The sequence below is a fragment of the Coffea eugenioides genome, chromosome 7 (assembly GCF_003713205.1).
Source record: "Coffea eugenioides isolate CCC68of chromosome 7, Ceug_1.0, whole genome shotgun sequence".
Lineage (NCBI taxonomy): Eukaryota > Viridiplantae > Streptophyta > Magnoliopsida > Gentianales > Rubiaceae > Coffea > Coffea eugenioides.
The window spans coordinates 1,020,982-1,162,790 of record NC_040041.1 but is presented as its reverse complement, the minus strand read 5'-3'; the positions used below and the strand labels follow the sequence as shown (position 1 = coordinate 1,162,790).

Genomic DNA, 141,809 nt, shown 5'->3' with positions numbered 1-141,809 from the left:
TCAATCTATGTTTCTTTGTTAGCCATCATTTTTATTTTCTTGTTTATATTCTGTATCACTACCATTCTTTTCATTTTTATTTAGTTTGACAACGAATATGCTTTGACAACCTATCATTTAGCAATGTCAATTCAGTAATACTTACAAAAAAGGAAAACAAAAAAAAAGAGGATCTATTTCCATAATATTGAGGATTCGGGATGTATTAGATGGTTGTGTAGACTGGAAACACGATTATCTGGAATTAGACTGGAAACGTCAGTGTTGTTATACAGTAGATGTAGAACTAAATAAGAAAAGTGGTTTTAACTCGTCAAAATGTGTATGTTTAGATACTCTCTTGTTTTTTTAATAAATATTATTTGACTTGTATCATAAACATTTTTCTCAATCACTTTTTTAATCCACATATGCCATATTACAAAATGTGCTATGGTATTATTACAATTAATTGTACCAAAAACTTTCTCCTATCATTGGTATTATTACAATTAATTAACTAAGCTTCATGCTGTAAATATGCGCATGAAGCTTCGTTACTTAGGTTCTTTAAAATCTTACATGAAATCACGATGTAAAATTTAATGGGTTTAGATTTGAACACCTTTAGGTGTGTTTGATAACAAAAAATAGAATATTTGAATTAATTAAGTGGCACTGAATTTTCTAAACAAAACTTGTTTCCAAATATAAGAGATAAGTTATTCACTTATCATTTAATTTGAAATACACTCAAATACATTAAATTACACAAGCTAATTGGTTTGCTCCAGAAACAAAAGAAAAAATGGTATATGTTTTGCTACCAAGTTTGCCATTAAAAAATGAAAAGGAATGGGATTAATCACTCAGCGATAAATTAATCAGCCACATGGTAAAATTAATCATACGCGGCACATTAAGTTACCAATCAACCACTTTACAAGCTCCTATAGCGTGGTAGATATACAGTCTATTGGTCCACACATTAATTTAATTTAGACAAGTAATCTTCAGCATAGGAGTTATAATTTGTGGCATACTATATCTTTGAAATATATGTTCATATTTTTATTTCTTTTTGATAGTCATTTTCTTCATTATAATGTAAAGGTAAATTATGTATTCTGTACATAGTACAAATAATGGAATTATGGGCCTTTAAGTCTATGTGAGAACTAGGTTTTCTAAGGGATTCCTTGATAGAAATCGTTCTTGCTTAAACACTTAAATAGGAAGGATTAACTGTTTATAGATGTGGAGCAATGAGAATAAAATAAATAATAATATGCACACATTATTTTTCTGGTCAAAGGAGTTGAGCTTATGCTAAAATACGCCCATTCTCTGTTCATCATACCCTACTCATGGACCGCGAGGCGTCATGTCATTCAACATCTTAGGACAAACTGGGTGGACTAGCATGAAATTTGTCACAAGCAAGCCCAATTGGCCCAAAACTTATTTTCCCTAAAGGGCAAAAACATAAAATAGGAGCCGAATACCTACCTATAAAACCTTCCCATTGTGATTCGACCGGCAAATCGTCTTCTTCCTCGTCGCATGTCATCTAACATCAATTTTAACAAATACTATTAACATGCAAAATCTTCAGGCGGAAAACGTAGAAGCTTGGTCTCTCCATCTCCTTGTTTTACTGAAGTATTATTCCTCCGCGCTAAGAAGTAACGGCTTTTGTTTGTTTGAATAGAAAAAAATTTTAGTTGAATCATAACGACGATTCTTAAACACCTTTTCTCTCTCTTTTTTTTTTTTTTAATCTTTTAAACCATTTTTTTTAATCCTAACACAATTTCCAAATAATTTTCTATCCAAACAAACCGATTTTTTTTTTTTTTTTGGCAATTCGACGTTGCCAATTGGAGAAGGTCTTACATCTCCATCTTCGGCGAGTGGTGAAGTATATAACGACATTGCTGAGATCATGATTACATCGGAAGTACCTGAGAGAAGAGTGAGGAGACGCCTTGGTGGTGGTGGCAACCCGCTAGATAATTCTGTGGTTCAGAGTTCTGAACAATCTACAGAGGATCTTGATATAGGTGGGTTCTTCCAGAAGATAAGTTCTTTTATGACATCTTTGTTGCTTTTTCATGTGACATTGAAACAGTTCCATCAAGGAGCTAATAAGTTTTTCACAGGCCAAGCTGAATTATGTATCTTGTATTAAGTTGTTAAGATGTGTGACGATGAAACTTATCTTGCAGGTAATCTTCCTTCTGACTCAACCTCTATCTCTGGTGGCTTGGACTCCTACAACAACATCTCAGAGTCGTTTGCGGGTCATCATGGATCCTCTAGTGTTTCTGTCCTCAATTATGACAATGACTCTGAGGATGCTGCATTGCCTAATCCAGAAGTTTATACGGGAACAGTATCAAACGACCAAGTAGCAGGTAAGCTGTCGGTCATGTGCTGTGTTATCACTTATCAGTTGCATGTTTTGATGTTTAAAATCTAGACGTTATTTAGTCTGATTTCAAAGTATCTGTGGACTCAAGTTAATACTGTCAACGAGGGAGAAAGCTTGGTAAATGGGGACTCGAGTGCAGACGCAGGAAATCATGATGCGGACTCATCCAGTCATACATCTTCTGAAGAAGCTGACCCTCTCGAGAGAATAAAAAAAGTATCCTCCTGTCCCTATCCGTTTTGGAATTCTCTTATTAGCTTTATGTAGCTCTTGTTCTGTGTTGTATCATGTTAATAAGGAAGGTGACTTGTCTAAATTAAATATCATTAGGACCCACCTCGATGATATTCTTGACCTCCAATTAGAGTATTATTTCTGTTTATGATTTTCTTTAGATCCTTCTGTTTGTTGATGCTGTTTTCAATGAGATTATATGCAGTATGTAGATGAAGTTAAGGCAAGCGAATACTACATCCCTGTTGCAGTTCCTGATATGACAATGTCGCACTTGGTGGCCTGCTTGTCAATAGAAGATCTGACCACGATTGCTTACAATGGTTGGAGTCTTGGAAACTTAACCGAGGAGGTAATGATCCATATTTGGCCTTTGGACTTGATGCAACGAATATGGCTTTTTCTGTTTTCTTTATTTTTTGAAGAAAGCAAAGCTTTGAGTGCTGTCTCAGTGCCTTTGCACATAGCAAAGTGCTTCAGTTATCATAGAAACTAAAATTACACAAAAAAAATAATAAACCAAGCAAATTTATCTTTTTTAGAGCTTCAGTTTGATTTGGAAGATATTGAAGGATTCATGGGAAACATACTTAGCAGGAAAGCGTTGGGCTTTGTCTAGAATGATAGGTTTCAGAAATGTTATATTCTCGTTTTTTTTTTTTTTTTTTTTTTAAATATGTTAGAAGCAGATTAAAGTCTGTCTAACGATATGCCCATTTGGAGGTTTTTACAAGAATTAACTACAGTTAGAAAGAATAGAACATGGATCTTGTGAAATTTTCTTATACCTCATAAATAATCTAGACAACTAGAAAGATTTGAGAATATTTCAAATTTTTTGCCAAATCCCTCAATCCAAACACAACTGCAGTGCACATGGTAAGTTCATGCGAATTCACTTTGTAGGAGGTCCGTTCCCACATAGAGGGACTTATTCGTAAAGAGGAAGCTGGGATTCCAGAAGATACCATTTCTAGTCGTTTAAAGACTAGAGTTTATACTCCATCAGCGAATGGCTTGGGCACAAAAGGATCCACAAGTTCAAGTGACAAGCAGGAGAAGTGCGGCATATGCATGGTAAATAGCACGTCTTTTGTTACACGTTGCATCTTTTCCCTGAGTTTTCGTGCTTACCTTTGAATGATTATGTCCGCTATTGAGCAGGAAAAGTATAAGATGAATGACAGCATTGCTGATCTTTACTATTGCGAGCACGACTTCCATGCAGATTGTATTAAGGATCGGCTGCTAGAAACGAATACTTGCCCGATGTGCAGATCATTAGCTATCATACCCGATCATTTTTTCGATTGGAAGGGTGATGACCCAAGGATGCACCGTGGCTATTTCAAGCGGTGTTAACTTCTAGTGTCGTCAAGTTGATCAGCTTGGAAGGTGGGCTGTTTTCATATTAGTATGGTTGCAGACGGGATGTTTTGTCTTCCAAAATTTAAGTTGCTTGATCTTATGATATACTTGACTGTTCTCTCCCTGCACGCTCCTACACAAGCTCAGTTGAGGTTCTCCGACTAGAAATAGACTACTATCGTTTGTTAAAATATGATGATGATGATAATAAGAACAAGGGATAATTGTAGAAACCATCTCCGAGGTTTTTGACAGTTACACTCACCTAACCTAAGGTTTTAAAAATTTTTAAAAATAGCACAGAAAGATAAGATGAACTTACTTCTATACCCTAAGAGTTTAAGGTTGTCTGTGAACAAATTTGGGCCAAAAAAGTTAGGACAATAAATAAATTCATGGTAACTAATTAAACAAGATTAGCGATTATTTCTTTCCTGATTAGGCATTGCAAGTGCACTTATAAAATGGTGCCACAAAATGGCACAAATTGATGCTCCAATATGATGCCATTTTGTGATTGAGATCATTTGAGAGAACAATCCAATTACTATATTATTTGCATAGAAGAGAAGCAAAAACAAGAAAAATACAGGAGAAAGAAACAAGAATAAATTCGGGTGAGAGAGAAAGCAGAATAAAGGTACAACAATAATAGTCATCAAAGTAATTATCAGATTGATGATGAGTAGTGTGTTGATTGTGGTATTTGGTTGTTCTAACTTTGCCATTTTGGTGAATTCCATGATTCTCCTAGTGGCTTGATGAAGCCATTATTTTGGCACCACTACTTCACTTTTAGCTAGCAAACTAATCATAGAAAAAAATACTTTTGTTGACTTTTGAGAAGCTTCTATGCACACTAGTGAAGGAAAGTTTTTTTGGAGTTGGTTGTATAATTTATATGCTTTAGACTCTCAAATTTTCGTTGTTTCTTCCAATTGTTACTGTTGCAATTATTCTCTTTGCACTTGTATCCCCATGAGTTTCACTAATTGTTTCTAACTATTAATGTATTTCATTCTTTTACTAATACAATCTCATAAGAGGCAAAAAGGATACAACTGAAATAAAATTATTATCTCACTTCTCAAAAGACTTTTTGAATGGTACTTTTTGTAACATGGGCTAAATCTGCTATTAAAACATTAATTTTAGCGGAAGTCAATGCTATTTTCAAAATCGTAGGGGAGGTGAGTGCAACTATTAGAAACCTCAGGGAGATTTCTTCAATTATCTCTAAGAATAATAATAAAAGTTTGGGTTAATTACATTTACCTCCCTTGAGTTTTGACCAAACCGCCAAATAAACCCTGAGGTTTGGCTAAATAACCAACACTCCCTGTAAGTAACTTCTGTCAAATTATCTTGGACGGAATCAGTGAAAAGACCACTTGCCCACAAATGTTGTAAATTTGAAATACCTCAATGCCATTTTATATTTTTAAGAAATTCATTTTTATTTTTTATATTTATTTTCACCCCCTTCTAACTAATTTTAAAACTTTAGACTACCATCCATAATGATTAGGACCCAAATGGAAGCAACAGTTGCAGCAGTCCAACCAGATCCGCCATTCTCCACCACTGCTGCCACCTCTAGCAACCATCTTCCATTGGTGGAATTTAGTTAAATTTGCTCAATGGGTTCAAAATTTTTAATTAGAGTAAAACTTTAGCCTTATATTTGACAAAAAGTAATTGAAAAGCTATCAAAAAATCCCAAATCAATGGCAGATCTTTTTTTCCTTTACCACCCAAGATCATCATCCATATACAAGAGAGTAATCCTTATGGAAAATATGACACAAATCAGCTAAAGAATTAGGAAAAAAGAAAAGCAAAAACATCAATGGATTCTCTAATCAAGATCCAATTACCCAAAACATCAAAACCCATTTCATTTTGAATCCCCATGGCCATTCCATTGTGATTAATATCATAAAATGACCCAAAACTAGAGTTCGGACTTTGACGTAAAATGAGAAATTCTCAGCATGTACATCAAAGTAATCAGAAATGACGGCATCAAAGATTGGAAAGTACATCCCCTTAGATGTATCCCACATCGGGGTTGGGAGGGTTTGGATTGGTAGTTATAAGTCTCCTGTGGGACCTCAAAGGATACCGGCTTTTGGGGTTCCCTCGGAGTTTAGGTTTGTAAAAATTGACGTAAGCTCTTTGGGTTTCGAAAGAAAGATTGGAAAGTAAGGATCGATGGGAGTCTCTCAACCCATTTGATTTTTCGCTCAAAATCTTCCCATCGCAGACCACTGCCAAGGAGCCTTCAAATAGTTAAACAAACTGATTGGTTAACATTTGGTCATCATTAGATGCTTCATTGGGTTTAGCCTCACAGAAATGAGTAACCAATATGTGCAGGGCAATGGTTTGTAATTGACAAATGCTTTTTCTATTTTGACTTCTTTTTTCCATTTTTTCTTTTTTTGAAAAAAAAGCTAAGAGCTAGGGTTATTTTGGTAAATACAAAATTAATCTATAGCCTTTCTCAGTCACTACACGTTGGTTTTTTAATGGTGAGGGGATGATTGTTATTGGACTATCAAATCAAAGGGGGTAATTGTAATATTTAAAATTTGAGGGGATGTAATGGTAATTTGGCCAAACCACAAGGGAGGTGACCCTAAAAGTTTACAGTAGTTACTGGGGAAGTGTTTAGGCACCCGAGTATTGAGAGTCTTTTTTTTTTTTTTTTTTTAAAAAAAATTGAGAGTCTAAATATATCATTTCTTTATATAACGAGTCCTCTGCTGTATTTCAGAAACGAAAAATTTAACAGCACGAAAGACGATTAACACTGGAACAATTTTATCTTAGTCTACCAACTCTATTGGTTGAAAAAGTAAACTACGTACTTTTAGTTTTAAATGCTCTTTTCCGTACTGGGAATGTTCCTTCTAAAAGAAAAAGCGGAGAGAGGAGTAAAAGTAGTAAGTTTACTAAATGCGGTAGAGAAAGGAGTATCTTGTAGAGCTATATAGGAATTGAGAAAAAGGTTTCGATTTGAGTTTAATTTTTGGCAAAGAGATTAGATTTCGTTTTGATTGAAATCCTGAATCAGTTCAAACTTGCAAAGATTCTGCTCGTTAAGATTGAATAATTCTTTATTTTTTGAATAAATGTTTTCATAAATGAAAAGTATATATTCATTATTTGATTATGTATATTGTATAATTATTGATAAACACAACGTCAACATTAGAAAGTAATTAAAAAATCAAAGCTTTTAAATCGAGCAAACAACTAGAGGCATTAGTTCATGGTGTAAAGCATAATTGCCAGCTCAAGGCAAATAACCAAGAATAAGAGTTGCCATACATGATATAGTAAAACATCTATAAATTAATATTTAATAAATTAATAATATCTATTAAATAATAATTTTTTCGATCCCAACTTGGACTAACGAACTAAATTAATAATTTTCATAAAATAATGAGATAATAATTTTTTTTTGAAAATCTTACACAACCCTATGGTTCCATTCATATCATACATTAATAATTCAATAAAATTACATATCATATTTTGGATGCTTTCCACTATAGTCACATAATGCTTTAAGCATTTGATTAGTTATTTATGAACACCCTTGCTATTAATTTAACAATGAGATGTGTAAGAAGATTTTGTGTTTATTTATTATAAGAAGACTTTCTTGTCATTTATATATATAATATTATTAATTTGATTTAATAATGAGATGTGTAGGAAGACTTTGTATTTTTTTATTGTAAGAAGACTTCCTTGTCATTTATATATATAATTTTATTAATCTGATTTATAATAGAATTAAATTACACTAGCAAATCAAGTAGTGGATGGCTTATATTCTATAGGTTTTTTGCCTCTATTAGCAATTTATAGTTTTATAAAATAAGATAAAACTTTAATTGATTAAATGAGTGTTTTTTGAATTATAAGTACACTCGATAAATTAATAAATTAATAATTTATTGATTAATTAATAACTCCTTAAATCAATAGAATTTGTATAGTTTCAAAATTGTTAATCCATGGAAATTTTATCGTAAGTTGGTCACTGTATATCCAAACAAACCTTAACCCGTTCTGATTCAATGCAATTCCTATATACGCATCGTACGACTAATTGTCTCCTTCGCCGTGGGAGAACGAAATAACGTCAAATTTACCGGTGACTTCTTCAGCAGTAACGTTAGAAGGTTAGTATTTTTAGCTTTTGCTATCTACTACTACTATTAAGTTTGGCATAAAAGCTATCTTGAACTCTTTTGTTTCTTCAAACAAACCCTAAACCCATTCTGATTCAATGCAATTCCTATATACGCATCGTGCGGCTAATTGTCTCCTCCCTCGTGGAAGAAAAATTTATCAGTAATTTCTTCCGCAGTAACGGTAGAAGGTTAGTATTTTTAGATTTTATTATCTACTACTTCTATTAAGTTTTGGCATAAAAGCTATCTTGAACTCTTATTTTTGTTTCTTCAAATATATCTAGTAAACAACACTCCTAGTTAACAGAGACAGTCTAGATATGAAATTGTTGGCAATATCAAGCCAAATAATGAATGAGTGCTGTAAAATTATGTATTTTCATGTTAGAACTAAATTTTCTGGTCAGTTTGTTAGTTGAGTCGAAAAGGGATTTTACTTGTGCAATATGGCGAGTAACGTTTGTTCTACTTAAGAATTTGTTTTGCCTACCAACCCTCTGTGTTGTTGTTGTTCTACTTAAGTTTGTTGGGTCTTTTATTCGTTCTTTGGGTGTTTATCCAAACCATCATTTACCGCCTTGTTCTTTGTTTCTTGAATATCTATAACTTTTCTAATTGCTGCAGAAAAGGATAGACTATCATTTGTTTTTTTACGTGTGCTACAAACTTTCAAGTACTTTGGTCATGTTTGCATATCAACAATGACGGAGCCAAGGGGGCAGAAGGGGGCCATGGCCCCCCCTAAGTTTTGAGAATTTTAATTCATAATATGTAAATATGTGTGTAAAATAAAATTAGCCCCCCCTAAATTTTTTTAATTTTAGTTTATATTATGAGAGTTGATATATATATATATATATATATATATGAATTAGTCATCTTTGAATGGAATTTCAATTTTGGCCCCCCCAAAAAAAAAATCCTGGCTCCGTCACTGCATATCAAAAGGTTCTAAGATAATGAGAAGGGATCAATTCCTACAGCAGCGTTGTTATATAATTAATTAGTATCACAACGCAGTTATTGGAATATGTTAACAAGTTCAAGGGGATGTAATCTGATGTTCTGGATCATCAAAATAAAAGCATTTTAGCACAAAATATTGATGAAACCTGATCTATTCGTTTTGGTCTTCGTGGTTAACATTTCTACAGCAATCAGTAGGCCAAAAAAGTGGAGCATGCATGCTCGTATAATATACCTTAAAATACGCATTTTTCATTGTCAATAGGTCTGTTGACCAGTTTATACTTTTAAGTTTTGCTCCTATGTTGATGTTTATTTTTCAACCTTTTTCTTGCACTTCTGTCTATAGTGATTCCATAATTTTCTTCCTTTTAAACTTGATGGTAAACCAGATTAAGTGAACAAGTGATTGTAGTGATATGGTGTCGCCACTTGCAGTTGGAGTAGATCCTACATCTTCAGAGAGAAGTAAATTAGATAATGACACTGATCAGATAAGGACACTGATGAGATCTTGGTTGTAACTGGATCACCTCACAGAAGAGTAACGAGACGCATCGATTGTTGTGAAGACCTACTAAATACTTCTAACATTCAAGTTTCTGAACAATCCATGGAGAAAATTGAGGGAGGTGGGTTTTTTCCAGAAGAAAAGTTCTTCTATCCCTTTTCAATGTTGTTAATCGTATGATGCTTTTATTAAAGAGCTTGTAAATCTTTGACCAGCCAAGCTGGAATTCTGAGCTTAAAGTTGTGTAGGTGTGCCCTCTAGCTCAAGGTTTATATCTCGTGGTCTAGACTCCCACTCCCACAATACAATCTCAAACTTGTTTTGGGGTCAAAATTGATCCTCAGATGTTCTTGTCCTTGATGATGATGGTTACTTTAAGGTTGGTGCGCTTACTAATCCAAAAGTTTATACAGGAAGAGTGGCAAGTGAGATTACTGACAGTGATCACCGGTCAAATCCCAGTCTGCAGTGCAGTGTTAATCTTCAAGACCAGGAATCTGCAGGTCGGCTGTTATTGAAGCTCAATTGTGCGCTTCATTTTTTATCCTCTTACTTTTAGACAGTATTTGTTCTTACAATAAATTATATTTGGGCTCAGTTAACACTATCAATGAGGGGCAGTGCTTGGAAAATGGGGGCATCAGTACACATGCTGCAAATGGTGAGGCGGGTTCCTCTAATCACACAACTTATGAAGAAGTCTACGGATACAGACCTTATGATGAAAGTAGTGCTCTTTATTGGGGGGCGGTGGTGAAGAGATATGAGAAAGTAACGTTCTTGTACCTCCCAATCTTCAAATTCTCTTTTTTTGCTCTTGTTTCTATTGTATTTGTGTTACTGAAAAGGAAATCGAGATACAGATCTAGATGACTTGTTGAGAGGCCATATCAGGCCACGATGATAATATCCTTGACCTCTGCTAGCCTGTCAGCTTCCTTTTTAATTTCCTTCTAGTTCTTTCTGATTATTGATGCAGTTTTTATATGAGGTTTCTGCAGTTGAGAGCTCGAATCCCCGAAACGAAAACCTATCGTACGTTCCAATCTCCTTATATGACAATTTCGCATTTGGTAACTTGCTTTTCCATAGAAGATTTGTCCAGAAATGCTGAGTATGGTTGGAAGGTTGAAAGATTAACAAATGAGGTAATGATCCACCAGCTGGCTATTAGATCGATGGGTCATACTCTACATATTTTTTTCTTACACTTTTGATGAAAGGAAAGTCAAACACGCATGCAAATACGGAAACGATTCTTATGGAAATTCACACACACACACACGCACACAAAAAGCACATATTGCATGAAGCTAAAGGTAGAAATGGCTTATAAAGCAATCCATCTCTTGTTGCAGTTTGATTGGGAAGGTATGGGAGGATTCATGGGGAACCTTCTTTGTTAGAGAGGATTGTTCTGCCTTTATTAATTTTTCCCCAGAAACATTGGCTTCAGAAACTTACACTATTTTTGTCCTGCTGATCGTATGTTTAAATGCATATGCATTTAGACTGTTTGTTTTGAGTTCTTGTAAGAATAATTTGCATCTAAAAACGAACAAAGGATTTCGATAAAAATGCATTTTTATAGGGGGTCCGCTTGCGCTTTAAGAGACTCATTCGTAAGGAAGAAGCTGGGATCTCGGAAGATCTGATTTCAAGGCGTCTAAGAACTACAGTTTATGCTCCGTCAGCTAATGGCTCGCTTTCGGAAGGATCCCCAGGTTCTACTGACAAGCAGGAGAATTGCTGTATATGCGCGGTAAATAGTCGGTAGTTTTTTCGGTCCATGTTGCAGGTTTCTGCTTTATTTGTGCTTCCAAATTGTGACCTTTACTGTTGAGTACTGAGCAGGAGAAGTATCAGACGAACGACAGCATTGCAGGTCTATACTATTGCGAGCATCATTTTCATGCAGATTGCATAAAGAAGTGGCTGCGAGAAAAGAACACTTGCCCATGTGCAGATCATTAGCAATCATACCCCCGGAGTTTCCAGATTGGACTGGTGACCTGAGATTGCACCGGGCATTTTTCAAGCGGTTTTAGCTTACGATGGTTGTGAAGTTCATCAAGTTGGAATTTGGATATGCTGGCTGTTATTTTGTAAATTTGATGCTGTAGGATGTTATATTTTTCAAGCTTTTCAACTTTTATTGTAGTGACGTTTTAGCGTCCAAATTGTGGCCATCCGTACGAGTCTTGAGAATCTCGACCGCGTAGTTGTATCTGTGGGATTTCAAAGATGAAGCTTATGCTGGCATTTAAAGTTTTGACTTTTGATAATTAGAAAAAGAAAAGAAAAAAAAAAAAAACGAATAGCAAAGGGATTTGCATTTTTTAAGTTTTGACAAGTTTTTGCATTTCTTCAGTTTTGAAAAGTTTTTCATCGAGTCTGTGTACTTTGTGAAACCAACAAAGGAAATTAGGATCTTGTGGTTTTATATACTTTTGCCCCTTCAATGGGATAAGCCGATGATAAGGTAGAAGATTCAAGTTAGGACACTCGAAAACGAAAGAATAATCAAACCAGAGAGTAAACATATTGAGTTTGAGTTAGAGCTTTCAAGGGAAACATATACTCTATATTTCAAAAAAGTGACCACGCAGTATAAATTTTTTCTCCAAAAAAAAAAAAAAATCCTGCATTCTAGAAACCAAATTATGTACTCAATCGAACTGCTCATTACTACTCGCACACCCCTGTGCATTGAACTTTCTACTTCCCAGCAATTCACGTTGCTCGTGAACATAGCAAGGCAATTTAGACTCTGATCGAACAGATTTCATAATAAAGGCAGGCTCTAGTTTCTTGGCAGTAAAAGTAGATGCTACATTTTACATGTTCCTATGTTACAACCAGTTAATAGCAATGTGTCAACATATCTATCCACCCAGGCCACTAAAATCCTTCGCCGGAAGTATTTAGCAGAGAAAGTCACCTGGCTTTCCAACTTTAACTATCCTACACATGTACACAAGGGTTAACAAGCCACAGAAAACTTTGATAACCAAAGTACTTAGTTCTGCTCTTTATACGGAGTCCATATCAATTTACTAACATCAACATCTAGACCGCCCCGACCAGCTGCTTACAGATGACATGCTGCCCTTTTCTGTATCGGATCAACTCTAATGTTTTGAAGTGTAGTCAAGACATCCTCAGCCTTGATGGCTGTCACGTCACTGAGCTCCTGCGAGGTTGTAAGAAATAGGAAGCAAAGACGTCATGTTACTAAAGAAACATTTCAATTGCTGCAGAGGAGCAAAATTTCGGAAGCATACACCATGATCCGATACAAGCTCATGACACTTTTCTGACTTAAACCATCTAATCTCATTAAATTTAACCATCCTCTGCCAAACAACTTGGAACCTTTTCTTTAAAGACGAAGACAGAAAAGTTTTTTAAGATATTTATTCAGCTAAACAATGAAGACCAAGTTATCCATCACTTCACAAGGTCTTGGCATATTGTGGAATTCCTATAGCCATGAAAGAACCTAGATCTCAAAGAAAACGTTAACAACACAATTGACATAAAGCACTAGGATATTTCAAGTCCCAAATTAGCCATTATGCATTTCTGGTGGTGCCTTTATTTATTTATTTCCTCTAAAGCGCATGCCAGTTAGAAATGTCAAAAAGTATCATTAGATGACTCTGGAATTCAATATCCCAAATCTATCACTAAAGGCAGCTGTCCCTCTCCCTCTCACTCTCCCTCTTCATTATAAATTCTTGTAAAGAATGCTAATTTGGCATTAACTTCTCGCTTCCAGTCATAAATAGACAAGTCCAACAGATCCAGTATTCAGAAGTCAGACCTTGATAGAGATGTTGCCCTTGTGCTTCTTCAATATGTCTAACAGAACACGAGTCCAGTATCCCCATAGCTCAAAAGTCCAAGGTCAGAAAGAGGTCTTTCTGGTGTACCAACCTTGCCTTCATTTTTTGAAAGTTCATATGCTGCGCCACAAGTGGAGAGAGATTAAAATAGCTTGCTTATGAAAGTTAATCATGAAAACCAGAAGCTAAGACATCTAGGATGGGGATTGGGGAGCAATAACTAAGAGAAGAGAGTGCCTCAAATTAACATGACCTATAAATGCATAGCAATGAACAGTATTGTACTCGTAAAGCTTCATTTATCTTTTGTAAAATCCACAATTGACATTCCTTGATGAGGAATTTAAAATTTACTATTGCATCAAGAAGAAAACCAACATCGTCAAACTAGGAGATAAATTGCAGAAAACATCATACCACCGTGCATATCGTAATAGGCAATTATCCGCACTTCTAAACAGATTATTTTGTTCTAGCTATAGTATTGATCTTACAGCAACTGAGAGGATCAGGAAACAGTAAATGTAATTTCCATATGAGGGGCAAATGCCAGTCTCAGAAAATTGGAACGAGAAAAGATAATATCAATGCTGAGAAACAAATACAAACAAACAAGAAAGAGGAAAATTGCCGACGTATACTGCATGAGCTTCAAAAAATAATTACTTAAATTCTTGTCCTCTTGAAATGTACTTTCCCTTAAATAAAATACATGAAAGCAACGTATGAAGAGACTTACAAAAAGCAATTAAAAATTTCCCATAGCCTTTCCTCTGATAAGGAGGAAGAGTCAGAATGCATGCCAAATTGTAGGACTCCTCAGAATGCTTTTCCTGAATCATCAGGCAAACGAGAGCAAGGAACATTTTATTTTATTTTTTACATGCTTCAATAAGTATTAGCTTTCATGAAACATGTAAATCTATTTTCTTGACGATTCAAGCTCAGATTGATGGTACAGTTGATGCAAACGAAAATTGTAAAAGGAACATAAGAGAGAAGAGGAGTAAACATCAACAAAAGAGAAAAAAAGATGGTAAAATAAGAGGACAACATGTACATATAGGCTCAATAAATCCTCCTATACACTTATCAGAAAGCTCATTTGTCCCCTTCCAATCTACAAAACAACTTTATGGCACGATATACATGTGCAGTTGCCAGTCAAACACCTCAAGAAGATAATCACAATCATTGGAAGACACCCAAGAATACACTACCCATTTATGTTGCCCCTTTTATTCAGAGTTTCTACAACAAATCTTACATTCAGAGCAGATAGCATCTTTCAGCTTTCAATAAATACTAGTAAATGATATTTAAGATGTTTTTGCCACATACAAACAAAAAGCACAAGATCATATGCCAAAAAGTTATGAAAGTCAAAGATTAGTACATAATCCAAAGATACTACTTCATTCTCAATACAAGTTTACCGATTTGGTAGCACTCGCCATGCGGATAAATTGAGATACAACTCAATTCACAAGGAATTAGCATCCATTGGTGGTCACCAGTCAGTATTAAATTGAGATTGCAAACATAAATTTTGCTACTAACAGCACCATATTCGCAACTAAAGCCAGTGACATTTCCAACCATCAGAATCACACTAACTAGAGCAGTGCAACAACGAAAAAAGGGTAAAAGTGAATCATGTGAATACCACCAAAAGAGCAAAAGGAGAAAAAGGGGTTTTGCTTTGCCGGGAGGGGGGGAGCTGTAGCGCAATGGGTAGAAGAGAATCATGCAAATACCACCAAAAGAGCAAAAAGAAAGAAAAAAGGGTCCTTCTTTTTTTTGGGGGGGGGGGGGGGGTGTGTGTGTGTGTGGGTGCGAGGCAGAAAACGCAGCACCTGAAGATAAAGAATTACCTTCGAAAAATAGCCAACCATGTGGCAACCACGATCATCACATTCACACAGCACATAGAACAGAAACAAGTCCACATCATACTAAAGGGTCTTGTGATCAAGAAATAGTTTAGCAAGGTAGCATAGGTTCTGTCCATAAACTTTGTTCTTCTTCCCATCAACCTGTTTCAAATGTTCCCAACTTAAAACTTAACTGCAAAAAATAAATATACGTGAAAGCCTATAAATCAACATTTTTCGAGAAGCGACACCAAAAAATCACTAAAAGTATATTGAAGATCATGATTAAGAAAAAGGAAACAAAAGAGTACATTCTTATATCTCAATATAACTTCCTGAATCCCTTTCTCAGATACATTGGAAAAGATAGGTGACTAATGAGCTCTAAAATCATGTTTCAACACAACAGGAGAATAAAGATATAATGTATACCTCAAACATTGACAAGGTACCACATCAATATATCTCATCACCAGGAGGATGCTTGATATCGCATTTCCTCTACACAAAAAATATCAAAAATCAGAAAATGGTCCTCCACACATAATTATGATCATAAAAGGTTCCCCTGCTGTAACTAATGAGGAAATGATATATAAATTGGTCTTGATAAGATGACATTATACGTAACTGTGTCTAATATACAAGACAACAGAAATGCATATTTAGTACCACAGCTACTAAAACAAGACAATCATAAAGATTCAACCCTTCAGTATAAAGTGACAATTGTGGATGCAAAAACACCCTTGCTTCCAAATACAAGATCCATTAGAAATGCCAGACAATTGGTTGGTTTTGTTCCTAAGGATGAAACCTTGGCACCTTTAGTTAACATGACAAGAATGAGACAACAATGATCTCATTTAGGCCTACAACAGATTATGGAAACATGCTTCACTGCAAAGGTCAAAGAATGCATCCGTTGCACTTAAAAGACTACTTACTTTTGTGCTAAGACACAAAAGTCTGCTTTTCAAGAAACTCTAAGCATATATTCATGAATAAATTGTCTTAAATTATTTGTAAGTACCACAGTGAATAATGCCATACAATCACAGTCTAACACTTAAACCACCATCATGCATCATTGGCAAAATTCAGCTTGAGTATAGGGAAAATCAAGCTAACATCTACAGTATTTTGTAAATATGGTGCTCTGGGTATCTTTAAATAATAAAACTCTTTAAAAATGTAGAAAATTTGTAAGTTAAAGTATCAATGCATCCAATAGGTGTTTCTATGAAACCAACATCAATGCATCCAATAGGCATTTCCATGAAACCAACATCTCCTTAATAAGCCTGATATAATGATTTTCTAACATACTAAGGTTAATAACAGAAGAAGGCCTACCGAGAGCAATATGTTCTAGAAGCTTGAACTATTTATAACATCTCAGAAACTAATGCATATCTTAAATACATCATTATGCTGCACAAATACATACCTATATATGTGTGTGTGCATGTGTGTGTACATATTGCTGATAGGGGGGAAATTCTGTAGTTCACAATTCATGCAACATTCTTCGTTTGATGCCCCTTTTGATGTGTCATGTATCAACAATTCCAAAAGAAAAAAGGAAAGGACTTCCAAATATGACAGAATAAGCAAGTACAGAAGACTAGCATGTAAGAGGTGGTTAGCTAGCCATTGGGAATGCATCTATAAGAAGTGGTACAAATAATCAGTGTACAAGTAGACTTTTTTATTCAAAAAAAAAGCTAGAGACCTCTGGTCCAGAGGCAGAGCATCTGTTAGTAGGGACATGCTATAAAAGGAAAATTTTGCAAACTAGAAGTATTCAAAGCAAGCTCACCATATGCCTCTGAAGCTGTTGTTTGCGCTTCATGAAATTGAGGCAAAATTCACAAAAGTAGAGCTTCACACAGTCATTGTATTCTGGGGGAATGGGGGAGAAGTACCATGTCTCAATCTCATATCTTCCGAGCTCTATTGTGGCAATATTTTTCACCTTTGTGAATCCTTCGTGTTCACGCGAGCTGGCAGCGTCAAGCTCGTCATGCCCCTACACAGAGCAGCATTGTTTAGTTGACCACCTAGAAATAAATCCAAAACATCCTTACAGAGAAATGAAAATGATAAGAAAAGGACAAGTAAATCCAACAAAATGGTAATTTTGTATAATGCTAAAACATAATATTTTACTTCATAAAACTCAAGCAAGATAGTCCAGAAAATAGCCTAAACATGCATGTAGATTAGCATGCCAACTCTCAACAACCAGCACCATGAATGCCTATATGCAGGTACACTGTATCATTTATGTACCTGTAGATGTGTGTAACAGCATGTGAGAGGTGAGAGACGGAGCATGTATCATGATTTTAGCAACGTAGTTAATCTCAAAAAGTGTACATTTGTACAAATTCACTTTCTAGAGCAGATGGCAGGCATCCATATGATTTCAAGAAAAGAAGAATAAAATTCACTGCAATAGCTATTAGGAGCCAATTAAACATAACACAGCTGTCACACACACTGAAAAGTACCCAGAGAATGGATTCTTATTATACATCTCATGTTACACCAATCATTTGATACAAGATCTGCTTTAGACAAAACTTCTAACCCTCACAAGTTCATGTTATAGCATACTGATCCTGAAGACATAGTGATAGCAGCTCCTGGCGTACATGGAGCATAGGGCAACAACAACAGCTGTTAGCACAGAAAATAAGTCAAAAGAATTTCACCTGAACTTGCTTATTTTCCCCAATAAAATTATTACATCAAGAAGTTAAAAGTGGGCATCATAGCTTTCACTGAAATTTTGACTCAATTCATTTCTTTGAAGGTATAGTGGATTTTATGTGGCACAAAGGGACAACTAACCCCAGGAGTGGTAGAATTTTACAGCAGTTTTACCTAACTAGAGATTACATAAATTAACAATAGGTAAATGAAACTTATAACAATAATCAAGTTCAAAAACTGTGTAAAAGGGTCTTCTTGATCATCTGCATAACCACCAAACATAGCAACAAAAGCAACAATAAAAAGTAAAGATTTTGCAACAATGTTAATTAATAATGCATGTTGTAGAAGAAATATCAAATGACCAATGACTACCTCCACGTGTGTCTCATCAATCTTGCGTTTTTTTATGACGAGTCGTTTTCAAGCTTGTTACCTGAAGCAGGACAACAAAGAAATTTAAAATCTGTCGACATACAAAAAACTGATGCAGAACAATTCGTCCATTATCAAGAATAAATATGGACTACTAAAAAGTAAACAAATAGGAGTATCATGAACTGTAACCATCACATATTTTGAGCAATGAGTAGCATGCTTAACCACTCACCATAGAATGACACTAGAATAACATTGACCCAATTAGATGGTCCTCCATTATGGACCAAACCAACAGCAGCTAATTATTCACTGATGAAAAGGAAAAAAGTTCTGCTCACTCAAGTCAGACAGTAACCAAGGTTGGACATGGAAACAATACTGCACATTTTCTGCTTGAAGTCCACTATAGCAGTGACCCCACAGTGGAGTAGAGGACTTGACTTTCCAAAATCTTAGTAAATCAAACAGAGAGGATGTAGATGGCAATTTGGAAATACAAAATTATAGAAGCATCAAATCCCAGCAAAAGTAGTGGCCCAATAATGTTAATGGGTGAAAACAGGGAGGAAACTGGGTGCAAACTTTGTGTGCTTTATGCAACAAAGACAAAGAACCCTCTCCCTAACCCCTTACCTACCAACCAAAAAGGATGAAAAGGAAAACAGAAGAAACATTTAAAGAGAAAATTCATTTCTTCAAACTCAAATATCCATTTTTTCATTTTCACTTTCTTTTTCCTTTTTAAGAAAATCGGGGTTGTTTGCATAAGCACTGATAACTAACAGCATTCTGTTTTGGTTCTTCAACACAAAAGAAAAAACATTCTACTTGATAACATGAATTTAGAACATCATCAAAAATCAAGAGATGGCATAAAATAGTTTTAAACATCGTGGTTCTTCCCTTGTTCCTGTGAGGTCACGGCATCCCAAAAACTCTAAAAGCTTTTAGACAAGATAATGCAGAGAGATGAAGATATTAAGACAAGATATTTGTTATAATTGCCAGTGGAAAGCCCAAACTATCATATCAATTAAGGAAACTAAGAAGAAGTAAAGAAAATGCAGACCTTGTCCTCCACTTTTTCAGCCACAACGGTCTCAACTGAATCAAGATCAAGTTGCTCCAGTTTCACCCATTCATCAAGCCTCCTATTAACTGTCCAAGAAGAAAAGAGAGTAGAAACTAAGAATCCCATCTTTTAGTTGTGAATGATATTAGACAAAAGGATGAGAATCAAAACCATACTCGAATAAGCCATAAACCATACAAATTAAAAGAAAAAAACACAGTATAAGTTGAAGCACAGAGTTCCCAAAAAAATATCTGAATCTGATTCCACAGATAAAATACAAGTAAAGGGCAACTTTAACATCAATAGCGGAGGTCTAGGCACTCTTCTAAGCCAAAAGAAGAAAAAATATGACCACAGTCTATCCTATGTAGGATGAAGGACAAGGCATCAGAAACGGCAGTAACAAACAACCTGCCACAAACTACTACTTGTGTTGGGAAGGACAGATGACAACTTGGGCAAGACCATTATCACATACAAATCAACTTATTAGGGATGTTGCTCAATCTTTTCTTTTTCGTTACGAGGCAGGAAAAATCCAAAGGCCATTTTTCCTAGTAATCCTCAACTAGATGCTTCTCAAGCCATGCACAGAATTATTCCAATAAAGGTGATAAGCGCATTGAGCCTCTTTCCCTACACGAAACAAGACTACTTTGGAAGGTACTCTGAAAACTAAAGACAGTGCTTTATCATAAAGTTTCTCAAAACAGAAGCTTCAACTAGTCATAGCCAAACGGAAAGGCGGATGTATAACGGCTTTGGGCTGATCAGGTGTAGCTGCAATATGCAACCACCAGTAATAATAGTAGGAACTGAAGCTATATCACAGTTGTAGCACCAAAGATTCAAGAATACCTTCCGAATGGGTGTCAGGATGAAGAGGAAGGATAATAAGAAGAAAAATCAATCTAAAGATGCTCAGAGTATCGGCAGACTAATAACCTAACAATTATACTTCCACTTAATCAAGTAATCCCAAAGTAAATAGTTTGAGAACTAAAAAGGTACCCAAATCCGTAGTTTTTCCTGTCATCAAGCTTCTTTAATCAAAATCGTGATGACATCAAAGCTCAAAACTTTGACAAAGAAGAGGCCAAGGAAAAAAAGGGATCCATATTTTTATCCTCCTATATCTCTGTCCAAGTAAAAAATGTCTAAACTATTCTTAGATGTCATTCAACTAAAAGCATAGTACTTTAAGCAAGAATTACAGCAAAATACAGCTTCAGATAGATAGATGACAACAAAGGAAATCATTTTTAACCGGCGATCAGAGGAAAGTTGTGCTCTTATAGTTATAATACTAGTATAATGCAAACCAATAGAGTTCAACTCTTATTTAATTCCTGTAGCTCGAGATGTTCACTCTTCTAGTACTGGAGAACATTTCCAAAACTAAACCACTGAAGGGGGAGATTCTTTTTTGAAGCATCAAACCAAAAGATGAAGAGGATACAGGGCAAAAAACCAAAAAACTTATAGAAATTTTTGAACAGATTGATACAATAGTATGGGTTTTTAGTAGAGAAAAAAAGTAAAGTAAACATCGAGAACTGAGAAAGGAATAACTACTTTCAAAACAAAAGCTGAACTAATCTCAATATGGGACCACAGGCAGGAACGGTTGCAGGTGCAATCGTTTTTAGCAGTTTTGTATATTTTATAGAGTGAATGGCCCAAAAGGTCACTAAATTATTAAAAATGGCACCCTTTGGTCACTAAACTTTTTTTGTGGCCGAAAAGGTCACTAAACTCGCAAAAACTCTCCAGCGAAGTCATTTTACCGAATTTCAGCGGTTTCGCATCCGGTAACAGGGTCAATATGGAGTGGAGGAATATAGTAAAGGGGCAAAAATGTCAAACAAAATATGGTCAACCTTTTTTTCTCTCGCAAGTCGTGCCTTAGATCTAGAAATTAGCTGAGTCCTCTTTTCATTTGTTGAAAGACAAATCTTCTCTCATCTATTCAAGGAAAAATCTCCTTCCATTTCATCCTGTCCAATCTCCTTCCATTTCATCCTCTCCAGAACAGAATTCCAACCGCAATGGCTCAAAAACCCCACAATGATTTTGAGCAACTTCACCAGCACATTATCCAGGGTCGCGGGGGAGAGCGGACTTCTCTGGAAAACCCAGCCGGCTGATGAGTTGTTTGCGATTCCTAACTTCCCCTGGATCAAGCTCGCCAGAAATGATTTTGACGAGTCTTTGAGTGACCCTGAACCCAAGGGCCCACGTTTCGAGTTCATCATCGATTGCACCGTTACCGCTTCAATGAGCTTTGGCCAACTAGTTAACAGCTTTTACGAGCTGGAACCAGTTTATACAGATTACTGGAACCGCCATTATGAACCGAAACTGTGGTCAGTGGGGCCTCTATGTCTGGCCGAGCCACCCACACCTAGTCCAGAGCATGAAAGTTCATGGATTGACGAGTGGCTGGACCGAAAGCTAGACCAAGGGCAGGCAGTTCTTTACGTTGTGTTTGGATCCCAAGCGGAGATATCAGCGGAGCAATTCCAAGAAATCAAAAGCGGGCTGGAGAGATCGCAGGTGAATTTCTTGTGGGTCATCAGGAAAAATGAATCGCAACTCAACGATGGATTTGAAGAGAGAGTTAAAGACAGAGGTCTGATAGTCAGAGAGTGGGTTGACCAGAGGAAAATCCTGGGCCACCGGAGCGTTGTGGGGTTTTTGAGCCATTGCGGTTGGAATTCTGTTCTGGAGAGGATGAAATGGAAGCAGATTTTTCCTTGAATAGATGAGAGAAGATTTGTCTTTCAACAAATGAAAAGAGGACTCAGCTAATTTCTAGATCTAAGGCACGACTTGCGAGAGAAAAAAAGGTTGACCATATTTTGTTTGACATTTTTGCCCCTTTACTATATTCCTCCACTCCATATTGACCCTGTTACCGGATGAGGAACCGCTGAAATTCGGTAAAATGACTTCGCTGGAGAGTTTTTGCGAGTTTAGTGACCTTTTCGGCCACAAAAAAAGTTTAATGACCAGAGGGTGCCATTTTTAATAGTTTAGTGACCTTTTGGGCCATTCACTCTATTTTATATACCGTGTAATTCTATTTGCACATGATGTAACTTTATTTGTACAATATGTAATTTTAGAATAAATTTTTATGGATCCTACACACATTATTAAAAACGAGATACAAAAAATGATTTGAACCGTATAATTTTTTGGGATCAAATCATGACCGTCAACAGTTCAGGAGCGGTCCTGCCCCTCATCCCTCAATATGTAACATCATTCACTTTTTACAATCTCTTACAGACTTACATATGTTGTCCGTTTACAGAATGGCCCTACCAAGGATAATTTCAAGGTACACAGTGTGATAGAAAGTATATATATATATATATATATATTTTCAGTTGGAGGGTATCTGAGCCTACATCCGACTAGTCCCACCAACTCCGAGGAGAGCGGGCCCCACCAATCCTCAGGAAATTACCCTGGGTTGCTGAGTTCGGGATCGAACCCAGACCATCTCACCCTAATGAGAGCTACACGACCGCCCGAGCAACCCGTGGGGGTTGAACAATCAACTGATGTTCTTTACTCCACTTTCTACTAATACGTGGAAGAGGTCCATGCCCTGTCTTCCACGGCATCTAGAGTTTCATTGTGGTCAGGGTCCTATTCACTAAGCAATTGTTTCACAGTAATCTTTTAAAACTGGCATTAATTGCAAGAGCTTAGCTCTACAAAAAATGAAGTCATGTAGTTTTTCATTCCCTAATGCAAACAATATCAAGTAGCACTGTGTGAAATTTCATTCTCTGTTCCCAGTGAAGCTGAATGATAGGATAAATTAGGCAGTGAGAATGCAGTGGGGTTTTGACCAAAAAGTGTAACCATGGCCTTCTGATATTATGCCCTCCCTAGCAAGTACTACTTGAGTCAAAGGAATTAAAATTTTGTTTATAGTCGGAAGCTTTACCAACAAAATTTGAGCTTTTACATTAAAAACATAAGACAGAGTCTTAAGAGCTCACATATCGAAAACCCAATCTGAACTCAGACACAAACAGGGGCGGATTTAAGGTGGGGGGCAAAATTCCTATAATATTTCTACAATTTTGATATAATTTTAAAGGTGTCCCCAGAATTTTTTTAGAAAAAATGTGAAAGAATGGGTTACAAAATTTATATCATTCACTTTCCTCTTCTGGTCCCCCATTTTCCCCCAACAGGACCAAGTACCAATTATATCAGTTATTTCTTTTGATCCCCGCTCCCCAAGTTCCCTTTCCTATTCTGGTCCTCGTTTTCCCTTCACAACCGACAGCCCCTCTTTCTTCCACACCCTAACTTCTCTTTCTTTTTATCACTTCATCCAATCATCATTTACTTCCTTTGTCCTCACTCCCCAATTTACCTTTCCTCCTCTGGAGTCTGGTGCCCCAGTCGACCCGGTCTACGAATTTATGCTAACTCTCAACGAATTCCTCGAATTTTAGGTGGGATGGGGATTGTAATTATTTCTACTTCTCGAGGAATAATGACAGACCAAGAATTTTCCCCCAACAGGACCACAATCGAGAGTCACTTTTTCTTCCACAACCAAGCTTGTGAGTTTTCTAAGTTGGATATTCTTGCACTTGACACTGAATTGGATACTTATATTAATGACTTAAAATCAGTTAAGGAATTTCTCGATTTAAGAAAAATCTATGATCTAGTTCAAAGGTTGGTGGAGACTAAGAGAGATATTGTGTATCCATTGGTTTATATGCTCTTAAAGTTAACTTTGATTTTGCTTGTTGCTACAACTATAGTAGAAAAGGCTTTTTCAGCTATGAATATAGTGAAAAATCGGTTACGAAATAGAATGAGAGACACTTGAATGAATGATTGTTTAATTACTTATATTGAGAAAAATATACTTCGTGAAGTTAAAAATGAGAAAGTTATAAACCGTTATCAAAATATGAAAAATCGTCGTGAACAATTGTAAATAGTTTAGTTTGTTTTTGAAATAAAATTATTATTACATTAATAATTTTGAGTTTGTCTTTTTATGTTGTTCATGGAATATATATATCATTTTGTACTTGTTAGTGAATTCATTTTTTTTTCTTAAAAAATTAGAAAAAGAGTAGATAAAAAATTTTAGTATTATTTTTGTCCCCATTAAGATTTTTTTCTGGCACAAATACTTAATTGCTGAGAAAATTCATATTTTTAAATTCCTCAACGTTGTTTATCAGTTCATCATTTCCTTCCACATAACTCAACCACAACTACAACTAACATCTCTTGATGAACTTCATGAAGCAACAAAACAAAAAGAATAAATAAACTGCCATAAATAATCCAAGCTATAAACACGCTAAACCTAACCCTAATTCACGAAATTCTTCCCCATACATGTTAATGAAAATCTCCCATATTCAATTTCACATACATTCGGTATAGTGGACGTCGTACTTGTGACAGCCCCACCTTCCTTTAAAACGAACTAAAGAGGTTAGCGGACTGCCTGTCCAACTCTCGTCAGAACTAACAAGGCAGTTAAACACAATCTAAAACGTTCCGAAACATTAAAACGCGCTTAAACGAATCAGAAATCGAGAAACGGAGGAACGAAAATCGGAGCCGCACATGAATAGTGTCGACCACGTCAGAATCCGGCCTGAATCTGGCCGGATTTCCGGCCGGATTCGCCCTTGACCTTTCCCTTTTTTCGCCGTTTGAAGTCTGAATCTGTCCGAGATCCAACCAAACATCAACATCCATATAAACCGTGAAATTAAACATTTACGAGTCAAAATAACACATAAACATTGCCAACCATGTTTGTACAAATAAGATTTCAAGGTTACAACTCAAAAGAGATGTTGGATCACAATACACTTAGGGTTTCCATTCATTGAGGAGCTATACAAAATGTTAAGGTAGCTCGACTCGGCAATAAAAGAGCATAGTCTTCCAAAAAGTGTTCAAATCCCTGTAAGGAAAACAAAAGTAAAGGAGTGAGCTTTCGCTCAATGAGGTACCATTACTCAAACAATGAAATTCATGTAAGCATAAAGCCAATCAAACCAAATTCTTTCAAAGTGGAGTTCACTACTACCAAACCAAACCAAGAAAAGGATATGGGCGGCTCTCAAGAGCCCTTTTCCTCGCTTGCCATACTTGATCTCGCCTCGTTGACTTTCCGTCAACGTTTAAGGAGTAACCAATACCATAGACTCCACTTCCTCCAATTCCTTCCACCTCACATACCTCTACCGAGCCTGAACTCCAATCAGTTCAGAAATGGTAATACTCAAGTATACCGGAATCAAGAGTCTCATACTCAAGGATTCCACACAACAGTCCCCATGGCTCGTCAATTTTCACGACCAAACCCTTGCCGGTTTGATTCAATTGATCACCAAAGGGGTTGAGTTCAGTGATAACGGTAGAGGTCGTTGGATACACATCCAAACGACACCAGTTCACGTATATTCAAGTGGCATTCCATATATACAGTAAACAGTCACATAAGATATAAGGTGTGAAAGTGATAAAGTACACCCTTGTCTCAATCAATTTCAACAGTAAACACAAGCATTCAAGTCATAGATTTCAAGTATATCAAAGCCATGAAGTAACAATCATGTGAGTAGTACACTCACCAATCAAACAAAAGGGAGTTTCACAAATTTCCACCGGATGAGCGTCTTGAATCTACGTCACGCCCTAAAACATTCAAGCAAGTACAATGAGACTCGATTACGAGTCATAAATCCGAACCACACATCATTAATGTACAACCGTAACAACTTGCAAGTAATATAAAATACACTTGGTGCTAAAGGTTTAGACAACCCCAGGGTCACTATTTAACCCCTAAAGCACCCCAACTCCAAGAAAATATGACCCTACAATTTGGATAGCATTTTCCCTTACAATTCAATTTCCAACCTACCATCATTCACTCAAGTTTCCCAAACACAACCACCACTACCATTACAAGTCCTAGACTTTCCAATACCACTTATTAAGGTCACAATACCCTTGAAACAAAGCCAATTCAATGGTTCTATAGCAACCCAATAACAGCCCCAATCACAAACCCTAAATTTGAAATATTCCGTACAAAGCGAAAATTTTTCGCAAACAACCACAATTTACGCATCAAAGTTTCATTCTAGACCATTCCAAACCATCATCCATGGCCAACCAATATAAAATAATTAAAAACAGAAAAATCATGAATAATTATGAAAATTCACCAATCTCCACCAAAAGTCACAAAATCTTTCACAAAACTAACTCTATGACTAACACAAGTCATTAATTCCACATTATCAAAACCAAAGAAGGAATTCCTTAACTACTCACCTGACAACCTCAAGAAAAGAACCAATTTAGCATCACTTTCTTCTAAACCACTTCACAAACAACCTCACTACTACTAAACTAAGGATTTTTATGGAGAAATTTCAAGTTTAATCGGTTGTATTGCAAGATTGAACAAGATTGAGAGCAAAAGAGTTGAAGGTTTCTTTTCTTTTCTTTCTAGAGAGAGCCGACCAAAGAAGCTTGAAATGAAGATGATTTTGGGTCAATTTTGATTAATAGGTAAAGTTAAGGAATAGTAGTCAAAGTCCAAAATTAAATCACAAAGTGACACTTGTCACCCTCTTTAATGCAAAGCTATCTTTTTGTCTTTTTAACACCAATCCATTAGGTAGTCTCTAATCATCTCTTAACACCTGATAAATTAAATCCTATATACAAACTTAACCCAATCGACCGAATTTTACCGCACTTACCGCATTTGTGGGTTCCATATCCGGTATACACTCTTAATTTTCTCGAAACTAACTGATACTAGGAAAATAATTTAAAAACTACATTTACTTAAAAAAATGATCTAAATGATTTTCCTAATAAAGAAAATACAGAATTAGCGGGCAGTTAAATAAAATAAAGCCTAAAAAATAAACAAAATTTACGGGTTCTCACACTCTTTCCCTCTTAAAAGAATTTCGTCCTCGAAATTTCTTACGTTAATTTTCAAACAGTTCAGAGTATTTCTTTTGCATTTCTTTTTCCACCTCCTAGGTAACCTCCACAATCCCGTGATTTCTCCACAAAATCTTCACCAAAAGTATTCATTTGTTTCTCAGCTCTTTAATCTTTCGGTCAAGCAACTGTACAAGTTTTTCCTCATAGGTGAGGGTTTCATCTATTTCGATTTTCTCTGGTTGTATGACATGAGTTGGGGTCGGGATAATACTTCTTAAACATGGAGACGTGGAAGACGTCGTGAATCCTGAACAGACTCGAGAGTAGTTCAAGTCGATACGCTACCTTACCAACTCTCTGGAGGATCTTGAAAGATCCGACGAATCTCGGTTGGAGTTTCTTTCCTCTACCCGCCGTGACGCTTCGTAACGGTTTGACCTTAAGGAACACACGGTCCCCAACATCGAACTCTAGATCTTTCCTTCGATTGTCCGCGTAGCTCTTCTGTCGGTTTTGAACGATTCGGAGATTTTGTCGTATTAATTTGACTTTTTCTCGTGTCTCCTCCATCCATGGAATAGTTACTGGATCTAGCACCTCTCTCTCGCCGATTTCGTCCCAATAGATTGGTGACCGGCATTTTCGTCCATAAAGCGTTTCATATGGAGCTATTTGAATTGACGAATGGTAACTGTTATTATAAGCAAACTCTACTAAGGTCATATGTTGACCCAAGTTACCTCCAAAATCCAAAATGCATGTCCTTAACATATCCTCAGAGTTTGGATTGTTCGCTCTGATTGTCCATCTGTCTGTGGGTATTAGGTGGTGCTTAGATTGAGTTTAGTCCCCAAAATCTCTTGAAATTTCTACCAAAACCTAGATACGAAGCGGGGATCTCAGTCTGAAATGATGCTCACAGAAACGCCATGTAGCCTCACGATCTCGTCCATGTACACCTGAGCTAATTTGTCTATGGAATACTTCATGTTTACCGGCAAGAAATGAGCCGATTTGGTTAATTGATCGACGATCACCCACACGGCATTGTGTCCTCGTTGCGTTCGCGGCAAACCTGAAACGAAATCCATTGTGATGTTTTTTCATTTTCATTCGGGTATCTCAAGAGATTGTAACAAGTCTGATGATTTTTTATGCTCCGCCTTCACTTGCTGGCAAACGAGACATTTCTGCACGTACAAAACGATTTTCTTCTTCATGTTATCCCACCAATATGCTCCTTTTAGGTCCTGATACATCTTGCTACTACCTGGATGGATCGTATACTTGGACCGATGAGCTTCCTCTAAGATCTCCGTTTTTAACATTTCATCTTTAGGCACTACCACTTGGTTTCGGTATTTTAGAATACTCTCGGGGACTAAAGTTAAAGTCGGTCGATCCCCCTTTTTCCACCTTCTCTCCCCATTTTGGTACCATCGAATCCTCCTTTTGTGCTTCCTTAATCCGTTCCAGTAGGATGGATGTTACTTTAATATTACTAAAAATCATCATATGACTCCCAAGGCAGGGTTTCCACTTACAAACAGATTCTAACAAATCTCACTCATTGATCATTAACCCTGCTACTTGAGTCTTTCGACTTAAAACATCGGCCACCACGTTTGCTTTTCCCGAATGGTAGTTGATAGTGCAGTCGTAGTCCTCCAGAAATTTCATCCACCGTCGCTGTCTCATGTTCAATTCTTTCTGTGAGAAAAGGTATCTAAGACTCTTATGGTCTGAATACACCTCGAACGTTACCCCGTATAGATAGTGCCTCCATTTTTTCAAAGTGAAAACAACCGCGGCAAACTCAAGATCGTGAGTTGGGTAGTTCTGCTCATGGGGTTTCAACTTCCTAGAGGCAAATGATATCACATTCCGATTCTGCATCAGCACACATCCCAGACCTTTCCGCGATGCGTCGGTGTAAACGGTAAAACAGTCTACTCCGTTCGGCAAAGTTAGAACTGGCGCTATGGTTAACCTTTTCTTTAGCTCTTGAAAACTCGCTTCGCATTTGACATCCCATACAAATCGATCATATTTTTTCGTCAGGTCGGTTAAAGGACTGGCTAGTTTGAAAAAAATTTTAATGAAACGCCGGTAGTACCCCGCCAAACCTAGGAAGCTACGAATCTCCGTGGGATTTTCTAGCCTTTTCCAAGTAATCACAACTTCTACTTTCGCCGGGTCCACCGAGATGCCCTCTTGAAAAATTACGTGACCTAAAAAAGAGATTTTCTTCAGTCAAAACTCACACTTACTGAACTTAACGTACAATCGATGCTCTCTTAGGATTTGCAAAACGATCCTCAAGTGCTGCTCATGCTCCTCACGTGTCTTGGAGTAAACTAGGATGTCGTCGATAAAGACCACAATAAATCGATCCAAGTAGGGATTAAAAATCCTATGCATTAAGTCCATGAAGGCGGCAGGGACATTGGTCAGTCCAAAGGGTATAACTGCGAATTCGTAGTGCCCATATCTCGAATTGAAAGTAGTTTTCGGAATGTACTCCTTCCTGATTAACAACTGGTAATACCCTTGGCGAAAATCCAATTTCGAAAAGACCACCGCTCCTTGCAACTGGTCGAACAACTCATCAATATGGGGCAATGGGTACTTATTTTTAATTGTTACATTGTTCAGCCCCGGTAGTCGATGCACATCTGCAGATTCCCGTCCTTCTTCTTCACGAACAATACAGGAGCTCCTCAAGGAGACCCACTCTCTTGAATGAAACCCCGTTTCAAAAGGTCTTGTAATTACAATTTCAGCTCCTTAAGTTCCGCAGGGGCCGTCCGATATGAGGTTTTCGAGATGGGTGACGTTACCGGTAACAGGTCGATTTTGAATTCTATCTCTTTCTCTCTGGAGGTAGGGCTACTAACTCGTCAGGGAATACATTTGGATATTCCCTTACTATGTGCACATCCTCTACCTTCAATTTATCGGTGGGGGTATTGATTAGAAAAGTTAAGAACCCTTGCGCCCCTCTACTTAGCAATTTTTTAGCCTAAATGCCCGAAATCAAGGCGGATGAGGCTAACCTACCCCTTATATCCAATCTTAAGGTTGCCTCACCAGGAATGCGAAATTCTACCACCTTTCTTTTGTAATTCAACTGGGCGTTATTTCTGTCTAACCAGTCCATGCCTAGGATTACATCGTACCCCTTAATAGACAGACTTATCAAATCCCCCAATAATTTTTTCTCTCTTACCCAATTCTCGCAGTCCTTATAAACCAAGCTAGTGGTCAACCGATGGTCCCCCGTGGGCGTACTCACTTCTAAGTCGTAAGATAAACTAACAGGTTTTATATCGATATCACACATGAAATTGGGGTTAACAAAGGAATGGGTGGCATCAAGATCTACTAAAACCTTCGCAAAGCGGTGGAATACAGGGATCGTACCTTCTACGACCTCAAAAGAGTCAGGAATCTGTTGTGGCTCCAGCGAATATACTTGAGCCGACACCTTGGGTTTCGCCCCTTCTCTCTTCACTGGTTCGGAACCCGTCCTTGGCGGTGGTTGACTTCCATTTCCATCTTGTTTTAGAATTGGGCAGGTGGCAAGTTAGTGGTCTGCGCTTCCGCAAAGCAGACACTTTCCCACCTTCTTCCAGCAGTTGTCCTTTGTGTGGTTTGACTTCTCATAAAACCTACAGGGTCCACGGAACGCCGAACCCGAATCTCTCTGAAAACCTTCTCCCTGACATCTCCCAGTTGGGCCACCCCTTGACTGAGCCCCTCTACCTACGCCTGACTGCCTTCCACCTCCGACTCCCCGTCCGAACTTGGGAGGGGCACTCTTATCCCCCTGCCCTGAGCTGCTCTCAGGAAATTCTCGCTTCTTCGTCTGGAAGTTTCTCACTTGTAGCCTAGCGCTTTCCACCCGTTGAGCTTTCTCCACGGCCTCACTAAAAGCTTAATTTGGGCCACCGCGAGATCCTTCTGAATATCCACGCTCAGACCCTAGATAAAGCGCCTTATCTGCCGTTGTTCGGTCATGATTAACTCGGGGGCAAATTTAGATAAGCGAGTGAATTGACTCTTGTATTTCGCTACGGATTGGGCCCCCTGACGAAGTTGAATAAATTCATCTTCCTTCCGTTCCTGAACTAGAGGAGGGAAGAATTTAGCGTTGAACTCCCGCATAAAATTCACCCAGGTCCTGGGTGTTTGCTCCCGTTCCCACTTTTGCCGAATAACATTTCACTAAGAACGGGCCGCCCCTTCCAGTTGAAAGACGGTGAAGGTCACCTGCCTCTCTTTTGTATAATGCAGGGCAGTAAAGATATCCACCATCTTCTCCAGCCACCTTTCTGTTACATTTGGATCTGGCCCCCAATGAACTTTGGTGGGGTAAACTTCTGAAATCTCTCGAGAGCCCTGTCCTCGCTCTCCACGTGGTTACCAGGGTTCCCAGGGTTGGGGTTAGAGTTTTGACTCTGTTGTTGCACCACTTGGGCTAGTAAATTAGTCATTTGCTGCATAGCAGCAGCTATTTGGATATTAGGGTCAATCTTAGGTTCAGGGTTTAGTTCGGACAAGGTCTCCCCAGTTCCCCTTTCAGACGTGGGTTGCCTACTCCCACGTCCACGGCTCCGACCACTACGAGTGCCCTCCATGGAATCTAGTCGTTCTAGGCAAACGTAACTATAACATTAAAGATAACGATACAGGTAAGTAAGGAACCAAAAGCTTTTCACACTACAGCATATATACATAATACAAAACAACATCAAACAGTCACACATTAACAGTCAGTCAAGTACAAACAAAGACAGTCCAGAAGGGAATGACATCATTAAAAGTAATATACACATAACTAGTCCAAAGGTACAAAAATGGCTAGCTAAGGCTCTCCCCGGATCTACCATCCCCTATCCTTCCTATATACGGTAGTAAAAAATCATCCAAAATAACCTAAGAGTAAAGGCTTAGTCCGTCGTCGGACCAGTGGACCCACCCGACTGGACGGGTTCACCTCCAACCTCGTCTCCTACACAAGAGGCCTTATCGCTCTCCTCCTCAAGCAAGTCATCGCAAATGTTCAAGATCGACTCGGCTCTAACCCTCACTTTCCTAGCCCGCTTAACCATGCGCTCACGTGCCTCTCCAAGTTGTGCACAAAGGTCGTCCACCCTATCTTGACCTTCAACCACATCATACTCCAGTTCCTTAATTCGCTCGACTTGTTTTTTGTTGGCTTCCCTCAGTTGGTTCACTTCGGTTTCAAGCCTAGCATTATCCGTTGCTAACTCCTTTCTCTCCTCGACCACGGCCAAAACGACCGTATTAGGGTAGGCATAGGTGTGGCGGCACTCACAACGCTGAAGACAGTTAGCCGGACTCCAACGTACCGTGGCCCCTCTCAGTCGGATTTGGTACTTAATCATTAGGAGTACTCCACGGGGCCGCTCCCTAGCTGGACTACCACTAGGGCTGCTATGACCGTCCATCCTACACAAAAGCGTCAATAACTTAAGTATTCTTAAGGAAAATAATCAAAGATAATCCTCAAGTAAAAAATTTCCAACACGTCCAGGCTACTTCAAACCTAAGTTCTGATACCACTTGTGACAGCCCCACCTTCCCCTAAGGCAAATCAAAGGGGTTAGCGGACTGCCTGCCCAACTCTCGCCAGAACTAACAAGACAGTTAAACACAGTCTAAAACGTTCCGAAACATGAAAACGTGCTTAAACGAATCAGAAATCGAGAAACGGAGGAACGAAAATCGGAGCAGCACATGAACAGTATCGGCCACGTCAGAATCCAACCGAAATCTGGCCGAATTTTCGGCTGGATTCCTGGCCGGATTCAGGCCAGAGAGCAACTAGCTGGATACCATTTTTCCTAGGGCAATCCGGCCAAGTTCTGGCCGGATTCGCCCTTGACCTTTCCCGCCAAAATTTTTTTTCGCCATTTGAAGTCCGAATCTGTCCAAGATCCAACTAAACATCAACATCCATATAAACCGTGAAATTAAACATTTACGAGTCAAAATAACACATAAACATTGCCAACCATGTTTGTACAAATAAGGTTTCAAGGTTACAACTCAAAAGAGATGTTGGATCACAATACACTTAGGGTTTCCATTCATTGAGAAGCTATACAAAATGTTAAGGTAGCTCGACTCAGCAATGAAAGAGCATAGTCTTCCAAAAGGTGTTCAAATCCCTGTAAGGAAAACAAAAGTAAAGGAGTGAGCTTTCGCTCAATGAGGTACCATCACTCAAACAATGAAATTCATGTAAGCATAAAGCCAATCAAACCAAATTCTTTCAAAGTGGAGTTCACTACTGTGAGAACCTCGAAAATATGCCTACAGATATATATATAAATACATAATATAAAATATATGTATTGCACCTGTATTCTTATACTGTTAATAAACTTCATATTTCTCTTTATGTGATTCTAATTAAGTACGTAAAAATAGTTTTATGCTACAAACAGTTTAATTGTAATCAATAAATCTTAGACAAAAACGACATAAGTACCCTAAGTAAACTTAGGACGTAAGGATTTCGATAATCAAAGCCTTGCAAGATTAGCGAAGAATTAGGCGTTCAAATCACATTTGGGGATAATTTTTGGAGCTAAGTTAGAACTAAGGACTTAAGTGGATAACAGGAGGAGAAGTGAAAAGACTAAACTACCCCTCACAATGTCACAAAATTACCCCACGGCCATAACCATTCCACGCACCGCCAAACACTCCCTCGGACACAATGATCTTGCATCTCTCCATCCGGCCAATGCTCTTCTTCACCATTCCTACACTCAATTACTTCCGACACTCAACCTTCCTCAAAACCGCAGCACCACTTCACAATTTCATTCCATATCCTCTGCACACTTCCTATCCCAGATAACACTCTACTCTCACATTGTTATCATCGCCAGAGATAGAGAGGGAGAGACCGAGCTGCAACCATTCTGTCTCTGTCGTGAGCTAGAGGATAGAAAGGGGAGAGCTAGTGGAAGTCGTAGGAGCTGCTGATCATCATCATCTTCGTCAACTTCAGACCCACATCCACCAGCTGTAACCAAAATCTGCTGCGTGAGGAGAAGAGCCGAGAGAGAGGGATAGACTTCAGCATCCTGTCGAGTGAGTGAGCATCTTGTGAGGTAAATTTCTGGACTGTAAAATGGTTAACCAGAGGTAGTATAAGCAAGCTTTGGACTTGCATGTGAGGACTTTAAGCTCGGATGATATAATTAGCCATGTGATAATTTGATGTTAAGCTACCAGAAACTGGTTTGGAAGAGAAAGTGGTACTGCCGTGAGTTTGAGCTGGGATGTGGTAGCTTTAAATTGTTATTTGTGGGATGATCAATGATTGTATTTGTGTATTAATCACCTGAAGACAAGATGATAAGTCATGCATGAATTTAACTAGCCTGAATTACACTGGAAAATAAGATATGAAACAGAATTCTTCATACAAACTCATCCGAGTGTAGTTGCACAAAGTTCTGGAATTATGAATATATTTTGCTGCTGCCGAGCTGATTTCTGGTCTGATGTGTTAGCTAATTAACTCAGCAATTATGCATGTGAGAATTAAGGGCAAAAATAAAAGGCTTTAACTGAAGAAAATATTGGATGATGAACTAAGGAGCTTAGAAAATTCTGTTTTGATGAAAATGATTCTGCCGAGAGAATGGTTTGGAAATGCAACTGAAATTCTGTTTTCCTGTGACAACCTGAGCACTCAAGTGTAATTAGCCGAGTGAAACTTAATGATTAAGATGCTTAGGACCCTGCATGTTAATTCTATGAAGTTGATTTATGAATTAAGGAACTTAGGAAATTCTGTTTTGATGGAGAAAATTTCTGCCGTGACTGGTTAAGAAATGATTTGCTTAATTTACCTAATTTTGACGAGCTGTGGTTATAATCCTAACTATCCAAGTGAAGATAAAATGCTTAAGGGCCTGCATGTTGAGTTACACGATTGGACAATGAAACTAGGAACTTGGAAAATTCTGATTTTGTGAATTGGAATTCTTGTGAACTGAAAATTTCCAAGATCTTGAATTTGATATTTAACTCTCAATCTGTCTTATGGTGATGATATGAGCTGTTATATACGATTAGCTAGTTAACAACATGTTAATTGAAGTTTGCATGAGGTCTTGTAGCTTGGCTAACCAAGAAAATAAAATGAAAGCAGAAAAATTGTTTCATGAATGGTCATCCGAGACTAGTTGACATAATTTCTGGATTTGTGTTAGATGAGTATAATTGTAGTTTGAATCTGGATTTGATTTGGAAACCTTTACTAGCTAGCTACGTGTTTGCATGTCCTAATGGAGTACCAAAAATTCTGTTTTAACCAAAGAAAATCCTGTTTTAGAACCATTGTTATTGCTGAAAATTTTGAGAAAAAGCCGTGAGGTTTAAACCTGGAAATTTTGGGGTTTGTAATCATGGTTTAAATTCAACTCTTGAACTGGAAATGTTCATTGTTTAGCTAAGTAATTGCATGAGGAAGTTGAGAGTTTAATAGCATGTTTTAACCGAGAAAATAAAATGAAAACAGAAAGTTTCTTCATGCATGATTCATCCGTAGCTTGCTGGACAGATTTCTGGAATTTTTGGGATGTTTAAACCTATTGTTCGAATTCGATTTTGAGCCAGAAATGTTAATTAGTTAGCCAAAGGTTCACATGATGAATTTGAGAATCTAAAACCATGTTTTAACCAAGGAAAAGTTGGATTTATAAAACTCTAAGTGCTGGAAAAGTATTGATAGCCGAGGGGATGAACCAGAATTTTCAGTTTGTCTTTGGAAATTTTAATTGGGTTCTGGAAATTTATTTTATTCTTCCCTTGGAATATAATGGATTAGTAATACATAAGAGATGTAAATTTTAAGTTGTTTGGCAATGAAATATTGGATATATTGAAGGATTGAACCAAAAATGTTGATATCTAAAGGCTAGAATTTCTTTCGTGGTATCCGAAGGTTGAGTTGGAGTTTTAGCTCGGTTGTGAAATTATTCTTTGAAGCATAATGATTGGAAATGCCTGGAATATGCTGTTTTAAAGTTTTATAAGACATGCAGATGCGAAACACTCGAATTGTGGGTGAATTGCCAATTGATGATTGTCATACTTAGCTGATGACAGATTAGCATATATATGATTTCTTGGTTGAACCATTTACTGGAATCAAGCGTTATTTGCCTTGGTATATGCTGGTATGAATGTCATACTTAAATGTACGGATGGTTTGAATAAAAGCCTTATGGTCTTAAAAGAGAAAAAGGAGTTTTTCACAAGTGAAAAATGAATTTCCAGATTTTCGGATTTCATTAACCAGTCTCAGTAAAATGCTTATATCTTGGTGTAGGAAAATCCGATTAAGGTGCCGTCAGTGGCATTTGAAACTAGAAACATAGGCCTTTGTTCTGTAGAAATTTCATATTTTTCCTCCATGTGTACTGCTGTCTGTGAATCCTCAAAGTGGACTGTTTTGTATGAATGTCCTGTTTCTTCGTGAAACTGAACTTGGATTTGGATTGAGATTTTAGCTTACTTGTGGTTTAAATTCTTGATTGAATTGTGGTTGGAAGTAATTGGTGTTGTCAAGGGCTAATGATTGATGAAGCCCTTGGCCATTTGAATGATTTTATAAGTACTACAGGGTGATGAAAGTTAATTGCTGGAATGTCTAGGAGGCTTTACTGTTATTTTTATTTGCTTATGATGGGTTTGCTGAAACCAAGTGCTAATGATTGATGAAGCCTTGGTTGATCATTTTATTTTATTCAGAAATGCACTTGTTGAAATCTAGGGCTAATGATTGACGAAGCCCTAGTAATTTGCTATGTGAATTTTTGCCATATTTTGATCCATATTATGATTTCGAAACGGAATCGGAGCTGTGGAAGTTGTATCGATCTTGCGAAATCGAGTAGCTGCGATCAAAATTAATCAAAAATATTTTCCAGCTAGTATTATATTATAAAAACTCCATATCTAGTGTTTTGCCTAAAACTTTCCAACTCGATAATTTTCTTTAGCTCAATCTAGCCTTGATAGCTATAGTAAATAAGTTCTATAGCTTTTGAAAACTCTAAGTCTTATTTTAATTCCTTTTCTTTCCTTAAGCTTTGCACTTGGATAGTTAACTATAGGAAAAGTTCCAAAATACGAGTTTTACTAATCTTAGTGAAAAGCTTGGGAAACTTGCTCGGCAAGAAACCCTATTTTAGGAAAAATAGTTTTTAAGGATAATTTTTGCAAAAGCCGTAACTTTAAAGAAATGTTCAAAGTAACTTCCTAACGTGGATATTAAGAGGTTTGTCGACTTATTTCAAGAAAATAATATTAGTTACCCTTTTATAAGGATAAGTATCTTAAGGAAAACTATAATAAACATTTCTTCTATTTTTGTCAAGTTTTAACCTAAGGGACTCTTGATTCTTCTAAGGAAAAGTAGACTAGTAGTATATTAAATATACCTCGATGTCTATAAGCTTAAAAGCTGAGTAGAAACTTATAGTTTCAAAATTTGGTTTTTAGGATATTGCGAGGACGCGGAATTCGATTCCCAACTTGATATCTGAACTCCACTCTTGGTGAGTGTCCCTGCCTGTTCTTTTCCTACCTGAATTAAGTGCTTTCTTGACTCGATATGTGATAAATTGCAAAAATGAGTTTTTGATCCATCGAAGTGAGCAGTGTGTACTTTATCGCACTAGCCGTTCGAGTGGTGACTTGCGTGAATCATTTTTCTCATAAATCCTTGAATCTAAAAGTAGTTACGTCGTTGGGTGAATCCCTCGGCACTTGAATCGAACTACAAAAACGTCGTTGGGTGAATCCCTCGACCAATTATCTACAGGTATATCTCGAGTATACTGCGTCTTTAGTCGACGTTCGGGCCCGGGACCGGGGTATGAATGGTGACGGGTTAGGATTAAAATGAGTGGATCTACATGGACTATAAGTAGTGAGAGTTGACGGAGGGTCAACTACGATGAATGGTGATCAAGCGAGGAAAATGGCTCCTGAGAGCCCCTGTATCCTACCTTGTGCTTTTATACGCTTTCCTAACTGTTAAATTTGGTTAAATTATTACTCGCTGTTTGATTTAAGTGACTGCATGTTTTGGGGCACCACTGAGCTTTAGCTCACCCCATGTTTATTTGTTTTCCTTACAGGATGGGAAGTTTGAAAGTATTTGAGCAGCTTATATTTCCAATGAATGTACTTGAACAACTTGAATTTAATTTTCGATTTGTAATGACTTCTAAGCTAAGCATTGTATCTTTCATTTTGGATTGTCACTTGAAGCTGGAAAGTGTAATCTCTAATTCTAATATTCGGTATGTATGTTTGTATTGGTATAGTTTGTCTTTAATCCTTGCGAGCGACGCGTGAAGTGTTTAAGAGCCGTCGATTGGCTAAGTTATATGCTGTTATCTTTGAAGTTAATGTGGTGATAGAAATCGATTTATTTCGGGAGAATTATTTTGTAATAGATTAGGATACTCTTCGAAAGGATTTGGATTAGAATGCTTGCGTGAGTCCTGGCGAGAGCTGGGCAGACGGCCCGCCAACCCTTTGGTTCGCCTCAGGGGGAAGTGGGGTCGTCACAACTACTATCAAACCAAACCAAGAAAAGGATATGGGCGGCTCTCAAGAGCCCTTTTTCTCGCTTGCCATACTTGATCTCACCTCGTTGACTCTCCGTCAACGTTTAAGGAGTAACCAATACCGTAGACCCCACTTTCTCCAATTCTTTCCACCTCACATACCCTAACCGGGCCAGAACTCCAATCAGTTCAGAAATGATAATACTCGAGTATACCGGAATCAAGAGTCTCATACTCAAGGATTCCACACAACAGTCCCCATGGCTCGTCAATTTTCACGACCAAACTCTTGCCGGTTTGATTCAATTGATCACCAATGGGGTTGAGTTCAATGATAACAGTAGAGGTCGTTCGATACACATCCAAACGACACCAGTTCACGTATATTCAAGTGGCATTCCATATATACAGTAAACAGTCACATAAGATATAAGGTGCGAGAGTGATAAAGTACACACTCGTCTCAATCAATTTCGACAGTAAACACAAGCATTCAAGTCATAGATTTCAAGTATATCAAAGCCATGAAGTAACAATCATGTGAGTAGTACACTCACCAATCAAACAAAAGGGAGTTTCACAAATTTCCACCCGATGAGCGTCTTGAATCCACGTCACGCCCTAAAACATTTAAGCAAGTACAATGAGACTCGATTACGAGTCATAAATCCGAACCACACATCATTAATGTACAACCGTAACAACTTGCAAGTAATATAAAATACACTTGGTGCTAAAGGTTTAGACAACCCCAGGGTCACCATTTAACCCCTAAAGCACCCCAACTCCAAGAAAATATATGACCCTACAATTTGGATAGCATTTTCCCTTACAATTCAATTTCCAACCTACCATCATTCACTTAAGTTTCCCAAACACAACCACCACTACCATTACAAGTCCTAGGCTTTCCAATACCACTTATTAGGGTCACAATACCCTTGAACAAAGCCAATTCAATGGTTCTATAGCAACCCAATAACAGCCCCAATCACACACCCTAAATCTGAAATATTCCGTACAAAGCGAAAAATTTTTCGCAAACAACCACAATTTACACATCAAAGTTTCATTCTAGACCATTCCAAGCCATCATCCATGGCCAACCAATATAAAACAATTAAAAACAGAAAAATCATGAATAATTATGAAAATTCACCAATTTCCACCAAAAGTCACAAAATCTTTCACAAAACTAACTTTATGACTAACACAAGTCATTAATTCCACATTATCAAAACCAAAGAAGGAATTCCTTAACTACTCACCTTGCAACCTCAAAAAAAGAGCCAACTTAGCACCACTTTCTTTCAAACCACTTCACCAACAACCTCACTACTACTAAACTAAGGATTTTTATGGAGAAATTTCAAGTTTAATCGGTTGGATTGCAAGATTGAGCAAGATTGAGAGCAAAAGAGTTGAAGGTTTCTTTTCTTTTCTTTCTAGAGAGAGCCGGCCAAAGAAGCTTGAAATGAAGATGATTTTGGTCAATTTTGATTAATTGGTAAAGTTAAGGAATAGTAGTCAAAGTCCAAAATTAAATCACAAAATGACACTTGTCACCCTCTTTAATGCAAAGCTATCCTTTTGTCTCTTCAACACCAATCCATTGGGTAGCCTCTAATCATCTCTTAACACCTAGTAAATTAAACCCTGTATACAAACTTAATCCAATCGACCGAATTTTACCGCACTTACCGCACTTGCGGGTCCCACATCCGGTATACACTCTTAATTTCTCGAAACTAACTGATACTAGAAAAATAATTTAAAAACTACATTTACTCATAAAAATGATCTAGACGATTTTCCTCATAAAAAAAATATAGAATTAGCGGGCAATTAAATAAAATAAAATCTAGGAAATAAACAAAATTTACGGGTTCTCACAATACTCATAGTCGTTCACCCCACTACCGGGAAGTTTCCGGCGTTCGATGACTTTCACGAGATGATATTTGTTGTCCCTCCAATGGCACAAGACTTCCCAGCAGGTGATTGAAAAATTTGTACTTGACGTGAATATCTCAGTAATATTTAAGTGGGTAATTTAGCAATTAAGCAGTTATACATGTTGGCGAACCTTCGTACCTGGTCTACTTGAAAATAAAAACGGCCCAGCTTGTCATTACTAGTTACAATCATGATCATTCATGCTTATTACCTGTGCTTCTATTTGTGCATTTGGTTCTAGCTTTTTGACGTGACAGTTTTCCTTGCTGCTAGATGTCATCTAGGGGAATGGAGCTGTTGTGTATAAGGTACCAGAGCTTGAAAATGATCGACTGCTGAAAATAAGCTTAAGAAGCATTGAGAATGAGGATACAACACAAATCTCACAGGTTCTCATCTTTACAACTCATAGCACCTCTCCTGTTCAGTTATGAACATGTGTAGCTAGAGTTAAGAGTTAATACATCATAGAATCACATGCAGGAAATCGGTGGTGGAGGCCATCGGAATGCGAGTTCATTTATGTTAGCCTCTATTGAGTTTAAGAAGTGGAAGGTTCATGGTGATGCCTTGACCAATGCGGCAATTTAGAATATTTTGTGCATGTCATGTAGATGGTGTAAGGTGCTCTAATCATTGTTGATTCTATTATCAATCCATGTGAATCCAATCCAACAGTAATCTATATAGGTAGTATGTTAAAGTCTCCTCTGTTCTATTTTTTCCTGTTTAAAGAGAAGTAAGAGCTTTTTCTTCTGTTACCTCCTAGAAGAATCATTTGCAGAGTTGATCTGCTCAGTGTCTCGCTGGTAAAATCTGTCAAGAACAGAAGTAGCCTGAAAGTTGGGGCTTAGGCTTGAAAGTTGTTCCGTGTTGAAATTCACGGATCCAAGCAGAACCCTAATAAATTCACGGATCCAATCTAATGCTGGTTGGCCAGAAACACTTGTATAAACTGAAATCATCCGGGAGATTTTCCATCCCACAATAACACAAACCATCTAAGAGTTCATCCGAACTTTCCAATGACAAAGCACAACTCTCTAGTTCAATAGGTGGAATTATAAGTAGTCGTCTAATTTAGCCAAAAGCGTGTAAGATAAGCAAATGTCTAGCGCTCTCAGCATTTTCATAAGATTTACCACACACTAAAACAGAACCATTTTAATAAGCTTTAGCCCATTTTAAAATAGAATCTGCAGCAATTTAGGCAAGCAACATGTAACAATCACTTAGAAGACGCAGAACGGCCAGTGTATTCTGTGGAACCAACAAAGGAAATTAGGATCTTGTGGTTTTATATATTTTTGCCCCTTCAATAGGATAAGCTGATGATAAGGTAGAAGATTCAAGTTAGGACACTCAAAAATGAAAAAATAATCAAACCAGTGAGTAAACATATTGAATTTGAGTTAGAGCTTTCAAGGGAACATATACTCTAAATTTCAAAAAAGTGACCACGCTGTATAAATTTTTTCTCCAAAAAAAATATCCTGCATTCTAGAAACCAAATTATGTACTCAATCGAACTGCTCATTACTACTCGCATACCCCATGCCTTGCCTCAATCTTTTTCCTGTTTTACGTTTAGTTTCCATGCGAGATGTGTACGAGCGTGCTAATTTCGACATTCTGTTGTGTACTGACAATTTCTTCTTAACATTTTTGACATACAGCCGCAGCAAAATGTGTCTCCCCACTAATCTGGAACAAACTTTTGCATGTGTAAGATCTTAACTAATAATTCACACTCACACAAACGTCTCAAGATTTTAAACCCCTAAAATCTGTAGAAGAAGAAATAGTTGTGGGTACCCTCTTCCAGACTAACATTTTCAAAAGCAAAATGACTTCACACGAAAAGTGCACATAAAGAAATGTGAAAATATTCCTAGCCTACTTCTTTGAGGCTTCGGAATGCAGAATGGCTAGAAACGTCAACATATACTGTGTCCCTTAGAATAACCCAAACAATTCAAGAGTTCATCTAAACTTCGAGGGCGAAGCACAACATCTTGTTCAAAAAGTTTGATTACGACAAGTCATCTAATGTAGCCAAAAGTTTGTTGGAAAGGCAGAGTCCAGCATTCTGATTTCTGATGAGATTTTACCCCGCCCCAAAATAGAATGATTTTCATAAGCTCTACCCTGCTGTAAAATGAAATCTGCAGTAATTTTGCTAGGAGCTTCACACAATCATTGCCACATAGAGGAAAATGCAACTAATTCTTCTTTGGAAAATGCTTAGTTGCCAGAAATATACTTGAAAAATTGAAATTATCTAGGAGATTTATATCCCAAAATAGCCCAGGTCATCTGAATTTTTAAGAAGTAAAGCACAGTCTTGTTGTTCAAAAGGTTTGATTAGAATAAGTCATCCTAGTGCAGCCAAAAGTTTGTAACAGATTAACAAAATCCAATGTCTAACATTCTCAGCATTTTCATAAGATTTATTGCACTTCATTTCATAAGCTCTACCCACTTCAATATAAAATGCATACTAAGTTAGGCAAGGGACGCTAAACGATCACTGCGGCATTAATGAATTTGAAACCAATTCTTCCTCGGAAAATGCAGATTGGCCAGAAACACTAGAATAAACCGAAATCATCCGGGAGATTTTCCATCCCAGAATAACACAAACCATCTAAGAGTTCATCCGAACTTTCCAGTGACAAAGCACAACTCTCTAGTTCAAAAGGTTGAATTATAATTAGTCGTCTAATTAGCCAAAAGCGTGTAAGATAAACATATGTCTAGCGCTCTTAGCATTTTCATAAGATTTACACACTAAAATAGAATCTGCAGCAATTTAGGCGAGCAACACGTAACAATCACTTGGAAGACGCAGAACGGCCAGTAACATACTCAGAACAAATTGAAAGCATGTAGTATTAGATTTTATATCACCAGAAGCTCCAAAAAATACCCAAACCCTTGAATTAGAAATTAGAGAGTTTCTCTCTCAATTCACTACGGTTATCCATCTGTACGCTCCCAAAAGCATCAGTATTTCGCCTTGCTATGATATATTTCATAAAAGAATGCATCAAGAGCCCAGATTCAACAAGCCCACTGCTTTGCCACAGTTGTCGAATCTTTCCGCAGTACAATGCCACTACTAACATGCATATGTCCGCTTTAGATATCGAATTAAGGACTCTACCTCTTATTACAGTTGCTTTGAGGAAGGAATTAAGCAAAATAGGTAAAGTTCAGGAGCAATTTCAAGTGCCGGAATCTTCCGGTTTATTCTATCCAGATTCCAGGGTCGACTCTTCTATCCAAATTTAGGAATGGCGTTTTGTCTGTGGGCCTTGTGGTTTTGGGGGAATGTAGACGTCCTCACCGTCCTACAGTAAGGCATAGAGTAATATATTGTCAGAAGAATAATTTTAAAAAGATAAGAAAGTCATTGAAAAAAATATTGAAAAACTACTTCTTTTTTTCCCCTCAATGCACAAATAAGAGACACTTTACCTCTGTTAACTTGATACGCAAATCAGTAGCTTGTTCATCTAAGGGCAGTAAAAATGCATCTGGCGGCACCGGTGGGAATTGAGGAGCATCTCCAGCATGCCCGTCTTCCTCTTCTTCCTAAGATAGAGAATAAAATAATTCTATTAATCATTCCATTAAGTAAAAATAACGTTTAATTAACAAATAATAATAAAACTCTAAAAAAACTTAATTACCAGTTCATCTAATTCTTGGACCACCTCCCCAGCCACAAAGTCTTCAACATCTGGCGGTAAAAATGCACCTGGCGGCACCGGTGGGAATTGAGGAGCATCTCCAGCATGCCCGTTTTCCTCTTCTTCCTAAGATAGAGAATAAAATAATTCTATTAACCATTCCATTAAGTAAAAATAACTTTTAATTAAAAAATAATAATAAAACTCTAAAAAAACTTAATTACCAGTTCATCTAATTCTTGGACCACCTCCCCAGCCACAAAGTCTTCAATATGGAAATGTAGATCCCCAGCATCACCTCCTTCAGCGTTTGGTTCATCCGGTTCCTGTAAAAATGCATCTGGCGGCACCGGTGGGAACTGAGGAGCATCTCCAGCATGCCCGTCTTCCTCTTCTTCCTAAGATAAAGAATAAAATAATTCTATTAATCATTTCATTAAGTAAAAATAACGTTTAATTAAAAAATAATAATAAAACTCTAAAAAAATTTAATTACCAGATCATCTAATTCTTGGACCACCTCCCCAGCCACAAAGTCTTCAATATGGAATTGTAGATCCCCAGCATCACCTCCTTCAGTGTTTGGTTCATCCGGTTCCTGTAAAAATGCATCTGGCGGCAGTGCAGCAGCCTCTTCAGCATGAACTTCTCCTTCAACATCCTGTCGCAATGTGAAATTTTTTTTTTTTCAAAATTTGAAACATTTATTAAAAGAGAGAGAGAGATAGAGAGATTAAATCTCAAAAAAAAGACTTTTCCACTAAGGGTCCGTTTGTTTCGGGAGGAAAATATTTTCCTAATTTCCCGTGTTTGATTGCACAAAAGTTACTGAAAACATTTTCCTATGTAAAATATTTTCACCCATCTTATGGAAAACAACTTCCCTTCCAAACTTATTGAAGTTGTTTTCCGAAATGCATGCATCCCGCCTGTAGTATGTTTCAAACTTACTGAAAACATCTTGTAGTATGTTCTTCTTTTTTTTTAGTGTAAACAGGAGGATTCGAACCCAAAATCTCTTCCTTACACTCCCTCCCCCGTACCACCCAACCCAACCCAACCCTCCCCCTAGTATATTCAAAATAAAAAAAAAATCTCATTCTACTCATCCTATGCTAGTAATTAATTATATATAATAGGGACATTCTTTTCTAGAGAAACTTTCAGCAGTGAGAGTGCAAGATATATGTCACAATAAGCATTGCATGTGATTGATATTTGACACTAAATTGCCAGCAATTTGTTTATTGGTTAAGGAGATATTTTTTATTCATATATACATTTCTCCAAGATTTTTTAAAGTTAAACAATGAGATAAATTTTCTTATTTTGCATGGGAAGAAGTATGTAGTTATAATGTGTAGAAAGTAAAGATAGAGATAAATTTTCTTATTTTCTTATTTTTTACTGCACTTCATTTCATAAGCTCTACCCACTTCAATATAAAATGCATACTAAGTTAGGCAAGGGACGCTAAACGATCACTGCAGCATTAATGAATTTGAAACCAATTCTTCCTCGGAAAATGCAGATTGGCCAGAAACACTAGTATAAACCGAAATCATCCGGGAGATTTTCCATCCCAGAATAACACAAACCATCTAAGAGTTCATCCGAACTTTCCAGTGACAAAGCACAACTCTCTAGTTCAAAAGGTTGAATTATAATTAGTCGTCTAATTAGCCAAAAGCGTGTAAGATAAACATATGTCTAGCGCTCTTAGCATTTTCATAAGATTTACACACTAAAATAGAATCTGCAGCAATTTAGGCGAGCAACACGTAACAATCACTTGGAAGACGCAGAACGGCCAGTAACATACTCAGAACAAATTGAAAGCATGTAGTATTAGATTTTATATCACCAGAAGCTCCAAAAAATACCCAAACCCTTGAATTAGAAATTAGAGAGTTTCTCTCTCAATTCACTACGGTTATCCATCTGTACGCTCCCAAAAGCATCAGTATTTCGCCTTGCTATGATATATTTCATAAAAGAATGCATCAAGAGCCCAGATTCAACAAGCCCACTGCTTTGCCACAGTTGTCGAATCTTTCCGCAGTACAATGCCACTACTAACATGCATATGTCCGCTTTAGATATCGAATTAAGGACTCTACCTCTTATTACAGTTGCTTTGAGGAAGGAATTAAGCAAAATAGGTAAAGTTCAGGAGCAATTTCAAGTGCCGGAATCTTCCGGTTTATTCTATCCAGATTCCAGGGTCGACTCTTCTATCCAAATTTAGGAATGGCGTTTTGTCTGTGGGCCTTGCGGTTTTGGGGGAATGTAGACGTCCTCACCGTCCTACAGTAAGGCATAGAGTAATATATTGTCAGAAGAATAATTTTAAAAAGATAAGAAAGTCATTGAAAAAAATATTGAAAAACTACTTCTTTTTTTCCCCTCAATGCACAAATAAGAGACACTTTACCTCTGTTAACTTGATACGCAAATCAGTAGCTTGTTCATCTAAGGGCAGTAAAAATGCATCTGGCGGCACCGGTGGGAATTGAGGAGCATCTCCAGCATGCCCGTCTTCCTCTTCTTCCTAAGATAGAGAATAAAATAATTCTATTAATCATTCCATTAAGTAAAAATAACGTTTAATTAACAAATAATAATAAAACTCTAAAAAAACTTAATTACCAGTTCATCTAATTCTTGGACCACCTCCCCAGCCACAAAGTCTTCAACATCTGGCGGTAAAAATGCACCTGGCGGCACCGGTGGGAATTGAGGAGCATCTCCAGCATGCCCGTTTTCCTCTTCTTCCTAAGATAGAGAATAAAATAATTCTATTAACCATTCCATTAAGTAAAAATAACTTTTAATTAAAAAATAATAATAAAACTCTAAAAAAACTTAATTACCAGTTCATCTAATTCTTGGACCACCTCCCCAGCCACAAAGTCTTCAATATGGAAATGTAGATCCCCAGCATCACCTCCTTCAGCGTTTGGTTCATCCGGTTCCTGTAAAAATGCATCTGGCGGCACCGGTGGGAACTGAGGAGCATCTCCAGCATGCCCGTCTTCCTCTTCTTCCTAAGATAAAGAATAAAATAATTCTATTAATCATTTCATTAAGTAAAAATAACGTTTAATTAAAAAATAATAATAAAACTCTAAAAAAATTTAATTACCAGATCATCTAATTCTTGGACCACCTCCCCAGCCACAAAGTCTTCAATATGGAATTGTAGATCCCCAGCATCACCTCCTTCAGTGTTTGGTTCATCCGGTTCCTGTAAAAATGCATCTGGCGGCAGTGCAGCAGCCTCTTCAGCATGAACTTCTCCTTCAACATCCTGTCGCAATGTGAAATTTTTTTTTTTTCAAAATTTGAAACATTTATTAAAAGAGAGAGAGAGATAGAGAGATTAAATCTCAAAAAAAAGACTTTTCCACTAAGGGTCCGTTTGTTTCGGGAGGAAAATATTTTCCTAATTTCCCGTGTTTGATTGCACAAAAGTTACTGAAAACATTTTCCTATGTAAAATATTTTCACCCATCTTATGGAAAACAACTTCCCTTCCAAACTTATTGAAGTTGTTTTCCGAAATGCATGCATCCCGCCTGTAGTATGTTTCAAACTTACTGAAAACATCTTGTAGTATGTTCTTCTTTTTTTTTAGTGTAAACAGGAGGATTCGAACCCAAAATCTCTTCCTTACACTCCCTCCCCCGTACCACCCAACCCAACCCAACCCTCCCCCTAGTATATTCAAAATAAAAAAAAAATCTCATTCTACTCATCCTATGCTAGTAATTAATTATATATAATAGGGACATTCTTTTCTAGAGAAACTTTCAGCAGTGAGAGTGCAAGATATATGTCACAATAAGCATTGCATGTGATTGATATTTGACACTAAATTGCCAGCAATTTGTTTATTGGTTAAGGAGATATTTTTTATTCATATATACATTTCTCCAAGATTTTTTAAAGTTAAACAATGAGATAAATTTTCTTATTTTGCATGGGAAGAAGTATGTAGTTATAATGTGTAGAAAGTAAAGATAGAGATAAATTTTCTTATTTTCTTATTTTTTACTGCACTTCATTTCATAAGCTCTACCCACTTCAATATAAAATGCATACTAAGTTAGGCAAGGGACGCTAAACGATCACTGCAGCATTAATGAATTTGAAACCAATTCTTCCTCGGAAAATGCAGATTGGCCAGAAACACTAGTATAAACCGAAATCATCCGGGAGATTTTCCATCCCAGAATAACACAAACCATCTAAGAGTTCATCCGAACTTTCCAGTGACAAAGCACAACTCTCTAGTTCAAAAGGTTGAATTATAATTAGTCGTCTAATTAGCCAAAAGCGTGTAAGATAAACATATGTCTAGCGCTCTTAGCATTTTCATAAGATTTACACACTAAAATAGAATCTGCAGCAATTTAGGCGAGCAACACGTAACAATCACTTGGAAGACGCAGAACGGCCAGTAACATACTCAGAACAAATTGAAAGCATGTAGTATTAGATTTTATATCACCAGAAGCTCCAAAAAATACCCAAACCCTTGAATTAGAAATTAGAGAGTTTCTCTCTCAATCACTACGGTTATCCATCTGTACGCTCCCAAAAGCATCAGTATTTCGCCTTGCTATGATATATTTCATAAAAGAATGCATCAAGAGCCCAGATTCAACAAGCCCACTGCTTTGCCACAGTTGTCGAATCTTTCCGCAGTACAATGCCACTACTAACATGCATATGTCCGCTTTAGATATCGAATTAAGGACTCTACCTCTTATTACAGTTGCTTTGAGGAAGGAATTAAGCAAAATAGGTAAAGTTCAGGAGCAATTTCAAGTGCCGGAATCTTCCGGTTTATTCTATCCAGATTCCAGGGTCGACTCTTCTATCCAAATTTAGGAATGGCGTTTTGTCTGTGGGCCTTGTGGTTTTGGGGGAATGTAGACGTCCTCACCGTCCTACAGTAAGGCATAGAGTAATATATTGTCAGAAGAATAATTTTAAAAAGATAAGAAAGTCATTGAAAAAAATATTGAAAAACTACTTCTTTTTTTCCCCTCAATGCACAAATAAGAGACACTTTACCTCTGTTAACTTGATACGCAAATCAGTAGCTTGTTCATCTAAGGGCAGTAAAAATGCATCTGGCGGCACCGGTGGGAATTGAGGAGCATCTCCAGCATGCCCGTCTTCCTCTTCTTCCTAAGATAGAGAATAAAAATAATTCTATTAATCATTCCATTAAGTAAAAATAACGTTTAATTAACAAATAATAATAAAACTCTAAAAAACTTAATTACCAGTTCATCTAATTCTTGGACCACCTCCCCAGCCACAAAGTCTTCAACATCTGGCGGTAAAAATGCACCTGGCGGCACCGGTGGGAATTGAGGAGCATCTCCAGCATGCCCGTTTTCCTCTTCTTCCTAAGATAGAGAATAAAATAATTCTATTAACCATTCCATTAAGTAAAAATAACTTTTAATTAAAAAATAATAATAAAACTCTAAAAAAACTTAATTACCAGTTCATCTAATTCTTGGACCACCTCCCCAGCCACAAAGTCTTCAATATGGAAATGTAGATCCCCAGCATCAACCTCCTTCAGCGTTTGGTTCATCCGGTTCCTGTAAAAATGCATCTGGCGGCACCGGTGGGAACTGAGGAGCATCTCCAGCATGCCCGTCTTCCTCTTCTTCCTAAGATAAAGAATAAAATAATTCTATTAATCATTTCATTAAGTAAAAATAACGTTTAATTAAAAAATAATAATAAACTCTAAAAAAATTTAATTACCAGATCATCTAATTCTTGGACCACCTCCCCAGCCACAAAGTCTTCAATATGGAATTCTAGATCCCCAGCATCACCTCCTTCAGTGTTTGGTTCATCCGTTCCTGTAAAAATGGCATCTGGCGGCAGTGCAGCAGCCTCTTCAGCATGAACTTCTCCTTCAACATCCTGTCGCAATGTGAAAATTTTTTTTTTTTTCAAAATTTGAAACATTTATTAAGAGAGAGAGAGAGATAGAGAGATTAAATCTCAAAAAAAGACTTTTCCACTAAGGGTCCGTTTGTTTCGGGTTCCTAATTTCCGTGTTTTGATTGCACAAAAGTTACTGAAAACATTTTCCTATGTAAAATATTTTCACTCATCTTATGGAAAACAACTTCCCTTCCAAACTTATTGAAGTTGTTTTCCGAAATGCATGCATCCCGCCTGTAGTATGTTTCAAACTTACTGAAAACATCTTGTAGTATGTTCTTTTTTTTTTTAGTGTAAACAGGAGGATTCGAACCCAAAATCTCTTCCTTACACTCCCTCCCCGTACCACCCAACCCAACCCAACCCAACCCTCCCCTAGTATATTTCAAAATAAAAAAAAAAATCTCATTCTACTCATCCTATGCTAGTAATTAATTATATATAATAGGGACATTCTTTTCTAGAGAAACTTTCAGCAGTGAGAGTGCAAGATATATGTCACGATAAGCATTGCATGTGATTGATATTTGACACTAAATTGCCAGCAATTTGTTTATTGGTTAAGGAGATATTTTTTATTCATATATATAATTTCTCCAAGATTTTTTAAAGAGTTAAACATATGAGATAAATTTTCTTATTTTGCATGGGAAGAAGTATGTAGTTATAATGTGTTAGAAAGTAAAGATAGAGATAAATTTTCTTATTTTCTTATTTTTTACTGCACTTCATTTCATAAGCTCTACCCACTTCAATATAAAATGCATACTAAGTTAGGCAAGGGACGCTAAACGATCACTGCAGCATTAATGAATTTGAAACCAATTCTTCCTCGGAAAATGCAGATTGGCCAGAAACACTAGTATAAACCGAAAATCATCCGGGAGATTTTCCATCCCAGAATAACACAAACCATCTAAGAGTTCATCCGAACTTTCCAGTGACAAAGCACAACTCTCTAGTTCAAAAGGTTGAATTATAATTAGTCGTCTAATTAGCCAAAAGCGTGTAAGATAAACATATGTCTAGCGCTCTTAGCATTTTCATAAGATTTACACACTACAATAGAATCTGCAGCAATTTAGGCGAGCAACACGTAACAATCACTTGGAAGACGCAGAACGGCCAGTAACATACTCAGAACAAATTGAAAGCATGTAGTATTAGATTTTATATCACCAGAAGCTCCAAAAAATACCCAAACCCTTGAATTAGAAATTAGAGAGTTTCTCTCTCAAATCACTACGGTTATCCATCTGTACGCTCCCAAAAGCATCAGTATTTCGCCTTGCTATGATATATTTCATAAAAGAATGCATCAAGAGCCCAGATTCAACAAGCCCACTGCTTTGCCACAGTTGTCGAATCTTTCCGCAGTACAATGCCACTACTAACATGCATATGTCCGCTTTAGATATCGAATTAAGGACTCTACCTCTTATTACAGTTGCTTTGAGGAAGGAATTAAGCAAAATAGGTAAAGTTCAGGAGCAATTTCAAGTGCCGGAATCTTCCGGTTTATTCTATCCAGATTCCAGGGTCGACTCTTCTATCCAAATTTAGGAATGGCGTTTTGTCTGTGGGCCTTGTGGTTTTGGGGGAATGTAGACGTCCTCACCGTCCTACAGTAAGGCATAGAGTAATATATTGTCAGAAGAATAATTTTAAAAAGATAAGAAAGTCATTGAAAAAAATATTGAAAAACTACTTCTTTTTTTCCCCTCAATGCACAAATAAGAGACACTTTACCTCTGTTAACTTGATACGCAAATCAGTAGCTTGTTCATCTAAGGGCAGTAAAAATGCATCTGGCGGCACCGGTGGGAATTGAGGAGCATCTCCAGCATGCCCGTCTTCCTCTTCTTCCTAAGATAGAGAATAAAATAATTCTATTAATCATTCCATTAAGTAAAAATAACGTTTAATTAACAAATAATAATAAAACTCTAAAAAAACTTAATTACCAGTTCATCTAATTCTTGGACCACCTCCCCAGCCACAAAGTCTTCAACATCTGGCGGTAAAAATGCACCTGGCGGCACCGGTGGGAATTGAGGAGCATCTCCAGCATGCCCGTTTTCCTCTTCTTCCTAAGATAGAGAATAAAATAATTCTATTAACCATTCCATTAAGTAAAAATAACTTTTAATTAAAAAATAATAATAAAACTCTAAAAAAACTTAATTACCAGTTCATCTAATTCTTGGACCACCTCCCCAGCCACAAAGTCTTCAATATGGAAATGTAGATCCCCAGCATCACCTCCTTCAGCGTTTGGTTCATCCGGTTCCTGTAAAAATGCATCTGGCGGCACCGGTGGGAACTGAGGAGCATCTCCAGCATGCCCGTCTTCCTCTTCTTCCTAAGATAAAGAATAAAATAATTCTATTAATCATTTCATTAAGTAAAAATAACGTTTAATTAAAAAATAATAATAAAACTCTAAAAAAATTTAATTACCAGATCATCTAATTCTTGGACCACCTCCCCAGCCACAAAGTCTTCAATATGGAATTGTAGATCCCCAGCATCACCTCCTTCAGTGTTTGGTTCATCCGGTTCCTGTAAAAATGCATCTGGCGGCAGTGCAGCAGCCTCTTCAGCATGAACTTCTCCTTCAACATCCTGTCGCAATGTGAAATTTTTTTTTTTTCAAAATTTGAAACATTTATTAAAAGAGAGAGAGAGATAGAGAGATTAAATCTCAAAAAAAAGACTTTTCCACTAAGGGTCCGTTTGTTTCGGGAGGAAAATATTTTCCTAATTTCCCGTGTTTGATTGCACAAAAGTTACTGAAAACATTTTCCTATGTAAAATATTTTCACCCATCTTATGGAAAACAACTTCCCTTCCAAACTTATTGAAGTTGTTTTCCGAAATGCATGCATCCCGCCTGTAGTATGTTTCAAACTTACTGAAAACATCTTGTAGTATGTTCTTCTTTTTTTTTAGTGTAAACAGGAGGATTCGAACCCAAAATCTCTTCCTTACACTCCCTCCCCCGTACCACCCAACCCAACCCAACCCTCCCCCTAGTATATTCAAAATAAAAAAAAAATCTCATTCTACTCATCCTATGCTAGTAATTAATTATATATAATAGGGACATTCTTTTCTAGAGAAACTTTCAGCAGTGAGAGTGCAAGATATATGTCACAATAAGCATTGCATGTGATTGATATTTGACACTAAATTGCCAGCAATTTGTTTATTGGTTAAGGAGATATTTTTTATTCATATATACATTTCTCCAAGATTTTTTAAAGTTAAACAATGAGATAAATTTTCTTATTTTGCATGGGAAGAAGTATGTAGTTATAATGTGTAGAAAGTAAAGATAGAGATAAATTTTCTTATTTTCTTATTTTTTACTGCACTTCATTTCATAAGCTCTACCCACTTCAATATAAAATGCATACTAAGTTAGGCAAGGGACGCTAAACGATCACTGCAGCATTAATGAATTTGAAACCAATTCTTCCTCGGAAAATGCAGATTGGCCAGAAACACTAGTATAAACCGAAATCATCCGGGAGATTTTCCATCCCAGAATAACACAAACCATCTAAGAGTTCATCCGAACTTTCCAGTGACAAAGCACAACTCTCTAGTTCAAAAGGTTGAATTATAATTAGTCGTCTAATTAGCCAAAAGCGTGTAAGATAAACATATGTCTAGCGCTCTTAGCATTTTCATAAGATTTACACACTAAAATAGAATCTGCAGCAATTTAGGCGAGCAACACGTAACAATCACTTGGAAGACGCAGAACGGCCAGTAACATACTCAGAACAAATTGAAAGCATGTAGTATTAGATTTTATATCACCAGAAGCTCCAAAAAATACCCAAACCCTTGAATTAGAAATTAGAGAGTTTCTCTCTCAATTCACTACGGTTATCCATCTGTACGCTCCCAAAAGCATCAGTATTTCGCCTTGCTATGATATATTTCATAAAAGAATGCATCAAGAGCCCAGATTCAACAAGCCCACTGCTTTGCCACAGTTGTCGAATCCTTCCGCAGTACAATGCCACTACTAACATGCATATGTCCGCTTTAGATATCGAATTAAGGACTCTACCTCTTATTACAGTTGCTTTGAGGAAGGAATTAAGCAAAATAGGTAAAGTTCAGGAGCAATTTCAAGTGCCGGAATCTTCCGGTTTATTCTATCCAGATTCCAGGGTCGACTCTTCTATCCAAATTTAGGAATGGCGTTTTGTCTGTGGGCCTTGTGGTTTTGGGGGAATGTAGACGTCCTCACCGTCCTACAGTAAGGCATAGAGTAATATATTGTCAGAAGAATAATTTTAAAAAGATAAGAAAGTCATTGAAAAAAATATTGAAAAACTACTTCTTTTTTTCCCCTCAATGCACAAATAAGAGACACTTTACCTCTGTTAACTTGATACGCAAATCAGTAGCTTGTTCATCTAAGGGCAGTAAAAATGCATCTGGCGGCACCGGTGGGAATTGAGGAGCATCTCCAGCATGCCCGTCTTCCTCTTCTTCCTAAGATAGAGAATAAAATAATTCTATTAATCATTCCATTAAGTAAAAATAACGTTTAATTAACAAATAATAATAAAACTCTAAAAAAACTTAATTACCAGTTCATCTAATTCTTGGACCACCTCCCCAGCCACAAAGTCTTCAACATCTGGCGGTAAAAATGCACCTGGCGGCACCGGTGGGAATTGAGGAGCATCTCCAGCATGCCCGTTTTCCTCTTCTTCCTAAGATAGAGAATAAAATAATTCTATTAACCATTCCATTAAGTAAAAATAACTTTTAATTAAAAAATAATAATAAAACTCTAAAAAAACTTAATTACCAGTTCATCTAATTCTTGGACCACCTCCCCAGCCACAAAGTCTTCAATATGGAAATGTAGATCCCCAGCATCACCTCCTTCAGCGTTTGGTTCATCCGGTTCCTGTAAAAATGCATCTGGCGGCACCGGTGGGAACTGAGGAGCATCTCCAGCATGCCCGTCTTCCTCTTCTTCCTAAGATAAAGAATAAAATAATTCTATTAATCATTTCATTAAGTAAAAATAACGTTTAATTAAAAAATAATAATAAAACTCTAAAAAAATTTAATTACCAGATCATCTAATTCTTGGACCACCTCCCCAGCCACAAAGTCTTCAATATGGAATTGTAGATCCCCAGCATCACCTCCTTCAGTGTTTGGTTCATCCGGTTCCTGTAAAAATGCATCTGGCGGCAGTGCAGCAGCCTCTTCAGCATGAACTTCTCCTTCAACATCCTGTCGCAATGTGAAATTTTTTTTTTTTCAAAATTTGAAACATTTATTAAAAGAGAGAGAGAGATAGAGAGATTAAATCTCAAAAAAAAGACTTTTCCACTAAGGGTCCGTTTGTTTCGGGAGGAAAATATTTTCCTAATTTCCCGTGTTTGATTGCACAAAAGTTACTGAAAACATTTTCCTATGTAAAATATTTTCACCCATCTTATGGAAAACAACTTCCCTTCCAAACTTATTGAAGTTGTTTTCCGAAATGCATGCATCCCGCCTGTAGTATGTTTCAAACTTACTGAAAACATCTTGTAGTATGTTCTTCTTTTTTTTTAGTGTAAACAGGAGGATTCGAACCCAAAATCTCTTCCTTACACTCCCTCCCCCGTACCACCCAACCCAACCCAACCCTCCCCCTAGTATATTCAAAATAAAAAAAAAATCTCATTCTACTCATCCTATGCTAGTAATTAATTATATATAATAGGGACATTCTTTTCTAGAGAAACTTTCAGCAGTGAGAGTGCAAGATATATGTCACAATAAGCATTGCATGTGATTGATATTTGACACTAAATTGCCAGCAATTTGTTTATTGGTTAAGGAGATATTTTTTATTCATATATACATTTCTCCAAGATTTTTTAAAGTTAAACAATGAGATAAATTTTCTTATTTTGCATGGGAAGAAGTATGTAGTTATAATGTGTAGAAAGTAAAGATAGAGATAAAAGTGAAAATATTTCAAAAGTTAAACGAACACCAAAAAAATGAAATAAGAAAATATTTTCAATAAGCTAACCAAACACCTGAAAATGATGAAAGGGAAATGATTTTCATGAAAAATTACTTCCACGAAAAATATTTTCCCAAGGAAAACATTTTACTTCCAACCAAACAGACCCTAAATCATTTACTCTTTCCGGTACCTGTAGCCATGGTAACAGCACTTCAACATGCGGTTCATGTTTCTCTGGACCTTCTTCTCCAATCTTCGCTGGCTGTTCCTACGATGGAGAATAGATTAATTTCTTAACAATAAAAGATACTAAAAAGTTAAAATCTCTTAAGAAAAATGAGATGTGAGGTAATTTTTTGTTTCTTCCGTGTAGAATATAAACAAATTTAATGCCAAAAAGTAGATACTGATTTACAGAGATATCACGTCAAAAATATTTACGACCTCGCCTATTTTCAGTCGTTTAGGATATATTTCAAGTTCATATTCTCCTGTCAGTAACGGCGACAATTTTGAACTAGTTTCATCATTCTGGAACTGTATCGGCGGCTTTCCCGCCACCAGAAGTTCCTTCAAAGCTTTGGTGGACTGAAAGTCCTTCCAATTTCTAGCACTCAGCAAGTCTAGAAAACGCTGGGAAGGAGTAGTAGGCAAGTTCAATTCGGAGATCAAGGCAGGAATGAAGTGTGTGATAATGCGGATTGTTCTATCGGAAGACGACTCCTCTTCTCCAGTTAGCTCAGGCGTAAGAAGGTCGTTTATAGCTTTTACAAACTTCATATCCGAATTCGCATTCCGCATTCGCTCCACAAGTTCGAAGCTCTCCATCCCCAGGTCGGAAAAGAACTGAAGCAAGGTAGGTATAATATCACCAAATTGACTGCAAAAAATATCACGTAATTAAGAACAAGTAGTACACATACAGTACGTGTAATAAAAAATCCATTTGAAAACTTACACCATTGTTGCTGATGATTTGAGAACTGAGAGTTGAAAGATTAAGATGAAGAAGACAGCACCAAGTTTTTGAAATTGATCGTCGAGGAGGGAAATGAAATAAACGACGTACCACTCTATATATACACACACAGTTAGTTAGTGTCAGTAGGCTAGAGTCTAGATCACAACTTCACGCAGAATGCCTCTTCCATCTTTTTTCTTTTCTTTTTTTTAAAAAAATTTATTTTACCGTCACATGCATGCAAAATTTTTTTTTCTTTTATGGGGGGAGGGGGGGGGGGGGGGTGGGGGAAGACATGCATGCAATGTTCGAATACATTTCTTTCCTTGTTATTATATAATTCGCCAACCACGATAACTTGAGAAAGAAGCAAAAAGAGAAGAAGAAAAACAGTTCTACCACGAAAGCTAATTTGATGCTATGTGGTTTATATAGTAAACTGGTTTTACTAGATGAGATTGGAAAAGAAAAAAAATTGAGAAGTTAAAGACAAATGAATCAATCACAGATTGGACGAGCCCAGATTATCCAAATTCACAATAACTTGGCCGGGCTATATCGAAATTCTGTACAGTCAAAACTCACGCACGCACTTGGGAGGAGTCAGCTAAATGATGCGCCATTAATATATTTTGGTAACAATCTTTTTGAGTCACTCCCATCTCTCAAATGCTCTAAGAATTCGAAAATCGAAACAACGATTAGTATTTCACCACCTTATTCCGTACTTTTCTTCATCTACTCAACTTCCTTGAGCTCTCTTCTCTTTTCTGAGCAACGAATTTGCCTACCAAAAGATTATTTTGCAAGTTATATTCAAAATAGCTTAGTTTAATTTCTCCTCGAAAGTATACTAAAACCAATTATAAACTTAAAAGTTTTTTTTTTCTAAATGGCAATTTTCCTGATATAGTGCTTAAGCAACAAATGGATAGCATCCAAATTAGTTCATATCACTCCCAAACAAAGGTTTTGCAAAAAATAAATAAATAAAATGCTATTTTTGTAGAAGAACCATATTTACCAGCAATGAGTTACCGCGGGGACTATGGGTCATTGAAGCGTGGATTAGCTAATATACTTTAATAGTTTTCAGGTTAGGAAATAAACGAAACAGCATTGAGACCAGTCTCGTTATGAACTTATTAAAAGGTTTGGAACCTCCCGTCAAAGAAGTTAGATTTTTTTTTTTTTTGGAGTTTTTGTTTTTCTTTTGTGTTGGTGGGGTGTTTTTGTTGTGTGTGTGTGTTTCCCCGACATCCAAAAAAAAAAAATACAAAAAAAAAGTACAAATCAAGGTGAGTGGAAATCAACCATAGAATAATTGCTCATAATAACCACCAATAACCATGATAAACTCATGTGGACAGAAAGTTGCTTGTTTGTAATAGTCGTAACTCAAATGAGATGTTCGATTACTATTTCACTTAATTTTCTCTGGGGAGAAAAATCAATAATTTGCTCTTGTTTAAATCCAAATCAATAATGTGCTCTAATTGCGTTAGTTTCATTAGATTCATTCCATAAATACTTTTATCAAGACTTGTGGACCTAAAACTTTTCGATAGAGTCTAACACCGATGAAGATCTACTTTTTGGCTTTTTTCCCAAGAGACTCTAAGTGTGTTTAGACAGGAGATTATCCAAAAGATAAAATGCACGATAAAAAAGTAATTGAAAAAAATTTAAAGTAATTAAAAAATATGTTAATAATATAATCATTAACGTAGATATAATTTTGCAAATAATCTTGAACGTCTGATTATAACTAGTTCAATTGCCAAGGGTGTAGTCCCATGTAACACATAGAATAAGAACTATACAGACATTTTCATGATGTTAGGACAGTTTTCTGCCGCCATTTGAATGAGAGGTTTTTTTTTTTCGTTGCAACAATAACATTTTGGTTGGCTAATCTTTGCTTTCGGCATTTGATTTTCTGTTGCATGAGTTTATAGATGGCAATTTTGAAAATAGGTCTATCTAAGTTTTGACCGCATGTACACTTCTCCTACTCTGAACTAGCTAAACGCCATCGTGATCCGGGAAATAATTAGCAGTAATTAAAACTCTCCCGAACAGTACTATAGATCGGATTGAACTGCTGCGTCTGTACTTGACGCCAACTCTTTAATTCTCACTGGCAATAAATCCTCGAACGCCGAAAGCCGAACGCCGGCCTCCGGCCGTCAGAAAGCCTTAACAATGTCATGGCTAGCTCGATCCATTGCCAACACTCTCAAACTCGACGAAACCGATGACCACGAGGGAAGCGCCGTCGTTTCCAATCTCAATGAACGCGACGCAGAACACGAAAAACAGCAGAATCAAAACCTCGATCCATCATCATCATCGCCGACTTCAACTCCACGCGGCGTCAAGGATGACATCTCCGAGCTCACCAAAACCCTAACCCGCCAATTTTGGGGCGTCGCCTCATTCCTCGCCCCGCCCCCTCAGTCCGAACCCTACAAGCCTCTCCAAGACTCAGAATCCACCACTCCCCGAGGAAAATCAATTTCCAGATCCGATCAGGATCAATTAGATTCCCAAGCCATTGGAATAACAGGAATCCGGAACGATTTCGCGGAGATTGGGGGAAAGTTTCGCAGTGGGATATCGATACTGTCGAACAACATAGCTGTGTCTGAGTTCACGAAAATGGCGTCTGATTTTCTGCAATTGGGATCGGATAATGAGGAAGAGGAAGGGGAAGGCAATAATGCTTTGTCGAGTGGCGGTGCTGTTGGGGTGACTAATGAAGTGGTATCTTTTGCAAGAGATATTGCAATGCATCCTGAAACTTGGCTGGATTTTCCACTACCACTACCTGAAAGTGACGATGATGATGGTAATTCCTGTTTGTACTACTCAAATTATTATTGTTACTATGTTTTTTGCCGTTTCGAACCTAATGTGTATATTTTGGACTGGGTCTCGTTGTCTACTTTTGCGTTGACTCTTGATGATTTTGGTGGGCTTGTTAGAGCTTTTAGTGTTGGACTAGGTTGATTTAACTTTAGCTGTGGAGAAGCACTTTGGCCAGTGGGCGGAGTGCAGGTTGAGATGCTACGTAATTCTGTAAGAGTGTGTGTTTTGGCGATCTGTTGTTCATCCTCCTGATGCATAGTACAATTTCTTTTTTGTGCTTAATAGAAAAACAGCTTTTGTTTAACCATTGTCAACTTTAATTCTACTGAGTTTTTATGAGGACATTTCTGTTTCTCTAGACGAAAGGTGTATTTGATTAGAGAAAACATATCATTTTTTGGCATAAAATCGGGTAGAGGGCAACAATTTGGCACCAGATGTCCGCAGGCATGATTACTGCAACTGATCCTGGAAGGCTTCATTGAATATTTCATTTATTAGACTCAGCTCAAATTGGCAAGGACTCACTATTTATGTCAAATGCTGGTTGCTGGGTTTTCGTTAGAAGTGGCAACAGTTCTAACTTGTTGCCCCTGACTTCTCAGAAAAAAGAATTACTGATCAAGTTGGCAAAGCTGAAAAGTGCTGAAGAAATTAACATGGTGGTTATTAGCTGCCAGTGGTGTTGCCTTTTTCACCTTTTTCTTCTCCTAATCCCAAAAGTGTCATCTCTTTTCCAATTGAAAAAAGTCCCTTCTTATTCACTTTCCCTACTCCCTTCTTGTTTGCGTGTTTAATAAATTTATGTCGCATAAGAAAATTTTTTTGCCTAGCTTTTGATAAAAAAAAATTAACTCACTTCAAAGTCTGATTTCCTATATTTGTCTGTCGATTTATATTTCTTTAATTATTGGTTTGTTATTTCTGAGTCATAAGGTTTTGTAACATGCCATATTTGGCTGCATGGTAACTCTGACCATTACTGCATCAGTATAGCCTTTGTTCCATAATTTTGTGAATCCAGCTTATTATGATCATTATCTCTTCTAGATTTAGTACAGGAAAGATAAATATAGTGTGATCTCCATGGTGATCATTTGCTTGCTATGTGATGCTAGATTTTGACTTGTCTGATGCTCAGCAAGAACACGCTTTAGCTGTTGAACAACTTGCCCCAAGATTAGCTGCATTGAGGATTGAACTTTGCCCAGGTTATATGAGTGAGAGTTGCTTTTGGAAGATATACTTTGTGCTTCTTCACCCTAGACTGGATAAGAAAGATGCGGAACTACTATCAACCCCCCAGGCAAGTTGGTTACATGACATGGTGATTCTATTTTATTTCAATGTAAAAGATAATACATTCTCAATGTTGTTGAGGAACCAATTTTCTTTAAACATTGTACTTTTGTGTACGTTTATTGAGTTCAGCCGTAATAGCCTATGATTTCCTGGAGCCAAGAAGGTCGTATTGATTCTTGTTTGTGGTTATGTTGAATGTTGCAATACTTCTGTACGTTCCTGTTGTCTTCATTGATAAAATTGACAAAACATTTTAGCTGAAACTAATATTTCTGGGAGCCCGTTGACATGATCTGACTTTGAATGAGATAGCAATGGCAGTTGTTTTAACTGAATATTGCTTATCTGTTGTTTGTTTGAAGTTTTGTGTTTTTCTGTAAGAGTTGATGAGCTGCTCATGCAATCTTCATTTTGCTGTCTGGCATGGTACTTTAGCATTCAATATTCTCTATAAAACTAAACCAATTGCAACTGGGCTATATTTGTTAATTTCTTTTAGAGAGGGGAAAAGGGGCACAGGTTAGAGATGCCCTGTGTTTGTGTTATAGAGAATTTAATTGGTATGATATCTGAACTGTCCAGTTTCAAGTATAATTTAGGGAATCTTGTAAAGATAAAGAAAGACTGGACATTATGCCTTCTATTTTCAGTTTGGATGAGTTGGATGTTTACATAAGAATTCATGTGTTAGGTGGTCTTAGTCTTTTGTCTGCCCTCTTATGTTGTCCTTGCAGATAGTAAAAGCCAGGGCCTTGTTATCCCAGGGATTGAAGAACCGTTCCAAGGCAAAACAAGAAGACTGGTCTGGGGAGGGCACTATTGATGTTCAAGATAGTTCCAACCATCAACCCGAAGAACCCCTATTAGTACCTATCAAAACTGAGTATGATAATGTTCCCAAAACATCTTTTACTGAATCTGTAACTTCCACTGCTGCCATCGAACATGAGATAGAGAAGCACCCTGTCATGAGTGCTGAAATTGCTATCGTTGACAAACCGGTGATTGAAGAAAAATATGTTGACCAGACTAAGGATCAAAGTATACTTTTTGATTCAAGTAATGTATTGGTAGAGAAAGATGAAGATGATGCTGATGATTGGTTGAAGGAAGAAAGCTCTGGAGCTGGTGCAGGTGGAGCTACAATTCCCATTGAGAATGATGAGGATGTGTCATTTAGTGATCTCGAAGAGGATGATATGGATGTGCCTGCTAGCTTTAAGAAAACAAGTCACAGTCCGGACAAAGATGCACGAGATTGGGTTCAACTGAGAAAAAGCTCTTCTGACTTGTCTAATAGTACACAATCCGGGGCCATTGAAACTGCTGGATCTAAGAAGGTAATTCCCAGGAACCCTGACTCGAAGGAATCCAGTGATTGGCTTGATGTTGATGACATTGATGTGGCGTGATCTTCTATGTAATCAGTCAACTGTGTGTGTACAAAACATGGTATCTCTACATTCTACGTGCTTGTGAATAGTGTACTGTTAATTTATTTGGTGCACCTTCAGTCTTGTTAAATTGTATGCTGTAAATATACTCCTTGAATGAGCAATAACTAAACAACAGGGCAATTGATCTGATAAACTTAAGCAGATCAATAACTCAATGGTAAATGAGCAATTATGTTGATGTGTTTTCCAATTCATGTAGATGGACAACAAAGAACCAATTGAGTAGTCGAGATGCGTGGTAAAGTGGAGCAATCTTATGCCCTTGGACGTGTGACACTAGTACTAGGGGTTTGTTTGGATTGTGAATTATTAGAGATATTTTTATTGTAATACTTTTTGCGATGTGATGTATGTGAGATAAAAAGATAATTGAGAAGATAAAAATGTGTGTTAAAAATTATAATGATGATGTAAGCAAATATATTTTGACAAATAAACCGCAATCCAAACAAACCCACCTGTTGGTTGTTGTCCATCTGTTGTCCTTTTCATCATCTCGTGTAAGCGTTTGGGCCCATTTACCGAACCAAGCGTTTGACTATTCTTGGACTTATGAAAGGGTTTGAGTTCCACAGCATCATTTCCTTGTGAATGTGTCAACTGACATGATTTTCGAAACTAAGTTTTGATACTGAATTGGTCCTCTTGGCAGTATTTAGAACACATTCTGACACTATGACATCAGGGGAGGAAAACTGGCAAATCTTGTAATTTAGGCCATGAGGGAGCTGCGGAGAGAGAGAGAGAGAGAGAGAGAGGAGATGAAGCGGTAATATATACCAATTTACACAAATGCACTATTAGCATATGACCTGTACTACCAATTTTCACAAATGGACTATATTTGCCAGAAGCTAGTGCACCTAGAGATGCTAACTATTCACAGAAGAAGAGCTAACATAAATCAAGTGCTAAGTTGGCCCTTTATAACCTAACTTTGACAAACAAAGTTGGCCCTTTATAAAGGACTAGGATTTTATGGGCCTGAAATTGCTTGAGAGCCGCTCAAGGTGCGACCAAAACAAGCTTCCCAACGACAACTTTGGCCTGTCTTCTGTGCCAGCGCTGTTGCGTCCGCCGGTGGAAGATGATGTGGTTCGGGACCGAAGATCTAACGGCTTATCAAGGACCAGTACGGTACCACCCCCTATTTCTCGTTGCACCATCTCCAGCGTCTCTCTGCTTATGTTATCCCCTGAGGCGTCTTTAACGTAAAACGTCCCAGCAGCTCTGTCCCCGTTTGTTCCAATCTCGGCTCTTGCTATAGATAGCCCATTCTCTCGAAACACTCTCGTAACATCAGCCAACAATCCTATCCTGTTTTCAGTGGTCACATCCAGCCTTATTCCCTGCACAGAATTTCGTTAAAGACATTTTTAAGTGTTATTTTCCTATCGTTTCAACAAAAAAAAAAAAAGTGTTATTTTCCTTTCCAGCGTCGGAGCCCGCAACCTCCATCTTGAAGTTAAAATGATGGTTTTCTATACTTACGTGAGAAACTCTCCTCTCTGTAGCTGCAATGAGGCACTGAGTCACTCTTCGCCTCTCCACTTCCAAGTCCAGGGTGCATCCATCCTTGTGCCTAATGTAATATTCCTGAAATTAAAGCACAGGATTAGAATTTGAACCACCATACCAGATGCACATTTTCTTTGTCATGGAAAAAGCCAGTGAACCATGTAGTTAAAAGGATAAACTCGCACGCATAGTTAAGCCAAGACAAGACACATTACCTGCACTGCTTTTGGTCCTTTGGAGCTAATCGCTGCATGGAAGACAACATACTGCATATCCGTCAGAGCACATACTGTGTCAAAGAGCAACTTCGGTCGATCTTTACTCCTCACAGTAACTATAGAGTACCCCTTCTCGGTACAATTCTCTATTTTAACGCGTGTAGTAGCTTCACGTTCTTTCCTCCTCTGCCAATCAAACTTTCCGTTTGAATTCATTTCTTCATCTTTGCCATCATCATCCTGGACAGAACAAGAACAGCATGCCTCATAGTCTCTATCGGCTGCCATCAGCTGGTGGAGCCGCCTTTCCGTGTGTGTTTTTCCACCTACAGGGCATGCCAACCTCACACTCCTTTTCTCACCGTTGCAGTGATGAGCCTCGACTACATTTTCTAGTTGAGCCTGCACACGTGCCACCCGGCAGGGATCAGTAATCGGCCCGCCATTGCACTCATCTGCCACATAGATGATGCATGCAGCACGGGCGTTATGAGTCCATGCTACAGCAGCCGAAACATGGCATCCCATTTCAGCCAACACGGCAGACATCTCCGACATTAGACCCGGTCTATCCGTGCCAGTCATCTCAAGGGCTGTATGCTCTGCAGAGATGTATGCTGGCCTCACATTCTTGCTAATAGATGGTTGGACCTCCCTGGAACTCTCCCTACTTGTGCTGATTGCCTAAAAGTAAATTTGAAATTTTGTGTAATTTATTTAGAGCATGCAAAAAATACAAAATTAAATTAAAATTAAATTTCCTCATGTATACGCTAACATATAAGCAATCCTCGTAAAATACAAAGGGAAAGAAGAGTACTAAAAATACTAAGCAATTCCCGTAAAATACAAAGGGAGAGAGTATTAAGTATTAACCTGTTGAATATAATGAATGAGGCTTTCATCAGTAATTTTGTTCCCCAGTTGGTCTGTCACGTGAAATACTGTGAAACATGAATTTAAAATATGAGTGTGAAGTTAAAATAAGGTAATCGTGTATGACTCACGTAGGGATAAAAAAGGTTCATTTTCATATGTCTGGCAAGTTGCAACCAATAATTAATTCACTCGGCATACAACATAACCATTTAGAATTTTCTCATTGGTGCTAAGAGTCGAGAACGGTGTATGATGCAAAGAAGGCGAGACCAACCGTCCATTAACCAGCCACCATCAGAACAAATGTATGATTTGGAAATGACGAGGTCCAGATCCGTCAGAACTTGGACCATTTCCAGTAGGATCCCATGCTTGTTTGCGCTATCAACCTTTGAACGGAAAGGCAAAAGACGACGAAAAATTAAATAATATGCAGAACAAAAAAAAATTGTGCATTTACACATGTAAAGGTTTTCTTTACAGTCAGAGGCCACCATTGTTACTTCCTTTCTGTGCCGTGCTTATGTCTTTTGATTGTGGAAGCACTAAAAGACCATTGAGTGGATATAGCCCTTGAAAATAATTCATGTCATTTTCCCCTTAAGTTGCCTTGAATTAAACATATGGTACTATTCTTTATTGACCTAATGGCCCTAATACAACAGATTGAGACTTCAGCCGGAATCATCTTGAGAGGGTAGAGTCTGGAAGGAAAAGCTTCATATAGATCTCTATCTGAGATGGGTTTCCAGTGTGCTCGGTGGGTCACAGACTGACTTCAGCCAAAACCACTTGCATTGTCTGAGAGATCAGGATCCTAGGATTGGTGATGCCCAATGAAGGACTCGGGAAAATAATGGTAACTGAAAGTTCTGACTTTTTTGATAGATCACTACTACTAAGTGACTACTGACTAATAAATGTTGAGGGTTTTCAAAACAACAAAAAGCACTGGAATAACTAACGAGTCCACCTGTTTCAATGTAATCAGGCAGGCATATGTTGGCAGTGGTATGGTATCTTGATATCCTTTTCAAGGTTGGTTTCACATCTATGCTGGAATCTATTAGCCCGTCCCCACCGTTTCAACTTAGAAATTCTAGCTGAATAATTTAGTCAAGGAAACCATTGGTATCATCCCTTAAAGAAAGACCTGACTAAGCAATAACTTTGGTCTAACAAAGGTCGCCAAACAACTAATAAAGATTCGTACTTTCTAAAAATTCTTGTTCTTAGTTACTAACCTTCACAAGGGTGCAATCTGGGCAGGTATCATTGTCTATGGAAACCCTGCAGAAAGCTCAAGAAGAAGAAGCTCGTATAAGGGTCAAGCAAACAGAGTTAACCCGCAAAAACTGATTTTGAATCACAGAAATTGGACGATTATGTGTGTGTCTATATATATATTCGGACGAAGTGATGCAAGAAAAAACCTTGGAGGATGCATTCTTTCAATTAGAGATACGATATCCGGATCAACATAAGGCCTATAAATGATCTCCATCTCCTGTCTTAATGATCTCCGAGATTATGCTTCACCTGAACCTGAAATAGTCAACTAAACCAAATAAATGTCCAACAAAGTTGACATGCAAATCTCCTTTGAATTAATTCAGATTTTAAGCGCGTGCCAGTTCAGAAAATTGAGCAAGGAAGCGGCGTATATTCTTGTTTTTCCCATTAATCCAAAAAAAAAAAAAAACAACAACAATAACAAAACAGAAAATATTGAGATAGGCTTCCTTGTTTTTCACTAAGATAATCAATCAAATACAAACAAATGTTTTAAACTGCAAGAAGATGAATCAAAAGATACTCTGAGTCCTGACCTCATTTAAAAGAAAATTTTAACAGAAAGAAAAATAAAAGAAAAAAGGAAGAATCCGAAACTGAAGGGAGGACTCATCAGATCAGAAAAGACGGAGGCACGAAGGAGAACTGGAATTTGGTGCTTAAATAGGAAGCTTTATTTGGGCAAGCGTTTGTCTAAGAGAATCTAACATGGGAGCTTCTTTGAGTAAATGGTTTTCTTTGCATAATGCACCAGAGAAAAGATAGAGAGTATGGTTTACTTATAAGATCTTGGGATTACCCGAGGACTAGAAATTTATATTTTAAAAGTCAAAACCTGGGAGACCCTTAACTCCAGGTGACTTGTTCTCCTTCCTTGACAACAGTGAGGGAGAGGGAGAGGGGAGGGAGGGTGCAGGGGAGAGAAAACTGCAGCAGAAGAGCAACATTAGCGATACGCGAAATGTACATGTATCTGCCTAAGAATTCTATATAAGCTCCAACTGGCCTCCTATCCTCTCCCGTTAGCTAAACGGACTTTTCCGGCCCGAACATGGATTCTCCTTTTCTAGTTACTAGTGATAAGGGCAAACTAAAGTTATGTCCAATTTAGCAACAACCACCTTTTATATAGAAGAGTTTAATTTTGACAAAAAAAAAAGTATAGAAGAAATTAGTATAAAATTTTTATTAAAAAATAAACTCTCAAATTTATAAAAAAATTTTGAATAGAATTTTAATTAACTTAGTGATTACAATATTTATCAGTGATTATGGGCGAAAATTAGTTCTGATTGCATTGATAGGCAATATGGGCAAGATGCAATCAAATGATAAAGGCATAATTTAGCGATTACGAGAGTAAATTTGGAAATCCAAAGGTGAAAAAAAATTACCCCAAAGCCAGTACACTCCCTTCATATATAACAGTATAGATGATTTGACTCAAAATTCAAATTAAATACATTTAGGGTCCGTTTGTTTCGGGTGAAAATGTTTTCCAGGAAAATATTTTCCTAATTTCCCGTGTTTGGTTGCACAAAAGTTATTGAAAACATTTTCCTATGTAAAATATTTTCACTCATCTTATGGAAAACAACTTCCCTTCCAAACTTACTGAAGTTGTTTTCCGAAATGCATGCATCCCGCCTGTAGTATGTTCCAAACTTACTGAAAACATCTTGTAATATGTTCTTTTTTTTTTTTTAGTGTAAACAGGAAGATTCGAACCCAAAACCTCTTCCTTACACTCCCTCCCCCGTACCACCCAACCCAACCCTCCCCCTAGTATATTCAAAATAAAAAAAAAACTCATCGTGCTCATCCTATGCTAGTAATTAATTATGTATAATAGGGACATTCTTTTCTAGAGAAACTTTCAGCAGTGAGAGTGCAAGATATATGTCACAATAAGCATTGCATGTGATTGATATTTGACACTAAATGACCAGCAATTTGTTTATTGCTTAAGGAGATATTTTTTATTCATATATACATTTCTCCAAGATTTTTTAAAGTTAAACAATGAGATAAATTTTCTTATTTTGCATGGGAAGAAGTATGTAGTTATAATGTGTAGAAAGTAAAGATAGAGATAAAAGTAAAAATATTTCAAAAGTTAAACAAACACCAGAAAAATGAAGTAAGAAAATATTTTCAATAAATTAACCAAACACCTGAAAATGACGAAAGGGAAATGATTTTCATGGAAAATTACTTCCACGGAAAATATTTTCCCAAGGAAAACATTTTACTTCCAACCAAACAGACCCTTAGTAGAAGTTAAAAAATAAGGCTCCAGCTTCTTGTTTAGATTCAAACTTGATAAGGAGCTAAATATTTTATAAAAAAAATGCTAGTGACACTCTCTTATTTGTGACTTTTTTGCTCATGTAAACCCAAAAGGAAGGAAAAAAGTTGAAGATACTCTACATTTTAATTACACCTTCATAAAAAGAAAATTGATGATACAATTAACAAAGGATATGGGTAGTTTTTTTTTTTAATCTAATTTAGATAGTCAAAATATCAAAAAGAGTTTCATTAACAAATAAGAAAGTGCATTTCAACATTTTTTTTCTAAAATAGTTTTTTGTATAAAATTTATTTTGAACTTCCTTCAAGGATGAATTGTTAGACTTCCACGTTAGTTATTTCTTGTTCAACTAGTAGTATTTTTACTATCAAACCACAAGAATAAAAAAAACAGCCACCGATAAAAGGATGCTCGCTTAATCGTAGCGTAATACTTGCGTACAATTGATAGAAGTAGCTATGATGAATCAGCATGGGAATTGGGACGGGTCAAGTCTTAAGGGTGAATTGGGGTAACCGATGGTTGTTATGGTCGTCGTGAGGGGCGTTTGACGGTGAACTTTTGAGGTGGGAAGAGCGGTGTAAGCTACGTGTAAAGTAAGAATGAGATGGCAGCAGCTGTTGATGATGATCCGGTTCCAGGATTCCATTGAGGCGGCTCGGACTCGTAGGTATCGGCACGTAGTTCTTAAGCAAGGCTGTGGCTGCGAATCAATTTCGGGATGCACGTGGCCCGGGTTTCTTTCTTTTTTTTTTTTTCCGAAACGATAATACGTGGCCCGGGTTTCTTTCTGTCTTTCTCAGTTTCTCTCTCTCTTCTCTTCGTGGATGGATGGACCTTTTTAAATTGATTAAATGACTAAAATAATCATTAAACTATTTAAAATAGTACAGTTCGAACATTAAACCTTTTTTTTGGCACAATCCAATCATTTAATTCTTTAAAATGGGCTTTTTGGATTATATTGGCTAAGTTAACCAATAAATCAACCCAAAAAAATGCACATTTGACCTACTATTCTAGGTTTCACAAAAATGTGAGCTCTTTTTCATTTGATCTAGCAAAAAAGACCCAAAACGCTGATTTTAAGGAGTTGAATGATTTTTTCGCCAAAAATGAAAAACTGCTTACAGTGACCAAATCGTGCCATTTTAGATAATTTAATCATCATTCCAACCATTTTAAATTTCACTGGGTATGTTTGGATTAGGAAGATTTGAAATAAAAAAATTTACTTCACAAATTCCAATCACCTTTTTATCTCATATATATATCACATCACAAAAAATGTTACAGTAATTACCTCAAATAAATCATGGGAGAATTGTACCAATCGTCCATCACATATCACTGATGTTAAAATTTAGTCCCTTAGAACGAAAATGATTAGTTTTAATTCCTAACAAACAAAAAATGTTCACCTTTAATCCATTTTTACTTTTTCGAGCGGATTTTGATTGGAATTTACTAGGCCCACATGACGTTTCCAATTTTTAAAGGGTAAAAATGAAAAATCAACTTGATCAGAAATTTGAGGAACTAATGCTGCATATCTTTAGTTAAATATTCATCAAAATACACAAAAACTATTCCACCATTACCGAAAATCTCCGATTCATCTCAAACCAAAATGAACCATAATTTCAAACTCCTCTTAGTTGATTGAAATTCTTTTGAAGGAAATTCGTGATTAAAAACAAGAAAATAACAAGCAAATGTGCTATAAAAGATAAATGCAAAAAAAAGAAAAAGAAAAATGAAAATGTGCTTCCTTGACCAAAACATTCTAGCAAGTCTGTCAGGAGTTCCTGGTCAAAATCAAGATGGAAAAAATTCCACAGGCCTAAAGTTGAGAGCAAAATTTGGTGGCTTGCAATATCTAAAGACAGCATTTTTTGGGGTGAAAATGGGATGGGATTGAAATGCTTTGTCAAAGTTTCCATCTTTTTCTTGTTCCAGTGCCACGTCATTGGACTCTTTCCCTTCTTCCGTGAAGAAACTATGCCAACTTTCAAGCTGGGATTGTTGAACGGGACAATGGCAAGATGAGAAAAAGTTTTAGGAGATGAAGGCATGGATTGTATGGGATGTGTCTTTGAGAAACTCTTCAGATCAAAGTCACTGAGATTTTGTGATAGAAGCGTGATGTCTAAACAAGGCTTTTGATGGAGCTCAAGATTCTGCTCATGGTCCGTTGATGATCGGGGCAAAGAAGAAGCTGGCTTTTTATGAGTTTTAAGGACTTCTCTTTTGCGTTTGAGTTTCTTGGGTTTTCGGCGACTTCGGCTCTTAAGAGGCAAATGCAGAGCTTTCCCCAGTGCTCCACAGCTTCCGACATTTCATTCAGGCATTTTACGAACACTTGCAACGCTGGTTGACAATGGTGCTGTCACGATCTATAGCAGTAATGCAATTACTGAAACCAAGAAGAACCCATTCTCCATCAAAGTCAGGATGGCTCAAACGCTGGAAGGTGGAGAAATTGTGGAAGTTGCATCCGTCGATCAAGCCAAGGTCGCCAAGTCTGCCGGCGCTTGTTACATCATTATCTCTAAACCCAATATATTTGGCATTTCAATTAGCAATTTCCTTCAGATGAATTTCAATCAGTTGCTGCGAGTTTGCAATTAGGGTTGTTTTGGGTTGAGATGAATTGTTAGTAATGGTGGGTTTTTTTTTTTTTTTTTTCCAAACGATATCAACTTTTATAACCAAAATAGAAATTACAGAGTTGGAGCAACTGCTCCTACATCATTCTTGGCTAAAACAGTAAGCCAAATTGGAAAGGAATTCTTCCAACTGATTTCGTCCTGCAAGCTTGTGGCAAATTTTGCCAGCTTATGAGACACACGATTGCCTTCTCTTTTAACAAAAGAGAACTGGCAAACATCAAAATCATGACTTAGAAACAAAACATCACTTAATATGGTCCCTGTGATTGGATCATCCACATTTCTCTCCCTAAGCTTGTCCACCAGTAGTTTACAATCAGACTGTATTTCAACTTTGTTCCAGCCACACAGTCTGGCCTTGATTACAGCTTCCCTGATAGCAAAAGCCTCCTTCACTGCTGGGATTCCGTTCCTGCTTTCACTACCTGCCCAAGCTCCTACAACCTCTCCATCCTCCTTCCTTGCCACAACTCCCCACCCAATTCTTCTATCTTTTACCACCAAGGCTGCATCAGTGTTAAGTTTAATACAGCCCTGAGAGGGTGGAAGCCAACTACTTACCCCAGCTCCCTGTTCCTTCATCCTTTCCTCAGCATTAGCCATCCCCTTCCTAACATCTGAGAACTCAGCCCACTCTTGCACAGCTTTACTAGCTATTCTTCCAGGACAGTTACTCCTCTTCTCAAACTGCACTTGATTTCTTGATTTCCAGATCTGCCAAAGTATATTCACTGTCAAAGCAATGTGGTTTCTTCCTTCTGCTCTGTCCTTTGCTTCCATCAAACTATTCCACCAAAGCCAAAAGCTGTGCCTAAACTCTCTTAATCCATCCCAATCAATTGGAGCTGCCTTCCATATATACTCTGCATGCTTACAAAAAAAGAACATGTGTTCCAAAGTTTCTGTCAACTCCCCACAACAACTGCATTTGTCCACCCCCTGTCCAATTCTCCTTCTGATTACCTCATTGACAGGCAAGACACCATGCAAACATTTCCAGATAAAATGCTTCAGTTTATGTTTGATGTCTAACCCCCATAGCACCCTCCAGGCTTTAGAGTTGGGTTCATTCCTGCTATTGCTAGCCTCTTGCTGATCCTTCCTTTTCAAATCCCCCCTCATATCTCTAGCCAGCATATATCCAGTTCTGACAGAATACTGACCAGATTTGGTAAGTGGCCACACCAACTTGTCCTTTCCAGCACATAGACTAATTGGAGTTCCTTCTATCCTCCTGCAGTCCTCCTCACTTAGCAAAGACTCCATAACAGTTCTATGCCACCTCCCATTCTGGATCAGCTCATATACCTTCTGGACATGACACCCTGCAGGCCTTTGAGTAGACACCATACCAGTTCCTTCACCTGGTATCCACCTGTCCTTCCAAATATCCACTGTTCTGCCATCCCCTATCCTTTTCCTGGCTCCTCTTTCCAATACCCCCCTTGCACTCATTATGCTTTTCCAGATCCAGGAGTCGCCTGCCCTTACTTGTGTTTTCCAAACAGATTCCCCTTTGAAGTATTTTCCCTTTAATACCTTACTCATCAACAGATTAGGCTGTGTCAGAATCCTCCATAACATCTTAGCCAACATGGCACTATTAAAATCCTGCAGATCCCTAAAGCCCAAGCCACCATTTCCTTTGACAGCAGCTAGCTTCTCCCATCCTACCCAATGAGTCTTCCTCTTCCCATCACTCTCCCCCCACCAAAAGGCAGCCATTTGTCTACTTATATCCTGGCACAAGCTCTTAGGCAACCTACAGCAATTCATAGCATAGGCAGGCATTGCTAGTATCACAGATTTCAATAACACTTCCTTCCCAGCCTGACTCAACAGTTTTTCTTTCCACCCCTTAAGCCTTTCCAACACCCTTTCCTTAATATAGCTGAAAACCTGATTTTTAGATCTCCCAATCACCATAGGTAACCCAAGATACTTGCTCTGGTCCACCTGTTTCATTCCCCCTAGTATCCTAAGGATTTCTGCCTTATTCCTTACCCCCAGTGTTTTTACTGAAAAACACAGAAGATTTATCTAAATTAATCTTCTGTCCTGAAGCTGCTTCATACATCTCCAATATTTTCATCACCTGATTAGCCTCACCTACACTGGCCCTACAGAATATAAGGGTGTCATCTGCAAAGAACAAATGAGAAATAGCAGGACTATCTTTGGCAATCTTTAGTCCAGTCAGACAATGATTATCCAAAGCATGTTTCAGCAGGCTAGACAGACCTTCAGATACTAATAAGAACAGGTATGGGGATAGAGTAATGATGGGTTAGTTATATATTTTTTGATGAATGTTTAACTAAAGCTTTGCACTATTAGTCTCCTCACATTTTCTAGTCAAGGTGATTTGCCATTCTTACCCTTTGAAAATTGTGCATGTCATGTGGACCCAATAAGTTCCGGTCAAAATCCACTTGAAAAAGTGAAAATGGACTAAAAGTGATCATTTTTTTTCGTCAGGGACTAAAACTAATCATTTTCGTTTTAAGGGATTTAATTTTCACGTCAGCGATATATGAGCGATGATTGGTCTCATTCTCTCATAAATCATCAAAATAAACTCCTATCCAAACAAATTTACTGATTGTGTTTGGATTGAAATTATTTGAAAAAAAATAATTTGTTTCACAATTCCAATTACCTTTTTATCTTTCCAATTACTTTTTTATTTCACATAATCACATTACAAAAGGTACTACAATAATTATTTCAAATAAATCATCCAAATAAACTCCTATCCAAACAAACTCATTATTGTTTTTTAGAAGCCTTGTGGGGTCTACACAGATCATTATCATCATCTAAGGTGGAGTATTTTACCGGGTCAAAGCTGGACCACATCCAGTCCACCGGCATACTTTACTCAACGTCATACTTTTTATGCTCCTTGCTCGCGACGCGAGGCCCGGTTACTGATCAGACGCCCGCCCACTCTCACCTTTTGAAAGAGCGACCATAATCCCAAGAATGGCTGTTTTAGGCTAATGTTGAGTTATTCCTTTTTTTGGCACCAGCAGGATGTAAACTTAGAGGCGAAATTCACCGGGCAAAGGCCAAAAGTTGAAACAAAAACCTTTTAGGAACCGACTAACGGGTCATTCTGTAGAGCAGTTTAAAATCAACTAGCTTAGCTTGCATGTTATGGGGCGACTCAAAACCAAATCAAACTGCAAATGTGATTTTTCAATGATACAAATTAATTGTGTATATTATGTATCGTATGTTGTGTGTTATGTATCGAACATGGACCATTAAATTTGAGGGAGTAATTCGAAGGAATGCAGCAAAATATTTCACCTTCAACTCATTTAATCATCACATACAATTTGGACTTGTGTCATTGAGGACTGTGTACCGTTATAAATATCAGGCGTCATTGGGTCTATCGTCCCAGAAGTTATTAGTTTAAAAAGTGAGACTCTCCTTTACGCTTATAATCAAACAGTATACTTCTCCAATCGATATGGGCTATGTTTCCTATACTTTTCCTCTTTGTATATTATATAAAGTGCTAATTCTTTAACAAACCATGATTTCAGATGGGAAAAAATAAGATGCAAGTTACATATGTAATAGGAATGGCCAAGACAACTCCAACCTAGAGGATAGATCACTAAAGAGAAACAAGACGAAAATGTTTCACCAAAACTATTCTTCCCTTCGTGGGCCTCGGTTGGAGAAAATGAAAAGAAAGAAAAGCATAACGAAAGTGAAAGGGCAAAAAGTGTAATTGCCAGGTTTCCCCGCACTACGCTTTAAAGTACATTTGTCACAAATTGAGAAATAAGAGAGAGTTAGCTTCATCGAATTATTCATTTCTTGGTATGGCTGAAAAAAAAGGTGCACTTGGTTAAATGCCAGTTCCCTATCCATTGGAGGCAGCAACATCTGTTGTACAGTGCATGCAAGAAGCCGACTTTGCTGGCAAAAGAATTATAACTGGATTGACTTGTCAAATCAAATCCAGGAAGTTGGAAAAGTAGCTGTTTGGGACCAAAAGCGAACAATACGCAGGCCACGGTCAGCAATTTACAATTCATCATCCGTATACTCTCAAGTCTCACCCGTGCAAAACAAAAGATAAACAGCATAAATGATCCATATCCATAACCAATTATGTATTCATATACTCGGATCTTGCAGCCATTCCAGCAATAGAATTGAGGGCCATAATACAGAAACGACACAGCTGTCGTGGTTCTAGTTACTCCTATCAGGCAACGGCATACAAAATTCCTAGTGGATCAGCTTCCATTTGGTCTTTTACAGGCTACTAGTACGTGCGCACAAGCCCCTTCTGGTATTCGTTGCAAGAAACCAACGTCAGCTACGTCCCTCTGCAACTGCCTCTGCATCATAACTTCTTTTCAACTTTTCCTCCCAGGTTTGTGTACAAATCTTTGAAATTATGGATAATACTACACACCTCATTAGTGGATACACGCATCCTTGGAACTATGTCTGCAAAATTGTCATAGAAAAGCAATATTTGAGCTTTTGACACATATTAGCACTTCTGGTTAGATTTCTTGAGAATTCAGAAAAACGTGCACTTTTCTTGAGGACCAACGAAAAAGTCTGTCTTTGAGAGTAATTGGGCTTCATTTGTATGGATTTGGATTTCTTGAAGTGGGGTTTTGATTATACTAAGAAGAAGAAGAAGTGGGTTCTTGCCTTTGGTGCATTTTATGGCGCATATAAATTCTATCACTTGCCTTCTGTGGTAAAGAAGAGGAAAAGATTGTCAAAGCTCTTGGGCGCCCTTGTCGCCGTAGCTGAGATGGTGTCTGATTCAGCGGAGGCAGTTGGTGTCGTTTCTAGAGATTTAAAAGAGTTCATACAATCTGATTCTGATCAAATTCCCAGTAGTTTGAGGCAAATATCGAAGATTACTAGGTCAGATGAGATTTCAGGGTCTCTGATGAGGATTACTACTGCTCTGACTCTGGGAATATTGCGTGGTAATAGGCAGGAGAAACTGACGAGTGGCGGTTCCATCAGTCCAAAATCAGATTTTTCTGACAGAATATTGGATAAGCTTTTTTCGGAGGCAGGCTCTGGTTTTGCCTCTGTTGTTGTCGGCAGCTTTGCGAGGAATTTGGTTGTGACTTATTATTCGAATAAGCAATTGAATGGTTCCTCAAATGCGGATCATGATATTTATGAATCGAACTCTACTGCTAAGTGGGTCAATTTGCTACTTGAGGATAAATGTCGAGAAGTGATTGGGGATTGTGTACAAATGTTCGTGAGTACAGCGGTTGCTGTTTTTCTTGACAAAACGATGGGCATCAATCCTTATGATGAACTCTTTTCTGGGATGACAAATCCCAAGCATGAATCTAAAGTAAAGGAAATGCTGTCATCATTGTGCAATGGTGCCGTAGAAACTCTTGTCAGGAGCTCTCACCAAGTTTTGGCTGATGCACATGGTAGGGATGCAGCTCACGATTCGAAATACCTACCTAGTGAATTTGTGCTGAGCCCTAGTAAAGATCAAAAGGCTTTAATTCAGAGAAAATTGATGTCGTTTGGATCCAAACCAAGCAAATTATCCTGTGAGAGTGAAGACAGTGGGTGGATGAGGAAGATGTCTTCCACTTTGGCAGTTCCGAACAACAGGAGACTTGTACTTGATGTAACTGGAAGGGTGACGTTTGAAAGCGTGAGGTCTTTTCTGGAATTTCTACTTGAAAAGATAGCCGAGAGTTTGAGAAGTAGCGTTGATGCTATCCATGAGGAGGTGATTGATAGGGGGATCGAAGTTGTTCAACACGTCAGTAGAAAGTCTTCTGCCGCTGCTTCCATATGCCTTTGCTTATGTTTGCACATTCTGAGTAGTCCATGGATTTTGGTTCCGACATATTAATCGGTTATCCTGTGTTTGGTATTGGTCGCAGCTCACTAGATTCTTTCCCCGAGTTCATCTTGGGCTTTATACTTGCACGTATAGCTGCCGTGAATATGTGGAAGAATATTGCTTACATCTCAATTGCATCACCTGTTCATCTTCCCTCTACTTTCTACGTCGGGCAAATTTCACTCGGTTATGTTCAGGAAACTACGTAAGAGAATTACTTGGTCTTACCTTGATTTCATTATGCAGTTTTGGCTTGTAACAGAAGCAAGCGGCGTCAGCAGAAAGCATTGAGCTGTTGCCAGCTTCTGAAATCGTTAACTTGGATATTATAATCTTAAATGTGAAGTACAATTCGTTTCTGATACACTAAGAAACTCCTCAATTGCATATAAATCTTCTACATATGTTTGGCCATAGTAGAATCAAGCTTAAAGCAAATGAAAAACAATAAAACACCTTGAATCCTAGATACCAATGACATGATTCATTTTGTAACACAAACTTCTGGAGTTGAACGGGTCCGCCAAAACCATAACCAGATGGCAGATACTGGTATCCCTAAAAGAAGTTGATGGGCAAACTGCCTCCCGAAGGCAACATTCGTTGCTGTTATCAGTTCTTAGGAGACTTGGATGAATCACAATATCATGGCCTTGTATACTTTTGAGGAGATTATATCATCAGCTATGAGAAGCTTGCTTATTCTCTTTTGCTGCCGCCTCTTCTTTAAGTTTCTTCTTCCAGTAGTCATCAAGTGGAGGTCCAAAAATAGCTTTTCCAGAGACGACCCCAATCCTGCAGAACAAATCATTCAGCAATTAATATTAGATACTTGAATTGTGCATGAATTACAGAATCAGTTAACTTGATGAACAAATGACTAAACTTTTAGGTTAGAGTGCTAGAAAGAGTTTAGGTCCTCAGGATGGTGACTTCATAACTTTTATCAAAGACCTTGCTTGATGCTCCATCCATTCTGGGATATCAAGACTAATAAATGGCTATTAGGAAGTCGGGTCAGTGCCACTTTCTGTCACCCCAACATTGGGAGAGAATCTACGGCTCTGATTAATATCAACTTAGGACATTGTCCACTGCTCGCATCCATCTACTGTATTACCCGAAAATGCTTCACAACTGCTGAATTCTCCCTTTCAGTGATTGTGCCATAAAAGCTAATTATTAACAGCTTTAGCAAAAGGCTTAGTCACAACAAACATGTCTACCAAAACAGCTATGTAATGCACATGACATCGGTCAAAACAGAGGTGAAGCCAGCGAGAAACACCCAAGCAAATGCAGCAAGCCAAGCCAAGCGTCAAACAAAGGCAATCAGGATATCAAAAAATCTTCGTATAGAAACTGAATCTAGCAAGATTCTCAAGGAATACTGACTTCTCAACATTCTTTCCACCCAAAATGGAGGGTGAAGTCTGAATAATCTGAAGGCTGTTGTTCAACACAACATACAGTCAAAATATTAAGTTTTTGTTAGGATTTAAACCTGCATTAAGAATTTCACCAACACACTTGGACAAGAAGCACAGCTTTGGTTCCACCACACTTGTTAAGCCGTAGATACTGAAATAAGGTTTCCATTCGCAAAATCATTTTAGAAGCACAGGTGTATCTTCAAAGAAGCATTTCCTACCAGACAAGCAAATGACAAATTGACTCTTTTTAACCGCATAAATGCATCCCAACTAGTATTCCCGTATGACAAATTCAACAGCACCCTCGATTGAGTATGGCCTGTCCAATTTACCACATATATCAGAAACATTCTAAAACCTTGAGGGAATTACTAACAGCACTGAAAACCTGTACGAGTTTCATGTTGTGACACTGACATCCAAATACCAAGCATCAAGCCTTTAAGAACCATACCAGTCTCACTTCATTGACCAGCACTAAAGTTCAGGGGTATGACATTCAGCAGGCAGTTCCTCTATGCAAACTCAAATTTTAACAGCAGCACATAATCTCTCAATATTCAATACATATTACTCTTCGCTATCTTCAAAATGCCTATGGTCTCCTCATTTCTTTTCTACATTTATCAGAAATGATTTTATCAGTGTAAATGCCCACAAAGAGCATGGATCATGTTTTCATGACTAACCCAAGTTTTTATAGGTAATGCTACTTATCTAAAGTTCCTCATTACCATTTGAGACAACACTGAATTAAAGAGGCCTCTCAACATGAATATCACTAATCAATACCATCTAACTCCTATTCAAGAAAAATTGTCCTTGCTAGCGTGCCATTGCAAATCAGTTTATTCTTGCCAGAGTGCCTATACTTCACTCATGAAGTCTAACCTCTCCCAATTAATACTGTGAATTTAACCATCATTCTCCAATAATAACCACAGTTAGCATTTGTTTATTCTACGAATTTTTGGGCACAACACCATACCTCGAAACTTCATGCCATAATAAAAGCAACAAATTTTCACTGGCTTGAAATTAAATAGCTATGACTCGTTCAGAAGCATTCAGGGGAAGAAAAGGCATAAAAATTTCCAATCTTGAATCGCAGCCAATTCACATAGCAGGGGAGCACTCAAGCAAATCTACACATAGACATACACAAATTCAAGAAAAGATAAGAACAAGGCATGGAAGCTTACACAACAGCTCCGATAACCAAAGGAAACGACAAAAACCTCCTTCTCCCGAACATTTATCAGGCTTTGGATCAGCACTTCCAAGCCGAAAGGAGACTCCGTCTTCCTCCTCCTCCTCCTCCTCTGCAGATTTCAGAAAGTTCCTCTCTGACTCCTGACGCTGTTGATGATTCGGGCCATCACGTATTTTTTTTATTACCGGCCCAATACTCTTTATAAATGGGCTTCAGTTTGGGCTCAGTGTGGTCTAACTTCAGTCCAATTTCGTTTATGTTCGTAATTTTTCATCTTGCTCGAATTATTTATCCTACATGCGTCTTTCTTTTATTATTGTGACTAGCATTTGTGCTCCCAAGGGTTAGCTCGAATGGTCCGCTCCCCCTCTTTAGGGTACGGTGGATCTTCCTGGGCAACCAGGGTTCGAGTCCCCTTGTCACCGTGCTCGAGTGGAGTGGGGCCTCCTCTCCGGGCCGGAGTGGGATTAGTCGGGGCCCGTAAGGATTGACCCGGATACCCACTCCGTCAGAAAAAAAAAAAAAAAAAAGAGACTAGCATTTGTTGCACATGCATTATTTGGCTGACGGTTGCCAAAAAAATAAGTGTGTCGAATGAAATGAGAAGAAAGGAGAGAGGGTGGAAAATTACAAACTTAGGCCTTTTTTTTTTGTCCTTTTAGATGATGTAGTGTCGCATTAAATGGGGTAAAATATGTGAGTTGGTAGATTTTTTTTTCCAGCATACCCTAATAGGGGGGGGGGGGGGGGGGGTGAGATGCCAGCCAAATTTTATTAAAGTAAAAAATTAAAATTGAAGGGGAACATACACCTAACCTCCCATTACATTACATGACTCTTACTTGAAACTTTAAACAAGGAATACTATTGGGCTAGATATTATTGTTGTCATCATTTTTTTAATTTAATGAAAAAAATAGCTTGCCACAATAGTAGCAAATTAGATTCTAGTCATAGAATCATAGTAAATCTAGTCATAGAATGAAATTCTCACATACATTGGGGAGTGCAAGAAATTCATGTATGTGATTGTTTCATAGACGCTTTCGCTAAAGGGACTTCAGCTTTCAATGTTGTGACAAGAATTGCTGCCAAGAGTGGGTTGACAGATTTCCACTTCACCCGATTTTATTTATCTTTTCGTAATTAAACCGAGAATAAGGTGGACAATGAGTAAATATAGGCAGTGGCACCCCTCCATGGAATAATTCAACTAATGGAATGATACCCACCAAAGCATTATTAGTTGAAGCGGCAAGCAGTCATTTGATGATTCAACTTGGACCGATTGCAGGAAACGTTGTAAACTATCATTTGACCGAATCTGGGTTGGTGGCTGGGCTTTCACATGTACTACTACTACTTGCATTCTCCCATGCAAACCGTGGGATTATTAGGGCAATATTTCTGCAATGGCCGCACCATGTTTCCATCTCCTAATCCAAACCCCCCCAACAAAACCAAAAAAAAAAAAAAAGAGCAACTTTGACTACTGCTGTTTCAGGAGAATTTAATGTCGAAGATAGGTCTGCAACTGGACTACTTAGAATCCAATTGGCATGTACACCGAAACAGATCCAAATTTCATGATGTAAATGAACTGATACTGGTTCAATTGGTGATAAACGAGTAATAATGGAACAGTAATGGTAGCAACATACACACTGACGAGTTATCTAATCTGCATCAGACATCAGAGGAGGGAGAGCTCCGCTGTGCGTGAAGATAAGATATCAGTGCATGCTGCCGGCCAGGCCGCTGTTGCAGAGACAACATTTCATTTAGGTTCAGGACCACCTCCCAGAACATACCCAAATCCTTCTATTCGCATTGTAAGCCGCAAGGTTTCGGCTAAATGTATGATGAGGTGAAATGAATGAATTGTTCTCGAGGAACTAACGGCTGCAATTCGGAGAAATTTTTATTGCGCTAATATTTATTACTGCAACCATTTAATAGTAGTAACCAGTAGTATAGTAATGGTCATTACTAGGTTGGAGTTACAATAATAATGTCTCAACTGTCAACCAACCTCATCAACATCAACCTGTGACCTTGGGTACTTGCTTTAAAATGTAGTTGTTTCCATTAAATTCTGAAAATGAACAAACAGATAAAATGTTCCTTTCTTCTGTACAATTTACTTCCAGTGCTGTGATCCCTATCGCTGTAAAAGTACGAAGCCACCTTGGAACAACGGATCACTGGTGTAGATGAGGATCCATAAATATGCAATTACGTGTGATTACTATTCAGTAATCATAAATATTCCTTTAGTTGACCCGTGAGCTTTCATTAATTGTTGCTTTGGGCGGACTCTGAAACCGAATGAAATACTAAAGTACTCAACTTGATTATATAGTATAGCAAGGCGTCTCTGTTAAAGTTGATTGAGTTACAGGTTATGCCCCCGGAGGCTACTGGCTACGGTGTATGTATTTGGTCGAACGTTTTTTTATTCCCGTTTAATTGACTTTTGAATCTAAGTCAACCACACGGAACTGGAGTCTTCAGAGTCAGCTCCTCTTACTGCTTTACCGACCTCCTTTTTTTTTTTTTTGGTAACTAACTTGCTATTTATTTATTTTTTTCTCTTCTCTTTTCGGGTAGGTCATTTTTTTCACCGGGAACATCATCATCGTCTTTGGTAGTTCTTTTAGGTCGCGGTGTATAAACGTATCAAAGGCAACCAGCAGCGGAGAGATTGTATATTTCAGGAAACCGATCATTCCTGCTAAAAATACAGTCAGCAAAGAGAAGAAATTGCTGCAATGGATGAAAGACTGTAATTACAGGTGTTTCGCATACGAAGAAAGAGATATTATTCCTCATTTCTATCCACAAAAAGAGAGAGAAACTGAGAGATCCTAAGGAATTTAACGCATCCTGAGTACACGAGTCTGTTCAGAAATCCAGGCACCAAGCACTTAGCAGGCAGTTTTTAATAGCAGTGGTCAGAAATTAACTAGCAAAACAAGATTATACTTGAGCCAAGTCAATCACGTCTAATGATCGCATGTTTTTTGGGTCACTGGAATCGAAGTTTGCATGATCATAGGAGTTGTACAAGCAGCTATTTGCCTATAGGTAACAAACAAAAATGTCTTTCCTTGAATTACTACGGCTTATGATTCTGGGTATAGATGTAATCAAGATGAGCAGCAAGAGTCCTCCTCATCAAACATTCTTCCTCCCCAACTCCTCCGCAAGTTTCTTCCATCTCTGCTTGCTTTGCTTCTACCTCCTGCAGAAATAAATCGAATACGAGCACCCCATCAGAAAAAAAGATGAGCATAAAGACCATCTCAGCATGTCTGCAGAGGTGAAAACTTGAAAAACAGGGGAACAGAGAATTAGACACTTACGTGTTGCTGAGTTTTCATCAGGGTGGCATCAACAAAAGCCGGCTCAGGACGACCAGCAAAAGATAGTGACAGAAAGCTGAAAAGAAGGGCTACTGTGAAGAAGGATACAAACTTAGCCATGTTTTTGCTCGCTTCAAAATAAGTAGTATATGTTGGTGGTAACTTGCTAGTGAGAGTTCTTAAAGACGCGCTGAGAAAGGGTCTGAAATAGCCTGAATATATATAGCGATTGATGATTGAAGGCCAACGCTGAAAGGTGGGTGTGAACTTGGAAGAGTAAAAGGGAGACTTTTAATGCCGCCGAACAAAATAGTGAAAAGAAGAAAAATAAATAAATTGGAGAAACAGAAATTCTAGACGACCACAGAAATAACAACGGGGAAAAAACAAGTCAGAAAACAGTTAAAAATCCAAATTCATTCCTAATGATGGCTTTGTTTGTCGCAAATTGGCGTAAGAAAATACGTGGTAGCTGACCAGAGTCAAATAGAGAATGAAGGTACGTGACAAAAGGCTCGGCCAAATCTCCTACCTGAAAGAGTGATTTGGTGTTTGATGTATTCACGAGGGATTAACAATTTGATAGTCAAGGTTAGCTCATATCACCAAAGATCACTCCAATTATATATATATGCAATATAAATGGGAGTGGCTCTCGTGAAGACGGAACTTTCAGTAATGCAACGACGAAATTAGTAATACTTATTTCGTTCCACCACGCAACTCGTGTCATTGGCAACTTATATATTTTTGTAACACTTCATCAGGTGACGTATTTGGAGGGGTTACTCTTATAAATTTCATTTTCGTTTTAAAAAAAAAGTTTATAAAATTCCTTAATTAATGTGCCTTGTTTTTTTTATTTATTATTTTTCAAGATTTTAGACGTGAGATGGTATATAGCATGTTTGTTTTACTCGACAAAGTACTGTTCAGTTTCTTGGCTTCTGATTCATGGCGTGTTGCTGGGGTTTTTTTGACCCTCAATTTACAGAGGAAATCGACAAGGACAAGAAACAACGTTTTACATGTAGTCCAATGGCTTTTGAAAACCTTTGGTTGACAGTCACGTTCTAGAATGTCCTGGAACAGCTTTTACTCGTTTCCTGGGGATGGTGGCTGTGCTGGATCCTTGGTTTAACTCATGATGTCACGTTGAGGATCACCGAGAAATATTAGGCTGCTGCAGACCTTTTTTCGTCATGGATGGTAGCTAATTATGTGGATGATAGACTATAACCACTTAATTATGGGGAAATTTCTAATTTCTACCTGGTGCATCATTAATCTCGGCCGCTGACCAATTAATCCTTCATCTCCGTTTCTGAAGCTGCTGGGGTCGGAGATTTCATCATTGCATAACACAATTTCAAAACGCAATCCCAAATTCTGATCAGTCGTTCCATCTTTACGCGATTTATAGCATGACATTACGATAAATTACTAGCAGTTTGTTTAGCACTCTGACGATAAACTTTAAGCTAGCTTAAAACGAGTCAAGTCCGTGTGCGTGTCTGTGTGGTGTTGGGGTTTATTTGATAGTAATTTCCAACATCTGCAGCACGAAAAATCTTAATCTATATCTGAGGTTATTTATTTGATCCAGCCTGTGGACTATAGTCACGGATTGAAATCGAAAAAAAAAGATGTCGTTGTTGTGATCACACTCCTGACGTTTGCAACACCTAAAAAATCGACCAGCTTTTGCTCGTCTGTTTGGGCGTTTTACGTTCATTCATCTTTGTGGTAGGGATTAAAAAGTGCACAGCAGTGCCTGTTGTTCTCCAAACTATGGCTGCAATCGACTCAAGCAACTCGCGAGCGCTAGCAGTTTGAGTCAGAGCTCGACTCTAGGTCGATCTACACTGAGCTCGAGCCGAGCATTAATATATACGAGTCGAATTCGAGCAACTATTTGTTAGGCTCAATTGCTCGACGAATCACTTGAAGAGTTCGAGCTGATATAAAATTACAAAAATACCTCTACATCAATTAAAATCGAGTTGATTTCGAGTTCCTCGCAAGCTAGAAATCGAGTCAAACTCACGAGTCAGAAACGAGTCGAATTTGAATTTTCCTTTTCCTAAATCGAATCCAACTCGAGTTTTAATTTTTTGACTCGACGAGTTCGAATTCGAACTTGAACTCGTATATTGACAAATCCAACTCGACTCGATAGTTTAAAATTCGACTCTACTCGTTCGCAGCTATACTCTAAACTAGAAATCAAATTAAAAAATAAAAAAAAAACTCTAAATTGAATTTTCAAAAAAATCTCTTTGAATTAAAGTCCGCTTTCCAGAAGGGGATAACGACCGCACGATTTGGAAACGGATTGCCATATAGCATTAGACGCAATTTCAAGGTACGTGTTTGAAATGTTAAAACATCAATCCTCCCACAATTAATGCACATAACACCTATTACTTTTATACGGTACTTTAGGAGGACGTGTATTTTGGAATGTCGCACAATCGACGCATTTCCCCTAACAAAGTTCTCCACGATCCATTTCAAATTTTCTATGGATGGCCCATTTTGATGTAAATACTGAGATCTGATAGGCTTGAAGAGTATGCTTCTTTTTTTCTTTTTTTTTTTGGCTTTTGGGATGTCTTGTTGGCCTTTTCATTTCTGAGAGATAAACATCACTAAAGTTAAAAATTACCGGTAATGAATAGTGGACAGCGTACGCAGACAAAAAAGATGAATATTAGTCCATCACGCAAGTTACCACTAATGAACGGCGTCGTTATCAAATCAAAGCACCAATTAAGGCTTCGAAAGTACTACGGGTTCTTGATTAACGAATTCATTCAAAGATCATACATAGATAGATAGATTCTGCAGATTATCATATGGTAATAATCATGACTTCACATAACTACAACTTTCTTCTTAAAAGATTCTAGCTGACATTGGCCCAAGGTACTGCAACAAAAATAATCATCAGAATAGAATAGGTCTAAAGCCGGGCTGGCATGCCAAGTTGCCGACCGTTACCGCCCATTAAAAGACTAGAAATGCATGTGCTACAACTTGTGCTAATTCTAATCTTTGTTGCCTGCTCGGCGCTGATGGATGGGAGAAAGCATGTAGATTTATCGTTATCAACATGACTGTTGACCCAAAAAAGAAACGAAGATTGTTAAGGGAATAAAGTGGAGAACAAAGTGAAAAAAAAAAGAAAGAGTGACTTGGATAGACGAAATTGGAAAGCTATCAACCGAGAATCGCAGGTGTTTGTGAACGGTCGGCGCTGCGTTCAAACTTCAGAGGCCCAGTTCTCGACCTGATGAAGTCAAAAGATCTTCTTGTTTTAAATCCCTTTCGGCTGAAAAAGCATAATTTTGACCAAGTGCATTTTCTCGCGGTGAAATTAGAAAATTACCCAACATCTTTACAAGATTTGGCCATTGTGGAATCTGATTTCCTGAGGTTCGCATGTACAAAATTATACCACGAAATGCAGGCATACTATCATTGAATTTTCCGATATTGAGGTTGAATCAAATGGTGCCACTGGTCTGTTATGAAATGGGATCCCTGCATAATTTATGGACACAAGATTGCCCAAGCTGGAAGTGCAACCGTATGTAGCTCTATTAATGAACTAAACAGAGATTGGTTGAACCAACTATTTTTGGAGCAGTTGGCCACAGAGAGAGTCTGGTTCAAGTCAAGGAATCAAATTTTTTGACTTGCATTTTTCTCCAGAATTTTCTAGAAGTTCACCTGGTGATGGTTGAATCCCGACTTCTCAAGTCCCATATACTCCCTCCGTTTCATTTTAATGGTCATAGTTTTTTTTTCACACAATTTTAAAAAAATAGTTAACTTTATTGGAAAGCAAATGTAAGTTGCTATTTTTTTAAAATACCCTTACATTAAATAGAGTACAACTTTATATTAATTATTTATGAAAACTTGAATTGATGGTCAAGAAAGAATCAATCCTTATCCATATATTAATATATTTTGAAAAATCTACATGTATTAAATGAGGTAGGTTATATTCAATAATAATATATATTAAATAAGATAATTTATACTAATAACAACCTACATTTAATATGATTATTTTAGAGAAATTAAAAGATAATTATATTCTTCAATTGAAAAGTAGTCTATAATTTAGGACAGGCGAAAAAAAAAGGACTATCAAAGTGAGACGGAGGGAGCATTTACGGACCGGTACTTTGTTACCAACTCTCCACTATTTTAGGGCCGAATATGTCATTTTAAGTACTTAAATTGAAAAAAAAAAAAAAAAAAGTAACAAGGTAGTTAGGAGTCTGAAACACTGGGAAGATCATCCGCAACTTCGGACCAATCGATGTAAAACAGGAGACAAGTCAGCAATAGAAGAATGAATTAAGCGCGTACTTCTAGTAGATAGGGTTACTCAGAGACGAAGATAGGAAGACTAGGAGCACATGGAACATTCTTTAAAATTCCAAGCTTTGCTTAATTTAATTTTCAGGGATTGGGCTGATTGACTTGACGCACTTGACATCATGAAACCCACGATCTGGATTGAAATCTAGTGGACGTCCCCTTGCTTCTTGAGAAGAAAATTCAAACCCACATCAGATACCACGTCTGCAAGGGACCTTCTTTTAAGAAAATCAGATTCCGGGTCGTATTGCCGTTTATAAAATGTCTTTGATGTTGTTCTTTCTTTGACTTTAGATGAGCCAATAAATATTCATGTCTCCATGCATTTCTCAAAGCTTCATCCATATTGGTAGGACCTAGTACTTTGCATCGCTGACCATATATTATTGAGATGTTTATTCACGTGATGGTAACCATGAGATGAAATATCGGATGTCCCCGAACCATGAAATACCACCTTCCCGTCCTTCTCCATCCTGGCCCTGCCCAGTTTTGTATCACTGGGCTCTAGAGGAAATGTACCCAAAGAATTGCATATGCTGAAGATAGGGCGCTGTAACATGCATATTTTCATACATACCGTCCGTCAAAAGGGAGCTCGTATTTCTAACCCAAAGAAGGGGAAAAAAAAAAAGGGAGCTTGTATTAGCACTTGCAAATATTAACAGCGCTTCTTTCAACGTTTTTTATCATATAAGAAAATGATAAATCTTTTATGTATTGTCAGTGTATGTGATTACGAGTCTAAATGCATGCATGTCGCATATGTAAATTTTAATATTTAAATTTAAATTAAAATAATATAATACGTATTTAGACATGTTAATGGGTGTATATAATGACAATACAAGAAGAATTAAACCTTAAAAAAAAGTATATAAAGCATACTCCTCCCAAAACAATACAATAAAGTTGGGAGGAGCTGAATTGTTAAGAAGACTAATGGCACTCATATCCACACGTCTTTTATCCTTAAGCTTTAGACTAGTTTTACAGTCAAAAACTCATAATATATCACACAAAATCAAGTGTGAATACGAGCTTACATTGATCGGAAAACCTCACTGTGATATCGTTGTCTCCTTTAATCAATGCTTCGTTCTCAGTATTCAACTCTCTGCATAAATATAGTCGTAAAGCGTTCTGGGTTGATTGATATAAGGGACCCTTGAAGATTCTTACATGTGTAAAGCGTTAGTGCTGTTAAACGAACCAAGCTGTTCGGTAGCTCAGTTCGTTTCGGCTCGTTCGTGTTCGTGAAAGGCTCGTTCGCAATTTTAAACGAACCGAGTTCGAACGAATTTTTTTGTTCGATTAATAATCGAGCGAACACGAGCATGTTCGCGAGTTTTAACGAACGTTCGCGAACATGCTAAACGAACGTTCGCGAACACGAACATGTTCGCGAGTTTTAACGAACGTTCGCGAACATAGACATAATTATCATTTAACAAATTTTAGGGTTAATTTTATGGCTGGACTTTTATATTTGGAGGGCAAATTTCTTTGTTTTATTTGTTATTTTTATGTTAATGTTAGTTATATAGTTAATGAATAATAGAATTTAGTCACTTAGTGCTTTAATTATTTTTTAGAATGATTAATAATTTGCATGGCATATTTAAGGCATAAAATAATTTGGATTCGAGCATTTCGAACATGTTCGCGAACGGCTCGTTTATGTTAAACGAGCCGAACTCGAACTCGAACTCGAACACGAATTTTACTTAACGAACCGAACACGAACACAGGTTTGGAGTTCGAAAATTAACGAACGAACACGAACGTTGTTCGAACTGCTTAACGAACAGAGCTCAAACATGAGATACTCGGTTCGATTCGGTTCGTTTACAGCTCTAGTTAGCGTTCAGTTATTGGGTTTGTTTGGATACCTCAATTATCCCAAATAATATTTCGCTTGCATCATAGACACATTTTTCAACCCACATTTTTATATTTCCAACCACCTTTTTTATCTCACATACATCGCATCACAAAAAGTGCTACAATAATTATTCCAAATAATATTTCAAATAATACACTATCCAAAATATTGTCGTCTACGATCTCAGTATGTTCTGTGATTGATGGAACTCTGCGAAATTTTATCCACAACGGTTTTAAGTTGGAAAAAAAAAAAGAGAAACGAAAAACCTTTTGCATAAACTAAATAGACTTCTTCTTTCTTTGTTTTTCTCCATAAAAAAGAAGAAAAAACTAACTGTGCTAATATACAAAAAATTGTTATTGGATTAACGATTATGCAGCGTTATTGTTGGGGATGTGGGGCATCTACTGGACCCGCTAAGGAAAGCCCAAGAACGCCATTTTTGTACCGCAAGCCTTTCCAGATATAGTCTTTCGACATTTTCACAGATCTGCTGTGGTTGATCTGCAACGTAGCAAACTTTTCTTCTTTGAGCCCAGCCCACTGGTTTCTTAGCAAGAGAAGGGTAGGATTTAGGATGCAGGAAAGGGGAAGGTGAATTTGAACCCAAAACCTTTAATTCCTGAAATTTCAACGTAATATATTCCACTTTTATACCAACCAGTTACAAACTTACGATAACTATATACGCTTTTCAAGATTTTTATTTGTAATTTTCTTAGCGCATAGGAGTTAAATTCACTTAAAGCACATAGATGTAAGAATGATTGTGTACCGAATTTCATTGTATCATCTATGCACTGTCCAGTCTACAAGGAACATTTTGATGAAAGACCATCTAAAAGATCAATCAATGTTTAGGCTTTGTTTGGATTGCTATTTTTTGTTAAAAAGTTTTACATTTCTTCATGAATATTTCTTTTATGCATTTTTCAATCACTTGTTCATTTCATATATATCACATTCTCAAAATGTATTATAGTAATTTCATATATATTACATTGCTATTATAGTAATTTTTTTTTCAAAAGATATTGACAAATTACAATTTAAACAACCTCTTAATTTTTACTATAATTCTTCATTTACTTTCAGTGACTTATCTTGTAACTAGACCAAATTTCATCAGGAATATATACAAAATTTCTTTGATCGACTCGATTCCATGTGTTATCCCTTGCTTAAGGCCATTTCTCTCTCTTTTTTTTCTCTTTAATGTAAATGGAAGAACTCGAAACTGATACTTCTTACTCACACTCCCTCTCCCAAAATCACCCAATCCATCCTTAAGGGCCGTCTCTTATTCGTTACTTACAGAGTGATTAACCTCTCCGTCTAAGTAGCATGGTCCACCTCTTCAGATCATGTACGGAGACTTTATAAAAGAGTTATAACACTATACAAAATCAGTATAAACGAAAAGGACCTTATATGACTCTAAATTACATTCCATGAGTTTTCTGGTTTTTCCAGTATAAACGACAGAAAATAGTTTGTATTTGATCCACACAATAACAGACTTTTTCTTGTTTCAGCCCAGCCCACTGGTTGCCAGCTCCATTCGTCATCCGTGATCCATCTACTGATCTATTCCACTTATAGTTTCATCCTAGCAAGGCCCCTCCTCCCCCCTGCGGGCGAAGGCTATACTAACATGTTTCTTATGCACTCTTCAAGATTTCTTCTTATTTTTACATTTTTCAAGATTTTACTTGTAATAAGTTTTTCTTGCATGGTGTAAAAGTCACTTAAAAAGTACGTACGCAAAGAATGATCGTGTATCTAATTTCATAACATGATCCATGAGTGGACCTACTGTTCTTGTCTATTAGGAACATTTTGATGAAAGAGAATCTGAAAGATGAGTAAATGCTTAGTCTTTACTGTTACCAGATTCTTTAATTAGTTTGCGTGATCCAGGACCCAGGATAGCTTCGAAGCTATGTTTTAACTTTTTGAAACTTCGATTCCATCTTGTCCTGTAACTATAACAAATTTCATAAGGAAATATATACAGAATTCTTTGATTGACTCCATTCCATGGGCTATCCTTAACTTGAGGCCGTCTCTTCTTGGTTATTTTTTGGAGTCATTAACCCTTTTGGTCTGATTATTACTAAGATCATGAATAGGGTATTTAGAAACGAATCGTGCCAGTGTATACACCAGCATAAAAGAAAAGGACCTCACATGACTCTAAATTATATTCCATGAGTTCTCTAGTGTTTTTTTGCCCCTTCCAGTCAGTTTAATACATCTTATTGGATACACTGAGTCACTTACGCATGCACTTGTAGAAATTATGACGTTTTGGTCACAAGAGCAAGATAATACCCCATTATGATTTAAACTCCAGTAATTGCAAATTTAAGCACCAAGATTAGCGGTGTGTTATAACAGTCCCGCTATTCACCTATAATTTCAATGACACGCCTCTATAATGAATTTTAACTTGAAAAGCAAAAAATAACTTTGTCCAGAAGAAACATGAGCATATGGAAACTGCCTCGTTAAATTACTTCTAGGTCATTTAATTAATTTGGCTACTCTTGGAGTCGCGAAGCCAGGATCTTTCGTCTTCGTCTTCATCTAAACATTAAGTAAGATACATGGAGAAAAATGCCAGCACTGGTGGCGGGTGCAGCCGCGGGATGAACTTGTGCTGCTGCAAGAATAGGCTGACCGAATCTTGTAGTGATCAGAAGAAACCAATTGCAGGTTGCTGCCCTCCTGTGATAAAATTTATTGACGGGTTGGCGGCACGACTGATTACTGGGGTTACAGCCGCGTTTTTCACTTCGCTGGAAAGGTGTCATTGCATCTATATTGAGACCAAAGATGATACTGACGATGGTGGTACTGGTGGGCGGCCGTTGATCTACAACAACGTTCACCTGAAACCAGGGGAATAAATGCATGGGATTTGATCAACTGAAGTTCGCAAGCAATTGAAGAAGATGATCTAATGTAAGATTGCTTGGGTGAAATGAAATCGTGGCTTTTACATCGATCCTATTGTTGTGATGTTCAAGAATATGAGTAATCAAGATTAGATAAGAAATGTAATGGGACAGCTTGAACACCTTTTCCTGACGCATGGGATATTTGGTTTAAACAAATTATTTAAGAACCTTTTAGCAGTTTCTCTTCTTCATTCTCATCAAATTTGGGTTGTGAAATTCACGGTGGAAGTTCAATTTTCTTCCTTTCTATTCTCCATGTAAAAAATAGGTCACATAGTAAATATGCTTTCTGGTCACACAAAAAAAAACATTCAAGAAAGAGATCTTTCTCAAGTTCTTAACTACGTAAGAATTAAGATGAAAAGTTCGACAATTTCATTGAAGAACCCATTTCTGTTAAAAAATATGAACATATATGTTTGCCATGGAGTCCGCAGTTGTGTTTGCCTAAGATGAAAAGTTTGGCTACTTCATTGAAGAACCTATTTCTGTTAAAAACATATGTACGTATATACATATACACATATACATATATATATATATGTATATATATCTCCCCATCCCAATTGAATTAGGTCCAAAGGCGGCTATTGATCTTGTTACTAACAATCGTGAAAATATTCATGAACTGGGCCCCCTCTTATTTGACTGCAGGTACTTGGTAAGATGGATCCCCAACTCCAAGTTCGGCATATGCATGGAAGCTAATGTAGCAGCTGCTTTTCATTCTCGATAGGCCTTCCTCCAGTATTTGTAATATTCTGGTATTCGATTTGGTAGGAGTTGCCTTCCCACCGCATGTGAACTCTTAACTGGCTTATGTTATTGAATATATTAGCTTTAGTTTGCCCTATATACATATATATAAATAAGAAGTTGCATTTTCTGAGGAGGACCCGGGAGGAATGCTTCCCATATATGGCCCTTGATTCTGCGTTCTAGGCCCCAGAGAGAAGGTAATTTTTTTTAGGCCATAGCCTGAAATTGTAACGTCTTGTGAAATTGTAGGGCTTAAAGTATAAAATATTGTAAATACAAACCTCGTAGTGAGGGGGGATGGGTAGAGTGATTTGAAGAAAGGGAGTGTAAGTGAAATTTTCGAATATGAATCCTTCCACTTATACTGAAAAAAAATCTTTACAGTGAAATTTAGACCCAACAAAGAAATCAATAAAGTTTAAACGAATGAAGGCGAGACTGATTTTTTTTTTAATACTACTACTCGTTACAAGATTCGAGTCCTAAACCTACGGTAGGAAGAACTCTACAAGACTGCCCTAATCAATGGGCTAACCCCAGTAATTATCTTGGTTGCAAACTTGGTCAAGCGGAGTTGAATGTATTATTTTGGAACCATCTTTGCCGCCCAGTTATTTTTGGTCCAAGACAGATTGGAATTTGCCTATTTGTCATCATGACTTCGTAATACAACCATTATTTACCCTTACCCTTCTCGTTGCTGAGATTTCAAAGCTCTGACTCTCTCTGTCTCTCTTTTCCCCGTTAAGCAAAGCTTTAATTTATTACTACTACTTGGCCTAAACCAATTCCCTCTTCTTCTTCATAGATATCTCAATGCTTTCCCTTTTTTTGTTTTCTGGGTAGAATCCAACAACGTAAAGAAGTGAAATATATGCTTGCTTGAACTAACAATTACAATGAGCGTGGAATCTGCTAGAAGAAGATCGCGTCGGTGATTCCGAAGCTCAATTATTTGTTAGTTCAATCAAATAGGACAACTTAAAGCTCAGCTGATATGAACCTGTATGAATGTAATCGTATATCTAAACTCCTTGATTGCTTCTTAGGGTAGTTCGCTTTCAATCCCACTATATTCTGTGTTTTGTTTCTTTCATCTTTGGTGCCCAAACAGATGGGCATAAGAATAGTACTTTTCTGCTGGTACCTCTTAACGAGGAGAAGAAAGATGCAGATAGTCCAGGTGCATGCAAAAGACAGAAGAAAAGAAGTCTAATCATGTGAAATTTGCTACTCCTACTAAAGTGAGGGGCCAAAATCACCAGCTTCTGCCGCCCAAAGTTTGACGTTAAACATCTAGAAATGAGATAGTGATGGCCCAACCAAAACTTTTTCCAATATTAATTAGTAGACTAATCACTTTGTTACGTTGATCTGTGAAATCAGTTGTGTGTCTCGAATTGACAACACCATCTCAAAGCTAGCAAGGATGCGCCTAACACTCTTTTAATATTGATTAATATTGCCCCCAAGAAATTACAATTAGCGTCCAAGTTATCCCTTTCGTCACTTCTACAAAATATTGGGTGAATTTTGTCTGTTGTTTTTTTTTTTTTAATTTTGTCATTGTTGTTATTAACAGAGTATACGATTAACAAATAATTAAAACCCAAATTCAGTGCTAGTTATAGCAACCTGCGAATAAAAAAAAAACAGAGAAAGTAATGCCATCTTTTATTACAAAAATACTTTGTTTTGACTGCGTCGCATTATGTATCATTTGCTAACCTCCAAATCTTCTACCTTTGATTCAAATTTAAATCAAATGGAGGAAATCTAAAGATATTTATATATTGATAGATCTCAACAACACGATTTTCTATATCTACTTATCTTTCAGGAGTATATTCATGCACTTGCTCATGATCCTAGTTTAAACCGGCTGATTTTGTTAGAAAATCTAGTTTATGATAATAAATCCAGTTTCCTAATTGTGAAATATTTAATTATTCGAATTTATCAACAAAATCATTTTATTACTTTTGCTAATAATTTTAATCAAAATCTATTTTTTTGGTCACAACAAGAATTTATATTCTCAAACAAATATTAGAAGGACTTGCATTTATTATGAAAATTCTATTTTATATACGACTAATATCTTCTCAAAGGGGGAAAAGGGTGTTAAAATATCATAGTTCATGATCAATTCGTTCACTATTTCCTTCTCAGAGAACAAATATTTGTAGGGGGAAAGGACTTAAATCGAAATAAAAATTCGTGGGGACTCAAAGCAAACTCTTTTATATACTTTTTTTTTTTTAACCTAAGATTTTGTTGTAGCCATGAAATTGCTTTTAACTAAATAGTCATAAAACCTCCTTACTACAACTTCTCTCGCAAGTTTGATGAAAATTTTTCTTCGGATTGTTATTCTAATAAATTTCACAACTCTTAAAAGAGACATGCTCCGTGGTGTAGGCTGCGCTGCCGTATTATATTCTCCATTACTTCCAAAATAATTTACTAACTTGTTATTAAGTACGCTATATGTAAAGTAATTTACTACTCCTACACAACTTTGTACCAAAAAGAGAAAAATAATAATAATAATGATAATTAAGGAGGTAGTTGAACTCTTATATCCGCTATGAACCTTTATTTAGTGACAGTATCTTTCACATGAACGCTACTTGCAGTTCATCCAATAAACAACACTAGGATATTCATTCGGGCCATTTTCACTTTCGTCATAATAAGTATAGAAGTGAAGTTTAAAAGCCATGTACAGTATAGCCGGTAGCTAAGCTAAACTAAAGTGTGGAAAAATCAAACAGAAAGAATATTCTTGCGTTGGTTTCAATGAATTAGCTAGGTGACACTGGAATATGCCAAGGTGCATACTATAAAGTGCATGGAAGGCCTTATGATATCTTATCACAACCGACGCGTCTGTAGGTCAATGGCGTTGTACATTAATCCCTTGACCTGGGAGAGAAATATATGCCAGAGGATGAGATAATAGCAGCAGTGTAGAAGGAGAAATTAATCAAACATTTGCTTCCTTTTTCTGTGTATGGATTATGAGACTAGGGCTATCAATGCTTTTGCTTGTCGGCCTCATGGTAAGCATTTTGATTTGAGCGATCAATCAGATTAATAGCCAGCTGTTTAGTCCTCATGAATCATGACCATTCTATTCAACTGTAGATTCCCACCCTAAATTTTCTAAGCACTCTAGCTTAATTTAATGAAGCGAAAGTTAGTTAGGTATGAATGTATGATGTTGAACAAACGAATTCAGATTCTTCAAGGACTTTTAAATTGCTGATAAAGTCCATCCCGATGCTTAATCTGTTGATCATGTTCAGGTTAACTCTCTGTTGAATTAAAGTACCGCGCAAGAAACAGGTGAAGGGCATCTCTGCTATCCATTGCTGAACAGTCCAATCATCGTTCTTGCTGGAGAGATGCCATACAGGAGTAAAAAATAGCTTCTCGCAGATCAGCAGTAGCGCAAGAGTAGAAACTTATGCTGCCCAATTAAACACACAAAACGTTCTACCCACCCCCATATCATGTGAATGCCTCCTCGTACAAGACTTTCATCCTATTTATGTATATATATGCTAGGTATAGATGATTGAGCTACACATATACATACATACGTACATGTATATATATATATATAATTCTCAAGAATGTGGTCAGCTTCCAGAAGATGGTCACGGCTCCAATTCTGGCAGGGTTAAACATATAGAAAAGCCACAAACATAAATCGTACTGTAAACAAAAGGCCAGCCAGATGTATAAAATAATTCTCAAGCACGCATCAAACTGGCACTTTGCTATTGTACTTATTGACCTTTTTAATCACCTCAATAAGCTAGCATTATTGCCTTGCCTTTAACACTTACTATTAGTTGTTTAATTTTAGATGGCGAGAATGGATAGAAAAGTTTCTGGGTAAAAGATACACCTACTGAACCAGTACGGATTAGTAAACAAAAGAGATTAATTTGGACCAGGCACGAATTAAAAGATGGATAAGGCTTATTACTCTGCTGCAGATTGCAATAAATCTGATGTTCTCATACATACATGATCGCTTTTGCAAATGCTTCTTGACGTAACCGTTGCTTATACTTGCGGCAGTTTATGGAAGGTTGCTTGCTACATCTTGTTGCCGTCACAATTCGTATAACATACTTTAATACTACTTATTTATCTCATCAACTCATATTATGGCTATTATTTTCTTGAAGTCAACTCCTAATACTACTTGAGAGATGATAATTTGATTAGATATTATCTGCAACACAAGTGCCCTTGCTCCTCCTCTCTATTATTTTCTTTTTTTTTAAAAAAAAAAAATTATGTTTATTCTTTCTTCTCATAATAATGAACTACTGATTATTCTTTAATTTGTCATCCATATTATATATATACTACTCCTTAATTGTCTAGAAAGAAATGTTACGCTGTTGTATTTTACTACAATTAATACAAAATAAAGTAAGTTTAATAATAGGAAATTGCTAAATTCATCACACCGCTCTATCTCTATCTCAAATGCATGCACAACTTCGATGTATTGATGATGCCTCATAACATTAGTACCAAAATTTGTACTTAGTGTAAATTTAAAAATAAGCTAACATGGATTTGAAATTTTCCTATTTTTAAATAACCTGTTAGCCACTGCTTCCTGGTTCCAACTGAGTTATAATCATCATATTTCAAGTGAAGATTGTTCCAAATATTACCAAAAATTTGAGTCAGACTCATATATTAAGCATTTTGTGCTCCCATCAAAAGATAAATACACACTAATCCTTTTTTTTTTTTTTCTCAGTAACACCGCCATGGAGCCTTGCGTTTGCCATTAATCTAGCGAGCAAGTGGGACAAATATTTCCGCAGCCATTGGTCAACTTCCCAAAGATAATTAATCTGAGTTTTTCCACCATAGGAAGGATCGTAGGAGGTCACGAGGGATCTGAAATACATAAACAGTTGATGATGGTGACTTAAATCACTCTATTATTATTAATTATTGAAATACTAAGAGTGAGTGTTAATCTTAATGTCGCGTGGTTGCATAATTGGAGAAGTCGAGGGACGTCACAACTCATAGGGACCAGGAGCCATGAGCTGAGAACGACCCATCGGCGCGCCAAGCCGAGCCCAAACGAATCAGGCCCCCGAAATCCTCCACGTTGGCACTTCCCTTCCAACACTACTGCCTCCCCTCACGCTCATCCATCGGTTGCCTGACACGTGTGACAACAGTGATCCCACCTGCTTCGTTTCTTCATGACTAAGCTTGAACGTGTGGGACCCGCCAGCTGATGTCACCCCCATGCACTCTTTTTAAAAAGCCAAAACGCTACCCCACCCCGCTAGTGCCACCTGACTCAAAAGTTTAATGCCTAAACTTGGGCGGCTGTTTTTTACCAAAATGTCCCTGAGTGGACCACCATACAGCCCCTCAGGCTCCTCCTTAAATACGAGCCTCCTAGCTCTCGTTCCTTCCCTTTTCTCCTCCCACCTTCCCTCACTGCTCCATTATTGATTTTCCGGCCATGTTGTCCGCCGACGGTCTGTTCGGAAACCCTTTTCCGGCTTTTGAGAGTGGTTTCCCTCCTTGGGACTGCCAAGAACCACCTTTTGTCTTTCCACAACATGATGACCCGATTCTTTCCCCACTAGAAGAACTACGAGTAGAAGCCCAAGAACCGGTAATTTCTAATTCCGGTTCGGAAAGCTACACTCCGCCCCCGCTCGATCCAACCGGACAGGCTATTTCCATTTCGGGTTCAGAAAACTATGATCCAACCCCGCTTGATTCATCTTCCGGTTCGGAGGAACCGAACCAAAACAATAAAAGGCCTTACTCCGGTTCAGATGATACCACGAACCCACCCGTTGATTCTGCCGCAGACGAGCGAAAGCGCAGGCGCATGTTATCGAACCGGGAGTCCGCGAAGAGGTCCCGTATGAGGAAACAGAAACATCTGGAGAACTTGAGGAACCAAGTGAGTCGGCTTAGAATTGGGAACCGGGAACTAGTGAACCGGCTACGTGTTGTTACCCATCACTGCCAACTGGTGAGGACTGACAACGACCGGCTCCGGTCGGAGTCAGTCATCCTCCGGCAACGTCTTTGGGACATACGTCAAGTGTTGCTTGTCCGGCAACTTCAGCAACAGCTGGCTACCTCTGCATGGCCATGCAATAATCTTACGCCCATGAACGATGAAACTATACCGCAACCATTAATCACATGACCTTAAAGAATCATTAAAAACCCGCTTCACATAAAAGCTACTAAAACCGAAGATATGCAAGAACCCCGACACATTTCTCTGTCTGTCTCTCTCTCTCTCTCTCTCTCTCCCCTCTTCCCTCTTTTGCTCTCTCTCTCTCTCTTTCTGTAAATTAAAGCTAATAGAAGAGACGGATTGGTGTTACTCTTGAGCTATTTTTAGACTTGGGGGACGTTGGAGAAAAAAGAGTAGTAGTCTCTTTTTTCTTTTTCGTTTTTTGGCTACGCCAGCAGAATCATCACTCTGTAGAGAGTTGTCCAATGTTTGGCTATTGCTTATCAGTAAATTATAATAATCGAAAGTCTTCTCATTGAACTTCTCTTGCCTTGCGTATTTCGTACCATACTATAGATCCCTGGCTAATCAGGTCTTAACTACAACGTTTTGCAAATTCTGTGACTGACCAAAATATCATCGACATCGACTCGTTTGTGACTATCGTATGGCGTTTTTCTCCTAACTTTACTTCTGACAATTGGTGAATAGAACTAGTATGGTATGTCTTCAATTTATATGTTGTCACTATCGCGTGGAAATCGAATACAAATGCTATTGACGGAGTAACACTGCTCTGATTACAAGGGCTGATGGAATCGGGCAACTTATGGGTGCTATAATTAAAAGGACGCTTTAGCGAAGAAACGATAAAGTTCTTCATAATGATTTTCATTTCATCCGTGAAGAAAGATGCCGATTCACAAGAGACCATCCAAGTGTATACAATAGCCCATTATTAGCCGTCCTCATCAAGCAAATTAATTATAACTTATTAACACAACCAGAACAAATGTTCGTCCCGCAATAATCTTGTTTAAGTAACATCACGTCCATGTCCATGAGCTTTAATAGAAGAAAACAAAGTAGCATGACATTAGACAAGGAATATACCAAAGATGGGAATTTGGTTCTTTCTCTGCAAGCAAGTCCGGATGTCAGTATGCTTTTACTTTGGTAGGCTTCGAATTATATAGAACTTTAGAAGTGAGATGAAAAGAAAAACCTTACAACTTCATAAAGAGATGCATTACCTTTTTTTTAAAAAAAAAAAAGAAATAAAATAGGAATGTCACTTAGGGTGCCATTCTTAGCCACTAATTAATTTTTTGAAGTTATTGTATTCTATGTCCTTATCCTCATATTTTAGGCATTTTGCCCCCCTTGATTTTTAGATGCTTTTGCAATTATTAAAAATGTCAAGCAAGCAATACAAGTAAAGATTGGAGCAATTTTCTGTATGTTCGTAATTTTTAAAATTACAACACTAGAATCCCTTTTTGAATTGAAGGGAGACTCTTAACTAACTTTATAAAGAGATGGATAATATTTTCTTTTCTTTTTTTTTAGTCTAAATAGAGATCGAAAAATAGAAAGTTTGAGAGTTCAATCAGGAAACTTATTATGTCACGGTTACCAGATAATCATCTTCTATTTAGTTAAAGTGGGTCTTGAAGACACCTCATAATTTATAATTAAGAAAACGGGCTATGTCAGACATAGTGATTAAGGACGTAATCCAATCAGCCCATTGCACAACAAATGAAAGAGATTGCAATTTTGCGCATGTCACCTCCGTTGTAATTCATTTCCATTAACCTAATGCTAATTAAAAAACAATTACTACCAGATCAAGGAAGTATTTATGCTCGACACTAGGAAAGCAATTAAGGACGTATGCAACGGACGCTCCCCACGTATCAAACTAATTCCTTGTTTCAACCGCCTACTGCCTTTTGTGCCCCGTGGTGATAAGCATCAAGGCATCGTCCAACATTCAAACCGCTTGATGCTATGGTCCCAATGCTTTAGAACTAGTATTATGTTTCGGAACACCGTCTTGAAGTTTCTTAGCTTTAAGTCAAAAGACCTCATCATAAATCACAATCAGATTGATTTTGCCAATTACCTAAGTTGCAAAATGTATTCACGTTATTCATCACTCAGCAATATTTCCCCACAGGAGGTGGACAAATAATAACAAGAAGATCTAATTTGTACCATTAAATAAATGAAAATTTGTAAATCTAACCAAACACGTTTCTACATTTTGTGCAACTTTTTAAAAAGGCAAGCATACGACCAAAGATGATGAGTTTAAGCAGCTTTTAGGAATCTGATAATCTGATATTTGTGTGGTGCAGAATGCATGGCTGTTAGCTTAGGGCTGGTCCGCTGTCTTTTAGGGGGGTAGGTAAGAATTGGAACCCAATCTTTCTTTCTTTTTGACAGGGTCTTTGATTGATTACAACTAGTTTACGAGAAGCCTGCCCCCTCAATAGTCATTATGCTTCTTTTTTCCTTTCTTTCTTTCTAGTTTCCACCGGTCGTTCTGGCTCTTTTGTACTTGGCCTTTAAAAAGCTTTGTTAAGGGAATCAAGGCGTTGGGACGCTGTCTCTTCCTTTCTTCATCTCTAAGTTAAAAAGATGAAATGTGGGCCTCTCCAAGTTTAAACGTGTCCAAATGAAGTGGGATCCAAAAATTTAACGCCTGTACACGCGTGAATTGCAGGAGGCTGTGGATTAATCTCCAATAATTGCCACTCAACCATCAGCATCAAGTTGGTTTTTTTGGTTAAGCGTAAATTTTTCGAGATTCCCAAGTTCTTGGATTTATTTGGCCAGCCCAGTTACTGCTAGGACTAGTACTATTTGCCAAAGCAAGAAATTAAGGCTGGCTGGTCCGGATTAATCTTCACTTCTGAACCACTCACTCACTATTCGTTGCTTGATTCCTTTTCTTTCTAATTTTTGCTTTCTCTACTGGAGAAGGAGCAGAAGGAGGAAGAGAGAGTAGTGTATGGTGAAGTGATTACTCCACTACATATTAGAAAACCATAATGTTGAAAATTACACCTGAATGAATTTCCTTTCTGGGTAACTGGAAGTTTATACATATTTGCGTCGTTTACTTATGGATGAGTGGCTGAGGTCCAGCACTTAATTTAAATTCAAAAATTATGTTGACGACAAAGATTAGACGTTGTTATAAACTATATATATATTTAACCGAGTCTGAGGCCGGCAACGATAAATGATTGACTTCAGTAATTACTCCTATTGTCAATTTCTTGAAGAATTTCTCAAGGTTTGTCTTTCACTTTCAGAGTACCCCCCCTCCATTTCTGTCGAAGTTCCCCGTAGTTTCGATAAGTGATTTGATATGAGCAACGCCAATAATAAAGACCTAGAAGAAGGGTGTGAACAATTTTATTACGTACCATGGGATCCAATCATCCACCATCGATCTCTTTTATTTTCTTCCCAACAAAAATATTTCCGAGGGATCATATGGTCGCATCTATGAGCTTTCTTCGTAAGAAATATCGACGGTGTCACTTTCGTTACCAACTTACCCTTTGAAAAACAATTATCATTGCATATATCCCATGAATCAAAGTCCAAAGTCTCCGAGTCCAAGAGAAATCTAACTTATTAATTGGAGCCAAAGAATTGAACTTGCCTGCCAGGCCTACCACTAGAAAACAACAAAGTAATCAACGACATCATTAGAGTTCTGTGCTTTTTTTTTTCCAGGAAAGATACCGTGTTCTCTTTATTTGCGGACAATATCTTACCAATATTTCCAACCCAAAAAAAAAATAACAAAAATTCCAAGAAAGCGACTGCCTGGAACTCAACTGGGGCAAACATGATACTTGAACCAGAAACATAAAAATATTTCGTCAGATTCTAACCCATACGCACATACCCTCAGGACTTTAATCCGAATCTTGTGAACATATCCAATATCTGGTTGATCAATCTCTCTTCTTTCTTTTTTTTCAATCACAAATTTAGATTGAACGAGTGTGTAAATTTAGATCGCAATTGAGGTTGAGATTGACTTTCGGAAACGTTGCACGTGATTTGATTGGGAACTCTTTTGTGGTAGTATAGTATCTAATATGCTGCTTGACTTCTTGTTACCTCAAGAACGAGCAGTTTAGAGGCCAAAACCCTGAAGTAACTCTAACCCCAAGGATTGGCAAATGTCAAAATCATTTTTCAGCGAAGCAACTCGGCAACTTCCTCTCCAACCCAAAAAAACAAATGGAAATATTACACCATCAAAATTCACTACTGTTTTACGTTGCACATCTATGAAATTTTATCTTATCAGTAGCAGGTCTCGAAATTTTATCTTTTTTTTTCTTAAAAAGAAAACGAACGAGATATTTACCGATAAACATATTTCAGTGTCTTGTGTTGTCCCCCAACCCTCATTTTTAGTCTCCTGCAGTTGTACGAGGAGAGTGTTTGTTGAGGTCTGAAACTTCATACATGGGAAAATATCCTGATGGCCAGGCCAGAAGAACCATAGAACATTCAAGCTTCGCATAGATACGGTGAAACCATAAATCGGCATAAAAATCAAAACCATTCAGGACAATTTATGTCATTAATAATTTCTTAAAAAGCCTTCACCCTCCCAACAACTTACCTAACTCCATATCATAAAAAGTAAAAACATCTTGAGTAGAAAAACGATGATGCACTACATGATCATGGTTAGACCGTCTTTGCAACATATAAATATTACTACTACTAAAGAAGATCTTCATTCTTTATCAAAGGATCCTCCACAGTCGTATTCAGATTCAGACCCACCAACATGGTCACTATGCTACAAAAGACATTTACTATCATTAGAAATTCCATCATGTCTTTTGGCATTGGAGGATGCAGGACTCATAACGCACCGCTCATATGCACCAGAAAATGGACTCTGCCGTGCTAAAATGGATTAACAATGATGGATGAACGCATCCACATGCATGTCAACAGTTGTCGACAACTGGAGAAATGTCAAAGGAGATGGCGCTCGAGAACTAGAGGATTCCTAGAAGTGTCACTAGCTCGCGACTGGGCAGTGCAATCACTTTTATACCCTTTCAGTGATTTAAAGGGTTCAACAGCATATAAGCTCCCAACAAAAGAAGCAAAATTGAAGAATGCAAGCTTCTGCTCTCTCATATGATTTTGATCTTCTTTGCTACCTCAACAGCTTTCTGATCAGGTATCAACGTTAGATATGCTTTCTTATTACCACTGGGCATGATCAATGTATTTACTTTCTTGGTCTCAATCTTAAACATCTTCTTGGCAGCTGCCTTTATGTTATTCTTGTCAGCACGTTTATCCACGACAAAAGTTAGAGTGTTGTTTTCTATCATCACTCGCATGGTCAAATCAGTAATTAAGGGATATTTGACAATCTGGAAATGGTCAAGCATCACTTTTTGGGCTGCACTACTGCTAAGACATTTGGGATTTCTTTCCTTCCTAGACAACCTTGGCCGACTAGGTTCAGCCAATTGTTGAACATTCTTACCTCCCTCGGCATCTGAGCTGGATATTGCTGCAGCTCTCAAAGCATGCTTCCAAGATTGGGGCCCCTTGGTAAAATAAGCTTCAGTATTAATAGCAACATTCCAGCTCTCAGACTCAGTGGGAAGCTGCACAGCGGTGTCTAGGGTCAATGTGCGAATAAAAACAATAATGTCTTAACAAAGTGCTTCAACAATCTACCTATGGATTCTTTAAAAGGAGGGCGGGTGATATTTGCCACAAAATCTCAATATAAACAGCCATGATAAAAGTCAATCTAATGATGATTAACATGAAACTTGAGAGCAAAGAGAGCCTTCAAAAGGTCATCCAATCTCATGAAATCAGAGCAGCAAATATCCAAATGAAAAAGTTTGTTGAGGTGTCACACAAGACAAAAGTTGCTAATCCAATCATATTCTTACTCAAATAAAGAAATTCTTCATCATTGTATAATTTAAAACCTCTGTTTCTCACACCAAATTCTGGCCAAAAGGTAAGGACAGAGGCTTGTCATTGAAGTTATGAATTTTTTAACTACTTCGCATGTCAATTCTAAGAAGGAAGTTTAAACGTCTAACAATTACTTCACAATAACAGCAGAGTATATTCTTTGATAGAATATCAATTTCCATATTTGGATTTAAGTGGTCTGTTAAATAGTGGGAAATTCTTGTCTTAGAACTTGAAATCCAAGAATCATTAAGTCAAGAATGAAGGGTCTTAAGTCAAAAATCCACGACTTAAGTGGTCTTAAGTCAAAAATGAAGGGCTCCAAGTAATCATTAAGACGGGGGGACACTCTTGCTGCGAGTATTCCATCATTTGTGATCGCTAATCATGTCAACAATGTTCCAAACATTGATGCATTGGGCTGTAACCCAGAAGACTTTGTCTGCATCAATGATAAGCCAAATAATTTACAGGAAGATAAGCTCAATGCAGAATGCATCAATGTGCCAATTGCTTAATCCCATGGAGAAGATGGTATGTTGCAATCTCCCTCCAACATATCTTAATTCCTAAGTAATTGCTGTCATTTTAATCAGCCATTTAGACAATGAATAAAGAAGAACAGTTGCAAAAGTTAAATTAAGAAACATGAAAATTAGAAATCACACTTATGAGCCAATGAATTAAACAGCAGCAGTAGATAACATTGTGAGGACAAACAGGGGATCCCAGTAAACCCATTCAGTGTCGTAGTATTGCATGACAAACTGAAGAAAACAACTATTCCCTATGGATGTCTAACATCACCACTCAGAATGTTATACTCATATGTGAAAATGATAATTTCTGCAGCATGCAAATTGTCCTCAAGCTCACTTCATTTTTGCTTAAAGCCAGGATCTTCAGATTATAAACAGCTATTGCAGCTCTTGGTGGTGATCTTCCCAATTAATATCACGCCGGGAGGGGGAAGGGGGCAGATAAGGACTGTTAATTGCAAATTTGCTAATTTTTTTTTCCACAGTTAAATTTTCATTCGTCGAAAATAAACCATACATCCCACGGAAAGAACTTTCTATAACTCGTCCAAATTGTCATTGAAGTTTCACCTGAAAAATGTTTGTACATAAGGGGATCACATCTCATCAGTTCCGGTACTAGTGTGCGGAACCCTGGGTTGATACCTATCACATCACTCTGACCATGCGACAGACCGCTAGATCATTATGCCAGTGATGCATAGTAACTGAGAAATGGAAAAGCTTCACTTGCTCTGCTTGGCCCCTAATCCTCCATTACCGCTGGTTTATTCCTAAAAGATCATGAATGTTGTAGCAGGTGTTGGCAAAACATCAACAAATGGCTTTTAAGACCTTGTAGAATATAAATCTAAGATCTGTAGGTAAAAGGTTAAACCTCACAAGGAGAACACTGCACTCATTCAACTCTTCATAATCTACATAGATTGCACCAATCCCCAGCTTAACATCTTTCTTTCTAAATAACTCATCCAAAACAACTCTTTCCTTTGTCTGGATAACTCTAATTTTTTGCATTATGGTGCTCAAGAAAACATGTGACTACAGTTTCAAGAGATTTCAACAAGATAGAGAAGGTAAACGAGCGAAAGGGATAGAAACCATAAACCCTTCAACATCTCGTAATCTGAACACTTGGGCCAATGGTGTATGTCGTCACTCAGGGTTACACTTTTTTTTTGCCCTTTTTCTTTGCAGAATAGGTAAACTCATATTAATGATTCCCCCATTCATTTCTGATTCCCACTATTTCTTTATTTTTCTTTTCTTTTCTTTTTTGGCCAAAAAAAAAAAAAAACCAACTAGGGAAGGAAGTTAATCCGTCGTAGTTGGCTTCGTATAAATCATGTTTAAACAGTAATATACTAATATCAGCTAGCGGCTACGATCACGCACGACACGATTGAGATGGAACCAACCAAATATGGGGAAAAAATGATCTTGAATATGTAAATGAATGCAGATGCAGATAGATAGCTTACAAAGGTAATGAAAATAAAAGATTAGCTCACCAACTTAGCTTGATTAGCGTTAATCGTCAAACAACGGAACTTTAAAATCAAACACATTTGAGGCGGTGGAGTAGTTGTACCGGTAATTGGTTTCGAGGCAATGAAACTGAGACCCTTTTGCCGACTGCGGGTGACCATGCTTGAGGGAGCAACAGCCACCGGAGAAACCATTGCAGTAGGCAAAGCCATAATCTTTTTTTTTTTTTTTCAAAAGATTATAGCATCGGACATCCAGGCAGCGGACGACGACCCAGGTTTACAGGGTTTTTGAGGGGAGAGATGAGAGATCGAGCAGAGTTTGAACTTTGAAGCACTAAACCCCAGAGCACGGTACAAAACATTAGACACCTGTGCTTTTCTATTTTCTATCTATTATTTTCTTTTTCTTTTTGTTTTCTTCTCTTTTTTTTTTTAATTCTTTGAATACGCCCTTTTGGGCTTTGGCCCTCTGGAGTTGTAAGCTTTGGCAGCCCACCTAGGAATAGTTATATGATTAACGGAACCTTAGAATAAAAACTCTTCGGAGATCCAAGCGCAAAAAAATTTTGTAGCGGATCCAAGAGTAAAAAATAATAATAATAAAGAAGAGTGCGTGAATTTCACGACACCCAAATGGGAAAGACGGAAAGAATCATAATCCAATCCTCATTTCTTGATTAAACATGATCATCATCATCATCCACTTAATAATACAAAAATAATATTTGATTGATCATTCTACATCGATAATGTAAACATTGGGACTTTATTCGACGAAGTTTAAGAACACATTTATATGCTTCTCGTAAATTCTCTCCTTGCAATTACTTAATCTAAAAGTAAACACGACCTCACTTTATGCTCTGCATGCAATAATGCTCTATCTGAAATCCTTACCTCGCCTGGCACCTACCATTTCTACCCCGAGGGAGGGGAGGAAGATCAACCAATCTAACCAAATTACCCTCTTTCACATCGCAGGACCCCTTGCACGAGAGTATGATGCTTTGATTTCTATTCTTGATGGATCCGATGTATTTCCTAATTCTGCTTGGATCTCCACCAAGGCTTGTGACATTTTTGGTGCATTCCTTGATGGCTGCAGCGAAAGGGTCGTCTTGGCGCCTTCCCCATAGGCCTTTCGTTGAAGGACTTCGACCTGGTGGCTGAGTCATTCGTGGCGGAGGAGAAATCTTCACGTCATAATTATCAGTATAACACCCCATCATATTCAGGGGGCTTTGAAAATGAGAAGAAAGTGATTTTTGTAAAGGCGGCTGAATACGAGGACCGGCGGTCTTGTTTTGGCAGCCGGGACTAAACTTGGAAATCCCCGGCTTTTCTTCCCAGGAAAACGGCACGCTGCCCACTGATTCTGAATAAGACTGAGATTTCCTGTGAATCATTTTCAGTCTAAAATTTGGAAGACATAGGAGTCCTATGATGATAGAAATTGTTAATTTTCTTGCAATGCTGCTACTTGTTAGTTAGTGAGGATATTATAAGTACAAATTAACTGCATGCGGTAGACTGCTTTTTCCCATAATGGTGGACTCCTTCAGATCAAGAAAGCGAAACGTGAATGGGCAGAAATATGTGGTTTTTGCTTTCGAAATTATTAAGCATGCCAGCGGTTAAAGAAGAAGAAGAGGAGACAATAACTTGCAAATGAAATAATCCATCAATGAATAAGTTGATAAAAACACAAAACGGTTGGTGCAGTGGTTGTATTGATCAAGGTACAAAAACGAAATGATTTTGCACATGACTTCCGAGGTCTCTTGCTTCTGGAAACATCAAACAAGTATCAGCTCGAGAATCTGTGGACAGTAACTAGTCTAGTAAGGAAAAGATTTTGTCATTAGTATTAGTTTTGGTTTGCGGCCTACTTCCACTGCAAGTGTTACTGATTGTCTCGATTGACCATTGCTGCAGCTGCACCTTACAAGACTCTCAGATCCCTTTCATATCCCAACTGGAACTCTTTATCCGTATCCCAATCGATTGATGCTAACTTCTTGATGTAGTGACAACTAACAACCAGTGTAGGTTAGGTTATTCAAACAAAGTACACCCCATACTAACGGATTTTTCTAAAACTAGTGTAGGTTAGGTTTAACTAATGGGTTGGTAGCAAAATTTGCAACTCGATGCATGTCATGATCAAGTACAAAATCAGGAATCCCCAGCAAAGATGATCGTTGATCAATTTTAGTAACTTTGTCAAAGACGCCAAAGCAAGATGTCTTAACTGACCGACCGGATCACTTGTGTTTTGGTTGAAATGCTTTTTAAATTTTGTATCTACTTTTGCACCTTGGGCTCATGCTCTGGCTAATTTTCTCGTAAACCGTATAAACTTTCCAAAAAAAAAAAAGAAAAGAAAGAAAATTACGCCTTCTTCATCCGAGCATAAATGATGTACAATGAATTAGGTCTGGTCGGTCACTTGTATTGATATTTAGAGGCCTAAAATTTCAGGGCGGAAAGAAGACAATTAGAATTTTCTTCCCAAGAAAATGGTTGGGCCAGGTGGCAAGGGCGACATGTTGACAGGGCCCAATATTTTCGGTCCGCTTATCCCAAGGAACATCGGGCCGAGCCCATTACCATCAAAGGTCCCTTTTTTGTCGCGTCTACTCTAGGGTTTTGCTCTCCTCCTCGCTAGTAGTATATAAGTAGCAAATAATAGCTGTTTCACTACGCTTCCGCTAGTCGACGGAGGGGGAAGTCGATGATTTTTGCAGAATTAGCGGACATCAGCTATTTTAATTTCTGATCATTATTATACATAAACGATTTATTGATATCTGGTGCGTTGTGACGGGGGCAATGAAGATTGAAATCGTTTCTCGATTCTGAGTTGGTTGATTATTCGACCATTGTTTTTTTTATCCTGTTTTTCTTTGATGACCTATTTGTGCGTGTCTGAGCTCCCGCTTTACTCATGTCCTTTATGCTATGAGCTTAATTCTTTCTCTTTTTTTCAAGAAAATTTTTTATTGATTTTGTGGAAGATGGATAGCAAGTAAGGGGAAATGGGATGTTTGCAGTGATTAGAATGCATAATTCCTCGTTCTGAATGCCAGAGGCATGAGAGACTCAATCTTACACCCATAGAATCTGAGCTACACGCCCACCTCTTGCCGCTATGCTATCCATCTCCATCATCTTCTTTTACGAGTTTTACTCCGTTATCTCTTACATTTATTTAATCTTTGTTATTATGCTGTTGAACCGTAAAAGGTACGCGACGGTAAATAATTCCCTTCTGTTTGTTGTTAAGGGGGGAAATGGGCATAGGTTTGCAATTGAACATTCAGGAAATTCCGGGATGATTTGCAAATGAATATTCTGGTCTTAGAGTTTTTTTTTTTTTTTTTGTTTTTTGGTCCATCACTTGGGAGATTTAATGTATGAATAAATTAAACAGCATCAACTACCATCATGCTGGCTGTACAAGTCCCCGTTACATCTTGCAGCGAAATATTAGAAATATAAAGAGGGCAAGATTCAAAAACTACAGAAGGTGATGTAGCAGAACATCAGAAATAGAAAGAGGGCGAGATTTATTCACTGCAAGAACATTATAGACAGCTTTGTGGGTGGCTGGAAGGCAGAACAACACTTTTAGATTGTTATGTGATTTTAAGCTTTTTAGATTGCCAAGACGCAACAATAATATGTAAATCCAGACCGTCGGCGGCAAATTGGTTATGTTCTCTGTTTGGGAGCGCTGGGAAAGTCCCTCCTGGAATACCCCACAACACAAGAACAACCGGTCACTGTTCTGCGGACAGAAACAAGTGAAATTACATGCAAGCATATGATGTTACGCTCCCCAATACTTGCCAACAACAGTCTCCAGTGAGCTTTAACCTTTCGCAGCACATCCCTTGTCTCTCCATTAAAGATTGTTGCCTGTCCAGCCGCATGCCAATGCATAAATTTCAGTATGTTTGGTAACAGCATCAAGAGATTGCGTGATTCTTACAGAAGCTGTCCACAATAATTCAATTCTTGATGATTCTGACTTTATACCCTGTTTATGAAGTAAGAAGCTGACGTGAGGTCGGTTCTTGTGACCATACTACACAGGATATTCGTCTCAGATATTGAAAGCTTCATCAGATAAAACTACTTCTAATATTACTGAATCAGTATGAAAACATAACAGCAAGCAGCCACCATAAGATAACAAGGAACGAGGTAATATCAGAATGTAATCAGTTGATGATACAATACAGGTGCCTACAATTGAATACTGGGTTCAGATGAGCAACAAGTCTCTGCTTCAAATTAATTGCACACCATGATAAAGGGAAAAAGAAGGGGGCGGAGAAAAGATAAATTTCTGATCAACATGAAGTACAACAAACTTCCTGAAGTCCACCTCCATCTACTCTTATGGGGGCATCACATGGATGGAATAGATGTTGAATGTGCAAGAGTTGAACCAAGAATATCATCGCAGAGGGTCGCACCTTCAGGAGCTTTCTTGTTGTCAGTTCTTGGGCTACTCCCCGAGCTGCTATTTGAAAGAGAGACGAAAGTTGACTTCTGTAGCACCCCAGTAGGAGAGCATCCCATCTGAAGGCTATTATCCCAGACGTCTGTCATGAGGTTCAGAGTAGATGAGCTCTTGAAAGCTCCTACGTTGCTAGAAGTGCTATTCAAAACCTCTCCCAGCGGCCCACCTAAAATTGAATTTCCCCAAGAAGCTGGTAGCCAGTTTGCCTGCTTTTGGTTCTGCCCAACGACGTCCTTAGTCACGCTCAATCCCATCTGGATAGGGTCAATCTCACGAGCTAACCTTAGGGGAGAAAGAGTTGGTTTATCCTGCCGAGGAGATCTTGAAGATGAAGAAAAATCTGAGGTAGACATGGGGATCGACATCGACAGCTGTGTCCAGTCTGATTTCAGTTCTTCAGGCCAGGAAATAGAGGCACGATGAGATTGATCCTTGGGACATTTATCAATAAAATGCCGAAGCAGATGTTGGTTCTGTGTCTCATGGTCATTGAAGCCTAATAGAGAATCAGAGGTTTTAGAACTCATCCTGGAGCATCTTTGAGAAGGATTAAGAAGGGAATCAGGGGAGACAACTCCAAATTCAGTCTGAGAGAATCCCCTGAATATGGCATGCTGCTTTTGAATGGAGAATGGCGAGTCTTTGGATTTCAAGTTGATGGAATCTCCTGCGGCGGAGAGGCCATGAAGATCTTGCATCCTGCCATACGCATTGCCTTTAGTTCAGCACAGGAAAGAGAACATAGACACGAGGCTTTCTTTCATGTCCAACTGGTTATATCACGAGTAGGAGGCTAGCAAGGAAGGGACTACACAGAATTATAACACAAACAGAGAAATCTAGCGCTTCCAGCATGCTCTTACTTCATATTGCCTAGGAGTCTAGGACAAACCATGGACTTGTGACTAGCAAATCATAGCAGATCCACCATGGTGAAGTATCTCAACTTGTTTCCCAGGACTACTCAGATTTATCATTGTAACACCAAAGCAATCAGCTTGATTTTATGGTAAAGAAGAAGGGACAAAGCAATTAAGTGCACAAGCAGTACACTATCGTACAGTCTCACAAAACTTGAAATGAAATGATGATTTGAAATAGACAACAGTCTCTGAAAATGGCTGTATAGCTTACCTGCTCACAAGATGTTCAGTTGAAGCATTATCAGCACGGGTGTGCAAATTCTTAAAAGAGTGCTGTACAGCACCAAGGCTGTTGGAGGCGCTGCTGCTGGACATCACCGATGCTGATGAAGATGAAGCAATCGGTGCCACCTTTGAAGCAGTGGATCCAGAGACAGCATGGCCATTCTGGCCTTCCACAGGCTTTCTTGAACGATGGCGGCCTCTGTTGATGTGTCTTTCACAGTATTTTTGGTCAGGAACAGCATCTCTTGAGCACCGCCATTTCTTTCCATCTGTTCGACGGCACCTCCCAGGCTCGGGATCAGTGCTGCCAGCAAAACCTAGATGGAAAGAACCCCATCCCACTGTACACACAAGGAGAAAAATGAATACCAAAAAAAAAAAAAAGAAAAGCAAAACCGAAAAGAGAAAGTTATCTCCTGAATGGGATTCAGAAAGTAACGACTATTGACATCACATCAAGCATGTGTTACATGGTAATTTATCTTATACTCTTAAACAATTAGGGATTAGAATGAAATTTTGTCTGAGATACACTAACTAATGCATGTAAAGACATCAATAGAATGCAAATAAAGGTTCTTGAGAATTGTCTAAGCGTCAAAGGGCCAAAAGAACTGATGCTACTAGTTACAGAATTGCACAAATTACATCCTAGCATATTTTATACAACCCTGCTGCTTCTTCATTCTTCCTAACAAAAGTTTCTCCACTCTTCTCTCCACCAATCTGGCCAGCCCATCTCTTCTCCCAACTATGGTGTTGGAGTTGCGAGACGAGAGTTCCAAGTTGGTGTTGGTGAAGGAGTGGAATTTGAAGCAGGGGGTGATATTGGTGAGTAAGTGGGAGGAGATGGTGAGTAATATCATGAGGTGACATTGGAGAACGAGGGGTAGTGGGCATCTGTCTTGGTGGTGGCATTGGAGGTGGCAGAGGTGGATACCATTCGTTTAGAGGTGGCGGCAGCAGTACTGTAAGGCAAACAGTCAGGCACCTGTTGAGTAGATATTGCCTTAAATTTGCTGCTGTCAAATGCCTGCCTAAGTTTTCTAAAGAAATTGATAGTCGGATATCCATTTTGGAGTAGCTTTTTGGCATTAAAGTTGAGTTCCAAGAAATTTGTTTCGCTATCTTTGGAACACTAATTAAATTATCTTTTATTTTCTGTTAAGAAATACAACATTTGTATAAATAACCCAGTTCATTCAGGCTAGTAAGTAAGAAGAGGACAATCTTACACGAACTGGAGCCATAGGATCCAGAAGACAAGCTGGAAAAGGCGCATGGGTTGAAAGATTTTCTAAGAGGGATGAGCAAGTGTGAAGGAACTGGGACATTTGCAATAATGTATTTGTAGATCAAAGCCTGATGCTCCAGCTCCATCCACTGAGAGGGAGTGAAGGGGCCTCTGAACTTAGCAAATGGCCCACGCATGCCCTCAGTCGACTTTTCCGTAGCATAACCTGAATCACAAAAAGGAGGCTGTATAAATTGTTCAAGTCCTCGAATGGTTAAAAAGGAGAAACTCAAAGCCAAAAAGCGAAAAAGAAAAGAAAAAAGGGAAAGACAAAAATATCAATTGAAGTGACAACACTAAGTTAAGAAAATTTTGAAAATGATGCTAACCAAGACCCAAAACAATTTCAATTTGATCTCTAAAAGCATATGGTATTTCTAATGAATGCTTCTCATTTAGATGAGAGAAGGGAATTAATGAAAAGAATAAAAGAGGGGACGTTGAGAATGACAGGAAAGGAGCGTAATCTAATAAAGTCTGTTTTCTGCAAAGTCGTATTTGTGGATTCGTGCCCCTTACATGAACATTAAGGACTTTTATTAGCAGCAATTCGTCATTTTTCACACATACCAGTACCAATCAAATAATCAGGTAAAAAACTTATCACAAAGTAATCATATAACGAGAAAGACATGCGTTTTGGTAAAACCACATAGTCATTAGTAAAAGGCAGAAAAAGAAAAACGAAAATAACCTTTTCTCTTTTCTTGACAAGACATGGGAAAAATCTACAAATCTCATTAGTATGATACTAGTCCCTGAAAAGACCAATAATTTGTCCAATGAAACAGAAAACACAATCCAAGCAAACCCAATCAACCTTTTACGAAAATTAACGTCAGCCCCAACATCTAAATCTTCAAAACCCAACTGTGTACGATTAAAAACTGATTATCTAAACCAACCCACCTACCTAACAGACATGAAATGACAAAAATAATATCTTTGTTTAGCAAACAAAAAAATGGAAGAAACCAAAAAAGGGTCCTTGGCATACCTGAAGTTCTTGGACAAAGGGGGTCTGGTGGGGCGATAAAGAATGGAAAAGCTGAGGTTTTGGAGGCATCTTCATCACTAAAATAAGGAATTTGGGACTGAGATGAGAAACTGATCATAGTCTGTCCATTATTCCCAGGGAGACCTGAACCAGATCTCAGCAAAGCAGGAATTTGGCCTTGTGAAAAGATGCAAAATTCACCAGCCCTAGCAGATTTAGACACCCTCAAACTCTCCTGAATAGAACCAGATCTCTCAGTTTTGAGCACCCCAGATCCTCCTCTCTTTTCTAGACTGATCCCAAATGGCTCTGAACCAGCACCATTGCATGAAGCATCCCCACCTACACCTTCAGTTGTTATCATCCCAAAATCCATTCTTCAAAATAAGTAAAGAGTAGTGATAATCAACAAACGGGTTCAATCTAAAACCTCCGCGAAGCATATCATATCAGGAGTTGAACTGAAGTTTAGTAGTAGTAGAAGTAGAGTCGAGTGTCAAGTGAGCTACAAGCTTAAAGCAGCAAGCAAAGGGAAAAAAAAATGGATACTAATGAATAGCAATAAATTGGAAAGAGAGAAGTAGAGATGGGAAGAGGGGAGAGCGGGCGAGAGGAGAAGACAAGGACAAAGGACTAGTACCAAAGACTCTCTCTGCATCTCGGACATATTAAGCACAAATTTATCTACTTTTGTCTCCCAAGGGGGAGATGAGGTGTGTTAGTTGATTAGTTCTGGATGAGATTTATTAGTTGGTTAATACGGAGATTTATTAGTAGTAAACAACAGTAGTGGTACTATTTAGTTTTTAATTTCTGGTTCCAAATAAAATTTTATGTCGCTTTTTGTTTTGGTATTAATAACCTTAATATGGCATTGTTCTCAAAAATTTTCCTAAATGTGTTTCTCAGTTAAAATCAACTCTTTGATCTAATAGTTATTGACTACTTCTGTTAATTGGTTGGCTGGTTTATATGGAAAACTATGCATTGAAAAAACAATAAACAAACAAGTTTAAAGCAACTTCCTGAAGAAGTAAATTTAAAGTATATTAGCAGGGTGTTCATTGATCAGTTACTAAAATTCAATTAATTTTGATACAATCTATTTCCAAAGTCTACTTGTCCCTTAAAAGAAATCAGTTATTAAAATTCAATTAATTAGTTACATTAACGAACTTTCCGTGCATTTAGTTTATCAAAAATAACTGATTTATTCAAAATTTATGTGCACCTTAAGAGGAACAAAATAAAGACCAAAAGCTAAAAGTTAAAAGGAAAAATGACATGTTTCATCCCCCATATTTCGTAAAAATATTCTTTTCGTCCCTCACATTTAAAACGAAGCAAATTGGTCCTCCACATTTAAAAACCCAAACTTTTATATCCTAGAAATAAACTCTCAATTGTGAATCAAACCATCTAACAACCCGGTTACAAATTTGGGGGGTAGAATTGGTAGATCACTCGCAAAAACATATTTCCAACAAATAAATTAAAACAATTAAAAAATCTTAATTAAAACCCATTTGCTTCTTCAAAAGAACGAAAGCTCTCAAACACTAAACCCTTAGTGCAACAAATTTGTGGAATATGTCTAAGGGTTTAGTGCTTAAGAACTTTGGGTTTAGTGCTTAAGAACTTTAGCACTATTTCGTTCTTTTGAAGAAGCAAATGGATTTTAATTAAGATTTTTTAATTGCTTTAATTTATTTGTTGGAAATATGTTTTTGCAATTGATCTATCAATTCTATCCTCAGAATTTGTAACCGGGTTGTTAGATAGTTTGATTCACAACTGAGAGTTTATTTCAAGGATGTAAAAGCTTGGGTTTTTAAATGTGAAGGACCAATTTGCTTCGTTTTAAATGTGAGAGACGAAAAGAATATTTTTACGAAATGTGAGGGATGAAACATGTCATTTTCTCAAGTTAAAATGTAAAATTAAAAGTACACATAGTTATGAATTATCAATTCAATATTCGACTATTATTTTGTTCGTGCATTAGCATGGAATAATTTTTTATTGTGATTAATTATGAATGAACACAAGGCTTAAATAAAACCGTTAACAATATCTATATATTATTCATATTTATATTAAAAAATTATTATACTACAAATATGGAACTATCCTATTAGTCTTTAGAAACTTTTATACATGAATTTATTATAATGTGATAATATTCATTAACAAGTATAATTCATTAAAAAGAGAGAAATAACGGGAATTGTTTGAGATCGTAATTAATTCTTATCATATATATGATTATACACCTATTCATGTTCATTTTCATTTAAAGACAAAGCCAAATACAATAACCTACTTTTACATGAACGGTTTATTACGATCTATCAAGGTTAATAAGTTACAAATGTAACGATTGAATTAACGCTATAAAAAATTTATTATATGTGGATAACAAGAATAATTCAATTTTATTAAACAATATATGAGTTGTTAGAAGTGAGAGAAATTATAGATAAAATTGTTTGGAAGAGAATTAAATGCAAATTTGGATAAATCCAAGTATCCATTGATCCATCACTTCTATTCAACTAGACACGCTACGTAGGAAACAGAAGATGCTTAGTCAACTCGCGCGTGTAGAGTGTAGACACAGTCAAGTACTTAGTACCGCTGCTGATAATTTTCAATCAATTGATAGCTGATAATTGGAGCGTGCTTAAACGTTGAAATGTTTGTTCAAAATTACTCCGTTATCAAATTTAGACATCAAATTTAGATATTGTTTTACCCAATAATTGAGCATGATTTAAAAATTTAACTATTAACTACTTAACTGAAATTTGAGAACCAAAACGCAAATGTTTTGATCTTTTTCTTTTATTTATTTAACCAATTTGTGAGCGGCCCAGATTTTACACTGACAAATTTGTTGCTCAACCATTGTAAGAATTGATTGTTATTGTAACGAAGACATTCATGAAGCAGTTGTACATCCGAGATTCCAAAAGGGCATGTCTTCAAGTAAAGGACCATTTTGGGTTTAACTGTAGCTAGCGGCTGATGCACATCCAATATATGTGCAGCTAGTAAAAAGATATTAAAAAAAAAAATTAGTTAGAGAAGTGGGGGTTTTTTTTTTTTGGGTAGGGAGGTGATTGTTAATTCAATAGATGTAGAGTACTTATAAGGAGGTGAGTAATTAAAATAATGTAATTTTGAAACCCATTTCCTCCCGCTGTCTGTATGGTATAAGATGCTACTGATTGATAGTTTTAATTTCTACTATTTGGAGATTGTTTGTTAATATTAATTATTATTTCCATTAGGATCTGTCTAACGTCTACTGGGTACCCGGCAAAATATATTTCAGATGTCATATTTTTTAAAATATAAGATTAATTAGGTAAAGTAAATGAATATAAGTGAGGGAAGGTAAAAATAAATAGAAAAAGTATATAAATGCCGCGGAGTATAATAATTATTAGTATGTCTATATACATCGTAAGTTAGGTGAATTTTAAATGTGTTAATGGATGTCAAACTAGAAAAATCCTTTCTATTATTGTAGTTTCTTTGTGATCTTATCAAAACGAAAAAAGTGAGGGGCCATTTTAGTTAGGTTAATACTCCCTCCGTCCCACTTTGATAGTTCTGGTTCTTTTTTCACACAATTTAATAAAAAAGTAGTTAACTTTATTGGAACAATCAATTTAGGTAGCTATTTTCCTAAAATACCCTCACATTAATTAGAGTACAACTTTATGGGAATTTGAATTGATGGTAAAAAAAGAATCAACTCTCATCAAATGGGGTAGGTTTATAGTAACAACAACTTACATTGAATAAGGGTATTTTAGGAAAATTAAAATACAATTATATTCTTCAATTGAAAAGTGAACTACAATTTGGGACAGACAAAAAGGGAAAACAGGACTATCAAAGTGGGACGGAGGGAGTACTTATTTACTGGTTTTAATTACATTTTGCTTATATGTGAAGCTTTTGCAATGAATTATACATTAGTGCACGGAATAAGGGGGTACACAAGCAATGAGGAGGACGACCTAAAATCTCGTCTTCTTCTTCAATAAATGTGTAGTTGAATTTGTAAGACTGACAGGTTGATTCTCTATCATGTGAAAAATGTTAAAACACGGAAAACAAATTTAAACCACCCTTTGACTTTAACGGCGATGATATATCGTAGAAAGGAAAAAGAAGAATGTATTTGTTTTTTTTTTTTGTTTTAAAAAAATCTATTTCATTGCCAGACCAGAATAATAGGTAGTATACGCATGTGTTGAAAGTTCATAAAGAAGAATCTAATCTGCAGCAAGAAAAGGAAAAGGCCCTTTTAACTCGAATTGTTTACGAAAAAACTTCTGAAACTTTACACTGATGAGAGACAATTACTTAAACGGGGGAGGACTTTGTGAAATTTGACTGTTGATAATCGGAACCTTGGTAGGTCTCTTGGGATGAGAGATCAGTTGGTGGATTCTGGATAAAAATGGCAAATGTAAAAGCACGCAAGCTAGGCTAGATGTGTTTCGGTCCATCAGGTTATCCGATTCAGTTGGATCACCCTATAAATTAGAGTAGGCTCCTTCTTAAGAGTAGGAGTAGGTTAGACTAGATTAAATGTATTTTTACGAAAAAAAAGGGAAGGAAATTGTAAATATTACGTACTAGTATACTACTGCTACGTGTTAAAGAAAGGTAAGGACAATAAACGTCATTAATTTCCTAACTAGAGAGCTAAGTGCTACTACGGTACTTGTTTAATTTTGAGACTTTTTTTCCAAAAATAAAAAGGGTAAGAATTTTGGTGGGATGAGGGTAAATAAATAGATAAGGCAGGAAGGAAAGAAAGAAAGAAAGAGAAGAAGCAAAGTTGATTTATTGGCTCAAGACAAAGATGCCTGCATGTACTTGGTGTATCAATCAAGTCAATAGAATGTCCCAAATCATAAAACAAGGAGGATGGGATTGGGAGTGAGGAAGGTAGAAGGATGAGGCGCGAGGAGGGGGCGGTGGTGGGAATGGGGATCGCTGCCCAAAGCATATCGCCAAATCAATCCATATCCATTCAATGCAGTGTGAGCGTGGTAGTGCATTAATATGAATGTCTCCACCATACATCCTACTGTTACTTACTTGTGTTTTGACTAACTCGAGACGCTGTCTCTGTTAAATTTACTCTCAATCCCAAAGCCCACAATAAGTTGTTGGAACAATAAATTACATTCATAAGAATCAGGCCACTTCTTCTTCTTCCTGGTTTTTTTTTTTTTTTTTTTTTTTTGTCTTGGGGGGGGGGGTGGGGTGGGTTGTATATATATATATATATTATATTCGGTTGACTGGGTTATGTAATGCGGATTTCCGTCTCCCATCTGGGTTATGAAATTTGTTCTAGTGTATTTTTATCTGTCGTTTTATTATCCCCATACAGTATTAATTATTTTTTTCACAATTTTACCCTTTTATCTCTCTTTTTCAACACAGGGTTCTTAATTACTACTCCTAGTTTGGTGGGAGTTAGTTTGCATTGCTTTTGACCTAGTAAAACAGCACCATTTAGTACTCTAGTGAGAGAAAACATGGGTGAATTAGACAATTAATGAGGGTACAAAAGGAAAGTAGTGTACAGATTTAAGCAATGAAAAACTTTTCTTAATTGGTGTGTAAAACCTTAAACGTCAGTTATAAAAAAAAGGAAGGGAGTATTAGGTTGTGTTTGGATTGCATTTTCTGTGATTTTTTATGGAAAAATTACTGTAGCGATTTGATGTATTGTGAGGGAAAAAGATAATAGAAAAATATGATCACGAAAAATGACATAATTTTTCGACGAAAACTGGCAATCCAAACAAGTTCTAATTACTACTGCTACTACTTACGTTATGTCCGAGAAGGGGCCTTGAAGACAACACCAGCAAGTAGTGAAGTGGGAAAAGGCGCAAAAGTCTCTGTCAAATAGAGATAGATAAAACAAAAACGTTGCTTTCAATAATATCTTGGACCGTAAATACCAATATGGTCCAGGTCTAACCCACGTGATGTTGCTGAGTATTAAAAATCCTAAGTCTCCTTCTTCGATTTTTTTTTTTTTAATATCACATTTTAGCAAACCTTTTTTTTTTTTTTTTGGTTTGGGTCAAAAGGAATGCAAAGGCCGTCACCGAAAAACAAGTAAGTAATTCCACAAGGAGAAATAATTTTCCGAAGGAAACTCTGAAAAGCCTTGGCCTCTCACTCTCTTTCCGAAACACACGACGGTTTTGCTTGCAAATTTCTGTTTCGGGCCTGCCTCACACGCACAGCTAATTCACCCATTCTATTCTCTATGCATCCCTTTTTGACGAATTGTCAATGCCAAGTACTTCATTTATTTAGTACTACAAAGTACTTGTCTTTTCAAACTCAATCGTGCCAGCGAGAGAACCTCGTTTTAAGGTTGTAGGCAAAGTTTTTTGCTGGATTTGTTTGCATTGACGATTATTTGGGGGAAAAATTACTATAATAACTGTTGATATCGCTTGTGATGTGACGTGATACCTAAGTATATGTGAAGTGAGAAGATAGTTAACAAAATTTTAAATAAAAAAATGACAAAACCGTGTTTGAGGAACATCTAAATTCTACATTACTCCTTTTGAAACAAATGTTGGAAAAAAAGTTTTAGGAAAATTACGTTTCTCCAACTATATTTTTATTACACAAACACCATTTTCCAAAAAAAAAAAAAAAAGGAAAAGTTGTCAGAGTGAAAATTCCCTGAAAAGCAACCCTCCAAATGGAATTTATTTTTGGAAAAGCAATTGACGTAAATCGTGTGGTACAGAGCCTCTGTTTTTTCATCTAAACAATTACTTATGTGGTATGAACAGATTTACATTATTGTTCTCAGTTCAGATTTTGTCATTACCCATTAAAAAGTGAAAATTGTCACGGTCATAAGTATAGAACGGGCTAATTTCCCCTTGTATTGTTGAAGAAAACAAAGATCAAGAAAGTGTGGTCTTGACACGGGTTATTAGGATTTCAATTTAGAATGCTCACACATTCCAATCATTGTTCCTGCGTCTCTCCATATTAGTATTGCCTTTTGTCGACTAAAACGTTGTTGGATGAAGTTCCGACATCATCGTGGATTCCGCGTTGTCGTCGAGCTGCATGCACCATTATATTTGTTCTGTAAATCTGTTAGAATGAAATGGACCGCTGCTTTTGCATCAAAATCAGTCGCACTGGAACTTCCAGCAAATTCTGTCCAATTTAAAGCACATCCATCGAGTTGAGCAGTACCACGACGGAGCAGCGCTTGAAATATGGTTGTGGTGGTCTATGGCAGTCGAGTTTCCTATGATTGCCTTCTACGTATCTCAGATTTGAGACAAATATGTTTCCGCATTAATTGTCTGAAGATTTCCAGCCAACCGAATTACTCTAGAATTCAGATCTTAAGTCACTTTCACGCATTGCGAATTATTTTTTGTTTGAGATGGATCCCCAAGACCAAGATTGTTCGTCGCCTTATAGTATTCCTTTTGCTTGGCTAAGCATTTCTCTACTCAAATCCTCCATAGTTGTTGCTCTACTCAAATCCTGCAAATTGATCATCGGCAGTTTTCTTTCATCTTTTCTTTTGAACCCATGCCACGTATTTCAACCCCCTGTTGATTGGTTTTTTTTTTTTATCGCAACGATAACATTTGTATAATCTACTCTAAGGAAAAGAGGAGAAGCTGACGAAATTTTTCGGTCAACCATCATTAAGTGGCAAGGTGAATCCTTGACCTTCCATCCCCTATTGATTGGTTGCTTCCTCAATTGTTGTCTAACTGCCTTTTTTTCAACTCCAGTAAATGACTTTTTGTTGAAATAATTAAATCCAATCCCAGATTAACCTCTAAAAGTCGGAACCCTTGAAGTCAACCCAAGGACTTAACTACCCAATCCAAACCCCCCGGAATCGATGTGGGACTACTAAACTAGGACTGTAGAGCGCCTGCTGCTAAGTGTTGTCTAGCTGCCTTTGACATCATCAAATTCCTCTACCAACGTCAAACCTCAAAAGAAGCACTCGGGCCACTTTTGAATGGGCTACTATTGTAGTAGCAGTGTGAGAGACGAACGGGAGCATTGTACGGGCTCGAAAGATGGCATAGATATGCCACCTCTGATTTGTAGGCCTTTTAATCCACTAGAAATGGGCTCAACGAAGTCCAAGAAAATGTACCAACCGTTGATCTCATCAGGGTCAAGAGCCTCATGCTACGTCACCGTTTCATCTTCTTTCGGTGGAAACTGGAAAGTTCTCCCGCCACATAAAAATTTCCTGCTATCGTTGCCCCGATCCCCATCCCGCGCTTCGGTCTCTCTCTCTAAAGCCTAAAGCCATGGCGACGACGATATCTCCTCCGCCGCAAACACTAATATTAAAACGATCGTCAATTTCCACTTCCGTTTGTTTTCCGTCATCTCAAAGGCTAGTGTCAGCACCCCAGACTTGTTCAGTTTCAGTTAACTCTGTCAGTTCAATCCATTTCCCAAAATCCAAAAGGCTAAATCGTTCTCCGGCTAGAGCTCAAGCCTCCTCGGTTGCTTCTTTTTCCCAGAATGTCGGGGATTTGCTGGGTGATGTCAGCATCTTCACCGCCACCGGCGAGCCCGTCAAGTTCAAAGACCTCTGGGATCAAAAACAGGTAATTCACCCACACTTAAATTTATACTGGTGGAGTAGTTTTTTACGCTTTTTTTAAAATTTTGAGAATTACAACATTAGCTATGCGCTTTTATCAGATGATGATCATTGACCGTTAGTTCCTAATTTTACCGCCAGCGCTTCTTCTTTTTTTTTTTTTATAAATAATTTTAACTAAAATCACACTGCCCTATTATTTAACCCATGATATCCTGATTTTATTTTTTTAATTGGTAATTGTCTTTTAGTCTAATTCTCGATCAGGGGATTTTTGCTAAATCTTCCTTTTTTGTTTCTAGGGAATGGCAGTTGTTGCTCTGTTAAGGCATTTTGGGTGTCCTTGCTGGTAAGCACGAAGCCATGCAAGCAAATGCTATTTTCTGTGATGGTTGCCTGCTTGATCTTCACACTGGTGCTTTTTAATGGCTTTCTTTGTTCACAATCATTTAGCTGGGAACTTGCTTCAGTACTTAAAGAATCAAAAGAGAGATTCGACTCTGCTGGCGTGAAGCTAATTGCTGTTGGTGTTGGTGCGCCCAGCAAAGCTCGCATTCTTGCTGAGAGGGTTTGTCTCTTGCATTTCATAGCCGCCTTTTTTTTTTTTTTTTGGTTAACATGAACTTCAAAAGATTTCTCTTAACATTTATTACTTCGAAGAGTCTAAACTATTTACTATGTGAAATAGGATTGACGTTGGGTTCGATTAGGATGTTTAGATGGTAGCTTGACGTATATTTGACATCCATGATCTAAATTCTGGATTATAACTAAGCCTGGTGTCAAGTTACTGCAAAACAAGAAACAAAGAGTGCAGTAAATCGCACCAGATTGCACTATCTGCTCTTATGATTTCTTCAAGAAACTCGAGACCTTTTTGCAGTCGTTTTTCAAAAGGATTTTGGTTTGCCAGTGTTCAAAATGTTGGATATGTCATAAGCGTGCAGAAATGATTCTTGTGAATAAGCAATGGAGTTCATTTTGTCTGCCTGTGCCACATTTGGTTGTGCACCATTTCTTGCCTCCTTGGTTAGGATGTCTGGCTGGAATGGCAGAATGGGACTTGCCTCCTGAGTTTCATGGAAGCTTATCCACTTATGGAGGCCTAGTGTATCAATGGTTATTCCTAACCGTACCTGTCCATGGTTTTCAGTCTGTTTTAGGTCATATTTGGGCAATTAAACTTGCAATTTGGCAAGGCTGCCAGCAATATAACTGCTGATTGATTAAGATTGTGAGGCTGAGTTATTCTATAAAGATGAGATTCTACACTGGATTTCTTTAATGTGTAATATGCTGGCATGGGGTTTGTATCATTTTAAAGTATAGTTGAGTATATATGAAAAGGATCCAACGATCCATTTCTTCAGCATCATTTTGCTCTGAGAAAGATTGTTTTGTCGATTATTTCCACAATTTGATTTCAAGTAGTTTTTCATGCTATTGTTTGAGCTGATGCTTCTGGTAATGTTCTTGTATGGCCAGTTACCATTTCCAATTGATTGCCTCTATGCTGACCCTGACCGTAAGGTAATAGCTTGTGTGTTCTCAGTTATTGCCAGTTCAATTTCTTCCGTTTGCCATCCTAACTCTGATGCTTTGTATCTCAGGCATATGATGTCTTGGGCTTGTATTACGGTGTCGGTCGAACATTTTTCAACCCCGCAAGTGTAATATTTTCTGTTGTCTTATTATCGTTAGTATTTTTGGTAAAATGGGTTTATCATCAAAACTAGCGTTTTTGGTAAATTCTTTTTGGACCCTGACCTAACAGGCTAAAGTTTTTTCAAGATTTGAGACTCTACGAAATGCTGTAAAGAACTACACTATTGAAGCCACCCCAGATGATAGAAGTGGAGTCTTGCAACAGGTTTGAGCTCGTAACCTTTAGGGTCCCAGATCAATGTTACTCTTCTCTCAACATTTTGATTTTCTCTTGATTAGGGAGGGATGTTTGTATTCAGAGGAAAAGAATTGCTATATGCTCGGAAGGATGAAGGGACCGGTGACCATGCTCCCTTAGATGACATCATTAATATCTGCTGCAAAGTCCCCATTTCATGAAGTCTTTCTCTGCTCTCTCTCTTCTAAAATGGTGCTTTCTGGTGTATCTGTCATTATTAAAGTTAGATAACCAATATCTAACGGCTGTTTTTTATAATGCCTTCAGCATAGCACTTACCATTTTTTCTGTTGTCTGTTCACTATAGTGTGAACTGCTCTCCATCTCGCGCGCATATGTAATCATGTAAAATTTTGTGTATATCGCCCCCGAGGTAGTCCGATTGGTTCCGTAGTTTGATAGTTACTAGCAGGTCTCGTGATCGATCCTCGTGTGCTATCTCGCTGTGTATCCTTGGGGCAAGGCTCTACACAATTTTCGAAAATTAGTCTGGTCGAAAGGATGGAATATCCTTAAGTGAGAGAAAGAAAGTGTATGTATATCGCTGTTCTGTTCTTGAAATTACTAACTAAAGACTCTTGAGAATAATTTTACAGGCTGGGTAAGCTTAAGTATGTCCGCATAGTCTTTTTGCGCTTGCCCGGACTGTTATTGATGCACTAAGCTTCACGGTCACTGTTATAGCTACAACAGAAAATGGATAGCTGTATATGTGAAGCGAGCTACTTGAATACGCTCAAGGACGTTCAAGCATACTCATGGGTTCCGGCGGTGGAAAACTAAAAACTGTGAATAGGATTAAGACGTGATAGTTTCTCGGATCAGATGATCCCTTTGTTTTTTTTTTTTTTTTAAATGTTCAGAAGAAATGGATGATAGTATTTGAATTACTAAACAAGTTTGACATCGTCATTTAGTCCAAACCACTACATAATCCTAACAAGAAGCTAAATGCAAGCTGAATGGATCTTTAGTGATGCATTTCCAGACTACCTTTTCATCTCTTACCCCAAAAAAAAATGGTATTGTCCCTTTTTAAATAACTGGCCCTTGAATTCTGTGGTTCCAAGTTCATTGGAAATAGATATCAAGATAAACTTAAATAGTGTGAATCTTTCCATTCTAATAATGTAGAGGAAGTCCATTTCCTGGTTGCGAAAGAGAAAGCCCTCCTGAATGGCAAAATGGAACCATTTCCAAGGACGTGCAAGCAGAGACATGAAAGGCACTTGCGCCCAAAATGGGTGACGGATGTAGAATCTTCTTTGAATGAAAGCAACCCCACCCTGAGATACAGAGTGGTCTTGTTGGCAAAATTTTGCTATTCCACTCGCATTCAGATTGTAGAGGACCAGAGGTATCCTCGGATTGGATACTATTTTAGGTTACCTTTCTTTGCCTGGTGAGATAAAAAAAAAGAAGTTATTAATGCAGCATCCTTCGCATATTTTGGGTTTTGGCTCTTCATGTATCTGGAAGAGAGCAAGAATAATGACACTCCAAAACTGTAGTTTAATCACCTGAAGAGTGAAGTCTATCATTTCTTACAAGAAAGATAAAAGTTTTACTGTGATTCATCGTAATTACAAACATTGAATTTGATTAGGAAAGTGATACTGAGAATTGAGCCTTTTACAGCTGCAACAGAATTATAACATCCTAAATTGAACCAAATAAAGGGTCCTTTTTGGAAAATCGAAGCTTGACCATATCACATTTAAGCCCACATCAGAATGCAGCCTCACGTTCGTTGGAGCTTTTTATGAATTTGTGATGGAAAATCAAATGAGGTTGTCCTGTATGGTCCATGCAAGTCTAAGGTCCCCCAGAGTTCATATCATACAACTAAAAGAAAGCAAAAAGGAAGACTAATAGTACTAAGTGTACTGACAGTGCACGCGAAGGTGCTATGGACGAATGAAATTTACGATTGCCCTTTTTTTTTTTCCTTTTTTTTTTGGGGTTTTTGGGGTTTCTTTGCAAAATGCAAAGGTATTGGTATGATGAGCCAATTGCCATTTTGGATCTAGATGGTAGATAGAGAGAATCTTAGGTGAATGTGACAAGACACACATGCCGTAGAAGATGACATTTCACACACACTCAGTGTAGTGTGAGACAGAGAGGAGAAACTGAGAAAGAGAGAGAGAGAGAGAGCAAATAAAGAGAATGAGGTTAAAAGATTTGCTGTGGTGAGAGAGTTACAAACGAGGGGGACTTTAATGGTGTAGAGATAGGTCTCTCTCTGGGAGCTTAAAAGGGCAAGCAGCTGCTAGCCCTTTTGTTCTCATGCAGAACCGCAGGCCACACCCATTGGGCTCTGTGGTCGTTCTCAGCTAAGTTGCTATCCATCATCTACTTTTTCTGTTGACTCCTCCTCCTGCCCAATGCCCATAGCTGTGATCTTATTTAGATTTTGTGTTCCCACCTGAATTCTGAAACCAATCCGCATCCTCTTTAAAGTGCACTGCCATGGACTCTGCCTTTATTTTTTTTTTTCCAAGTTAAAATCGCTGATTCCTTCTCTACCATGAATTCCCTGACAGCAACATACGTGTTTCAAATTTGTTTATAACCAAGACAAAGTTTGTTCGTTAAAAAAGAATCAAGATTTGCCTGGGATTCAAGTATATACTGTTGTCTTTTCTAACATATTTCATTAGCAAAACGAAGCTGAATTAGCAGAATTTTGATGATAAAGTCACCGTCGGCCAACAGCATGCAAGTATAGTTTGCTGGCTAATATGGCAAATAATATTTCATGTAAGTCGGCACGTAGGATATGCGCCAGGCCAAGCGGGTAGAGTCGCATAATCAGAGAATTTAGATGAAAATCCATCGAAGCCGGCTGACGTAACGTGACATTAGTATATGCCATTGCACTATAGCATATGCTCCCTGAATACGTAAAACAAGAGGCAATATTGGCGGAGTAAACATAGATCTTCATCAATCTCTTCTTAATTAAAGTTATAAGAAGCATAATGCGGTACATCAAGATTGGACACCATCCCGAAATAGGAACAAGGATGAGTGAAGGCAAGGTCGTTCTGGTCACAGGATGTGCTAAAGGGGGCATCGGTTATGAATATTGCAAGGCATTCGCCGAGCAAAATTGTCGTGTTTTCGCATCTGACATCCCCACCCGCATGCATGATATGTTAGAATTAGAGTCGGTCGACAAAATTGAGACACTTGAGCTTGATGTTTCATCAGAGGACAGTGTCTCATCGGCTGTGAATTCTGTGATATCAAAATGTGGCAGAATAGACGTATTGATCAATAATGCAGGAATAGGAAGTGCTGGCCCTTTAGCTGAGCTGCCGTTGGAGGTAGTGAGAAAAGCGTACGAAGTCAACACTTTGGGGCAATTAAGGATGGTTCAACACGTAGTCCCTCATATGGCTTCTCAGAGATGTGGTAGCATAGTGAATATCGGGAGCGTTGTTGGAAAAGTGCCAACCCCGTGGGCTGGCTCCTATTGTGCTACCAAAGCTGCAGTACATGCCATGTCCGACGCTTTGCGGGTCGAGCTGTGGCCATTTAATGTCGATGTGATCTTGGTGCTTCCGGGTGCTGTAAGATCAAATTTTGGTGACACCAACATGGAGAAATTGGGAAACTATGATTGGAAACTTTATAAAGAATTCAAGGAAGCTATTGCCGAGCGAGCAAGGGCTTCCCAGGGTAGCAAAGCAACAGATGCAGCCCTTTTTGCTAGACACGTAGCAAAGAAAGTATTGAGTCCTAGACCACCAAAGCAGGTTGTGTTTGGTCACATGACTGGGTTGTTTGCTCTGCTTTCGTGGTCGCCCCTTTGGGCTAGAGATCTCTTTTTCTCTACTCGATTCAAGCTAAATAAGAAAGCCTTCCTGTAAGGGAGTTGCAATGCTGTAGATTGTCACAACGTATGCATTTGAAAACATTTTACTACTGGTTTTTTTTTTTTTTACCAAAAACACTGCCAATGTTCAAGTTCCAGTACATGTTCTTAAAACTTCCAACAGTGACATCTAACAACTACAATGTTATCCGGACAAGGAAGAGCAATTCTTTCCTGGTTAACTAGCAGGTTTCCCAGCATAAAGTGTCGGTACTATACACAATCATACAGTACCAAACAGAAGATAGGACCATCTGCAGATGAATTGCTCCCCACACCCCAACCTTCCCCCGCCCAAAATTTAGAAAACTAAAGCCCGAATTAAGGGATAATGCATTTCCAAATATGCTCCCAGGGGGGGGTGGGCATAAAACAAGGTGGTTATATAAGGTGGTGTCTATGCGTAGACAGAAAATTATAAGGAGGTCTGAGTAGTAAAGGACTAGAGCCGTTTATCAGACCAAATTTTCCTGGGAATAAGGGATTATGACTTGGCCTATTTGAAGCAGACAAAGAAGAGAAATGTGGCTCCACCTACTCCTGCATCCAAATTTCCACTTCCCATCTGCTGGATGGAGTGACATTTTTGTTCAGGTAGGGAACGAGCCTCCTTTATGAGGCCCAGTACTATTTTGGGCAATTTGCTATCGGCCTTTCGTGGATGGTTGGATATTACTCATCATTTCTATTATAAGGAAAAGGGTCCATGACTCTTTGCCGTAGCAGTATCCTCCATCTTTAGGTCGTTTTACTCAACTCTCCCTTTTGAAAAAACGAATCATTTCTGCGAGAAAATCTGTCTCCATTAGCGTTCTGCATAATTAACATTTAACATCCGCGATTAAGAACGTAAGGTTGAAATTTCCTGAGCTACAAAGATCTCGTACCTCCTCCGTACTAAACATCAGAAATCAATGCAACGTGATACTTTTTCAGTCGGGTTAGGAGCTTGATTTAAATTTGGGATGTCATTCTCCTCATATTAAGCTTCGTTTCCAATTAATGGCCTAAAACACCTGCTGTCACGACAATTCTTGTTTTTGATTGTACACTTTTTAGCATTATTATTGTTATTCTAACCTTTTAATGTATACAAAACTTGGTGTGCCCTTATACCAGGTGCAAGGGAACAAGGAAATTGTATAAAACCATAGGGAGAGGGGAAAGGGAGGGGTGAAGTTCTTTAAACTAAACAGTAGAGAAGGCTGGAGTGCTGCTTGTGAAAGGAAATATGCAGAGAAAGCAGGCATGCTAGTCAAAAAGATTTTTTTGTTTCTGTTTCTCGTTTGCATCTGCGCTGCAGCAGCAGTACCTAAGCAGACAATAGACGTATCAATCCAGGCAACTTCTAGACGGCATCGTTTAGACTTGTCAAACAGGCTCTGCTTCCTGCGGTGACCAAGTAGTAGCCAGCCATACATAGTACTAGATGCCCATTAATCAAAAGAAAAGAATTCTAAAAGAAAAAACAACTAAGCTAGTAGGTCCAGTTGCAGCAGAGGGGGCTATGTACTGTACTGGTGAAGTGATCAGATCGACATTTTGTCTTCTGCCCTATGAAATCTAGCCAAGCTTCTCTGATCCTGCGGGATTGTAAAAAAGCAACACCACCTAATTGATTGTTAAATCATATCGTATTAATGTGTCCACCCCCACCCTCTGCCACTTCCACTCAATTACCGACGGATAAAATATTTCTCCCCAAGATGAATAAGTCATGAGCCCCTCCCTGTACACAACATATAAATCTTTTTGAGCTTTGACCAAAGAAACCCTCCTCTCGCCACCCCCCTCCCCAAACAAAAACAAAAAAAAAAAAAAAACGTACAAAAAGAGAAATGCATACGTATTCACAAACAATTACTATAACTGTATGTGTACTTTGACACAATAGTGTTCACTGTGGTGTTGGAACGATCAGTAATGGTATTGAAACAGCATAAAGTCCAGGCCTATTTTAACAGAGGTACATTTTCTTGATTTATGCCCTGGACCCTTCTGATTCGATCCCTCGGTTTTGCACTTGGGATAATAGAGTGTGCTCTGGGGCCATTAGTTTGATTGATGGTCTTTTTGAGGACTTGGTATTTCTGCTCAAATATACCAGTTTAGCGGAGCAGTGTAGTTTTGTGTTTTGCGTGTGAGCATACCACGGAAAGGATAAAAGAAAAAGTGGAAGAGGATTAGAGGAAGGGAAGGGTGGAGCGGAGGACAGGAAAAGTAAAAGAAGAAGTTGTCTTTCTCAAACACAGATCCCTATGGAATGCAGGATGGATGCCCAGCATTGCTTGCTGGAACTCATTCTTTTTGTTCAAGTTTAAAGGGACTAGCTGTGTTCTCTTTAGAAATCTTTTCAGTGAGAGAGAGAAAGAAAAGTAAAAGAAAAAGACCGTAGATTCAGCTATTCAGTGGGTTTTTGGGCTTTCTTTAGATTTTGGCAAGATTTCGTCTACTTAGTCTCCGCAGCTAGAAAACAAAATACTACTACTACTTAGTCTACTTGCAACTTGCAAGCTGCTACTCCTACATAGTTTCAATTGGAGGGAGCAAAGAGATTGAGGAGATATGATTAGTTTATATGCTTTCCAATGATTGACTCCTCAGTCCTCCCACCAGGCGAAGTGAAACTGGTAAACTACTCTAGCTAAGAGTAAGAAGACTCTCTTCTAAGCGGGAAAAATGAAGTCCCTAAGTAATGGTAACACCAGCAACAATAGTAATACTAACTGGTTGGGTTTCTCTTTGTCCCCCCAAATGAACAAAATGGATGGTGGTGCTGCTGCTGCTGCTTCTGCTGACCATCCTTCCCAAACAGCTCTGCCTTGCTCTAATGCAGTCTCTAGCTCAGTCGCATTAAGCTTTTCCCATCCTTCCTCTCATTTTAACTACCCTGGAATCTACCGTGGGATTGAAGGTGACAATGCTGCTGCGTTCTACTCGCCTGTGACTGTGATGCCACTCAAGTCTGACGGCTCATTGTGCATTATGGAGGCTATGAACGTTTCACAACCACAAGGTCTGTCTAGCTCAAAACTAGCTTCTTTTTGTCTTTTTGGTTTTTTTCTTGTTTGATGCTTTGTAATACTTGCTTATTTACCTGTACCCGCGGAATCTTATGAGTTTTTAACTTTTACTATCAAGGTATGCTTTCAACTCCAAAACTTGAGAACTTCTTTGGTGGAACAACAATGGGGACCCATCACTACGAAGCTGGTGAAAGACGAAGTATGGCTCTCAGCCTAGACAGCATGTACTACCACCAAAGCTTGAATCATGCGCCCAGTAGTCAAGATTTCTTGAACAATCTACAAGGGAACTCCAGGCAGCAGGAGCAGCAGAGGCAACAGCAGATTCAGGTTCAACAGTATGCGGAGTACTCTCCCTTTAGATGCCATGAATTTTACCAGGCATCAGAACACGGAAGCAAAGAAACTCATCTTGCTGAAACCAATCTTCAGCTGCCTATAATGGCAGATAATGATCTTTCTGGTATGAAGAATTGGGTTTCTAGGAATTACCTTGGCGATCATTCACTAGAGCCTAAGATGACTGGCGGCGGGGGTGAAAATAGGTGTGAGTCTGGTTCCTTTGGTGCAATGGGGTATGGGGATTTGCAGTCCTTGAGCTTATCAATGAGCCCGGGTTCACAATCAAGTTGTATTACTGGTTCCCAGCAAATTTCACCCACAGGGACAGAGTGTGTGACCATTGAAACTAAGAAAAGAGGGCCTGAAAAGGTCGAGCAGAAGCAGATAGTTCACAGAAAGTCCATTGATACATTTGGGCAGAGAACCTCACAGTTTAGAGGCGTAACAAGGTTAGATCTTTTGACTTGGTTCGTCTAATATCTCTTTTTTGTTATCCATTATTTGTCTTAGAATAGTTAAATCTTGGTTAGTTAAACAAACTTGCTCTTCTTACATAAATAGGATGCTAGTTTAGCCTGTCCTTATTCTGCTTGCTCACTTGTTATCATGCTTCGTAGTTTAACACTAATTGTCCTCTGGTCAAACAGTATTTGGTATCCTTAATGTTGGTAGTACTTATTAGAATGCCTTTTCCTCTGGATTGTGATCAGGCACAGATGGACTGGTAGATATGAAGCACATCTATGGGACAACAGCTGCAAGAAAGAAGGTCAAAGCAGAAAAGGAAGGCAAGGTAAGTAACTAACAAGTTATTTGCTACAAAATTAGCCACATTGTACATATTGGCAGCTTTCTTAACTTGCTAACTTTGAATCCTATCCTTCTCATGGTATTACAACGGGGGTTGCTTCTCTGATGACGTCTTCCAGTTTATCTAGGTATATTTGTTTTCTAAGTCCTTTCGTTGTTTATTTTTCAAATGACTGAGCACTATTGTGTTTATGTTCCTAGCACCTCATGTACTCCATAATGCTGAACTTAGGTGGCTATGATATGGAAGAAAAAGCTGCAAGGGCTTATGATCTGGCAGCACTCAAGTATTGGGGTCCTTCGACTCATATTAATTTTCCGGTAGGGGTTTGGTTCTGGTAACTTGAACTTAGATATCCTATTAACTCTCCTTAGCCTGATTTGCTTGGTGATGCCTTTTCAGTTGGAAAATTATCAGCATGAACTTGAAGAAATGAAAAGCATGGCAAGGCAGGAATATGTGGCTCACTTGAGAAGGTGGCTCATCATCCTTTCTATCTTATAGCATCTGATTTTTTCTTAAGTCTGACTTTATCCCCTCCATGATATCTACACTACAATTTGCAGAAAGAGCAGTGGTTTCTCAAGGGGAGCTTCAATGTACAGAGGAGTAACAAGGTCTTAGAACTTAGAAACAGATATATACTGCTATGTTTCTGATCATGATTAATATCTGTTGTTTAGCTGAAATTGTATTCTTATATTTTTCTTTAGCAGACATCATCAACATGGACGATGGCAAGCTAGGATTGGCAGAGTGGCAGGCAACAAAGACCTTTACTTGGGGACCTTCAGTGAGTTCTCGGACCTAAACAATCATAATTTTTGTTCATCCTACTACTAATTTGTACTGGCTTTTCCTATTGTCGTGCTAGCGTTACAAACAGGTTTAGATCTTGAAAGATTTTTTTTTTTTTTTGAAATAATTTATCAAGTACATGCTGTACAAAAAAAGTAAATGAATAAATTAGACCACATCTCTAGGATGCCCATTTTTTGCTACTTATTGACCCTTGAGACTTCAGCATACTGCTGATAGTGACGCAGAGATTAAGCCTTGCGGGATTGTGCGATACCAGCAAGGAAACAGCTTTTGCGAAAAAACAGTTCACTGGGGTAAACGGCAATGCTGCCAACACGCCAAGGCCACTTTGGCTTTTGCCACCGTTTTTTTCCCTCTTCTCGGATGCTTTTGCATTTTGTTGATTAACTTGCCCTTCCTTTTACACAGCAGTTAGAGTTGTACATATTAATAAATCATTTTCCTTTAGTTTTAACAACGTAGTGTAGTTGTATAATGTTGGGGAAAGCGGAAAGCAGAAAGCTGCCTCACTCATAAACTGATTATTGCATTTTAATTAGGTTTCTAAGTTTTACTTGATAACATTTCAGGCACCCAAGAGGAAGCTGCTGAGGCCTATGACATAGCAGCAATCAAGTTTCGGGGTGCGAATGCTGTAACCAACTTTGACATATCTAGGTACGATGTAGATCGGATCATGGCGAGCAGTAACCTTCTTGCAGGCGAACTAGCTCGTAGAAACAACAACCTGGAATCTAGCAATGACATCTCTATTGGGAACCCTTCCAATCTCAACTGCAATGAGGAAGTTAACACCACCTCCAAGGAGAATAATGATAATGTGTTAGACTGGAATGTGGCTCTTCATCAGTTTCCTCTTCAGAAACCGGGTGATCCCGAACATTTCAAGACTTCATCTTTTCCAGTGTCTGTGAATGATTTGATGGGGATGGAAACGCTTAGCACTACCGCTCATCAAGAGGCGGCAGGATCAGGCAAGATGATGACTCATTTCTCAGAACCCTCTTCATTGGTGACGAGTTTGAGCTGCTCCAGAGAAGGCAGCCCTGATAAAAGCAACAGTCTACCAATGCAATTTACAGTTCCTCCAGCAGCATCCAAGTTGTTTGCTAGCCCATCACCCCACACGGCCAACCCTTGGATCTCTTCAACTCAGATGAGGCCTCATGTCTCTGTTTTTGCTTCGTGGACAGATGCATCATGATACAATCAGTGTCTAATTAAAACGGACCCTGCAGGTTTTGACTTTTGCATGAGCAACAGGCAAGGGAAATCATGTGGTTTTTCCCTGTAGTTACTGGCTCTAGCGGGGCCCTGTAAACTCTGTCGAGAAGAAATTCAACATTTCCCAACTTGGGCACTAAATTTATGTATCAAAAGCTTGAAAAAATTGATGGCGGGAAGCTTTAGAGGAAATGATTAGGTAAGGTTTCTAATCCATGCGTTGATTCATTGACCAAATGAATGCACCCCAATTCATGATTAGATTTTGCTTCTCTGCACCTTTAAGTACAGAAGCAGCTCAAAGTTTCCCATAGCAGAAAGGTCTATTACCTGTGTCTTTGACCATCAATTGGGCTACTTTTCTTTCTTTCTGGATGTAGATCCTCCGGTTATCTATTTCAAACCAGTAATCGTGACCGTAAAAATTTTTCCTTTTTGTTTTCCAACCTAAGCTTTCTCCAAAGGTGACAAAAAATGCCAGCCGCCAGCCTTTTTCATTTTTTTTTTCTTCAAAAAGTTGAGAAAAGGGTGTTAAGAATGGATTCTGGCACATTATTACTTTGGCGGTAAGTAAAATGGGCCATAACTAGTTGAAATTTCCATAGTGCTGCAGTTTGTGGTGCTTGATCTTGTTCATATCTCTTTTCTCATCTTCTCTTTTCAAGATTTAATCGGCATTAGCTATCAACCGAAAGCAATCATCACAAAAGTGATTTGGTGTCTGGACGTCAATAATTGCATCCTTAATAGTTTCAATAATCCTCACGAGCAAACTCGTTCACTCGTGCACACAGGTAATGCAAGGATTTCATGTACGAATACTAATGATATGATGCAATCATATCATATTGAAGTCACCAACAACGGCTCGATTAAGGATGAAAAATCAGACGCATGTTTTGGCAACTGAATTTCATCTATTAATTACTACTGAGTGAAATGCATGCAGTCCCTCAATTCTAGATTCTGGCTCTAGGTCATCCAGTCCGTCCATTCTTCCTTTCCCCCCCTCCCAACCTTCTCTTCAAAAAAAAAATGGAGGAGGAGGGCGAATCTTGGATTTTCTGTGTTGATCAAATAACAGTCAGGGAAGAGATTTAGTATTATATGTATTTCAATCCAATTTACCGGGTTCTATCCCTTTGTTGTAAATTTGAAAGGGTAGAATAATAACATATCATCTTGATCTGGTACGTACAATACTGAAGTGGGGAAAAAGGGAAAGGGAAATAAAGGGAGTGATGATGCAGTCAAAAAGGAAAATTTGTGAGTAGTTGTCTAGCATGATGGGAAAGTCTTGGATCAGAGGTTGTCCCGTCAACAAGATTAGCAATTATGTTGTCTCAGGCTTGTTTTATCTTTGTCTTACTAATACACATTTATTAATTGCCACCGAACATGAGGTGTAAACGTACGTTGTTTAGAAATGTTTTGTAGTACGTATTTCTTAGGATGGGATCGCTAATCAGATAAGCAGCCCAAACTGCATGCGTGGTTGCTCTCGAGCTGTAATTAATTAATTTATACGAAAAGCACGTTCTCTTGTCTTAATAGGAAATTGTCAAAAGTTTAATCATGTCCATGCAAACTTTTCTTGGATGATTTAAACATTCAATGCTTGTACAGAAGCAAGTATCTACAAGCAAACAAGTTTTTTTTTTCTTTTTACTTACTTAGGGGTTATAAATATAGTTGTAAACGAATCTAAATGAACATATCATGTTTAAACTCTATTCATTAAATTATTCGAACAAGACTCATATTCATTCAATACTATTCGAGTTCTAAATTTGTGTCCGTGTTCGAGCTCAGGTTCTTTTTCATAAAATTGATATAATTTGCTTGTCTATAGTATTAACTACCAAGAAACAACATGTTTGAGACTAACAAGAGGTTGGAAAGTTTGGAATAGAAATTGTGAATACAATATAAACCCTAAATTTTGTAAAATAACAATGAGGCCCATGTTCGCAAATGACCGTTTAAATTCATGAACGAGCTTGTGTTCGTTTGATGATTTATCGAACCAAAATATTCGTTCAAACTCGACTCATATAAAAATTTCAAACATTTCAAACGAGCCAAACTAATGAATAGCGCAGTTGGATTAACAGCATTAGTTATAAAAGGGATATTCGCTACACTTGACTATTGAGGTTATCCTCCTGTTACTTTAACCTCACACATTCTTCTTACCAAAACATATATATAAGCCTCACACGTTCACAACTTCCACAATATCTTGCTTCTGTTCAGAAATTGCCAGTTTCATACTTGGATGGATGTAGTATAGACTGCAATCGATTCGTACAGAATATCCGGAGAAATTTTATGACTAATGAATCGAATGCGTTTCTCCTCCTATATTTTTTCTAATCTTTTACAGTTTTAGGAACCCCCTCTATAATTTGCAAAATAGCAGTAAATTTTTTTTTTTTTTTTTTTGCATAAAACTACTCGTAACTATTTTCAGTTAGTAAGGTTTCCCATCGATAATGTGGAAGTCATTGAGGAAAAAATTTCCAAAAGGAAGAATAGTCTTTTAAAAGGTTACCCAAAAATATATATATATATGTATATTGCTAATCGGATTAGTCTCAGTAGGAAGTAATCTAATAAAAAGGATAGCTTTAGAAAGGAACGAACAAGAGTGTTGGTATTTTCGGATTACAGTGGCCCAAGTGACGTAAATGTCGCCAGTTGGAGCAAAATGTTTAATTCATTGGGCTTCTTTCTACTATGGGCTTTAAGATGCCAAATCCTCTCAGAATCGTTAACCATCTGCCCAAAGGATAGGCCTCTAGAAAGATCGATCAAACCGTGAGCAAAGGCTATCCTTGGAACATGAGGGATCCGAGGCACATCACCTTCCGGATTCCTTGCGAATGCCTGGCCCAATTGCTAATGAACAGGCCTAAGGGGAAAAGATAAAAATGGCAATTTTCTACTTGCGCCAGTCAGTCCAGTCCCACGGAACCTCAGCAGCGCTGTTATTTTAGTCAGTTGACCATTAAATGCAAAATTTATGCTTTTTTTTCCAATTGAAAATAATTTCAAGAATATCTCAAGTCTTATTCAAAACCAACAACATCCCGCAAATTGCTTGCCTGCCAAGATTCGATAGTTGATGGAACGCTTATGGGCCAATTTTTTTTTGTTTGTTTGAGCTGTAAATAGCGAGTACTTATGTCTTGGTTATGAACCACGAATTATTATTAAAGATTAAAAATGTGAGATTAGGAGACGAGAGACAAGGCGTTGAGAGATTGCTATCAGCAGAGAATGAAACGATAATCTAAATCTAATGGCCCATTGGCTACCAACCAAACAGATGTTTGAGCAGCAAAGGGAAGGATTTTGGTATGATGCTGGAGGGGGACCCCAGGTGTTTGTAGGAGAACTACCACAAAAAGGTTTATGTGGTTAGCTATCCTTTGTAGTCATTTTCTTCCCTGCTTTATTCCGTAAAGTTGTCTCAGTTTTGAATGTCAAGATCCCCGTCCCAACAGACACTTAAAAAAAGACTTGCCAAGAACAAATCCAAGTAGTCAAATTACAACATGATACGGTTTCCCTACCATACCAGCCTCTCTTTCTTCTGTTGTTGTCAATGTTTTGAAAATTGGACCGGACAAGTCGGTTGACTGGTTAAATCGTCAATCGTTCATGGCATTGGTCCGATTTTATATTGCAGTTGACTTTGTCAGAAAATCGGTCAAACCCTTAGAACCGGTGAACCGAGGGAGGGGGGTCGAACCGATGGTTTTCGATTTTTAACTTTCCTTTTGATTTTTTTTAAGTTTTGCAAAACACAGCTACCAAAGATTGTCGGTTTTTTAGTTTTCCTTTTAATATTTTTTTAAGTTTTGCAAAACACAGCTACCAATGATTGAACTCAGGACCTTTGTGATGAAAGACCAATGTAGCAACCATTGTACCATTACATCCTATAAATTTTTTATGATAACTCATTTATATAAAACAAATATCCATTTTTCTTTTCTCCGTTTTCTCTACAAAATCTCATTTTTTTATGACTCTTTCTTTCTAATTTTCAACTCTCTCTCTCTCTCCTCTCCTCTTTTGTCACACTCTTTTTAATCAAACCTCTTTAGTTTTAATTTATTGATGTTTTCTTCAATCTTTTAATTTTATTTTTGTCCATTAAATTGAAAAAAATTAAAAAGAATTATTTTTCTTAAACTTTAAAGACTAATTATTAAATGCCACAACCACTCATTTTTTATCTCATAATTTGTTTCTTATCAAGTTTGTATTTTTATTTTCGATTCTCTTGACTTTCTTTAAACTCCAAACTTCTTTTTTTTTAATTGTAATTTCAAAATCCAAAAAACGTAAATTAAAATTTAACTCACAATATCTAAATTCCTATAAACGTGAATTTTGTATAATTTCAAAATATTGTGGTATATTTTGGATTGAATTTAAGATTATTTTTTGGTAAATATAATTGAGATTGAGATGAAATTTATTTGTTTCAACTTATAATTTAAAAATTTTAATTTTGAAAATCCAAGTTATTTGAAAATATTAAACTTTTTATCATATAAAGTTTTAGATGAGTCCATTGCATGTCTTATTTTGTGCATATATATATATATAAATTATTTTTAAAAAAATCATTGAACTACGGTCCGACCGGTTGAATTTTGACTCGAACACTTCACCGGTTCAATTAACGGTTCGAGTTTTAAAACATTGGTTGTCGTGGAAGGCCTCGTCTCACTTCCTAGTTTGTCTTTTTTTTTTTCTTTTTTTTAATGCGGAGTCAGCATGAACATTTTATTGCTTTAGTATTATGCTTGAACATGAAAT

At 37.7% G+C, this 141,809-nt stretch overlaps 14 protein-coding genes, 1 long non-coding RNA gene, 2 other non-coding genes and 1 pseudogene across 21 annotated transcripts; 11 read left to right on the top strand and 7 right to left on the bottom strand.

Annotated features, from left to right (window-relative positions):
* The first annotated feature begins 1,924 nt into the window (after positions 1-1,924).
* On the top strand, positions 1,925-4,009 carry LOC113777925 (E3 ubiquitin ligase BIG BROTHER-related-like). The gene is made up of 6 exons (XM_027323159.1): positions 1,925-2,042; positions 2,208-2,396; positions 2,502-2,629; positions 2,853-2,999; positions 3,554-3,724; positions 3,812-4,009. Exons 1-6 carry the CDS (start codon positions 1,925-1,927, stop codon positions 4,007-4,009), a joined length of 951 nt encoding a protein of 316 aa, XP_027178960.1.
* Positions 4,010-9,781: 5,772 nt separating this feature from the next.
* LOC113777402 lies at positions 9,782-11,883 on the top strand. Its single transcript, XM_027322452.1, has 6 exons — positions 9,782-9,827; positions 10,120-10,209; positions 10,305-10,477; positions 10,708-10,854; positions 11,298-11,468; positions 11,561-11,883. The coding sequence occupies exons 1-6, from the start codon at positions 9,809-9,811 to the stop codon at positions 11,678-11,680; spliced, it is 720 nt and encodes a 239-aa protein (XP_027178253.1). The 5' UTR covers positions 9,782-9,808; the 3' UTR covers positions 11,681-11,883.
* Positions 11,884-12,380: 497 nt separating this feature from the next.
* On the bottom strand, positions 12,381-21,100 carry LOC113777440 (annotated as a pseudogene).
* Positions 21,101-21,672: 572 nt separating this feature from the next.
* LOC113777924 (UDP-glycosyltransferase 90A1-like) lies at positions 21,673-22,365 on the top strand. The gene has a single exon (XM_027323158.1). The coding sequence runs from the start codon at positions 21,673-21,675 to the stop codon at positions 22,363-22,365; it is 693 nt and encodes a 230-aa protein (XP_027178959.1).
* Positions 22,366-44,470: 22,105 nt separating this feature from the next.
* Positions 44,471-57,824, bottom strand: LOC113777922. Its single transcript, XM_027323156.1, has 24 exons — positions 57,820-57,824; positions 57,306-57,741; positions 57,052-57,129; positions 55,967-56,131; positions 55,695-55,868; positions 55,471-55,596; positions 55,256-55,372; positions 53,318-53,482; positions 53,046-53,219; positions 52,822-52,947; positions 52,607-52,723; positions 50,669-50,833; positions 50,397-50,594; positions 50,173-50,298; positions 49,958-50,074; positions 48,021-48,185; positions 47,749-47,922; positions 47,525-47,650; positions 47,310-47,426; positions 45,372-45,536; positions 45,100-45,273; positions 44,876-45,001; positions 44,661-44,777; positions 44,471-44,533 (listed from the first exon to the last, which is right to left on the bottom strand). Exons 1-24 carry the CDS (start codon positions 57,822-57,824, stop codon positions 44,471-44,473), a joined length of 3,516 nt encoding a protein of 1,171 aa, XP_027178957.1.
* A 2,065-nt stretch (positions 57,825-59,889) lies between these two features.
* LOC113778037 lies at positions 59,890-63,630 on the top strand. Its single transcript, XM_027323285.1, has 3 exons — positions 59,890-60,673; positions 61,812-61,999; positions 62,730-63,630. The coding sequence occupies exons 1-3, from the start codon at positions 60,028-60,030 to the stop codon at positions 63,405-63,407; spliced, it is 1,512 nt and encodes a 503-aa protein (XP_027179086.1). The 5' UTR covers positions 59,890-60,027; the 3' UTR covers positions 63,408-63,630.
* A 580-nt stretch (positions 63,631-64,210) lies between these two features.
* On the bottom strand, positions 64,211-68,295 carry LOC113777517 (ACT domain-containing protein ACR1). Of its 4 annotated transcripts, none has more exons than XM_027322631.1 (9): positions 68,196-68,295; positions 67,501-67,612; positions 67,312-67,357; positions 66,342-66,456; positions 66,065-66,132; positions 65,186-65,872; positions 64,944-65,048; positions 64,403-64,801; positions 64,211-64,368 (listed from the first exon to the last, which is right to left on the bottom strand). In XM_027322631.1, the coding sequence occupies exons 2-8, from the start codon at positions 67,569-67,571 to the stop codon at positions 64,421-64,423; spliced, it is 1,473 nt and encodes a 490-aa protein (XP_027178432.1). In that variant the 5' UTR covers positions 67,572-67,612; positions 68,196-68,295; the 3' UTR covers positions 64,211-64,368; positions 64,403-64,420. The 4 variants fall into 4 exon arrangements, with proteins under 4 accessions (XP_027178432.1, XP_027178433.1, XP_027178431.1 ...); XM_027322632.1 differs by having other exon boundaries at positions 64,211-64,374; positions 64,409-64,801; XM_027322630.1 differs by having other exon boundaries at positions 64,211-64,801.
* Positions 68,296-76,561: 8,266 nt separating this feature from the next.
* Positions 76,562-78,356, top strand: LOC113778845 (protein PHLOEM PROTEIN 2-LIKE A10-like). The gene has a single exon (XM_027324351.1). It carries the CDS (start codon positions 76,974-76,976, stop codon positions 78,231-78,233), a length of 1,260 nt encoding a protein of 419 aa, XP_027180152.1. The 5' UTR covers positions 76,562-76,973; the 3' UTR covers positions 78,234-78,356.
* Positions 78,357-78,511: 155 nt separating this feature from the next.
* On the bottom strand, positions 78,512-81,025 carry LOC113778846. Its single transcript, XR_003469336.1, has 2 exons — positions 80,860-81,025; positions 78,512-79,019 (listed from the first exon to the last, which is right to left on the bottom strand). It is a non-coding gene; the product is annotated as an uncharacterized LOC113778846 (long non-coding RNA).
* Positions 81,026-83,633: 2,608 nt separating this feature from the next.
* Positions 83,634-84,768, bottom strand: LOC113777790 (phytosulfokines 3-like). Its single transcript, XM_027322991.1, has 2 exons — positions 84,236-84,768; positions 83,634-84,114 (listed from the first exon to the last, which is right to left on the bottom strand). The coding sequence occupies exons 1-2, from the start codon at positions 84,353-84,355 to the stop codon at positions 83,989-83,991; spliced, it is 246 nt and encodes an 81-aa protein (XP_027178792.1). The 5' UTR covers positions 84,356-84,768; the 3' UTR covers positions 83,634-83,988.
* A 14,965-nt stretch (positions 84,769-99,733) lies between these two features.
* LOC113778475 (basic leucine zipper 25-like) lies at positions 99,734-100,830 on the top strand. Its single transcript, XM_027323895.1, has one exon. It carries the CDS (start codon positions 99,768-99,770, stop codon positions 100,470-100,472), a length of 705 nt encoding a protein of 234 aa, XP_027179696.1. The 5' UTR covers positions 99,734-99,767; the 3' UTR covers positions 100,473-100,830.
* A 4,045-nt stretch (positions 100,831-104,875) lies between these two features.
* LOC113778471 (60S ribosomal protein L23A-like) lies at positions 104,876-108,636 on the bottom strand. Its single transcript, XM_027323888.1, has 2 exons — positions 108,340-108,636; positions 104,876-105,964 (listed from the first exon to the last, which is right to left on the bottom strand). The coding sequence occupies exons 1-2, from the start codon at positions 108,526-108,528 to the stop codon at positions 105,479-105,481; spliced, it is 675 nt and encodes a 224-aa protein (XP_027179689.1). The 5' UTR covers positions 108,529-108,636; the 3' UTR covers positions 104,876-105,478.
* Positions 108,637-111,145: 2,509 nt separating this feature from the next.
* LOC113778911 lies at positions 111,146-111,255 on the top strand. The gene has a single exon (XR_003469376.1). It is a non-coding gene; the product is annotated as a small nucleolar RNA snoR126 (small nucleolar RNA).
* Positions 111,256-111,364: 109 nt separating this feature from the next.
* On the top strand, positions 111,365-111,451 carry LOC113778899. The gene has a single exon (XR_003469365.1). It is a non-coding gene; the product is annotated as a small nucleolar RNA snoR8a (small nucleolar RNA).
* A 1,080-nt stretch (positions 111,452-112,531) lies between these two features.
* LOC113778176 (growth-regulating factor 1-like) lies at positions 112,532-116,905 on the bottom strand. The gene is made up of 4 exons (XM_027323475.1): positions 116,289-116,905; positions 115,233-115,457; positions 113,984-114,338; positions 112,532-113,548 (listed from the first exon to the last, which is right to left on the bottom strand). The coding sequence occupies exons 1-4, from the start codon at positions 116,662-116,664 to the stop codon at positions 112,735-112,737; spliced, it is 1,770 nt and encodes a 589-aa protein (XP_027179276.1). The 5' UTR covers positions 116,665-116,905; the 3' UTR covers positions 112,532-112,734.
* Positions 116,906-124,571: 7,666 nt separating this feature from the next.
* On the top strand, positions 124,572-127,404 carry LOC113777595 (thioredoxin-like protein AAED1, chloroplastic). Its single transcript, XM_027322742.1, has 7 exons — positions 124,572-124,966; positions 125,265-125,311; positions 125,416-125,530; positions 126,448-126,492; positions 126,573-126,632; positions 126,737-126,832; positions 126,907-127,404. Exons 1-7 carry the CDS (start codon positions 124,661-124,663, stop codon positions 127,024-127,026), a joined length of 789 nt encoding a protein of 262 aa, XP_027178543.1. The 5' UTR covers positions 124,572-124,660; the 3' UTR covers positions 127,027-127,404.
* A 2,490-nt stretch (positions 127,405-129,894) lies between these two features.
* Positions 129,895-130,743, top strand: LOC113777917 (3-oxoacyl-[acyl-carrier-protein] reductase FabG-like). The gene has a single exon (XM_027323148.1). The coding sequence runs from the start codon at positions 129,895-129,897 to the stop codon at positions 130,741-130,743; it is 849 nt and encodes a 282-aa protein (XP_027178949.1).
* Positions 130,744-133,022: 2,279 nt separating this feature from the next.
* LOC113777593 (AP2-like ethylene-responsive transcription factor ANT) lies at positions 133,023-137,128 on the top strand. Of its 2 annotated transcripts, none has more exons than XM_027322738.1 (9): positions 133,023-133,764; positions 133,890-134,565; positions 134,827-134,909; positions 135,046-135,054; positions 135,159-135,247; positions 135,330-135,403; positions 135,494-135,544; positions 135,641-135,720; positions 136,319-137,128. In XM_027322738.1, the coding sequence occupies exons 1-9, from the start codon at positions 133,428-133,430 to the stop codon at positions 136,951-136,953; spliced, it is 2,034 nt and encodes a 677-aa protein (XP_027178539.1). In that variant the 5' UTR covers positions 133,023-133,427; the 3' UTR covers positions 136,954-137,128. The 2 variants fall into 2 exon arrangements, with proteins under 2 accessions (XP_027178539.1, XP_027178540.1); XM_027322739.1 differs by having other exon boundaries at positions 133,024-133,764; positions 135,644-135,720.
* The last annotated feature ends 4,681 nt before the right edge of the window (positions 137,129-141,809 follow it).

Coding starts and splice junctions, on each gene's coding strand:
- LOC113777925 (XM_027323159.1), top strand. CDS start 1,925: ATGATTACATCGGAAGTACCTGAGAGAAGAGTGAGGAGACGCCTTGGT. Junction 3,000..3,553: donor TTGGAAACTTAACCGAGGAG/GTAATGATCCAT, acceptor TTCACTTTGTAG/GAGGTCCGTTCCCACATAGA. Junction 3,725..3,811: donor AGAAGTGCGGCATATGCATG/GTAAATAGCACG, acceptor GCTATTGAGCAG/GAAAAGTATAAGATGAATGA.
- LOC113777402 (XM_027322452.1), top strand. Junction 10,210..10,304: donor TCAAGACCAGGAATCTGCAG/GTCGGCTGTTAT, acceptor ATTTGGGCTCAG/TTAACACTATCAATGAGGGG. Junction 10,855..11,297: donor TTGAAAGATTAACAAATGAG/GTAATGATCCAC, acceptor GCATTTTTATAG/GGGGTCCGCTTGCGCTTTAA.
- LOC113777924 (XM_027323158.1), top strand. CDS start 21,673: ATGATTTTGAGCAACTTCACCAGCACATTATCCAGGGTCGCGGGGGAG.
- LOC113777922 (XM_027323156.1), bottom strand. Junction 47,427..47,524: donor TCCAAGAATTAGATGAACTG/GTAATTAAGTTT, acceptor TCTCTATCTTAG/GAAGAAGAGGAAGACGGGCA. Junction 44,534..44,660: donor TGCGTATCAAGTTAACAGAG/GTAAAGTGTCTC, acceptor GCCTTACTGTAG/GACGGTGAGGACGTCTACAT.
- LOC113778037 (XM_027323285.1), top strand. CDS start 60,028: ATGTCATGGCTAGCTCGATCCATTGCCAACACTCTCAAACTCGACGAA. Junction 60,674..61,811: donor TGAAAGTGACGATGATGATG/GTAATTCCTGTT, acceptor ATGTGATGCTAG/ATTTTGACTTGTCTGATGCT. Junction 62,000..62,729: donor AACTACTATCAACCCCCCAG/GCAAGTTGGTTA, acceptor TTGTCCTTGCAG/ATAGTAAAAGCCAGGGCCTT.
- LOC113777517 (XM_027322630.1), bottom strand. CDS start 67,571: ATGGAGATCATTTATAGGCCTTATGTTGATCCGGATATCGTATCTCTA. Junction 67,358..67,500: donor GAAAGAATGCATCCTCCAAG/GTTTTTTCTTGC, acceptor AGCTTTCTGCAG/GGTTTCCATAGACAATGATA. Junction 66,133..66,341: donor TGGTGGCTGGTTAATGGACG/GTTGGTCTCGCC, acceptor CATGTTTCACAG/TATTTCACGTGACAGACCAA.
- LOC113778845 (XM_027324351.1), top strand. CDS start 76,974: ATGGATTTGGATTTCTTGAAGTGGGGTTTTGATTATACTAAGAAGAAG.
- LOC113777790 (XM_027322991.1), bottom strand. CDS start 84,355: ATGGCTAAGTTTGTATCCTTCTTCACAGTAGCCCTTCTTTTCAGCTTT. Junction 84,115..84,235: donor TGATGAAAACTCAGCAACAC/GTAAGTGTCTAA, acceptor TTATTTCTGCAG/GAGGTAGAAGCAAAGCAAGC.
- LOC113778475 (XM_027323895.1), top strand. CDS start 99,768: ATGTTGTCCGCCGACGGTCTGTTCGGAAACCCTTTTCCGGCTTTTGAG.
- LOC113778471 (XM_027323888.1), bottom strand. CDS start 108,528: ATGGCTTTGCCTACTGCAATGGTTTCTCCGGTGGCTGTTGCTCCCTCA. Junction 105,965..108,339: donor ACGCTAATCAAGCTAAGTTG/GTGAGCTAATCT, acceptor ACCGCTGTGCAG/CTTCCCACTGAGTCTGAGAG.
- LOC113778176 (XM_027323475.1), bottom strand. CDS start 116,664: ATGGATTTTGGGATGATAACAACTGAAGGTGTAGGTGGGGATGCTTCA. Junction 115,458..116,288: donor CCTTTGTCCAAGAACTTCAG/GTATGCCAAGGA, acceptor TTTGTGATTCAG/GTTATGCTACGGAAAAGTCG. Junction 114,339..115,232: donor ATCCTATGGCTCCAGTTCGT/GTAAGATTGTCC, acceptor TTGTGTGTACAG/TGGGATGGGGTTCTTTCCAT.
- LOC113777595 (XM_027322742.1), top strand. CDS start 124,661: ATGGCGACGACGATATCTCCTCCGCCGCAAACACTAATATTAAAACGA. Junction 125,531..126,447: donor CTCGCATTCTTGCTGAGAGG/GTTTGTCTCTTG, acceptor TTGTATGGCCAG/TTACCATTTCCAATTGATTG. Junction 126,633..126,736: donor CATTTTTCAACCCCGCAAGT/GTAATATTTTCT, acceptor CTGACCTAACAG/GCTAAAGTTTTTTCAAGATT.
- LOC113777917 (XM_027323148.1), top strand. CDS start 129,895: ATGAGTGAAGGCAAGGTCGTTCTGGTCACAGGATGTGCTAAAGGGGGC.
- LOC113777593 (XM_027322738.1), top strand. CDS start 133,428: ATGAAGTCCCTAAGTAATGGTAACACCAGCAACAATAGTAATACTAAC. Junction 133,765..133,889: donor GAACGTTTCACAACCACAAG/GTCTGTCTAGCT, acceptor TTTACTATCAAG/GTATGCTTTCAACTCCAAAA. Junction 135,404..135,493: donor TATGTGGCTCACTTGAGAAG/GTGGCTCATCAT, acceptor TACAATTTGCAG/AAAGAGCAGTGGTTTCTCAA.